Source organism: Hemitrygon akajei, chromosome 2, assembly GCF_048418815.1.
Source record: "Hemitrygon akajei chromosome 2, sHemAka1.3, whole genome shotgun sequence".
NCBI classification, from domain to species: Eukaryota; Metazoa; Chordata; class Chondrichthyes; order Myliobatiformes; family Dasyatidae; genus Hemitrygon; species Hemitrygon akajei.
This window is the reverse complement of record NC_133125.1, coordinates 168,653,673-168,797,851: the sequence shown is the minus strand read 5'-3', so window position 1 is coordinate 168,797,851 and position 144,179 is coordinate 168,653,673. Positions and strand designations below refer to the sequence as shown.

The 144,179-nt window shown below is 46.3% G+C and overlaps 3 protein-coding genes and 1 long non-coding RNA gene across 4 annotated transcripts in view; 1 reads left to right on the top strand and 3 right to left on the bottom strand.

The window, feature by feature from the left end:
* The window catches only part of LOC140738005 (uncharacterized), a 41,587-nt gene extending 26,169 nt beyond the window's left edge, over positions 1 to 15,418 (top strand). Inside the window, exon 2 of the long non-coding RNA XR_012101279.1 lies at positions 15,205 to 15,418. This is a non-coding gene — a long non-coding RNA (uncharacterized lncRNA). The remainder of the gene's footprint in view (positions 1 to 15,204) is intronic.
* Positions 15,419 to 30,409: 14,991 nt separating this feature from the next.
* Positions 30,410 to 96,812, bottom strand: LOC140718430 (flotillin-1-like). The gene is made up of 13 exons (XM_073032165.1): positions 96,683 to 96,812; positions 69,953 to 70,021; positions 58,820 to 58,895; positions 56,040 to 56,130; positions 53,787 to 53,930; positions 52,010 to 52,129; positions 50,827 to 50,922; positions 49,220 to 49,372; positions 46,550 to 46,731; positions 42,434 to 42,479; positions 41,010 to 41,147; positions 35,975 to 36,139; positions 30,410 to 32,723 (listed from the first exon to the last, which is right to left on the bottom strand). Exons 2-13 carry the CDS (start codon positions 69,996 to 69,998, stop codon positions 32,694 to 32,696), a joined length of 1,287 nt encoding a protein of 428 aa, XP_072888266.1. The 5' UTR covers positions 69,999 to 70,021; positions 96,683 to 96,812; the 3' UTR covers positions 30,410 to 32,693.
* Positions 96,813 to 119,365: 22,553 nt separating this feature from the next.
* Positions 119,366 to 121,314, bottom strand: LOC140738003 (uncharacterized). Its single transcript, XM_073064954.1, has 2 exons — positions 121,007 to 121,314; positions 119,366 to 120,227 (listed from the first exon to the last, which is right to left on the bottom strand). The coding sequence occupies exons 1-2, from the start codon at positions 121,214 to 121,216 to the stop codon at positions 119,835 to 119,837; spliced, it is 603 nt and encodes a 200-aa protein (XP_072921055.1). The 5' UTR covers positions 121,217 to 121,314; the 3' UTR covers positions 119,366 to 119,834.
* A 14,865-nt stretch (positions 121,315 to 136,179) lies between these two features.
* LOC140718422 (radiation-inducible immediate-early gene IEX-1-like) lies at positions 136,180 to 139,896 on the bottom strand. The gene is made up of 2 exons (XM_073032153.1): positions 139,568 to 139,896; positions 136,180 to 138,408 (listed from the first exon to the last, which is right to left on the bottom strand). The coding sequence occupies exons 1-2, from the start codon at positions 139,775 to 139,777 to the stop codon at positions 138,013 to 138,015; spliced, it is 606 nt and encodes a 201-aa protein (XP_072888254.1). The 5' UTR covers positions 139,778 to 139,896; the 3' UTR covers positions 136,180 to 138,012.
* Between the last annotated feature and the right edge of the window lie 4,283 nt (positions 139,897 to 144,179).

Below are 144,179 nucleotides of genomic sequence, written 5' to 3'. Positions count from 1 at the left end.
GATAAGTTTGGCGCCTTTTCTTTATTTTCTTTTCCTTCATGTATACTGTATCATTATTAGTCACTTAGTTATAGTAATCTTTATAAACTGTAATCATTTAATCGCATATGGTGTCCTGCGTTGTTCTTTGGCGAGGCGGGGACATCACACAGCATCCACACCAGCTGATTACCCAGTTTGTCGGGGCCGAAGGCTGCTCCCCCTAGACGAGAATGAGCTGAGCGAGCCTGAGGTGACCCAGGGGGGTACAGCAGCACAACCGAGCTAGCTGCCATGAGATTCTCCAAAATGCTGAAAAGTTTAGAATGGCTCCTCAGCAGGGGCTAGGGGTGTGTGTGATGGGGTTGGGGTGACAGGCTGATTTTTTTCCCACCTGGGATAACTCCGGCCAAGTCATAATGCTTTTACCAGATTTGATGTATCTGTTGGAACAAAGCACATTACAGATAAACTCAATAAATGATCAGCTAGGATGAAGATCACATTGCACAAAGAGATCAGGAGATAGGGTGACAGTGAACGCTGCACAAAACAACTGAAATTTCCTGAACAAAAGACGTAGTAAAGTTTCTCTTTCCACAGTTGCTGCCTGACCGGTTTTCTGCATTCTCTGTTGCTAGTACCAGTACTGGAGACGTTTCAGTTTCAAAATAATTTTCAACACTTCAATTCAAAGTACATTTGTTATCAAAATATGCATACGGTACACAACCCTGAGATTCACCTTCTTTTTTGTTTGGATATTGTCGCGTTGCAGTGGATAATACAGGTTTGATATGAATTCGGAATGCATTAGCACAGATGCCAGTAAAGTGGGAGTGGACGTGCGAATGCGAGAAAACCAGTATTGCCACAAGTGAAAACATCTTTGCAGAATTTCTGAATAAAATCTGCAGCCACAGAAATGAATTCAGAGCGGCGTGCACGAAGGGTGAAAGTTAGCTCTATTTCTCTTCCACAGTTGCGGTCTGAAAGCTTCAGTGTTTCCAACACTCTTGTTTATATTTTTGAATAATTCTTGCATCTGTAGTTTTAAAAATTACTTTTAATTAAGCACGCCAGCTGGTGGTCAGCTCAGGGGAAACTTGGAGCAGCAAAACTTGCTTTCCAGACTTTGTCTCTCAAGGGCACCTTACAGCTCCTTATTGATCACTCCGCTGTCCTTGTCAGAGCATATGTGCCCCTTAAGGGAACTGCAATGAGATTTCTGGTGGATCGGGTGATTAAATATTCAGACTGTGCCATCCACACTGTGCTATCGGAGTCATATGATAAGCGGCTGGAGTCATTGTGGTCAACACTCTTGCGGTCAACATAGGAAACACATCACCGGAGACCAACAGACGTTGCAGACAAGAGGATGCAGGTATCGGTGAAACCTTTTACATGAAAATCTAACTAAGGAGCATATGTATACAAGACCTTACCATACACAATCACAGACATCACACAGCTCCATTTGGACCCGTTAAATTTTATTTTCTGCTCGGGTGAAGTGTTAGCACAGTGGCCTGAGAACCGGGCGTACGCTGGTGATAATTCAGATGTATAGGAGGATTTAAGTTGGAGTCTTGCATTTTACTGGTGGGTTCAGCCCCACCATTAAAGTCAATTGACCATGTTATTGTGACCACAGCCTATCAGGCAGTGGTCAGCACAGAGATCCCTGCAGATACTGCAGGAGAAAAACACACGGGATCCTGTACCGAGGTTCTTCGAGCGGGCTGTCATAACCCTGTGGCAGAATGTCTCTTCACCAAAACTCATCAATAAGCATGAAGACGTCACCCGCTGGCAGTGAGAGTACTCCTCTCCCTCCGATTCTTCCTGCATGGTCGGAGTCTCACTGCAAGCACACACTGCCCTTGGACCGGCTGTGATGAAGATGAGACGCCTATCCCATCTCTTTTTGGACTGTCATCATCATTATTTCGTGCTATGTTGTACGACGTCGGCGATCACATTCTCATGACCATGATGTTCTTGGCAACGTTTTCTACAGAACTGGTTCCCCATTGCCTTCTCCTGGGCAATGGCTTTACCAGATGGGAGACCCCATCCATTATCAATACTCTCCAGAGATTGTCTTCCTGGTATCAGTGGTTGCATAACCAGGTACACCAGCTGCTCATGCTACCAATCTGCCCCCATGGCTTCATGTCACCCTGATTGGGGGGGAGGGCAGGACTAAGCGGGTGCTACACCTTGCCCAAAGGTGATCCGCAGGTTAGCGGAGGGAAGGAGCAGCTTTCATCTCCTTTGGTGGAGACATATCTCCACCCCGCCACCCCTTTGGAGTTTACATTTACCAATTACCGAGAAAACGATTCACGAGTCCTCGTCGAGCTTCATTTTGAGGAGCTATGCAGCTGAATTAACGTGCTGGCTGTTTCCAGGGACGCACACCGAGGCGAACATCACAATCTGCTAGAAGATCTTTAACTTGGTGAAAGAAATAACTTAGTCTATCTGGAAATTTTTCAACTTATGGTACAACGAGGTGTATACTTCCAACTGGAATATTTATTGAGGGACGCATTGAAGCCCGGTGGTCTTTTGGGGGAAGGGCTACTGGAAATCGCCTGAACACGTGATGGTCTGCTGTTCAAAGAGACTACATACATACCTTGGCTGCTTTATTAGGTAACACAGTGACCATTGAGTATATGTTGGTGTTCGTTTGCCGCTGTAGCCCATCCACGTCATGGTTCAACGTATTGTGCATTCAGAGATGCCCTTCCACACAGCTCTGTTGTAACAGGTGGTTTTTTAAATTACTGACACCTTCCTGTCAGCTTGAACCAGTTAGGCCATTCTCCTCTGACTTCTCCATAACAAGGCACCCAGAAACACAGTTTACTCGATGTTTTAATTGTTTTGTTTTGTTTTGGTTTTTGTACCTTTCTCTGTAAACTGTAGAGATCGCTGTGCGTGAAAATCCCGGAAGATCAACAGTTTCTGAGATACTCAAACCACCCCGATTGGATTCAACAACCCTTCCAGTGTCAAAGTCACATTTATTCCCGATTGTGTTGATCGGTCTGGGGAACAAGAGAATCTCTTGACCATATATGGATGTTTTCTGTATTGAGCTGCTCCCATATGATTGTCTGATTAGAGAGCTGCATTAATGAGCGAGTGCACAGGTGTACCTAATAAAGTGGCCACTGAGTGTGAGGTGCATCAGATCCTTGTGCACAGAATGCCTGAGTTTGATGACTGTACTGTTGTGTAGTCTTGACAACATTATGAACGTATAGGCTGGGCAAAACTATGAACATAGTGGAGCCAATGCACAGTTTATATTTCTGCTATAAATATAATTATATAGAAAAAGCATAGAAAAACATACAGCACAATACAGGCCCTTTGGCCCACAAAACTGTGCCGAACATGTCCGTACCTTAGAACTACCTCGGCTTTACCCAAAGCCCTCCATTTTCCTAAGCTCCATGTAGCCATCCAGGAGTCTCTTAAAAGAGACTATGTTTCCGCCTCCACCACCACCACTGGCAGCCCATTTCATGCACTCACCACTCTGAGAAAAAAACTTACCCCTGACCCCTCCTCTGTACCTACTTCCAAGCACCTTAAAACTCTGCCCTCTCGAGCTAGCCATTTCAGCCCTGGGGGAAAGCCTCTGACTATCCACAAGATCAATGCCTCTCATTACCTTGTATATCTCTATCAAGTCACCTCTCAGCCTCCGTCGCTCCAAGGAGAAAAGTCCGAGTTCACTCAACCTATTCTCATAAGACATGCTCCCCAATCCAGCCAACATCCCTGTAAATCTCCTCAGCACCCTTTCTATGGTTTCCACATCCTTCCTGTAGTGAGGTGACCAGAGCTGAGCACAGTACATGTTATGAATGTATAGGCTCGGCGCAACTATGAACATACTGGAGCCCACGCATTTTTGTATTTCTGCTGTAAACATAATTATGTAAATTAAACCTATTTTTGAAAGCGGCCTTTTGGATCTGGTGCTACTTTAATTTAGTTTTTAAATTTAATTTAATTTTAAGGCACAATTAGGGTTTAGGGCAATGGATAACAGATCTACCATCGCCAGTTACTGCTACAATACAGAGATCGCCCAAAAATGAACCTTCATGAAAGTCTGCTGGTTGGATTGCGCGACCTCGGTTTGCTGAGGGAATCAGGCCTGCAGTCCTCGTAGTCGCCTGATACCCGTGGCCGGATTGGGGTATGGCGTAAACGGTGTGCGAGAAATGGAAGCGAGGCGAGCGGGCAGGAGTCCGTGTCAGGAAAAAAGCAATGCCTAGCCGGCCGGCTCTCCCATCCATTCTGCTCTCCAATGGACATTAAATTGGACAACATCTGTGGCAATGAAATACTCGGCGGGAGTACAGAAACGGATGGAATCCCGGACACTGCCATTCAGCTGTTTATTTATGTAACAGATTTTCCCCCAAGCCATCAGTCTACCAACTTACTGCCCTCTGCTGTGCCTACTGTCTTGTTTAGTATTTATTGTAATGCCTGCACTGTTCTGTGTACTTTATGCAGTCCTGGGTAGGTCTGTAGTCTAATGTAGTTTTTGTGTTGGTTTACGTAGTTCAGTGTAGTTTTTGTATTGTTCACATAGCACCATGGTCCTGAAAAACATTGTCTCATTTTTACTGTGTACGGAACCAGCAGTTATGGTCAAAATGACAATTAAAGCAACTTGACTTGATGTGACTTGACGTAATGTGGTTCGCGGGTGGATTTTCCGACGTTGGCAACCAAAATGGGAAACCCTATTGATGATCAGTGAACGTGATGAAGAAAGGGTGGAAGAACATCCCTTAACTGCAGAGAACTGACGAGAAACAGACTCGATGGGGCAAATGGCCTAATACTGCTCCTATGTCTTTTGGTCTTATATGTATATGCATACAGACACAATCTTTCAGGATGGTGCTTGTGATATGTGGCAATCTTCTGCAGACAGCTTAGAGAAGGGAGGCTTTGAACAAATGTGAGAGGAGGTTTATGGGGCTTGTGTCTGCTCTTTGTAAAAGCATTCTCATTATCCCTGCTCTTTTCCCATCCACAGGGAGCCATGAAACCTGTCCAGATGTCGTATCCACAAGATGAGCCAAGGAGGATGTTGTGAACGAATAGGTGTTGGAGCCTCCTCTCCACGTCTATTAACCCCCGTGCCATTGTCTAGACTGCATGTCCTCTTCATGTCGCCTTGTACCACTGGTTGCAGTTGTTATGATAGTGAACAGTCAAAGAGTAGAGACACACCTGTATCATATAACCATATAACCATTGTTATGATACCAGCCCCCTCCTTTGTGAGAATTGCAAGAGACCTAGTGAAAGGGGGGTCAATGACCCGAGAGAGAGAGAGCAAGAGAGAGAGAGAGACAGGCTGAATGGACACAGGAAATGGAAAGACAGCAACGTGCTGGATACCGCATTCCACTGGGACAAAAGCTGGCGACTGTGGCATTGTTCTCAGGAGACACCTGGGAACTGCAGACGTGCCAACTCGCAGGGACATTGTAAAGCCCTCGGGCAAAGTGGGCTGGTTGAGAGAGAGATTGCATCACCTGCAACCTGATTGACACCTGAGATCCCGTGAGGCAGTATAAAGAAGGGTCTGAAAGAGGACGACCCTCAGACGCACCAAGGAGACACCAAGAAGCACGGTACCGCTTCCCGTGGGAACGGGAAGCCATTTTGAAATAAGCCACGTGCGTTAAATTCCGAATGCGGGGTTTGTGGCTGGAACCAACGGAAGATCGCTTTTATTTAACACCAGGGAAGCCAAATCCTCTGAGGCTGAGGATTTGATTCATAAAGACAACGGCAAGTGTTCTCTTTTCCTAACAATCTCTCTTCTCTCTCTCCAACACGTGAAACCAAAAAGGGAAAAGCCTGCAGACTTCAGAGTGACTCTTTATATTTCCAATTGGACTCAGTATTATACCCTAGACAACGAAAGAGCTTATTTCTGAGTGATTATTAATGTACCTGCGTTTTAGATTGAGTATTGACGCATGTTATCTGAATGTTTGTATTAACCTTAATTTTTGTGCCCCTTTATTAATAAAACGTTTGAAAATAGTAGCATCCGACTCAGCTGATCCATCTATCTTTGCTGGTAAGTTACCTGGTTACGGGGTTTTCATAACAAGTGGGGTTCTCGTCTCGGGATTTGACACCAAAAAGGGGGAGGTCAGTCAATCGGGATTGTAAGTCAAAAAAAAATAATTTGGATCTGGTACGCAGGTAGCCAGACAGAAAAACCAGCAAAGATGGACGTGTGTGAATTTATGAAAAACGCGACTGTGGCGGCGCTAGAGGTGAGCACCAAAGCAGACTTGTTAAATTTGGCGAAGGGGTTAGAGATGGAAAACGAGCAGGATCAAGCTGAGAGGCAAAGACAGCATGAAATTCGGATCAGAGAGTTAGCAGCAGCCGAGAGAGCGGCAGCGGGGAGAGAAAGAGAGAGGGAGGAGCTAAGGAGAGAGCGGTTTAATGTTAGTCGGGAGCTGAGATTAGTACCTCCGTTCGAGGAGACGGATGTTGATAGTTATTTCTTGCTTTTTGAAAAGGTGGCAGTGAACCAGAAGTGGCCACAAGAGCAGTGGGTCGCGTTGTTACAAAGTGTGTTAGCAGGAGGGAGGATTTGGGCAGCCATGATGCCGACCCGCCGACCGGCGAGTACGGTGGCCCCGCCCCTAGAGTCCCAAAGCTATCGCGCATGCGCGGTCACTCGCAGCCTGTCGGAAAAAGCGGCTGAGAAAGAGGACAGTTTAAATGAAGCCAGCGGTGATCTGGCCAAGATGTTTTTACCGACCCTGTACCATGAGGGTTCCGAGGGTGGAAAAACAGAAAGCAGTAAAGTAAAAGGGGGTAAGGGAGAGGAAATAGCCCTGCCCTTAGTGAAGAGAAAGGTCCTAGAGGTAGGAACTAAAGTTGAGAAACGGATAAAGTTGTTAAAGTGTCCAGAGTTGGACATGGTTAATCTGTCTGGTTTGGCAGAATTGTTTGAAGAAGTTCAGAGTTCTAAAGGTGTTCTCGATGGTCCCGAGAGTGAAATGAGGGCAGTCTTAGAGAGGAAGGGTGTCCTTGCTGTGGAGAAGTCAGCTGAAATGGCCGAGGAGGTTGTTTCAGCTCGCAGGGTTGCGCCTTCCCCAACGGGGGGCTGCCTAGAGAGTAACTGGAAGGATCGGGGGACGTTAGAGTTTGAAAAAGGTACGGGTATTGAAAGCCTGGAAGGGGCCAATGTCCCGTTTGAGTGTGTCCAAGATGGGGGCGCACGTGGTGCTGAACCTGGTAACAGAGCTCAGGGGAAGTCTGAGGTGTTTGATTCAGGGGAACGGGGCGGCCGTCTTTGTGGATCAGATAGGGTTGGTTCAGTAGGAAAAGGGTTAACCTTGGTAACCGTGGGAAGTGTGAGTTCCACGGTGTTTGTATTCGAGAGTGGGGCCAAGGTTAATGCCGAATTTAAGGGGGGAATGAGGATTGTTATTGAAGGAAACGGAAAGTCTGTAGTTCCCAAGTCGAAGGAAGAAATTTTAAACCTGGCAGATCGCTCACAGAGTGAGTCGGGAAATAGCGGGGCCCCCCACTCTATTGTTACGCCAGGGTGGGGTGTGAAGAGGTTGCATTCGAAATGCTACCTGAAAGAGGAGTTGGAATTAAAAACAAATAGCCTGAAGGGTCTTGACAGTTTGGGGCATGGTGTTGAAAAAAATAGCCCCGATGAACGAGGCTCAAATTACTCAAAGTCCCAACGGGGGGACTCGCCAGAAAAGAGGTGACGGTTAATGGGGATGCCATTTTTTTTAAACAGCAAAGCAGGTTTACGGGTTGCGCCAAAGCCTGTGAATAATAAAGACAGACCTTTGGAGACCTGCCGGCGAAGTAAACCGACCGAAACGATTAGTATTCGCATAAACTTTTGTAGATGCACCTAAGCTAAGATCACACCTCCGCAGTTTTGTTGCTGAAAACAATAAATAAATAGGTGGTTATTGAATTGAAGTCTGATGCTACAAGACTTTAAGATATTAAGATGTTAAGATATTAACTAAAGGGGCACTGTACTTGTTAACTGTTTAGATGCTGACTTGAATGTATAACTGTATTACTCTGTAGTGAAAAGAAAAGCTTCTGTATTGTATTAGATTCAAAATTTCTGTAAGACTGTACCACTCTGGGTTTTAACCGCTGGTAAAAACCTTTTTAAGAGGGGAGGTGTTATGATACCAGCCCCCTCCTTTGTGAGAATTGCAAGAGACCTAGTGAAAGGGGGGTCAATGACCCGAGAGAGAGAGCAAGAGAGAGAGAGAGACAGGCTGAATGGACACAGGAAATGGAAAGACAGCAACGTGCTGGATACCGCATTCCACTGGGACAAAAGCTGGCGACTGTGGCATTGTTCTCAGGAGACACCTGGGAACTGCAGACGTGCCAACTCGCAGGGACATTGTAAAGCCCTCGGGCAAAGTGGGCTGGTTGAGAGAGAGATTGCATCACCTGCAACCTGATTGACACCTGAGATCCCGTGAGGCAGTATAAAGAAGGGTCTGAAAGAGGACAACCCTCAGACGCACCAAGGAGACACCAAGAAGCACGGTACCGCTTCCCGTGGGAATGGGAAGCCATTTTGAAATAAGCCACGTGCGTTAAATTCCGAATGCGGGGTTTGTGGCTGGAACCAACGGAAGATCGCTTTTTAACTAACAACGGGGAAGATCGCTCCCCTGATTCCACGGATGTTTTGGGCAAGTTTTTCCGTTTTATCTCTCTCTCTCTCCAACACGTGAAACCAAAAGAGAAAAGCCTGCAGACTTCAGAGTGACTCTTTATATTTCCAATTGGACTCAGTATTATATACCCTAGACAACGAAAGAGCTTATTTCTGATTGATTATGGTTACACCGGTGTTTAGATTGAGTTTTGACGATTTGAATGTTTTGTATTAACCATACGTTTGTGCCCTTATTGAATAAAACGTTTGAAAATAGTAGCATCCGACTCAGCTGATCCATCTATCTTTGCTGGTAAGTTACCTGGTTACGGGGTTTTCGTAACACCATATAACAATCACAGCACGGAAACAGGCCATTCCGGCCCTCCTAGTCCGTGCCGAACTCTTAATCTCACCTAGTCCCACCTACCCGCACTCAGCCCATAACCCTCCACTCCTTTCCTATCCATATACCTATCCAATTTTACCTTAAATGACACAACTGAACTGGCCTCTACTACTTCTACAGGAAGCTCATTCCACACAGCTATCACTCTCTGAGTAAAGAAATACCCCCTCGTGTTTCCCTTAAACTTTTGCCCCCTAACTCTCAAATCATGTCCTCTCGTTTGAATCTCCCCTACTCTCAATGGAAACAGCCTATTCACGTCAACTCTATCTATCCCTCTCAACATTTTAAATACCTCGATCAAATCCCCCCTCAACCTTCTACGCTCCAATGAATAGAGACCTAACTTGTTCAACCTTTCTCTGTAACTTAAGTGCTGAAACCCAGGTAACATCCTAGTAAATCGTCTCTGCACTCTCTCTAATTTATTGATATCTTTCCTATAATTCAGTGACCAGAACTGTACACAATATTCCAAATTTGGCCTTACCAATGCCTTGTACAATTTTAACATTACATCCCAACTTCTGTACTCAATGCTCTGATTTATAAAGGCCAGCGTTCCAAAAGCCTTCTTCACCACCCTATCTACATGAGACTCCACCTTCAGGGAACTATGCACTGTTATTCCTAGATCTCTCTGTTCCACTGCATTCCTCAATGCCCTACCATTTACCCTGTATGTTCTATTTGGATTATTCCTGCCAAAATGTAGAACCTCACACTTCTCAGCATTAAACTCCATCTGCCAACGTTCAGCCCATTCTTCTAACCGGCATAAATCTCCCTGCAAGCTTTGAAAACCCACCTCATTATCCACAACACCTCCTACCTTAGTATCATCAGCATACTTACTAATCCAATTTACCACCCCATCATCCAGATCATTTATGTATATTACAAACAACATTGGGCCCAAAACAGATCCCTGAGGCACCCAGCTAGTCACCGGCCTCCATCCCGATAAACAATTATCCACCACTACTCTCTGGCATCTCCCATCTAGCCACTGTTGAATCCATTTTATTACTCCAGCATTAATACCTAACGACTGAACCTTCTTAACTAACCTTCCAGGTGGAACTTTGTCAAAGGCCTTGCTGAAGTCCATATAGACTACATCCACTGCCTTACCCTCGTCAACATTCCTCGTAACTACTTCAAAAAATTCAATAAGGTTTGTCAAACATGACCTTCCACGCACAAATCCATGCTGGCTACTCCTAATCAGATCCTGTCTATCCAGATAATTATAAATACTATCTCTAAGAATACTTTCCATTAATTTACCCACCACTGATGTCAAACTGACAGGTCTATAATTGCCAGGCTTACTTCTAGAACCCTTTTTAAACAATGGAACCACATGAGCAATACGCCAATCCTCCGGCACAATCCCTGTTTCTAATGACATCTGAAAGATCTCCGTCAGAGCTCCTGCTATCTCTACACAAACTTCCCTCAAGGTCCTGGGGAATATCCGGTCAGGACCCGGAGATTTATCCACTTTTAAATTTCTTAAAAGCGCCAGTACTTCCACCTCTTTAATTGTCATAGGTTCCATAATTTCCTTACTTGTTTCCCACACCTTACACCATTCAATATCCTTCTCCTTAGTGAATACCGAAGAGAAGAAATCGTTCAAAATCTCTCCCATCTCCCTCGGCTCCACACATAGCTGACCACCCTGATTCTCTAAGGGACCAATTTTATCCCTCACTATCCTCTTGCTTTTAATATAACTGTAGAAGCCTTTCGGATTTACTTCCACCTTATTTGCCAAACCAAACTCGTAACTTCTTTTAGCTTTTCTAATCTCTTTCTTAAGTTTCCTTTTACATTCTTTATATTCCTCGAGCAATTCCTTTACTCCATGCTGCCTATATCTATTGTAGACATCCCTCTTTTTTCGAACCAAGTTTCTAATATCCCTTGAAAACCATGGCGCTTTCAAACCTTTAACCTTTCCTTTCAACCGAACAGGAACATAAAGATTCTGTACCCTCATAATTTCACCCTTAAATGACCTCCATTTCTCTATTACATCCTTCCCATAAAACAACTTGACCCATTCCACTCTCTCTAAATCCCTGCGCATCTCCTCAAAGTTAGCCTTTCTCCAATCAAAAATCTCAACTCTAGGTCCAGTCCTGTCCTTCTCCATAATTATATTGAAGCTAATGCTATTGTGATCACTGGACCCGAAGTGCTCCCCAACACATACATCTGTCAGCTGACCTATCGCATTCCCTAACAGGAGATCCAACACTGCCCCATCTCTAGTCGGTACTTCTATGTATTGTTGCAAAAAGCTATCCTGCACACATTTCACAAACTCTAAACCATCCAGCCCTTTTACAGAATGAGCTTCCCAATCTATGTGTGGAAAATTAAAATCTCCCACAATCACCACCTTGTGTTTACTACAAATATCTGCTATCTCCTTACACATTTGCTCTTCCAACTCACGCTCCCCATTAGGTGGCCTATAATACACTCCTATCAGTGTTACTACACCTTTCCCATTCCTCAATTCCACCCAAATAGCCTCCCTAGAGGAGCTCTGTAATCTATCCTTCCAAAGCACCGCCATAAGATTTTCTCGGACAAGCAATGCAACACCTCCTCCTCTGGCCCCTCCTACTCTATCACACCTGAAGCAACTAAATCCAGGAATATTTAGTTGCCAATCACACCCTTCCTGCAACCATGTTTCACTAATAGCTACAACATCATAATTCCAGGTATCAATCCACACTTTAAGCTCATCCACCTTTCTTACAATGCTCCTAGCATTAAAATAGATACATTTAAGATACTCTCCACCTCCTCCTCTCTTTTCATCCCTAGCAATGCATTCAAATTTATTATCCTTTTCTTTCTTCTCCCCTACAACTTCGGGCTGATCGCATCCCTTCTCCATCACCTGCCTTTCCTCCCTCACACACTGTCTACTTACTTGCTCTACTGGTGAACTAACCTCCTCTCCCATAGTTTCCTCAAATTGATTTCCGCCCCCCCATCTTACTAGTTTAAAGTCTGCCCCGTAGCCCTAGCAAACCTCCCGGCTAGGATATTGGTCCCCCCAGGATTCAAGTGTAACCCGTCCTTCTTGAACAGGTCACGCCTGCCCCAGAAGAGGTCCCAATGATCCAGAAACTTGAATCCCTGCCCCCTGCTCCAATCCCTCAACCACGCATTCATCCTCCACCTAATTCCATTCCTACTCTCACTGTCGCGTGGCACAGGCAGTAATCCCGAGATTACTACCTTGCGGTCCTTCTTCTTAACTGCCTTCCTAACTCCCTATACTCTCGTTTCAGGACCTCTTCCCCTTTCCTACCTATGTCATTGGTACCTACATGTACCACGACCTCTGGCTCCTCACCCTCCCACTTCAGGATATCTTGGACGCGATCAGAAACGTCCCAGACCCTGGCACCAGGGAGGCAAACTACCATCCGGGACTCCCGATCACCTCCACAGAACCGCCTGTCTGAACCCCTGACTATCGAGTCCCCTATTACTATGGTCCTCTTTCTTCTATCCCTACCCTTCTGAGCTACAGGGCCGTCCTCTGTGCCGGAGGCCCGGCCACTGTCACTTCCTCCAGGTAGGCTGTCCCCCCCAACAGTACTCAAACATGAGTACTTATTGTCAAGGGGTACAGCCACTGGGGTACTCTCTAGTACCTGCCCCTTCCCCTTCCTGACCGTGACCCACCTATCTGCCTCCCGTGGCCCCGGAGTGACCACCTGCCTGTAACTCCTCTCTATCACCTCCTCACTCTCCCTGACCAGGTGAAGGTCATCGAGCTGCAGCTCCAGTTCCCTAATTCGGTCCCTCAGGAGCTGGCGCAGATGTGGACGTCCGGGAGGCTCGGAGACTCCAGAATCTCCCACATCCGACACCGAGAACAACAAGCTGCCCTCACACTCATACTTCCCGAATAACTGAAAATAACAAGAACTAAAAGATAAGCCTACTGTGCCCTCTTCCGCCTAAGCCCTCTGAGCCCAAGCCCTACACTCTGCTCCCGGCTCACTCTGCTGCCCGCTGCTTAAGGCTGCGATCTTTTTATATCTTCCCTCCTTCCCAGGCCTCCTTCACGCGCCTGCGCAGTCCCGCCTCTCAGAACTCCGATCTGAGAAGCAATTTGAAAATGGCCGCCGCCGCACTTCTTCTCAAAGCCTCGCTGTCCTCTTCCAAAAGAGAATCATATTCCCACTGAAGAAGTAGGAGCACGAGTCTGCCATTCGGCCCCTCCATCCAGTTGGATCACAGCTGGTCTGAGCTCACCACAACTAAACTTTGAAATCCAGTCCCCAGTAGCCCTTCCCTCCAAGGAGTTATCTCAACTCTGGATATATTTTAATAATTCAGCCCAACATCTCACTGTGCAGAAAGTTGCAATGAAAAAGCTAAATAAACAACCTGCAGATGCAGCAAGTACGAAATAAATCAGAAAATGATGAAAACACTCAACAGGTCGTGCAGCAAATAGGGAGAAGCTGCACTAACGTTTCAGGTCGTGCAGACTTTGTCTGAACTTGGAAAGACAGGTTGCTATGGAAAGAGGTGTGTTTTGCCTCGCTATAATTGCAGGAATAGTGGGGGAGGAATGGATAGGACAAAAGAAATAACTCCAAAAGTGTGAGGCCAGAGTTGTCAGAAGGATAAGCAATGAATAAGGCCATCAGGTTAGTGGGTTGTTGGAGGACAGTTGGTGAGGGCAAATGTTATCCTTTATTCATCAGGATAACATTTGCCCTCACCGAGGGCAGTCGGTCAGGATGATCTCACTTACAACTTATCTCTGTGGTAAACCTGGCCTCTCTCAATCTCAATCCTCCCTTTGCCCCAGCCATTCCTCCCCCTCTCTCTCTATAGCTTGACGCTAACTTACTTTTATCACCTCTTTCCCATTTCCAACATGACCTGAAACATTAACTCAGTTTCTCTTTGAATAGCTGCTGCCTGACCCATCCTGTGTTTCTTGCATTTTCTGTTTTTTTAGGAAAATTCAAGATTCCTATCTCTGAGAGAAGAAATTCCTTCTTGCTTGTGCCTTAATTCATCTCTGTAAAATATTCCCCTGGTTCTAGATTCTCTCAATATCTTGCCCTTCTAAACCTCTGTTAGGACATAAATGATTCACTAAGATCACCTCATTATTTTCCTGGACTTCTGTGTGTTCAGGCCCTACCTGCTGACTGAAAACCACCTCTTCATCCCAGGAATCAGCCTGGGACAACCTCCTCCCGAGTGCCTCCAGTGTAGACTTCTCCACCCTAACTTACCGGATAAAAGTTGCACACGAGTGTAGCCTCTCCCATAGTTGCAACACAGCTTTTCCCTCCTTTTAAGCTCCATCCCCAGTCCAGTTCTGTAGGTCAATGTAATCCGGTTGGAGATCTTGAGCCTAATATGGATGTTCAGGTCTGTTCAAGCTGTTCCATTCTCCCCGGGAACGTAACTGGAATTCTCCCCGGGAATGTAACTGGAATCACAGCGTAGAAATCTGCACCAGGTCTGGAAAGACCCATGTCCCGGGCTTCTGTCACCACCACTTGCTAAGCACGTTTCAATTAAAGTTGGATGTAGGCAAAATACTGTTTTAGCTTGTTAGACCGGAGTGGTTTGAATCAAGTGCTGGTTTGGCTGTAAATTCTCTGTTTTGGAAAGAGTATGAGCACCATTCAATATCCCGTGGCCTGGCTCCTCTCTTAAAATTGTTGGTGGGAGAATGGCAGTGGGAGAGGTGAGACAGTTTCCTCCACCACCGTCAGCTTAGTTTTCCATCAACACTGCCCTCTATTGGCAAGTCAGTGTCACTACCTCCTTTCTGAAGGAGCAGCCTTTAAATCTGGGCCCAAGTTGTCATTCTCTTCTCCACATCATTCTTTTTCAAACCTGCAGCCCTGCGTGTGGAGAAATCCGGAACTTACTGAAGATATTCCTTCTAAGTGCCTCGTTTCTGACAGATTCTAGGTAGAACTGTTTAGCTCCCTGTCTAAGTTCTTCTGACTTGAACCGACATTGCTACTCCTCTCATCTTATTCCGTGTGGGCTTCAGGTTCCTTTGTTGCCTGATCCTTCCTCATGGAATGCCTGATGGAGTTTTATAATGAAATCTAACTTATCTAGATTCTCTCCCAAGTGCTCTCAGAGTTCAGTGATGTGATTACCCTGCACTCTTTTTTTTCCCAGAAGTAAACTTTATTCATTATATATGTATATATACAGTAAATATAATCAATCAGGGTGTCATTCTGTGTCATTCTGCTATACATCGAGCATATTGTACATTTTGTTTACAAATATACGTATTTTATCTATCATTATATACACTGGAAATGCAGTTGGTGCATGTCAGAAACGGGCCACGTTCCCGAATAATGGCTTCAAGACAAATTCAAGGAAACAAAGTTTATTAACAGTTCTGCAGAGCTGGGCTCCCTCAGAGGAGGGAACCCTGAACCTTACAGGGCAGCAGATTTTATCCTTCTTCCTTACCCCTCCCCTCCCTGACTCGGGAGGTACACAGTGTTTTCCCATTCCATATTTGGAGTTGTTTTTTTACACATTTCTGTAAAACAATAGTCCATATCTCAGGACTTCAATGATTCCACAAACAGTTAATCTTGTCAGGGCTTCTGCATTCATAATTAAATCACATTTGTTTACAGACTTTAACCCAGACATAATTAAATCACATTTGTTTACAGACTTTAACCCAGACATAATTAAATCACATTTGTCCCCGGACATAATTAAATCACATTTGTCCTCTGACTTTAACCCAGACCTCTTTCAGAAACGCACATCTTAATTTTGAATCTTACAATTCCACCCTTTTTCTTTTTAAGATGTGCGTTTCAGCTAGCATTTCTCTCACTCCCAGGGGGCCCACCACCCTTCCTCCACCCCCCCCCCCCCCCCCCCCCGTGGAGGGTCAACTTTCTTCTTTAATAGCATAAGTTTTAGCTTGTTTGTCCCATGTTGGGATATCGCTACTGCCTGGAGCTGGAATATACTTCGCCTGATCAGTGTTCGTATACAAGGAATCAAACACGGCAAAAGTAAGAGAATCATTAGACCCCCGCCTGCTACTAGGAGAGCGGTGCACCACCAACTACCTCCCAGTAGCCCGTCTAGCCAACTCATGTTCCCCAGGGATCTCCAGTTTTGTACTGGCACGTGGGTCAGTTTCCGAATTTTGTCGGATATTTTTAACACGGCCTTTCCACTGTCGTCTATCTTAAGGCAACAGTTTGTAAGATTGAACTTCCCACATACTCCGCCTTCAGAGGCCAATAGGTAATCCACAGCCAGCCTGTTCTGGTATATTGCTGTTCGCATCTGGCTCTGCTGTTTTGCCAACAGCTCCAATGCCAGTGCCATGCTGAGGTATTGCTATTGCCTGAAGTTGTGACACACTTCGTCTTATTAGTGCTTGTACACAGGGAATGAGGCAGGGTAAAAGCATCAAACTCATTAATCCACCTCCCACCATCCAGAGTACTGTTCGCCACCAACCGCCTTTATTATAGACCTGATAGTACGGCTTACCATTTTCCCAACACCCTTCTGCTTTTATCATAACAACAGTCATTTACATGCGAGTGGGACACAAATGATCCTGGGAACACCCTCTGCCCCACTCGTACCACGGTTCTGCACTTGTCACATTTCCCTTCAATTTCCCCGACATATAGAATCAAATATATTACAGTCAATAATGTTACAGTCCACATAGAGTTCATTTTTGCTGCCTTTTTAGCTTCACCACCAACGGTTCTTCACCGGGAACACAGGTCCACTCAGTGTGGCTTTCGGGCTTCACCGGTCCTTTTACCCTCGATGCGTGTGTCCACCCTTTTTCTTTTGTCCGTACAGCCGCCTCTGTTGTTAGCAGGACCTGGAAAGGGCCTTCCCACTGTGGCTGTAACTTCTCCGGCTTCCAGGTCCTTACCAGAACCCAATCTCCAGGCACGATCTGATGTAAAGCAAAGTCGAGCGGCGGAGTCTGGGCCAAGAGACCCTTTTTCCGCAGTTCTGCAAAGGAACGGGACAAGGCCAGTAAATTGTTCTTTACAAATAAATCACCCCCCTGTAGTGTGGGATACCCCTCTATTTTATTCCAATATGGCAGTCCAAAGAGCATCTCACAAGGAGATATTCCTATATCCTTGCGGGGCGCTGTACGTATTCTCAGGAGAGCGATCGGCAAACACTTGGTCCATGGTAGCTTGGTTTCCAACATCAACTTGGTTAGCTGTGCCTTCAGGGTGCTGTTCATTCGTTCTACTCTTCCCGAACTCTGGGGATGCCACGGGGTATGGTACTTCCATTCGAACGCAAACATGTCACGACTGCTCTCTTCTAGCGGGCAACTCCAGAAGGCATCTTTTAAATCTATTACACTGAACCATTCATGGTCAGGAGAGATCTTGCTCATCAGTGTGTAGGGATAGGGGACTACAGGGTACCGAGTCTGTACCACCGCGTTTAAGCCCCTCAAGTCTTGGACCATCCTGTAACTTCCGTCCGGCTTCCTCACCGGGAGGATCGGGGTGTTATATGGTGACATACACTCTTCCAAAAGTCCATCTGCGATCAGTCCTTCTATTACCGGTTGCAGGCCTTTCCTCCCTTCCATTGAAATAGGGTACTGTTTTCTCCGTACTGGCGAACTGTTAGGTAATAGTGAGATTTGCAAGGGGGGGGACGTTCAAACCCCCCCGGTTCCCTTCCTGGTACCATACCTCCAGGCTTATTTTCCTATCGTCTTCTTCCCTGAGGGCAAACAGCTGTACCATTATCTTCCCGTTCCTGGGCACAGTCCCGATGCCTAGCCTGACTTGCAGATCCCGCCCGAGCAGGTTGAATCTCGCAGAGGGTAACAAAAGTAGGTCCTGTCCCGTTACCCTATCCTCATGTTCAATTTTCACGTTGTCCACAATTGGCACTTGTATTGTCTTTCCTCTGATACTGGATACTCCCATCAATTTTGCTCCGGTCTGGGTCCCTGATGGTATCTCTATTATACTCGATCTTTCAGCTCCTGAGTCGACCATGAAGGTTGTGTCACACCCTTGGGGACCTACTTTTAAGTTTACCAGGGGTTCCTGCCGATGATCTTTTTCCCAAGGGTTAGAACCCCCGACCCCCCTAGTACTCTTCTTCCATCATGGCGTACGAGCGCACTTCCCGTCGGTATCTGGGGCACTCGCGCCTGACGTGTCCCTCTCCATTGCAATAAAAACATCTTAAAGCCTTCCTTAGCCCTCCTCCTTGCTCCTGGCTACTACCTCGATCCAACCATGGTCCCTGACTCTCGCTCTACTACCTGCGGTTACTTGTCGCACTGTCTGGACCATTATCCTTGCCGTCTTCTTTTGTTTCTCTTCGTCCCTTCTGACAAAGACCTTCTGAGCCTCACGGAGTAATTCACTCAAGGGCTTGCTGTTCCAATCTTCCATTTTCTCCAGCTTTTTCCTAATGTCCGGCCAGGCTTTGGACACAAGCTCTACTCGAATTAGTTGTTGTCCCACCTCTGTCTCTGGGTCTACCCCGGCATATTGTTGCATATTTTTCCGAATCCTATCCAGGAAATCGGTCGGGGTCTCATCGGGGTTCTGGTGGTTCCCGAAGGCTTTGGTGAAATTGTGTCCCTTGGGGACCGCCTGCCTTATCCCCTTTATTAGGAATTCTCGCATATCCCTCATATTTTTCCGGCCCCCTTCTGTTTGCTTATTCCATCCTGGGTCTACAAGGGGGAATTTCTGTTGTGGTTCTACTTGTCCTTGTCCTCCTTCTCTTTCTCACATCACCATGGCTGCCTGTCTTATCATTTGTCTCTCCTGGGTGGAAAACAAGGTTCCCATAATTGAGTGCATTTCATCCCAGGTATAGGTGTTAGGTCCTAAAAATTGGTCCAACTGTTCAGCCAGGCCCATGGGGTCTTCTAATAGGCCTTTCATTTCCTTTTTGAAGTTTCTTACCTCGGTACTCGTCAGGGGGACATTCACATATCCCATTCCCCCAACTCCCCCTGCCATAGGCACTTCTCTTAGAGGACATAGCTTGGTAGCCTGTTCGACTTCCTCTTTGTTAGTTTTAACTGTCTGTGACCTGGTTTACACCCTCCTAGCTTCTGCACCCCGCGGTTTTGCACGCTCCGTTTCCTCTTCACCCTGGACTGCATCTCCTCCAGCTGCAGCTGCCAACTCATTTTCACTTCCCCTTTCCTCAGGGTCTTCAATTTCTGGAGCGGTAGGGGGCACATATGGGGGTGGCAGATGGTCGAGCACCTCCCATGTATTCTCTTTCTGTTCCCTTTCCTTTATCGTTTTCAACTTATAACTATTTGTCGTTGGTAACTAGCATAGGGCATAATCACTTTCTTCGGGTTTAACGTTAGGTTTTGAATTCACGTACAGATTAAGGGCTTGTTGTACCCAATCCTCGCTAGACCCGAACTTAGGCCACCACACAGCCGACCCTTGGATCGGCTGGCGGGACCAGAATTCACAGTACTGTATCATTTTTCTCTTTGACTTCCCTTTTCGCCTCCCGTAATCCCAATTTTCTAGCATCCGTCCCAACGGACTATCAGGGGGTACCCCGGGGTATTTTTCATCATTGGCGCCTGGATTCCTTTACCCTTTTCTCTCTTAGACCCCTTATTCCCCATCTCGAGGACTTGCTCGGTTCCAATCCACCTGCAGGCACCCCGTAATTCCACAATTCTCGTGCACTACGTCTCTGCAGGAATTTAATTTGAATGTGACCCACCTAGCTCGGTCACTCCTGTCCAATTCCGGAACCTGTATTCCCGCGATCGCCCAGGAATTCACCTGCAGGCACCCCGCAGTTCCACAATTCTCGTGTACTACGTCTCTACAGGAGGAATCACCTGCAGGAACCCCGTAGTTCCACAATTCTCGTGCACTACGTCTCTACAGGAGGATCCACCTGCAGGAACCCCGCAGCTACACGATTCTTGTGTACTACGTCTCTACAGGAATTCTATTTCTTACCTGGGTCCTGTGCACAGAAATTACTCGATCACTCACTGTCTCAACTGCCTCGACAACCCCTCTTTGTTTCCTTGAGTCCGCCAGATATCACTCGCTCAAGCCGCGCGGGGTGATGAGCAAGGAATCAGGGACTGCCGAACTCGGCAGGGTGCACCTTCTCCGATGTCCTTCCTTGCCCCCCTCACGGCCGGAGTGTGGATCCCGGACAAGCCCCCAAGTTGTCAGAAATGGGCCACGTTCCCGAATAATGGCTTCAAGACAAATTCAAGGAAACAAAGTTTATTAACAGTTCTGCAGAGCTGGGCTCCCTCAGAGAAGGGAACCCTGAACCTTACAGGGCAGCAGATTTTATCCTTCTTCCTTACCCCTCCCCTCCCTGACTCGGGAGGTACACAGTGTTTTCCCATTCCATATTTGGAGTTGTTTTTTTACACATTTCTGTAAAACAATAGTCCATATCTCAGGACTTCAATGATTCCACAAACAGTTAATCTTGTCAGGGCTTCTGCATTCATAATTAAATCACATTTGTTTACAGACTTTAACCCAGACATAATTAAATCACATTTGTCCCCGGACATAATTAAATCACATTTGTCCTCTGACTTTAACCCAGACCTCTTTCAGAAACGCACATCTTAATTTTGAATCTTACAGTGCATCAAATCAATACAATCTCTTAGAACATTATAACACAGAACAGGCCCTTTGGCCCACGATGTTGTGCCGATCTTTTAATCAACTCCAAGTTCAATCGATCCCTTCCCACCCGTGTAGTCCTCCATTCTTCTGTCATCTATGTACCTATCTGAGTGATTCTTAAATGCATCTGGGTCTACCACCTGGCAGGGCAGGGCATTCTACCCACCCACCACTCTCATTGTAATGAACGTTTCCCCTATCAATGTTCCCTCTAATTTGTAATGAGCACTGTGCAAAAATCCCGTGCTGTGCAATTTTTTGCCCGATGACAACAGCACATGTGCACTTAATAATTTCTTCAATAAAAACAATATAAATAAGCCGGTTCTAAAATCTGGAAAAAAAATCGTCACAAATTTCTTTACTCAGAGAGTGATAGCTGTGTGGAATGAGCTTCCTGCAGAAGTAGTAGAGGCCAGTTCAGTTGTGTCATTTAAGGTAAAATTGGATAGGTATATGGACAGGAAAGGAGTGGAGGGTTATGGGCTGAGTGCGGGTAGGTGGGACTAGGTGAGATTAAGAGTTCGGCACGGACTAGGAGGGCCGAGATGGCCTGTTTCCGTGCTGTGATTGTTATATGGTTATATGGTTATAAATTCCACGTTGACAGAACCGCCCGCATCAGAAACCAGAAAAGGAAATGTGATTGTGTACGATTGTGAAAAATACTTAGCATGTCAACGAGGCCGAGAATGACAAAGTTTTGTGCGCGGTTTAAATTCCTTTGTGCGCTAATAGCAAAAGATGTGTACACGTGCACACCTTAGAGGGAACATTGCCCCTTATACTTTCCACTAATCACCTGAAAATTGTCCTCCCCCTCTCGTCTTTGCTAGTTCTGCCCTACGAACACTCCTGTTTCCTCCTCAACTCAGTACTAGAGTATTAGAGGGGCTGTTACACAGGACCCAGCCCAGTGGTACAGGACCTTAGACTCTGCTCTTCCCCACAGAACATTAGTGTGTTTTGTAACACATTCTTGCACCTCAGGATGTGCCAATGAGCTGCATTCCCCTACGGACATCTCCAGACACTGGAGGATGAGCATGATAAAGACTAAACAAAGTGTGTCTTCACCAAGTTGGATGACTTTCCAGTAGAAGCTGTCATTTATCACAATATGCATCTTGATTTTCACATTGTAGTGCTAAAATTAAACTTTATTTGTGAAAATGTGATCAGGAAATAAGGTACAGCCATTACACCACAAACAGAGGTTTTACAGATGTCAGAAATCCAGAATAACACTTATAAAATGCTTGAAGAAGTCAGCCTCAGGGGAGGGGAACAAATGATTGACACTTCATCAGGACTGTAAAGGGAGGGGGAAGAAGCTGGAATAAGAAGGTGGGGGAGGGGAAGGAGTACACGCTGGAAGGTGATAAGTGAAGCCGGGTGAGGGGGAATGAAGGTGAGCGGGGGGCAGGTGATGAATGAGAAGCTGGGTGCAAAGAGTACATAGCTGAAGAAGGAGGAAACTGGCAGGAGAGGAGAGAGGACCTTGGGAGCAAATGAAGGAGGAGGTGGTGCACCAGAGTGAGGCGATACACAGCTGAAGAGATAAGAGGGGAGTCATGATGAATGGAAGAAGAGAAAGGGGAGGTGGAAAATACCAGAAGTAAGTGAAGTTCATGTTCATCCTATCAGGTTGGAGGCCACCTAGATGGGATTTGAGGTGTTGCTCCTCCACCTGAGGGTTGCCTCATTGTGGTAGTAGAGGAGGCCATGGTCAAAATGAGGATTGGAAACAAAATGGTTGGCCACTGGGAAATCCTTCCCTGTTGTGGCGGATGGAGCACAAGTACCCAATGAAGCGATCCCCCAATGTACGTCAGGTGTCACCGATGTAGAGGAGGTTGCTCCGGATAGAGACGGTACACTCGTGTCATCAAATCAATACTTTTCTCTGCACGGCAGTACCAGTGCCACTCCTGCTGCCTCTTTAGACGGTACACAGGGTGAGTGTTTGAGAAGCATGGGACCCCACCCCGCAGTGTCCAACGGCAGCAGGACCAGGACTGTGCTCCCACCCCACAGGGACTTAAGTGTTGACTGCACCAATCCCCAGTGTGTCTCCAGGCAAGGATTCCTACAGCTAGGCATCCCGGACATCTCGTTGCAGTTTGAGGGCTGGTGTTTGTATCGGGGAAAGGTTAACTCCACCAATTAATACACCAATCCGTGTGGCTCCGGAAGGTGGGAGGAAACTGGAACACCAGGGGGAAAAGCCACACAGTTACAGGAACAACCTATAAACTCCAAACTCAGCGTCAGAGGTCGGGATTGAGCCCATGTCGCTGAAACTGTGAGGCAATGGCCGTGTCAATGTACTGCCCACATCCCCGGAATCCAAGGTGTGGAAAATTTCTTCTTCTCCAGCCCTTCACCCCTCCCACACACATGACTGCACCTATCATCTTCTACCTAATCCCCCTTTCTCTCTCAACCCACCTGCTTTCTATTCTGGTATCTTCCCCCTTCCTTTCCAGTCCTGAAGAAAGGTCTCGGCCCTAAACATCAACTGTTTATTCATTTCCATGTGAGTTGCACCTCTCCGTTTTCTGATCCCCTTACAGTAAAACTCTTTGACTAATTGGCATTTCTAATTGTTCGTGCTCCTCTGGCGTCTGGCTATGGGGAGGCATGTTTGGTGCAGGTATTAAACCTGTTTCCTCACAGGGATCAATCCTGACCCCTGCCTGTATGGAGTTGGAACGTGCACCATGTCACCACGTGATTCGGGCTCCCCTGGGTCCTCTGGTTTCCTGCCACATCCCAACAACGTGCGGGCTGGCAATTTAATCAGGCACTGTACGTTTGCTTCTCATGTGAGTAAGTGGAATCTCTAAGGAATTGATGGTAATGCAGGAAGATTTTTTTTTTTAATTAAATGGTTAAACAGGTTGAAGATGGGATATATTACTTGAACCAAAACATTTGTTTATTCAACAGACATCAGAGGTGTCTTCCTTCTTCAAAGAATAGAGTTTCTCTTCTTCCACTGTTGATGCTGCCCTTGTCCAGATCTCCTCCATTCCCCAGATAGCTGCACTTACCCCTTCTTCCTGCTGCATTAACGGTGACAGAGATCCTCTTGTTATTACCTACCCCATATGCCCCCACATCCAGCTCATAATTCACTGCAAATTCCACCATCTTCTAAGGGCTCCTTCCAGCAAACACAACCTTCCCTCCCCCTACCCAGCTCTCTGCTTTTCACAGGGCTCGCTGCCCTCCATGAATCCCTGGTCCGTTTGTCCTTCCCCACTAATCTCCCTCCTAGCATTTATTCCTGCAAGTGGCCAAAGTGATCCACCTGCCCCTTCACCTCCTTTCAGGGCCCCAAATAATCCTTCCAGGTGAGGCAACACTTCACCTGTGAATCTGCTGGGGTCGTCTGTTGTATCCGGTGCTGCTCTACACTGGTGAGATACGTTGCAAATTGGGGGCCCGCTTCATTGAGGACCTCTGCTCTATTCGCCAAAAGTGGAATTTCCCAGTCCCTAACCATTTTATCTCCAATTCTCGTTCCCATTCCAACATCTTCGTCCATGGCTCCTCTCGTTCCACAATGAGGCCACTGCCAAAGTGGAAGAGGAACATCTGATATTCCGTCTGGGTAGCTTCAAACTTGATGCACGAACATCGATTTCACCTTCCACATTTCCCTCCCCCTTCCCTCTTATTCTATGAGAGGTGACCTGATAAGATGATGACAGGCTTTTTTCCAGGGCTGATATGGCTAACATGAGAAGGCACAGTTTTAAGGTGCTTGGAATTAAGTACAGGAGGGATGTCAGGTGTATTATTTTATGCAGAGAGTGGTGAGTGCATGGTATAGGCTGCCAGCAACGGTGGCAGAGGAGGATACGATAGGGTCTTTTAAGAGACTTTTGGATAGGTGCATAGAAGTTAGAAAAATAGAGGGCTATGGGTAACCCTTGTAATTTCTAAGGTAGGGACATGTTCGGCACAACTTTGTGGGCCGATGGGCCTGTATTGTGCTGTAGGTTTTCTATGTCTCTAAAACTTTTCCCCTCTCTCCTTAAACCTGTGCCCTAGAAGTTGCAGACTCCCGAATCTTGGGGAGAAAGAATGCGACCATTGACTATAGCCAAGCCCTATCATGAAGTTACTATCAACCTCTGGATTGTGACCAGTAGCGTTCCGGGGAAGAAAGCTCCAGCTTATCCACTGGCGGCCGTGCCTCCAGCTGTCGTCTTTGAAATTCCTTCCAGAGTTCTCTCCCTCAGTCCTCCCTCTCTTTTCACTCTATCACCTACCCATCAGTCCCAGCTTTCTGTCAACTGACACTCGTGGCTTGGTGTCCCGATATGGACATTGTGCGGGTAGGAGGGATTACTTTAATTCGACGTTTAATTGCGTGTTTAATTAGTTCGGCACAACATGTTGGTCAAAGGGGCCTGGTCCATGGTCTGAACTTGCCATTGCTGTTTATTGCAGTGACGCTTTCAACCACACGATGGCGAGCGCTGCAAATGTTTGTACTGTTCCGTGGCTCGATACCCCCATCTGCTGGTGGACATCGGTACTACCCGTAGTAAGTGCGAAGGTGCAGCGGGGTACTGCTGAGTTTATACACAAAGTACCTGTACACTGCAGATACTGGGGTCAGAGCAACACGTACAACATGCTGGAGGAACTCGGCAGGTCCGTCAGCATCCGTGGAAACGAACAGTCAACGATTCAGGCCGAAGGGTCTTTAAATGTAAAGGATGTAAAGAAAGCTTTTGGCATATTGACATTCATAGATAAATATATTCAGTACAGGAAATGGGTTGTTATGTTAAAGTTGTATAAGACGTTGGTGAGGCCTAATTTGTGCACTGTATGCATTTTGGTCACCTACCTATATGGAAGATATAAACAAGGTTGAAAGAGTATAGAGAAAATTTACAATGCTGTTGCCGGGTCTGGAGAACCTGAATGGTAAGGTCAGATTGAATAGGTTAGGACGTGGTGATCAAAGTTGGTGCAGTTCCCATACCAGGCGGTGAATCAGCCAGTCAGGATACTTTCAATGGTGCCCATGTAGAGGGTCACGAGGATTTGGGGGCCTATGCCGAACTTCTTCAGTTGCCTGAGGTGACAGAGACATTGTTGTGCTTCTTTTTTGCCACACCGCCAGTGTGTACAGTCCAGGTGAGATCATCAGATATACTGAGGAACTCGAAACCACTCACCCTGTCAGCTGCAGTCCTATTGATGTTGATCGAACCAAACCTGTCTCCATTCCTCCTGTAATTCACAATCAGCTCTTTTGTTTTTTGGACATTCAGGGAGAGATTGTTATCCTGGCAGCACTGTATCAGGGTGTCAACATCTCCTCTATAAACTGTCTCATTGCCACTAGAAATAAGGTGAGTCAAATTCGTATCACCAGCTGTTTGCGGCAGTACAGTCGTGGGTGTAAAGGGAGCAGAGAAGGGGACTCAGAACACAACCCTGGGGGCACCTGTGTTCAGGATCAGAGATTTCCAGCATCTGAAGAATCTCCTGGGTTGTTGATACAACTCTTCCTTCCTCTACCCACGTTTCTCCCTGGAGGGAAACTCTCAATAGTGCAAACTTCCATCAGTTGTCAGCTTAACATCTACAATGTTAAAACAATCTAGCATCCACAAATACATTAAGATGCCAGACTGAAACACGTTTGTATAACAACTTCCACGCTCTCTGGACGTTCATTCATCCCCCTCTCCCATTGGACAGAAGATACAAACACCTGAAAGCACGTACTACCAGGCTGAAGGAGAGGTTCTATGCCACTGTTGATCAGTCCCCTAGTATGATCCTTTCGCATCCGGGTACGGAGCTGAAGCCAGCTTCTCACCGTACCCTCCTCTCTCTCTAACAGGCTGTTTTTCCAGCACCTTAGTGTCTTCCTCGTTTGTAATCAATATTCTACCTGTCCTCCTCAGCCTTTCTCCCTCCGTTCTGAAGAGTTTTAGCACTTCCATTTCTCAACCATATAACAATCACAGCCGGAAACAGGCCACTCTTTTTTGCCCTCTTTTCTTAGATTTATCTTTTGGTTTGTAATTTTTTAATTAGTCCCTCCATTTCTTCACACAAACTTACATCAAGGTCCTTCCTTAACCCTGGAGACCAAAACTGTACACAATTCTCCAGGTGTGGTCTCACCAGGGACCTGTACAAATGCAAAAGGATTTCCTTGCTCTTGTACTCAATTCCCTTTGTAATAAATGCCAACATTCCATTAGCCTTCTTCACTGCCTGCTACACTTGCTCATTCACCTTCAGTGACTGATGAACAAGGACTCCGAGATCTCTTTGTATTACTCCCTTACCCAACTCTACACCGTTCAGATAATAATCTGCCTTCCTGTTCTTACTCCCAAAGTGGATAACCTCACACTTATTCACATTAAACGCCATCTGCCAAGTATCTGCCCACTCACCCAGCCTATCCAAGTCACCCTGAATTCTCCTAACATCCTCATCACATGTCACACTGCCACCCAGCTTAGTATCATCAGCAAATTTGCTGATGTTGTTTTCTATGCCTTCATCCAAATCGTTAACGTAAATGGTAAACAGCTGTGGTCCCAATACCGAGCCCTGTGGCACCCCACTAGTCACCACCTGCCATTCCGAGAAACACCCATTCACCGCTACCCTTTGCTTTCTATCTGCCAACCAGTTTTCTATCCATGTCAATGCCTTCCCCCCGATGCCCTGAGCTTTGATTTTACCCACCAATCTTCTATGTGGGACCTTATCAAATGCCTTCTGAAAATCGAGGTACACTACATCCACTGGATCTCCCCCGTCTAACTTCCTGGTTACATCCTCGAAAAACTCCAACAGATTAGTCAAGCATGATTTACCCTTGGTAAATCCATGCTGGCTCGGCCCAATCCTATCACTGCTATCTAGATATGCCACTATTTCATCCTTAATAATGGACTCTAGCATCTTCCCCACCACCGATGTCAGGCTGACAGGACGATAGTTCTCTGTTTTCTCCCTCCCTCCTTTCTTAAAAAGTGGGATAACATTAGCCATTCTCCAATCCTCAGGAACTGTTCCTGAATCTAAGGAACATTGGAAAATGATTACCAATGCATCCGCAATTTCCAGGGCCACCTCCTTTAGTACCCTAGGGTGCAGACCATCTGGACCTGGGGATTTGTCAGCCTTCAGTCCCATCAGTCTTCTCATCACCGTTTCCTTCCGAATGCCAATCTGTTTCATTTCCTCTGTTACCCTATGTCCTTGGCCCATCCATACATCTGGGAGATTGCTTGTGTCTTCCTTAGTGAAAACAGATCTAAAGTACTCATTAAATTCTTCCGCCATTTCTGTTTCCCATAACAATTTCACCCAATTCATTCTTCAAGGGCCCAACGTTGTTCTTAACTATCTTCTTTCTCTTCACATACCTAAAAAAGCTTTTGCTATCTTCCTTTATATTCCTGGCCAGCTTGCGTTCGTACCTCATTTTTTCTCCCCGTATTGTCTTTTTAGTTAAGTTCTGTTGTTCCTTAAACACTTCCCAATCATCTGTCCTCCCACTCACCTTAGCTTTGTCATATTTCCTTTTTTTTTAATGCTATGCAATCTCTGACTTCCTTTGTCAACCACTGTTGCCCCTTTCCCCCCTTTGAATCCTTCCTTCTCTGGGGGATGAACTGATTTTGCACCTTGTGCATTATTCCCAAGAATACCTGCCATTGCTGTTCCACTGTCTTTTCTGCTAGGCTATCCATCCAGTCAACTTTGGCCAGCTCCTCCCTCATGGCTCCATAGTTTCCTGCTCATCTGCCACACTGACACCTCCGAGCTGCCCTTATCCTTCTCAAATTGCAGATAAAAGCTTATCATATTGTGATCACTACCTCCCAATGGCTCCTTTACTGCGAGATCACTTATCAAATCCTGTTCATTACATAACACTAAATCCAGAATAGTCTTGTCCCTGGTAGGCTCTCGTACAAGCTGTTCCAAGAACGCATCCCGTAGGCACTCTACAAACTCCCTATCCTGTGGTCCCGCACCAACCTGATTCTCCCAGTTCACCTGCATGTTGAAATCCCCCATAACTACTGCGACATTACCTTTGCCACATGCCAATGTTAACTCCCTATTCAACTTGCACCCAATATCCATGTTACTGTTTGGTGGCCTGTAGACAACACCCATTTGGGTCCTTTTGCCCTTACTGTTCCTCAGTTCTATCCTTCTTCCATTCATCATGACTCCCCACTTATCTCTTCATCTGTCTATCGCCTCACTCTATGTACTGTCTGCACCCAGCTTCTCAATCATCACCTGCCCCCTTCCCACCTTCCTACCCCCTCACCCAGCTTCACTTATCACCTTCCAGCATGTACTCCTTCCTCTCACCCACCTTCTTATTCTAGCTTCTTCCCCATCCCTTTACAGTCCTGATGAAGTGTCAATCATTTGCTCCCCTCCCCTGAGGCTGACTTCTTCAAGCATTTTATAAGTGTTACTCTGGATTTCTGACATCTGTAAAACCTCTGTGTTTGTGATGTAATGGCCATACCTTATTTCCTGATCACATTTTCACAAATAAAGTTTATTTTTTGCACTAAAATGAGAAAATCAAGATGCATATTGTGATAAATGTCAGCTTCTACTGGAAAGTCATCCAACTTGGTGAAGACATACTTTGTTTAGTCTGTATCATGCTCATCCTCCAGTGTCTGGAGGGGAATGCAGCTCATTGGCACATCCTGAGGTGCAAGAATGTGTTACAAAACACACTAATGTTCTGCAGGGAAGAGCAGAGTCTCTGGTCCTGTACCACTGGGCTGGGTCCTGTGTAACAGCCCCTCTAATGCTTCCTGGGCGCACTGAGTTGAGGAGGAAACAGGAGTGGCGGCATTCCTAGGGCAGAAATGGCGAAGATGAGAGGGGGAGGACAATTTTCAGGTGATTGGTGGAAAGTATAAGGGGCAATGTTCCCTCTAAGGTGTGCACGTGTACACATCTTTTGCTATTAGCGCACAAAGGAATTTACACCACACACAAAACTTTGTCACTCTCTGCCTCTTTGGCATGCTAAGTATTTTTCATGATCGTAAACAATCACATTTCCTTTTCCGGTTTCTGATGCGGGCGGTTCTGACAACACGGAATTTGTGATGATTTTTTTTTGCAGATTTTTGACAAATTACTCAGTGCGCACCTGCTGTTGTCATCGGGCAAAAAATTGCACAGCACGGGATTTTTGCACAGTGCTCATTACAAATTAGAGGGAACATTGATAGGGGGAACATTCATTACAATGAGAGTGGTGGGTGGGAGGAATGCCCTGCCCAGTCAGGTGGTAGACCCAGATGAATTTAAGAATCACTCAGATAGGTACACAGATGACAGAAAAATGGAGGACTACATGGGTGGGAAGGGATCGATTGATCTTGGAGTAGATTAAAAGATCAGCACAACATCGTGGGCCGAAGGGCCAGTACTGTAGATTGTATTGATTTGATGCACCAACTGCATTTCCAGTGTATATAATGATGGATAAAATACGTATATTTGTAAACAAAATGTACAATATGCTCGATGTATAGCAGAATGACACAGAATGACACCCTGATTGATTATATTTACTGTATATATACATATATAATGAATAAAGTTTACTTCTGGGAAAAAAAAGAGTGCAGGGTAATCACATCACTGAACTCTGAGAGCACTTGGGAGAGAATCTAGATAAGTTAGATTTCATTATAAAACTCCTTCAGGCATTCCATGAGGAAGGATCAGGCAACAAAGGAACCTGAAGCCCACACGGAATAAGATGAGAGGAGTAGCAATGTCGGTTCAAGTCAGAAGAACTTAGACAGGGAGCTAAACAGTTCTACCTAGAATCTGTCAGAAACGAGGCACTTAGAAGGAATATCTTCAGTAAGTTCCGGATTTCTCCACACGCAGGGCTGCAGGTTTGAAAAAGAATGATGTGGAGAAGAGGATGACAACTTGGGCCCAGATTTACCGGCTGCTCCTTCAGAAAGGAGGCGTGACACTGACTTGCCAATAGAGGGCAGTGTTGATGGAAAATTAAGCTGACAGTGGTGGAGGAAACTCTAACCTCCCACACGGTCATTCTCCCACCACCAACTTTAAGAGCCAGGCCACAAGATATCAAATGGTGCTCATACTCTTTCCAAAACAGAGAATTTACAGCTAAACCAGCACTTGATTCAAACCACTCTGGTCTAACAAGCTGAAACAGTATTTTGCCTGCATCCAACTTTCACTGAAACGTGCTTAGCAAGTGGTGGTGACAGAAGCCCGGGACACGGGTCTGTCCAGACCTGGTGCAGATTTCTACGCTGTTACGTTCCCGGGGAGAATTCCAGTTACGTTCCCGGGGAGAATGGAACAGCATGAACAGATCTGAACTTCCATATTAGGCTCGGGATCTACGACTGGATTACATTGACCTACAGAACTGGACCGGGGATGGAGCTTAAAAGGAGGGAAAAGCTGAGTTGCAACTATGGGAGAGGCTACACTCGTGTGCAACTTTCATCCGGTAAGTTAGGGTGAAAAAGTCTACACTGGAGGCACTTGGGAGAAGGTTGTCCCAGGCTGATTCCTGGGATGAAGAGGTGGTTTTCAGTTAGCAGGTAGGGCCTGAACTCATAGAAGTCCAGAAAAAAAATGAGGTTATCTTAGTGAATCATTTATGCCCTAACAGGTTTAGAAGGGCAAGATATCGAGAGAGTCTGGAAGTAGGGGAATATTTCACAGAGATGAATTAAGGCACAGGTAAGAAGGAATTTCTTCTCTCAGAGATAGGAATCTTGAATTTTCCTAATAAAACAGAAAATGTGAGAAACACAGGATGGGTCAGGCAGCAGCTATGCAAAGAGAAACTGAGTTAATGTTTCAGGTCGTGTTGGAAATGGAAAAGAGGAGATAAAACTAGGTTAGCGTCAAGCTATAGGGAGAGAGGGGGAGGAATAACAGGGACAATGGGAGGATTGAGATTGAGAGAGGCCGGCGTTGCCATGGAGATAAGTTGTAAATGAGATCATCCTGATTGACTGCCCTTGTTGAGGGCAAATGCTATCCTGATGAATAAAGGGTAACATTTGCCCTCATCAACTGTCCTCCAACAACCCACTAACCTGATGGCATTCATTGCTTATCCTTCTGACAACTCTGGCCTCACCCTTTTGGAGTTATTTCTTTTGTCCTATCCATTCCTCCCCCACTATCCCTACAATTATAGCGAGGCAAAACACACCTCTTTCCATAGCAACCTCTCTTTCCAAGTTCTGACAAAGTCTGCTCGACCTGAAACGTTAGTGCAGCTTCTCCCTATTTGCTGCACGACCTGTTGAGTGTTTCCATCATTTTCTGATTTATTCCGTACTTGCTGCATCTGCAGGTCTTTTATTTATATTTTTCATTGCAACTCTCTGCACAGTGAGACGTTGGGCTGAATTATTAAAATATATCCAGAGCTGAGATAACTCCTTGGAGGGAAGGGCTACTGGGGACTGGATTTCAAAGTTTAGTTGCGGCAAGCTCAGACCAGCTGTGATCCAACTGGATGGAGGAAAAGGATGGAGGGGCTGAATGGCAGACTCGTGCTCCTACTTCTTCAGTGGGAATATGATACAGGTGTGTCTCTACTCTTTGACTGTTCACTATCGTAACAACTGCAACCAGTGGTACAAGGCGACATGAAGAGGACATGCAGACTAGACAATGGCATGGGGGTTAATAGACGTGGAGAGGAGGTCCAACACCTATTCGTTCACAACATCCTCCTTGGCTCATCTTATGGTTATGACATCCGGACAGGTCTCATGGCTCCCTGTGCATGGGAAAAGAGCAGGGATAACGAGAATGGTTTTACAAAGAGCAGACACAAATTCCACAAATTCACCACCCTCTTGCTGAAGAAATTTCTCCACAGCTCTGTTTTAAATGAATACCCCTCCATCCCGAGACTGTGCCCTCTTGTCCTAGAGTCCCCCACCATAGGAAACATCTTTTCCACATCTACTCTGTCTAGGCCTTTCAACATTGAAAGATTTCAATGAGATCCTCCCTCATCCTTCTAAATTCCAGTGAATACAGACCAAGAGCTATCAAATATTCCTCGTATAATCCTTTCATTCCCAGAATCATCCTTGTGAACAGCCTCTGGACCCTCTCCAATGCCAACACAGCTTTTCTCAGATGAGGAGCCCAAAATTGTTCACGATACTCAAGATGAGGCCTCACTACTGCCTTATAAAGTCTCAGCATCACATCCCTGCTCTTGTATTCAAGTCCTTTTGAACTGAACGCTAACATTGTATTTGCCTTCCTCACCACCGACTCTACTTGCAAGTTAACCTTTAGGGTGTTCTGTACAAGGACTCCAAAGTCCCTTCGCATCTCAGATGTTTGGAATTTCTGCCGGTTTAGAAAATAGTCTGCACATTTATTTCTGCTATCAAAGTGCATGACCATGCATTTTCCAACATTATATTTCATTTGCCACTTTCTTGCCCATTCTCCTAAACTGTCTAAGTTCTTCTGCTATCCACCTGTTTCCTCAACACTACCTGCCCCTCCATCAATCTTTGTATCATCTGCAAACTTGGCAACAAATTCCATCCTCTACATCACTGACTTACAGTGTAAAGAGAAGCGGTCCCAACACCGACCCCTGCAGAACACCGCTAGTCATTGGTAGTCAACCAGACAACTATCTGTTTATTCCCACTCACTGCCTCCTACCAATCAGTCAATGGTCTAACTATGCTAGTAACTTTCCTGTAATATCATGGGCTTTTAACTTGGTACGCAGCCTCACGTGTGACACCTTGTCAAAGGCCTTCTGAAAGTCCAAATATACAACATCTACTACATCTCCTTTACCTATCCTACTTGTAATCTCTCAAAGAATTCCAACAGGTTTATCGGACAAAGTTTTCCCTTAAGGAAACCATGCTGACTTTGTACGATCTTGTCCTGTGTCACCAAGTACTCCATCACCTTATCCTTAACAAATGACTCCAACATCTTCCCAACCACTGAGGTCAGGCTAACTGGTCTACAATTTCCTTTCTGATGCCTTCTTCCTTTCTTAAAGAGTGGAGTGACATTTACAATGTTCCAGTCCTCTGGCACCATGCCAGAGTCCAATTATATTTGAAAGATCATTGCTCATGCCTCTACAATCTCTAACTCTACCTCTTTCAGAACACTAGGGTGCAGTTCATCTGGTCCGGGTGACTTGTGTACCTTTAGGACTTGCAGCTTTTTGAGCACCTTCTCTCTTGTAACAGTAACTGCACCCACTTCTCTTCCTTCACACACTACAACATCTAGCTCAGTGCAAGTGTCTTCCACAGTGAAGACTGATGCAGAATACTAATTTACTTCATCTGCCATCTCCTTTGTCCCCCGTTATTATTTCTTCAGCTTCATTTTCTTATTTCTTTTACATACTTGAAAATGCTTTTATTATCCACTTTGATATTGTTTGCTAGCTTGCTTTCATATTTCATCTTTTCCCTCTGAATGATTCTTTTAGTTGCTCTTTGTAGAGTTTTTAAAGCCTCCCAATACTCTGTCCTCCCACTAATTTTTGCTTTGTTGTATGCCCTCTCTTTTGCTTTTACAATAGCTTTGACTTCCCTTGTCAGCTATGGTTGCACTATTTTGCCAATTGAGTATCTCTTTGTTTTTGGAATACTTCTGTCCTGCACCTCCTCATTCGCCCAGAAATTCACACCATTGCTGCTCTGCTGTCACCCCTGCCAGCATCTCCTTCCAATTTACTTTGGCCAACTCCTCTCCCATACCACTGTAATTTCCTTTACTTTCTACCTATCAAATTTCAAGCCGAACTCAATCATATCGTGATCACTGTCTCCTAAGGGTTCTTTTACCTTAAACTCCCTAACCGCCTCCGGTTATTACATAACACCTAATCCAGTATAGCTGATGCCCTAGTAGGCTCAACGACAAACTGCTCTAAAAAGCCATCTTGCATTCATTCAACAAACTCACTCTCTTGAGATCCATTACCAACCTGATTTTCCCAATCGACCTGCATGTTAAAATCTGCCATAACTATCATAACATTGCTCTTTTGACACGCTTTTCTATTTCCTGTCGTAATCTGTGGTCCACATGCCAGCTACTGTTGAGACGCCTGAATCTAACTCCCATCAGGGTCCTTTTACCCTTGCAGTTTCTTAACTCAACCCACAAGTATTCAACATCTTCCAATCCTATGTCACATCTTTCTACTAATTTGATGCCATTCTTTACCAGCAGAGCATGCCACCCCCTCTGCTGACCTTCCTATCCCTCCGGTATAACGTGAAATCTTGGACATTCAGTTACTTAACAGTACTATATCTATTAATACTGGTTCATAAGAAACTATACAGTCTACAGACACTTTCAATTTCACAGTTTGTCTACTTTTGCACATTGGCCGTCTGCTAGGATTAATGTATAGTTCTTGTATTAATTCTATGGCATTACTTATTTCTCAGTAAATGCCTGCAAGAAAATGTCAGTGGTATATGATGACATATACATATATACATACTTCGATAAGAAACTGACTTTGACTTTCTCTCTCTTGCTTTCCTGCGCTAAATGAGTACCTTCAGCAATCGTTCCATTCACACCTTATGGTATCATGCTCCACGCTTCCACCACCCTGGGTCAAGAAACTTCTGCAAGGTCCCTAACTTCGCTGATAATCCGAAACACTCTTCTTCAGATCTGCTTAACCATTTTTAAAATACAAGTCGTTCAACTCTTATCTTTTATATGGGACTGTTACAGGTTACCTGGCTGTACTATCCCAAGAAATATTATCCTGGCATATCTTTCCTTTGCCCTGTTCAGAGCTTCAGTGGGAATTAGCACAGGAAAGGGTGAATGAAGTATTGAACTGGATAATAACAATGGCTTGTCTTTAAAATACATAATTTAAACTAGCTCCTCATACACATGCACAACAACTTCATTGAGGGGTGGGGGTGAGGGTGAAGGACAGTGTGTAAACCTCACCATCCCCTCTCATGCTCCTAGCCCTCCAAAACATCTTACCTGGGAGATGTTGACTCCAGTGAGTTTCTCGATGGTCTCGGGAAGCCTGGTCATGATATCAAGAACCTCTCCGCTCATCTTGGAGGCACCCACTTCTCCGCTGCCACTGCTCACCATGGTGATCTTCTTGACCTTTGAGAAGGGCTTGCTGATCTCTGCTGCCACCTGGAAAAACAACAGGGGGTAAAGTGAGCTGTTCATGTCTACCACCACCTGAGGCAATCAAGCTCACTGGGAAACGCTCTCACCTGAAGATGGTTTAACCCAGAACACTCATCCAGGTGGCACCTCCACAAGTGAGATTGTGTTCTTGGAAGGCAGCAATGACGATTGCAAATTGTGGGCTGAACCGCCATCTCTGTGGTTGGTGGGCTCAATGCCAGTAGTGCCCTGACCAACACTGACCTTTGACCATCAGTCGGAGGAGATCACCTCGTTAAGGTCACTTTACTCCATGTTGGATCTGTGCACAGATATGCTGCCACTTCAACTAGATTAAGGTGACGGGGGAAAGTTTAGAGTAACACAAACAAAATGCTGAAACAACTCAGCAGGGCACTCAGCATCTAAGAAGAGGTATAAACAGTTTCAGGCTGAGACTCTTCATCAGGAAAGGAAGGCGGAAGAAGCCAGAATAAGAAGATGTGGATGGAGAAGGAGTTTAAGCTGGCAGGTGACAGGTGAAGCCAGGTATGGAATGGGGGTAGGGAAATGAAGTAAGAACCTGATGAAAGGTCTCAGCCTGAAACATCGACTGTTTATTCCTTCACATAGATGCTGCCTGATCTCCTTGTCTGGATTTCTAGCATTCGCAGAATCTCATGTTTAAGTTTAAAGGACATGTGTGGGGCAAGTTTTCTTTACAACAGAGAGAATGGTGGGTGCCTGGAATGGGTAAATGAGTTTAATGGTGCAAGCAGACAACAGGAGTGGGGAACAGTGAAGGACAGGAGGGGGAGGGCAGTTACTGGAAGTTCAAGATATCAATGTTCATGCCATCAAGTTGGAGGCTACCCAGACGGAATATAAGATGTTGCTTTTTCCAACCCGGGTACGGCTTCATTGTTGAAGCGGAGGAGGCCATGGAGTGACATATCAGAAAGGAATGGGACGCAGAATTGAAATGAGTGGCCGCTGGGAAATCTCACTCTTCGTGGCGGATAGAGGGAAGGTGCTCAACAAAGCGGCTCCTACTCTACATTGGGTCTCAGTAATATACAGGAGGCCAGACTGGGAGCACCAGGTACAGTACTTGACTCGCAGGTGAAGTGTCGCCTTAGCGGAAGGACTGAATGGTAGTGAGGGAGGACGTATAGGGGCAGGTGTGGTACTTGTTCCCTCGTTCCGCTTGCAAGGATAAGTGCCAGGAGAGAGATCAGTGAGGGGAACGAGTGAACAAGGGAGCTGTGTAGGGAGTAATCCCTGCAAGAAACAGAAAGTGGGGGGGGGGGGGGGCGGGGGAGATGTGCTTCGTGGTGGGGTACCATTGGAATTGGCAGAAATTACAGAAAATTATGTGCTGAATGTGGAGGCTAGTAGGGTGGTTGGTGAGGACAAGTGGAACCCTATCCCTGCTGCAGTGGTGGGAGAATGGGGTGAGTGCAGATGTGCACAAAATGGAAGAGGGTGAGGGCACAGTTGATGGTGGAGGAAGGGAAGCCCCTTTCTTTGAAGAAGGACAACATCTCAGCTGTTCTGGAAAGAAAAGCCTCATCCTGAGAGCAGATGTGGCTGAGATGGAGGAAATGAGAAAAAGGGATGGCATTTTTACAAGTGACAGGGTGGGAACAGGTATAGTGCCGACAGCTGTGACAGCCAGTGGGTTAATAAAAAGATATTAGCAGATAGACTGTCTTCAGAGATGGAGACAAAGAGATCAAGGAAGTGGAGAGAGGAGCAGGAAATAGACCAAATAAATTTGAGGGCAGGGTGGATGCTGGAGGCAAAGTTGATGAAATTGACAAGCTCAGCATGGATGCAGGAAGCAGCGGTTAATGTAGCATAGGAGGAGTTGGAGATTTATGTCAGTGTTGGAACATAGGCTGTTCCACAGCTGATGAAACAGCAGGCACAGCTGGGACCCATGCGAATACCCATGGTTACACCTTTGGTTTGGAGGAAGTAAGAGCCGCAGAGGAAGAAATTGGTGAGGGTGAGGACCAGTTCTGCCAGATGGAGGAGAGTGGTGGCGAATGGGAACTGTCGGGTCTGTTGTCCAGAAAGAAGGGGAGAGCTTTAAGGCCCTCCTGATTGAGAATAGACATCTATTGTGAAAATGAGACATCCGGGGCCAGGGAGCCCAAAGATTGAGAGCATGTGATGTGTCATGCATGTAGGTAGGAAGGGACTGAGCCAGGGGGATAAAACAGACACAAGTTCAGTGGGGCAGGAACAATGCATGTCTTGGACAGTCAGGTTTGTGGACCTTGGGTAGGAGGTAGAAACGGGATATGCGGGGGAAGGGAACTATGAGGATGGTGGCAGTGGATGGGAGACCCCCAGAATTGGTAAGGTTGCTGATGGTGTGGGAGATAATGGTCTTGTGTTGTTCAAGGTTAATATAGCATCTTATTTAGCACAGACATTGTGGGCTGAAGGGCCTGTTTCAGTGCTGTTCTTTGTACAAGTGACTAGAGAACCTTTGCAGACTGGTTTTGGTGATCCAACCCACGAATGTACAGAACTGTGCAAAAGTCTTAAAGATGCAAAGGTTTATCTATTATCAAAGTACGCATGCAGTATACAACTCTGAGATCTGTCTTCTCCAGACAGCCATGAAACCAAGAAAAACCACGGGGAGCCAGTTTACAAAGAAACACAAAACCCACCCCTACCCCCGCACAAAAGAGAACGGCAACACTATTATCAACCCCCAAACAACCCTCCCCCCACACAAAATGCAGCAGGAACATCGGCCTCAAATACCACTCTCCCCGTGCAAGATACTAAAAAATATATGGCTAGGCACATATATATAACTAGAGAGTCTAAGGCTTTTGCACAGTACTGTGTATTATGTCTTTCCAGTTATGAAATAATACTTCACACTAGCTAATACAAAGTTAAATACTCTTATTTCTGTTTCATAAGAACACCCAACCTCCTTCCTATTTTAACCAATGTACAGAACTGTACAGAAGACTCAGACACTCTAGATAGATATATATATATATATATATATACATATACATACCGGATGTGTGTTTAAAACTTTTACATAGTACTGTATATTGGGAATGGAAGGGGTTCAACTTGATATGTTAGTAGCTGACCTCACTTTGGAGAGATGGTGCTTTCTCCATGGGCAGCACTGGCACCTCTGTTGAATATTGGGACTGGAATCCACCACTCTCAGTGGAGGCAAGAGACTCGGACAGCCACAGACTTCAAAGTCAGATGGGCAAAAGAGCAGAGGCCAGCAATAGGAACATTTGAAAAGAATGGTTGAGGGTTGGGGGAGTGGGGTGTTGCAATTTACTGGAATTTGAGAGGGAGGGAAGGGGCAGGCCAATCCAGGTGTTGCCAGCTGAGTTAATAACACTGGCGCCTCCTGCTATAAATCATTAGACAAGAAATTTTGCAGATGCTGTAACACACACAAAAAAAATGTTGGAGTAAGTCAGCAAGTCAGGCAGTATCTACGGAGGGGGATAAACAGTTGACATTTTGGGCTGAGACATTTCATCAGGACATTTTAGGACATTTAGGGGGCAGAAGGTAGTAAAATGGTAGGGGAGGGGGAGGATTACAAGCTGAGAGGTGATAGGTGAGGCCAGCTGAGGGGGAAGGTGGCTTTTTCTTCCTTTCTCTTTTCCTCCCCCACCATCGTGATCTGCCCATCACCTTCCCCTGGTTCTGCATCTCCTGCCCAGAACAAACCATCATACTCTCCTTCACCAACCCCACCCTCATGCTTCTCCCTCTCCCCCACCCTGTGATTTTGGCTCAATGGCCAGAGCAAAGTCCTGTGAATCTCTGAGTCTCCGGGGAGGTCAAAGCCCGGTGTCTGTAGGCCTGGACTTGTGTTTACTGGAGGCTGGTCCTGGGCTTAAAGGACAGTGTATGTGTGTAGGTGAGAGGGCTTTATTTTGTTGTTTGTTGCTTGTATGGGGTGTCCAGGCAGGGTTTGAACCTCTGGTGAAGGGGCTTGTCATGTCCAATCTGGGGCAGCTCACTCAGCTTTGGTTCACCTGCAGCTTCAAGTAGCTGTTGGCATGTGACAACGGCCACATCGCGGTACACTACTTCGACAGGTGAGCTAAACCAGGTGAGGGTAGCCGGTGGCCTCATACCCCAATGAGTTAGGGACCTGCCTGTCCCAGCATGCGGAATGAGCTCCAGTGGACAGGGTGGATATGATCTACGGTGAGATCCAACAGCCAGAAATGCTGCTCTGGACTGCTCCATGGAGAGCAGAGGGCATGACAAGACACAGAAGACGTCATGTTCATCCACTGCAACCAAGTAAGACCCCAATTTGTGACACTTGCCTGTACCACTGGACTCGGACCTCTGAGGACAAGAGTGTGGAACTGCACAAGTGCAATGCTTTTTCACTTTAAAAACTCTCCTGCACAGGTTTCTGTCATCGTTGGACCTAATGGACAACCACCAGTCACCATTTGTTGCTTGTTGTGCTCTGTGCCATTCTGCTGAGCACTGTGGGCATGCTACATTGGCACCAGAATGTGTGGCGACAGTTGTGGGCTGCCCCCAGCACACACTCAGGAGTGTAGGTCATTAACAAAAACGTCAGATTTTACTGTATATTTCGATGTACACATGACAAACATGAATCTTTAACCTTAGCTTCTGTCCCCCTTTCTTTCCAGTCCTGATGAAGGGTTTCAGCACAGAAGGTGAACTTTGCATTCCCCCTCTGTAGATGCTGCTTGACCTGCTGAGTACCTCCAGCACTTTTGCTCCTATTACAAATGAGTCGCCAGGGCACAGGTGTCAATGGACGGACTCCCTGGTTGTGGCTTTACACCTGCCCAGCACACAGATCGAGACCGGGTTTAGAGTCGGCTCTTACCTGGGGCAGCTTTTCCAGCATCATGTCAACCATGGCAGCATCCTTGTACTCGTTGAAAGCCTCTGCTTTCTTGATCATCTGCTCGGCCTCAGCTTTGGCCTTGGCATGAATCGCAAAGGCTTCTGCCTCTCCCTTCACCTGGGAGGGAGATGGAAGAGGTGGGTCACAGAGTCAGTGACAAGTCTGACAGAAGTTCCCACTGCAGTCGTACCTCCTGCAACCCTTCTGTCGACCACCCGAACTCTCTATCACACTTTGCCAACCACCTACCACCCAGACTCCCACACTTATGCCAACCACCTACCACCCAGACTCTCTGACTTCAGACCCAAAGCTCCTACTATGTGGGCCGAGTCTCTCCCCAAGTACATGAAAGTGCAGTGTACAAAGTTCCCTGCTATGCAGGAAAGGCATCAGTTTAAGGTGAAAGGAAGGAGATTTAAGGGGGGGGAGGGCTAAGTTATCATTTACAGAGGGCAGTAATGCACCCAGAGGAGGTTGTGAAGTCTTCGATAGGCATAAATAGGAAAGGCATGCAAGAATGTGGTCCTAATGTGAACAAAAATTCAGACAGGTAAAAAGGGTCACCATGGACACGATAGGCAAAGGGCCCATTTCAATTACCCACTCCACCTCCTCCAACCCTACAATCCTCTATCACCTCCGATTCCTGCCTCCTGCTGCCTCGTTATTAACCACTCCAGGTTGGAATTGTTCTCCAAGTTTCCCCCGGTTCTCTTCCAAGTTACCAGTGGTTGACAGTGTTGTTAAGAAGGCATACGGTGTGTTGGCATTCATCAATCGTGGGAGTGAATTTAAGAGCTGTGAGGTAATGTTACAGCTATATAGGACCCTGGTCAGACCCCACTTGGAGTACTGTGTTCAGTTCTGGTCACCTCACTATAGGAAGGATGTGGACACTAGAGACAGAGTGCAGAGGAGATTTACAAGAATGTTGCCTGGTTTGGAGAGCATACCTTATGAGAATAGATTGAGTGTACTTGGCCTTTTCTCTTTGAATCGATGCTGATAGCGATGTATGATGAGAGGCATTGATTGTGTGGATAGCCAGAGGCTTTTCCCCAGAGCTGAAATGACTAACACGGGGGGGGGGGGGGAGGGGGCATAGTTTTAAGGTGCTTGGAAATAGATATCGAGAGGAAGTCAGGGGCAAGTTTTTTTTTATACACAGAGAGTGGCGTGGAATACATCGCCAGCAGCGGTGGTGGAAGTGGATACAATTGGGTCTTTTAAGCTTAGAAAAATAGATGGTTATGCAGTAGGGAAATTCTAGGCAGTTCTAGAGTAGGTTACATGGTCAGCACAATGTTGTGGGTCGAAGTGCCTGTAATGTGGTGTTCTATTTACCAGAATCTGCCGGGGCGGGGTGGGGAGGTGTGTGCCATTTCCAACACGTGGCTTACCCGTATGGACTCTGCCTCCGCCTCTGCCTCCATGATGAGTTTCATCCTGGGAAAGGAGAGAAAACAGTAGGAAGGGGTCAGGGTCCATCACCACACACCCCAAACACACAGTGTCACCCAAGCTGATTCTGCTCGACTGCGGGGCAGCAAAGTGGCACAGCGGGTACAGCTGCTGCCCTACAGCGCCGTTGATCTGCGTTTGATCCTGATCCCTGTAATTAGAACAAATGTGGGCAGTTCCCCAACTGCTCCCTCCCCTGAACCTGGCAACCACTGGAAGGTGACTCTTCCCCACTTCCATCAGCTGCTGGAGTTTGTTGCTTCCCCTCTCCCCTTCTTCCAAACAAGTTTAGGTCAAACACTTTGCCACACTCATTTCTGCTTTAACTAAAATGTCTTCATGTTCTGCCTGTGACTCAACATCCCCTTGAACCAAAATGCCCTCACATTTTCCCTGTGACTCAACATCCCAAAAACACAGGGATCAGGGGAGCTGTTGACTGGCCCCAGTAATTTATTACATTTGGCGTGTGGGTGAGTGGTAGAATTGTGGCTGGGGGAAGTGGGGAAGTTGATGAGAAGATGCAGGGATTAAGTGTAGGATCGGGATTGTGATCGTCAGCATGGTGGGCCGAAGGGCCTTTTTTCATACTGTATGACTCCGTGACTTAACCCAACTCGGGACCCTTGCTGTTAGCAAGTTGCATGTTGTCTGCCTCATGACTACAGTGAATGTGTTGCAATAGTTCCAGATATCTGTAACAGCTGTCAGTGAATGCACAGACGAGGAGAGTGAGAGGGGCCTTTCAAACCCGAGCCTCTTCCCTCCCCAAGAGCTGGGCTTCAATGTCTGACCTCATTGCGTTTTGTAGAGATCGGGGAGGAGAGGCAGGGAAGGGCAAGCTCCATTTTAACTCAGAATCATAGGATCCTCGGCCCAACTCATCCACATTGACGACGTCTGTTTCAGCTCGTCCCATTTTCCTCCATTTGGCCGATACAACTCTAAGCCTTTCCTAATTGTCTAGCCCATCACCAATAGCAGCCTAAGCACCATCAAGGACATATATACAGAAAGGAACCAGAATAAGGCCAGCAACATCATGGAGAATCCCACCCATCCTGCTTACTGACTGTCTGTTCCACTCCTATCAGGGAGGAGGCTATGCAATATCCACACCAGAAACACAGACTCTAAAATAGTTACTTCCCCCAAGCCATCAGGCTGATCAACAGCTCCACCATTTACCCACCTCGCCACCACTACACATGCATTATCCCAGGGGTGTCAAACTCATTTTAGGTCACGGGCCGGATTGAGCAAAATGCAGCTTCATGCGGGCCGGATCAGTCGGACGCGTGCGAACGCAGCTTTCGTTGCCTCTGTTTTTTCAGCCTGCTCTCATGTGTCTCAGTCTCTGCTATAACTACAAAGTGTTTCACTTTACAAATTCCGTTTCTTATGAAGAAGACTGCCGAATAAACACTAAAAATCCTGAAAACCTGGTACCTGAATAAACTCAGCATTAGCCATATCATACGCTATAGGCGCTTCGATTACTGGGGCCAGCTTTAATAGTAATTAGATATTATCTCGCGGGCCAAAGATAGTTCCACCTTGAGTTTGACATATATGCATTAGCCACTCCGTTCCACAGCCCCTCAGCACCCTTCATACCCCATGCACCTACTCTCTACTCCTCATAACTACACTGACAGTCACTCTTCCTGTGTTTACATAACAGTGCTTACATGCTGCTAGCTAGAACAGTTCCTCTTGATAGGAGTCACTTTGTCATTTTCTGTCACCTTATGCACAGATACTCCCGCACCCAGCGTCATTTTATGTACATACAGTCAATAAGGTCGCAGGGTGGAGATACATCTCTAAGGGAGGTGTAATGTGCTCCTTCCCTCAGCTGGACTGCAGGTCACCCTTGGGGGAAGGATTGGACCCTGCTTAGACCCCGAATCATGGTCACGGAAAGCCATGGGAACATATGGCAGATGGTCAGTTATGTGACCACTGATGCCAGGCAGACAATTTCCCAACCACTGACTTGACAGCGCAGCAGATTCAGCAATTGTGTTTGTGAATGTGCATGTGTTAGTTAATTATTATTTCATTATGGCGGTATTTAACTCCCTTCTTTTCGTTGTAGCACTTGTCGAGACGAGCAAAGCAAAGCCACGATATGATGCCAGCTTGTTTACGGCCTTGCCTGAGAAAGTCAACTGACGCTGAAGACTAGCAGTATTTATTTAACATTCAGTTATTCCTTTCAGCTGTGGTGTTGGCATCTAGTTTTTCATTTGAGAGTTTTAGTTAATGGCACTGTTTGGCCTAGTTTTTATTGTGTTCTGTTTCCTTAAAACCTTGTTCACATTAAATTCTATGAACTATCAACACACTTCAGTGTCTCTCTCTCGGCCCTTGGGCCACATCTGTACGGACTGATAATCTCTGAAGTGTATTGATAATGGCTGGGTTCACAAGTCTTGTAAAGACACTGCGCAGAAGGCACTGGAGAAATCACCTCTGTAGAAAAATTTGCCAAGAACAATCATGGTTACAGAAAGACCATGATCACCCACATCATTCGACATGACACATAATGAATGTACAATCAATCTATGTACATAGCTAATCTAATGTATATGTGGCCACACTCATTTGCTTGTATGTTATGTATTACAAGATTGCTTTTATATTTATTGTGTTTTTCTTTTTGCTACTATGAAGTGGTTCATTTTGGTAGGTCAAATATGATGGCAGAATATAGTATTAATGGCAAGACTCTTGGCAGTGTGTAGGATCAGAGGGATCTTGGGGTCCAAGTCTATAGGACACTTAAGGCTACTGCGCAGGTTGACTGGCCTTCAACTGTGGGTTGAGCTTAAGAGCCAAGAGGTAATGTTGCAGCTATACAGGACCATGCTCAGGGCCCACTTGGTGTACTGTGCTCAGTTCTGGTCACCTCAATCCAGGAAGAATGTGGAAACTATAGAAAGGGTGCAGAGGAGATTTACAAGGATGTTGCCTGGATTGGAGAGCATGCCTTATGAGGATAGGTTGAGTGAAGTCGGCCTTTTCTCCTTGGAGCGATGGAGGATGAGAGGTGACTTGATAGAGGTGTATAAGATGATGAGGAGCATTGATCGTGTGGATAGTCAGAAAGGGCACGAGAGGGTACAGTTTTAAAGTGCCTGGGATTAGGTACAGAGGAGATGTCAGGGGTGTGGAATGGGCTGCCGGCGACAGTGGTGGAGGTGGATATAATAGGGTCTTTTAAGGTACGTGGAGCTTAGAAAAATAGCCTGGCCTGCTGAGTTACTCCAGCAATTTTGTGTGCTGCCTCTGGTCTCTTTCACACCTTTCCTGTATCAATTTCAATCAAACCCTCTAGTTTTAGGCTCCCACACCCTTGGGAAAAAGACTGACCTTTCACCTTATCTATGCCCCCTTCAGTCTCCTACACCTAAGGGAGAAAAATCTCAACCTTACTTCTAACACAAGACACTCCAGTCCCAGTAACTTCCTCGCAAATCTTTCCTGCATGCTCTCCGGAGTAATGACATCCTTCCTATAGCTGGATGACCAGAATTGTGCAAGCGTGGCCTGAACAATATTTAGTATAATTGCAACATGAAGTCCCAAGCCCTGTACACAGAGACCTGATCCATGAAAGCAACAACCGACTGTCATTTTCACCATCTATTGTCTACCCATGTCACTTTCAGTGTAGAACTAACCACGGGTCTCTCCGTTCCACCACACTTTCCAGAGCCCTACTGTTTACTGTGCCAGTCCTGTCATTACCAAGATAAATGGCTTTCTAAAGGTAGGTGCCTCCTCTACAGGCAAAGGGTCTTGGGGGTTGGGACAGTTGAGTGAAAGATCTTACTTGCTCCTTGAATATTAAGTGGCAATTCCTTCCCTCCCATTTACCAACAGATCTGGACCCCCAGCCTCTCTGTGTCACCATGCACACCCCAACTTTCTTGGTGGGGATGATCTGCCATGTCCATATGCCATTAGGATCTCAGTGGCCCAGACCCGTACACCAACCTTGGGGATCTAGACCAGGCTCTCTGACCCCAGCACGGGGAGGTTACCTCTCAGCCTCAGCCAGCTTCTCCAGTTTGTAGCGCTCGGCCTCTGCGGGCTTCTTCACCTTGGCCTCGAGCTCCTTCTCGCGTCGAAGGATCTCCTGCTCCTGCAGCTGGATCTGCTGGGCACGCTCCACCACCTGCACCTGCATCTTCTCCTCCTCAATCTGCTGCTTGGTCTTGGCCACCTGATGAACGGCGGGGCGGGGTGTTCAGTGTGAGTAGTGGGAAAGACAAAATTAGTGGGCACCACCTTCTACCAGCTTCGCCCACCCCTACAGACTTACCTGCTGCTCCTGCTGTGGAAGTTGCAGCAAGTAAGGGTTAAGATAATGTCCAGGCAAGGATAGTTTATAGATCAACACGTCCAAATAAGCTGGATGAACTCAGCATCCGTTGAAATGAGCAGTCAACGCTTCGGGCTGAGACCCTTCGTCAGGACTGAAGAAGGAGGGGGCAGGGGCCCCATAAAGAAGGTGGGGGGAGGGAGGAAAACCAATCAGAGGAAAGATCAACGGGTGGGGGAGGGGAAGCAGAGAGGGGATATGCAGGAGAGGTGAAGAAGGAATGTAAGGGGAAAGCACTATGGGTAGTAGAAGGCAGAATCATGAGAGAGGTGATAGGCAGCTAGAAGAGGAGACAGAGTGAAAGTGGGATGGGGGAAGGGAGAGGGAGGGAATTACTGGAAGTTGGAGAATTCAATGTTCATACCAAGGGGCTGGAGACTACCCAGACGGTATATGAGGTGTTGCTCCTCCAACTTGAGTTTGGCAAATCGCATCTCCTCCATTTCCCGCACTTCGGCCCTCACCCCATCCTCCCGTCACCACAACAGGGACCGTGTTCCCCTTGTCCTCACCTACCACCCCACCAGCCTCCGGATCCGGCATATTATCCTCCACAACTTCTGCCACCTTCAACAGAACCCCACCACTAAGGACATCTTTCTCTCTCTACCCCTCTCTGCTTTTCACAGGAATTGTTCCTTCCGTGACTGCCTGGTCCACATGTCCCTCCCCACAGATCTTCCACCTGGTACTTATCCCTGCAAGCGCAAGTGCTACACCTGTCTCTACTCCTCCTCTCTTACCACCATTCAGGGCCCCAAACAGTCCTTCCAGGTGAGGGAACACTTCACTTGTGAGTCTGTTGGTAATCTGTTGCATCCGGTGCTCCCGGTGCAGCCTCCCCTACATCGGCGAGACCCGACGCAGAATGGGGGACCACTTCGTTGAGCACCTACGCTCCATCCGCCACAACAGACAGGATCTCCTGGTTGCCACCCACTTCAACTCTGCTTCACATTCCCATTCGGATATGTCCATAAATGGCCTCCTCTACTGCCATGATGAGGCCAAACCAAGTTGGAGGAGCAACACCTCTGGGTATACCATCTGGGTAGTCTCCAGCCCCTTGGTATGAACATTGAATTCTCCAACTTCCAGTAATTCCCTCCCTCTCCCTTCCCCCATCCCACCTTCACTCTGTCTCCTCTTCTAGCTGCCTATCACCTCTCTCATGACTCTGCCTTCTTCTACTACCCATAGTGCTTTCCCCATACATGCCTTCTTCACCTCCCCTGCCTATCCCCTCCCTGCTTCCCGTCCCCTACCCCTTGATCTTTCCTCAGATTGGTTTTCCACCCTCCCTCCACCTTCTTTATGGGGCGCCTGCCCCCTCCTTCTTCAGTCCTGACAAAGGGTCTCCGCCCGAAGCGTTGACTGCTCATTTCAACTTATGCTGTCCGACGTGCTGAGTTCATTCAGCTTGTTTGTACGTGTTGACTTGACCACAGCATCTGCAGTGTACTTTTAGTTTACTGATAGTTTCTAGATAGTGTGCAGTCAAGCCCTGGCAAGGAAGTATAGTTTTTCTTTGCACAGTAAAGACTGGAGCTATTTGGCACACCCAAGACAAGGATGTAATCAAAGAATGTAAGGCACACACCATCTAGGAGACAATTACTTTACAAACTTCAAAGTGTCAACATGTAGCTTCCATTGACTTTGAACACCTGTACTGTGATTATATTAAGGAATTTGAACATACACAATATTTCCAGTTGGTGAATATCTCTATCCAGTTTGTTAATTTCTGCAGAAAAACGTAGACCAAAATAGTGTGGTAACTGGGGTCATGCTGTTCCCCTTATACACAAGTAAATAAAGTGCTACTGAGCAACCAGTGTGAGTTTTCAGAATCCAGTTAATCAGCAATGACACTGGTACCAGTCCAACACTTTCCCTACCAGAGCCCCACCTTTTTCCCAGCACCTTTCCATTCACCCACCACCTCACTGTTTCTTGGCTCACTGGTTAAACAGAGGACATGCACTGACTTCTGTATCAGTCCGCTTCACCCAACCACTCCATACCTATCATTGTGCTCCAGTTCCATATTGCCACTGCTCTTGGGATAAAGGAAGTTCTTCTGAATTTCCCACTGGAAATTGCTGACTGCATTGCCTCTTGTCTGTAACCTGATAATCAAGGACCAATTATAACAACCAAACCCCCTCCAAACACTTAATCTTCACAGACAGAACTGGATGATGAGAGCTTTCCTTTGTCCACACTGACCTACGGATGGGAGGTCCAGTTCACCTGGGCCTGGACTCTCAACCTCTGACCTTTACTGGCTAGGTCCGAGCTGAATGCAGAGGCCACCCTCGCATACCTGCAGCTGATAGGCCAAGTCTGACTGCGCCTTCCTTGTGTTCACCTCCGTGTCATAGGAGGCTTTCTTCAGCTCAAAGTCACGCTGGGCTTTGGCCACCTCAATCTCGTTCACGTACTGCGCCGAGACCTTCTGCTGCTGGGCTCTGGCTTCCTGTTGGAGGGTAGAGGGGGAGGTCAGTCTGAGATCAGTAAGCACCATGAGTACGCAGTACTGTAGTTCACCTATTCCCAGCAACAGTTTGATGGGGCAATGCAGAAGGACTTCAGCTCCTTATCACTCCAACTGCAGGAGTACCTTCTGCCTCAAGGTACCAAGGGTGCAAGTTGATGTTCAAGGGGGCGATAAAAACATACTATGTGTAAATCTATGAATGTATAGAACTGATAACACTCAAAATGATACTATGTATATAAAGAACATTACAGACTTTTTAATGTAGTCTTGTGTACAGTTAATTTTGGAGATAAATAAAAAGCTTTACTCTATCTAACTCATGCTGTTCCTGCTCTGGGAGTGTTAGATGGGACAATATAGAGTGAGCTTTACTCCATATCTAACTTGCGCAGACCCTGCTGTGGGGACATGGGATAGTACAGATGGAGTTCACTTTGCATGTGTCCTGGGAGTATTATCATTCATTATCCCGTATTCTTTCCTGTCTGGGTAAAGTTTGGTGCAGACCTGCACTGCAAGGCAGCATTTTATGACCAGGGACACGTGAGACTGTAAATGCCGGAATCTGGATCAATAGGACAAGATGCTCTGGCAACTTAGCTGATCAGGCAGTATCTGTGAAGGGAAATGTACGGCGAACACTTTGGGTCAAAATCCGGAGTGATATTCTATATTTCTCTGACCTTAGGTGGTGTGACTCCGTGCAAATATGCAGCAAATTATATTCCTAAACACTTTATCCTCTGAAGCCCCTCCAGATCCCATACTCTACCCCTCCTTACAATCCTTCCACATTTCCTTTTCCAGCTCCCAACTTCCCCTTCATCTCCTACTTCTTTAATACCCCTGCCCCTTATCTCTTTCACAAGCCTATCCTCTTCTCTTTCCTCTCACAGTCCCTTCAGGACTACTGCCAAGCCATTACAGCATCACGCCCTCAACTCTTCTTCCTGCCACACCTCAGCCCTCACCACAGTTCTCCTCATCTTCCTCTTCGCCTGGCCCCCATGCCTTTCCTTTCCTCTCAGCCCCTATTCTAACCTCTCTCCTCAGCCCTCATTCTAACCTCTCTTCTCAGCCCTCATTCTAACCTCTCTTCTCAGCCCCCATTCTAACCTCTCTCCTCAGCCCTCATTCTAACCTCTCCTCCTTCCCAGTGCCTCCAAACCACCACCTCCCCCCTCTGCTGGCCCCAACCCTCCAACACTATCTAACTACTGCCTTTTCCCTCCTGATCCCCAGCCCTACCTCAGCCCTGTTCCAGGCCCATCCAACTCTTGCAGTGCCTCTCCCCCAAACCCCCCCCTCTCATTTCTCTCCTCCCTGTCCCAGTGCCCCTACCCTCCTCCTCCGCACCCCTCCAATATTTCACTGCCACCTCAGTGGTCAGCAAGACTCACCTCAGCCCTAAAAATTGTAAGACCCATTACCTTGATACCCGAGTCCCGTTTGGCCTCAGCTTCTCCGATCCGGGCATCTCGCTGCACCTGGGCTGTGCGAGACTTCCCCAGTGAGTGTAGATAACCCTGTGGAAACACGGAACATCAGTACACTGTGGTTGTATCACTGTGGGAGCAAGGGTGTTATATCCAACAACAGGTCATTGCAAGAGGGCAACTTTCAAAGTAAATTTAGAAGCAAAGTGTGAATATGTCACCATATACTACCTTAAGATTTATTTTTTTGCAGGTATTATAGGAAAACTGAAACATGAGTTGTAACGAATCCTTGATAGAGAGTCTGTAGATCATAGAATACATTCAGAGTGGTAGTGATTGAAGTTATCCACACCAGTTCAGGAGTCTGATGGTTGTAGGGTAATAATTGCTCCTGAACTTGGTTGTGTGGGTCTAAGGCTTCTATACCTCCTGCCTGATGGTAGTAGTGATAAGAGGGCATGGCCAAGGTGGCAGTGGTGTCATAATATGATCTCAGAGTTATACACAGGTGACTGAGCCCTTCAGATCATGCTGACCATCACCACAGTCGTTTACACTGATCCCAAATGGAGACTCTTAGACAGGCACATAGGTGGCCATGTAAGAGGGAAGGGTTGGGTTGATCTTGGAGTGTAGGGTAAAATGTCGGTACAACATCTTAGGCTGTACTGTGTGGTCCTGTTCTATGTTCTAAACTGGGGCACTGGGTGGAAACCCATGCACTCATAGGGAGGGCTTACAGCAGCACAGCCAGCACTAGAGGTCAGAACCGAATCTGGATTGTTGGCGATGTGAGGCAGCGGGTCGACCATCTGCACCACTGTGCTGTCCCATTTTCCTCAAACTGGTCATTGGAGTAAGGTTAGCTGGGTTAACAGCCCTGGTGTGGCTTGGCATCCCATTAGATTCAATACTTCCCCAAGGTACCCCTCGAAGCAATCCTCCAATATGTTGCCTTAAACCATCTTCAACTACCCCTTCTGCCCAGGCACCATGACCTCTGCCAACTTTTGCCTGGAAATATTCCTGAAAATGATGCCATGGAATTATTTGCCACCAATTTTCTAACTGGTATCATACAACTTTCTGCCCTTGGAGAGAATGTAAGGTCGAAGGGGCCGTGTGCGTTAATGGTGGACGAGTCCCTCGGCAGGACCCTCTTGCTCCAGCCTACCTGGTCATCATGAATGTCCTTCAGGGTGTAGCTGACCACCCCAATGCCCATGTTGACTAGGTCAGAGGAAGCCACTTTGAAGACCTGTTCTGAGAACTTCTTCCGGTCTTTGTAGATCTCCTGACAAGGTGGGGAGGAGAAAGAAGACCAGTAATGAGAACAAACATAAGCAGCTACCCAACTGAACATCCTCCCTTCTCAACACGTCAATTATTGGAATGCACTCCTTTTCCAAGTGATGGTGCATTAGTGAGTAAAACTGTTGCTTTTCTCATAGCTTAATCTTTCCTATGGTGAGTGGCTAGGGGTGTTCCTCAAAGGGTCAGTATTGGGACTGCTGATTTTCACATTGTTAGTCAATGATTTAGATAATGGAATTGATAGCTTTGTGACAAAATTTGCAGATAATATGAAGATGGGAGAGGTAGTCCTAAGAAAGCAATGCAATTGCAGCAGGACTTAGACAAATTGGAAGAATGGGCAAAAAATTGGCAGATGGAATATAGTGTTGGGAAATGTATGATGTATTATGGTAAAAGGAAGAAGTATCTGGACTACTATCTAAATGGGGAGAATGTCCAAATATCAGAGGTGCAGAGGGACTTAGGTTAATTTACAGGTTGAGTCTGTGGTAAAGAAAACAAATGCAATGTTGGCATTTATTTCAAAGGGAATAGAATATAAAAGCAAGCAGAGAATGCTGAGCCTTTATAAGACACTAGTCAGGCTGCACTAAAGAGTATTACTAACGGTTTAGGCCCCAAATCTCAGAAAGGATGTATTGTCATTGGAGAGAGTCCAGAGGAGGTTGACAAGGATGATTCTGGGAATGAAGAGATTAACATATGAGAAGCATTTGGATGCTTTGGGCCTGTATTCACTAGAATTTAGAAGATGTGGGGGGAATCTCATTGAAACCTACTGAATGTTGAAAGGACTAGATAAGGTGGATGTGGAGAGGATATTTCCTGTGGTGGGGCTATCCAGAACTAGAGGGCACAACCTCAAAATTGAATGGTGACCCTTTAGAACAGAGGTAAGGAGGAATAATTTTAGCAAGAGTGTAGTAAATTTGTGGAATGCTCTGCCACAGACTGCAGTGGAGGCTAAATCCATGAGCATATTTAAGGTGGCAGTTGATCACTTCCTGATCAGTCAGGGCATCAAAGGATATGGCGAGAAGGCAGGTGTATGGGGTTGAGTGGGATCCAGGATCAGCCATGATGGAATGGCAGAGCAGACTCGATGGGCTGAATGGCCTAATTCTGCTTACTTGTATTCTCACATGAACTACATATACATAAGTGTACAGTTAATTTTCTGGGAATTGTAGTATTAATGTTCCTGCGTTTTTCTAGAAGTGTCTTAGTTTTTCTGTAACCGGGCCAAACATCTTGAATCAGGCAACTTTACAGGTTTTTTGTTATCATGAAACATCTTGATATCTTCTTAGTCTGAACTAGCTTTGTATAAGATGACTACTTCTTTGTTTTTACTTCTATAACGCCCAATGAACAGCCATACACAACAAGTTTTATGCCTCATTCATAACATCCGAAGAGCCTCTGGACCACTGTCAGCAGATCCTGCTGACTCCCACTAATTCTTCCAAGCAAGTTTAGGTTATCCACTTTGCCACATTTATCTTTGCTCTAACCAACAAAAATAATTAGCTTGAGTGCCAGTTGAAAGACTGAACACTTGGTACTGGATAGAGTGAGGTGATGTCGGGGGCTGGGGAGGCGGGGGTGAGGATGTGTGTGGGAGATGAACCTACCTCCACAGTCATGTGAGCCATGATGGCCCTCTGGTGACCCTCCAGTGTTTCCAAAGCAATCTGCCCGATCTCAGTCTCCGACTTTCCCAGGAACATCTGGCAGGCAGCGGCAAGCATCTCCTTATTTTGCCCCTGAATCTTCACCTACAGACAAGTGGTCCAGCAGGGGTACATTCCACCAGGAAAGAAAAACACAAGAAATATTGCACCACACAGATTCCAAGCATAAAGGAAAATCAATGGAAGTGGGGGAGGCAGGAAAGGGAACAACATTTATCTACAAATCCCAGGGCATTAAACCTCCTCACTTTCACTCCCATTATTCTGGGTGCTTCTCCTGATCAAAAAATTCACTGAACACAACTCTTCCCCATTCAATACAGAGGACAGAACGCAGTGAAACAAATTCCTGCCTTTCCAAACCCAGTGCAGAAAGTAACAGACTGTAGCAACTCCCAATTACTCTCACTGCACCAAAACCCAATGATCAAACCTCTTCTGCAAATGCTTGCCCTGAAAGATGAACAATATATTAAGTTAACTGTTTAAACGGAGCAGTCTTGTACCATAATTTAGCAACATATTAAAGTGCATGGGCTTGCTTGCGTGATTGTCTACTGATGCAAGTGCTTACATTAAAATTCTATTCTGACCAGACTTGTAATGTTAACTCTGTTTTTTCTCTCTCTCGCTCCTTAAATTCTGCACGACCTGCTGAGTGTTTCCAGCAGAACCAGAATCAGGTTTAATATTATTGGCGTATATCGTGAAATTTGTTGTTTTGCGGCAGCAGTACATTGCAATATATTTTAATAAAAATCGTAAGTTACAATAAGGAGTATATATTAAAAAAATCAAATAAGTAGTGCAAAAAAATGAGAGAAAAATACTGAGCAAGTGTTTATGGGTTCATTGTCCATTCAGAAACCTGATGACAGAGGGGAAAAAAAGTACTCCTAAAACATTTGAGTGCGTATCTTCAAGCTCCTGCACCTCCTCCTTGAAGGTAGTAATGACAAGAAGGCATGACCTGGGTGATGGACTTCCTGCAGTTTGTACAGTGGCCCCTCCATACCAGATGGTGGTGCAACCAGTTAGAATGCTCTCCACAGTACATCTGTACAAATTTGCAAGTGTCTTTGGTGACATACCAAATCTCCACAAACTCCTAATGAAATATAGCCACTGATGTATCCTCTTTGTAATTGTATCAAATTGTTGGTCCCAGTACAGACCCTCAGAGCTGTTGACATGTTGACTTGAAACTGCTCACCCTTTCTTCTGATACCTCAGTGAGGTCTTGTGTGTGTTCTCTCATCTTACCCTTCCTGAAGTCCACATCATTTCTTTGGCCTTCCTGTTTTAGTCAAAGTTAGGTTGCTCTCACCAGAATGTTGCCTGGATTGGAGGACCTTAGTTTGGGCAGAAGTTGGTTAGGCTGGGCTTGTTTTTGCGGGGCAGACTTAACTAATAATAATATACCCAATAACAATGTACCAATGCGTGGTGATGTCTGACCGGCTGAGTATTCCCACTCCACTCCTGTTTTAATCCCAATATGGAGCTGGATGTGCTAATTGATCCAATGCTGACTCACGCAGGCACAATTAGAACAGGAAATGTTTAATGGGCATATAGTAACGAGAGAGGGCTGATCTCTCTCTTAACTGGAGCCGGACTGATGGATGCACTGGCAACGCTCCCTGTAAGAGCCTTAATTCAATTGCTGATGTTGCCAGAAGCAGCCATTAAAGCAAAGAAATACTCAAGAGGCAACGACATCTACCAGTGAGGAACCAACATCAAAAGTGGTTAAAAAGGATGTACTCATGTGCATAAATAAACGAGCTTAGTTTTGAGGGGTTGAGATTGGGGTCAGACTGGAGAAGGAACAACACAAGGACACAATTTCTGTCGATCCCGGCTTGAAAGGAGGGTTGGAGAGACTGCAGATACTGAAAATCTGCAGCAACGCACCAAATGCAGGAGGAGTTCAACGGGTCAGACGGCATTTATGAAGGGAAGTGGACAGCTGATGTTTCATGTTGAGACCCTTCAACTGGACTGGAAAGACAGAGGGACAATGGCCAATATAAAAGCTGATGGTGGTGGAGGGCATGGCATGGAGCCAGGTGAGAAGGGGATGGTAGGTAGGTGTAGAAGGGGGACTGTGAGAGTGGAAATGGGGCAGAGAAGCTGGGATGTGATAGGTGGAAGATGCTGACTTGAAAGGAGGGTTGCCCGTAAATGTACCTGTGCGATTCCTGTGACGGAAATTGGGACGCCATGACGGGTGTACACCTTCTCGCTTTTCACGTTCAGTGTCAGAGTGCTCAGCGAAATCCTACAGATAGAGGAATATTCGTCAGAATCCCCAGCTTGCTCCTGAGTTCATACTGATATCACTGATAATTACTGTGCTACCCAGACCCTGCCACCTTAAATAAACTGTGCCAAATTTTTTGCTTGCTGTGTTGGGGGGGATTCTGTTAGCAGATGGGACTCTTTCAAGTACAGGTTCACCTGAAGTTTAAAATCCCATACACTTCACTGTGGCATGCCTCTATCCCACCAAACATGAGGTACTTTTGAGTGGAGAATGCCAGTCCTTCATCAACTCCATCTACACTTCCCACTGTCAATGGGAATGCAGCCAACAGACTAGTGGACCCTTCCCACCCAATCCTTCCCTCTTCTCCCCTCTCCTTCAGGGCAAAAAATACAAAGACCTGACAGCAAGAAACACCAGGCTCAAGGACAACTTCTATCCTGCTGTTACCATGGAACAAAAACAGTACAGCACAGTATTGGCCCTTAAAAAGTGTCAACTTTTTAACATACTGGAAAATTAATTTAAAGTTTCCCACCTGCATTGCCCTGCATTTTTCTTTCATTGCTTGCCTATCTAAGTGTCCTTAGATGTCTCTAATGTATCTACCTCTACCACTGCTCCAAGCACCCATCACTCCCCGTGTAAAAATAGAGCTCTGGCATCCTCCCACTATATTTTCCACCAATCACCTTAAATTCTGCCCTCTCACATCAGCTATTTCAGCCCTGGGAAAAAGTCTCTGGCTATCCACTCTATCAATGTCTCATCATCTTATACAGTTCTATCAAGTCACCCTATCAACTTGTGCAGCAGCTTTGAGCGACCAATATATGTGGATTTCACAATCCATATTATTAGACCTCTCATACACTAAGAGATGAACTAAGAGATGAACAATATAGCAATATAAAACCATAAATAATTAAATAATAATAAGTTAATCATGCCAAGTGGAAATAAGTCCTATTGGCTCAGAGTGTCTGACACTCCGAGGGGGGAGTTGTAAAGTTTGATGGCCACAGGTAGGAATGACTTCCTATGATGCTCAGTGTTACATCTCGGTGGAATGAGTCTCTGGCTGAATGTACTCCTGTGCCTAACCAGTACATTATGGAGTGGATGGGAGTCATTGTCCAAGATGGCATGCAACTTGGACAGCATCCTCTTTTCAGACACCACCGTCAGAGAGTCCAGTTCCACCCCCACAACATCAGTAGCCTTACGAATGAGTTTGTTGATTCTGTTGGTGTCTGCTACCCTCAGCCTTTTGCCCCAACACACAACAGCAAACATGATAGCACTGGCCACCACAGCCTCGTAGAACATCTTCAGCATCGTCCGGCAGATGTTAAAGGACCTCAGTCTCCTCAGGAAATAGAGACAGCTCCGACCCTCCTTGTGGACAGCCTCAGTGTTCTTTGACAAATCCAGTTTATTGTCCATTTTTATCCCCAGGTATTTGTAATCCTCCACCATTTCCACACTGACCCCTTGGATAGAAACAGGGGTCACCGGTGCCCTAGCCCTCCTCAGGTTCACCACCAGCTCCTTAGTCTTTTTCACATTAAGTTGCAGATGATTCTGCTCGCACCATGTGACAAAGTTTCCCACCGTTGCTCTGTACTCAGCCTCATCTCCCTTGCTGATGCATCCAACTATGGCAGATTCATCGGAAAACTTCTGAAGATGGCAAGACTCTGTGTTGTAGTTGAAGTCCGAGGTGTAGATGGTGAAGAGAAAGGGAGACAGGACAGTCCCCTGTGGAGCCCCAGTACTGCTGACCACTCTGTCTGACACACAGTGTTGCAAGCGCACCTACTGTGGTCTGCCAGTCAGGTAATCAATAATCCATCACACCAGGGAAGCATCCACCTGCATCACTGTCAGCTTCTCACCCAGCAGAGCAGGGCAGATGCTGTTGAACGCACTGGAGAAGTCAAAAACCATGACCCTCACAGTGCTTGCGGGCTTGTCCAGGTGGGTGTAGACATGGTTCAGCAGGTAGACGATGGCATCCTCAACTCCTAGTCGGGGCTGATAGGCGAACTGAAGGGGGTCTAAGTGTGGCCTAACCATAGGCCGGAGCTGCTCTAGGACAAGTCTCTCCAGGGTCTTCATGATGTGGGAGGTCAATGCCACCAGTCTGTAGTTATTGGAGCCACTGGGGCGCGGCGTCTTCGGTACAGGAACGAGGCAGGGTGTCTTCCACAGCACAGGAACCCTCTGGAGACTCAGGCTCAGGTTGAAGACATGGTGACGTACTCCACATAGCTGGGGGGCACAAGCTTTGAGCACCCTGGGGCTGACACCATCCAGGCCTGCAGCCTTGCTTGGGTGGAGACGTTCCAGCTGTCTTCTCACCTTATTCCCAACGGAACAGTACCTCGCGTTGGTAGTGACAAAGACATCGCCAATGTGGGATTATTTTGATGGTGTGCAGCAAATCTAGTCAACCCCTTCCCAATTCTGCTAAACATACATTGAATCTCCTCCACCATCTCCCCAATGTGGTCCAGAGCCCAGAACTGCTCTGACTGTTTAGGGCTTTGTATGGCTGTAATAATGCTTTTACCCCTGAATTTGCAGTACTACAACATATAAATAATCCTTTCATGTGCTTACATATCACAAGAGATACCAATTCCCTGTTCCTCTTCCCCTCTCCCTCTCAGACATCCATACCCCAGCTGTGCACACTTACCTCTCAATCTGTTGGATGCATGGCAGAACGAATACACGCCCTCCCGCGATCATCACTGGCGGCGACCGGCAGAAGCCTGAAATAGATATCAAATGGTGTGTGTTCATGTCATGTGGGCATCACTGAGTCACGGCTGAAAGAAGGCCATAATTGGGAGCTTAACAGACAAGGATATACTTTGTATCGAATGGACAGGCAGTAAGACATAGGCGGTGGTGTGGCTCTGTTGGTAAGAGATGGAATTACATCTTTAGAAAGAGGTGACACAGTCAGAGAATGTTGAATCTTTGTGGGTGGAGTTAAGAAACTGCAAGTGTAAAGATAACTTTATGGGAATCATATGTGGCCTCCAAATAATAGTTAAGATGTGGGGTTAAGATTGTAAAGGGAGCTGAAAGCAGATGTAAAAAGGGTAATATCACAATTGTAATGGGTGACTTCAATATGCAAAGGGATTGGGAAAATGAGGATTGGTGTCGGATCACAAGAGAGGGAATTTGTTGAACGCCTTCAAGATGGCTTTTTAGAGCAGCTTGTGCTTGACCCTACTCGGGGAAAGGCCATCTAAGATTCAATGTTGTGTATTAACCCAGATCTTATTAAGGAGCTTAATATAAAGGAAACCTTAGGAGACTGTGGTCATAATATGACTGAATTAATTCTGCAACTTGAGAGGGAGAAGCAAAACTCACATGTATCAGTATCACAATGGAATAAAGGGAATTACAAAGGTATGAGAGAGGAACTTGCCCAAGTGGATTGGAGAAGGATACTGGCGGGGCAGAGCAGAGATGGCTAAAGTTTCAGGTAATAGTTCACAAGGCTCAGGATAGGTGTGTCCCATAGAGGAAGAAGCTCTCAGATGGAAGGGGTAGGCAACCATAGATGACAAGGGAAGTTAAGGACTGCATAAAAGCCAAGGGAAGGGCATATAAGGAAGCAAAAGTGAGTGGGAAGCTTTTTTAAAATTTAGCAAAAGACAACTTAAAAAAAGATGGAATACGAGGGCAGACTAGCCAATAATATAAAAGTGGGATACCAAAAGTATTTTTTTCAGTTATATAAAGAGTAAAAGGGAGGTGAGGGTTGACATGGAATGCTGGTGAGGTAGTAATGGGAGGGACAAAGAAATGGCAGATGGACTTTATGACTACTTTGCAACTGTCTTCACTGTGGAAGACACTAGCAGTGTGCCAGAGGTCCATGAGTGTCAGGGAGCAGGAGTGAGTGCCATTGCTATTACAAAGGAAAACGTCCCAGGGAAACTCAAAGGTCTTAAGATGGATAAGTCATCTGTATCAGATGGACTACATCCCAGAGTCCTGAGAGTAGTTGCCAAAGAGATAATGAATTCATTGGTCATGATCTTTCAAGAATCACTTGATTCTGGCATTGTCCCAGAGGACTGGAAGACTGCAAATGTTACCCCACACTTTAAAAAGGGCAGAAGGCAAAAGAAAGGAAATAATAGGTAGTTAGCCTAACCTCAGTGGTTGGGAAAGTGTTGGAGTCTATTATTAAGGATGTGGTTTTGGGGTACTTGGAGACTAACGATAATCTCCACTATCATTACAAGTTAATGATAAATCTGTTACGAGTTCTTCGAGGAAGTAATAAGCAGAATGGACAAAGGAGAGGCAGTGGATGACATTTACTTTGATTTTCAGAAGGTGCCACACGTGAGGCTGCTTAACAAAATAAAATCCTATGGTGTTACAGGAAAGATACTGGCATAGATAGCAGAATGACTGACAGGCAAAAAGCAGCGAGTAGAAATAAAAGCGGCCATTTCTGATTGGCTGCCAGTGACTGGTGGTGTTCCTCAGAGGTCAGTATTGGGACTACTAATTGTCACATTGCTTGTCAATGATTTAGATAATGGAATTGATGGCTTTGTGACAAGGTTTGTGGATGATATGAAAATAGTTGGAGGGATGGGTAGTGCAGAGGAAGCAACACAATTGCAGCAGGACTTAGAGACAAATTGGACGAATGGGCAAAAAGTGGCAGATGGAATATAGTGTTGGGAAATGTACAATAATGCATTTTGGTAAAAGGAACAATAGTGCAGTCTATTATGTAAATAGGGAGAAGGTTCAAACATCTGAGGTGCAGAGGGATTTAGGAGCCATCGTGCAAGACTCCCAGAAGGTTAATTTACAAGTTGAGTTGTGGTAAAGAAGGCAAATGCAATGTTCCCATTTATTTCAAGAGGAATAAAACATAAAAACAAGGAAATAATACTGAGACTTTATAAGAAGCTAGTCAGGCTGAACTTGGAATATTGTCAAATTTTGGACGCCATATCTCAGAAAGGATGTATTGAGTCCAGAGGAGGTTCATGAAGATGGTTCATAACTGACAGAGTTAACATATGACGAGCGTTTGGTAGCTTTGGGCCTGCACTCACTGGAATTTAGAAGAATACAGGGGGGAATCTCATTGAAACCTACCGAATATTGAAAGGACTAGATAGGGTGGATGTGGAGAGGATGTCTCCTATGTTTGGACTATCCAGAATTGAGGGACGACCTTTTAGAACAGAGTAAAGAAGAATTTTTTTTTAAGCCAGAGAGCAGTGAATCGGTGGAATGCTCTGCCACAAACTGTGGTGGAGTTAAGTCCCTGGGTATACTGAAGGCAGAAATTGATCATTTCCTGAACGGTCAGGGCATCAAAAGATATGGCGAGAAGACAGGTGTATGGGGTTGAGTGGGATCCGGGATCAGCCATGATGGAATGGTGGAGCGGGCTCAATTGGCTGAATGGCCTAACTCTGCTCCTATGTCTTATGGTTTGTCTCCAACCTGCAGTTTCTACCCAAATGGGACTAACACAGTATAAGTGGGTATTAACGTACTGCTGCATGACCTGCCCTGGATCCACAACAGAGACTCAATGATAAGGATTAATCATGATCCCAGTAAGGTAAGGAAGTTCACCTTTTCACTGAACACTACTAATGTACTGCTGAATGTATCCTGACCAGTTGCATCACAATTCAATTGCGGAGGGTCAAAGAGCAGTAGAGTCTGCTTAATATATCATGGGCTCTTTGCCCAAACCCCTTCCATCAGTGACAGTATCTACAGAAAGAGATGCCTCAAGATGGCAGCATCTAGCATCAAAGGTCCCACCATCTGAGCCAAGCCATCATCTGACAGATACCACACCACCAGGTTCTGGAGTAGCTACTTCTCTTTAACTGGTTCTTTATCTAATCGGCACAACCCTAATCACTACCTCAGTATAGCAGCACTATGACCACTTTGCACTGAAACTGACTTTTCTTGTTTGAATTGTTTTCTTGTAAAAAAAAAACTGCATACAATTCATGCTTAAATTTTTCCTGAGAATGATGCTTATTTAATCAAAGTTCAAAGTTATTATCAAAGTCACCATATACAGCCCTGAGATCATTTTCTTGTGGGCATACACAATAAACCTAAAATAGAATAAACTTCCTTAGAAGGTTGGCGTCATTCAATGTCTGCAGTGAGATGCTGATGATGTTCTATAGGTCAGTTGTTGAGAGCGCCCTCTTCTTTGTGGTGGCGTGTTGGGGAGGAAGCATTAAGAAGAAGGACGCCTCACGTCTTAATAAGCTGATAAGGAAGGCGGGCTCTGTAGTGGGCAAAGTACTGGAGAGTTTAACATCGGTAGCTGAGCGAAGGGCGCTGAGTAGGCTACGGTCAATTATGGAAAACCCTGAACATCCTCTACATAGCACCATCCAGAGACAGAGAAGCAGTTTCAGCGACAGGTTACTGTCGATGCAATGCTCCTCAGACAGGATGAAGAGGTCAATACTCCCCAATGCCATTAGGCTTTACAATTCAACTGCCAGGACTTAAGAACTTTTTTTTCTTTTTAAAGCTATTATTAATGCTTTTGAATTAGTGATTTAGATGCATATCATATTATTACTGAGTTAAGTATTGTATGTAATGAGTTTTTGCTACAACAAGTGTATGGGACATTGGAAAAAATGTTGAATTTCCCCATGGGGATGAATAAAGTATCTATCTATCTATCTATCTATCTATCTATCTATCTAACCATAATAGAACCAATGAAAGACTGCACTAATCTAGGTGTTCAAACAGCGTGCAAAAGACACAAACAGTGCAAATACAAAAAGGAGGAAATAATAACATGAGAACATGAGATGAAGAGCTCTTGAAAGTGAATTCATAGGTTGTGGGAACATTTCAATGATGCTGCTGTAAGTTTTTCAATGCACCTGTTCATACATATATATGTATATATGATGATAAACTTGACTTTAACTCTACACAAGGATTGCTGGATTGCTTATCCTGCCAGGGAACATGGGGAATTTTGCAAATATAGTGCATTAACAAGCAGGTGTACAGGTATACCTACTAAAGTGGCCACTGGGTGTAATGCCGTGCTTGCCAACCACGCAAGCATCCCACGGAAGTTTAAAACAAATGGATGACTCTGGTCAAGATGGCACCAAACTGCAATGCCCATTAATGTCATGGCTCAGACATAGTTTTATTTTAAGACACGCAGGGATCATTTGGGAACAGAGCATGGGGTTACAAGTCAGACAAATACTTAGGGACAGGGATGAGGGGGAGTTAGGTGCCAGAGGCAGACAATGAAGTGTTGGGGCAGGAGCCATTGGTTGGAGTCCAGATCGGAGTGCTCTGCATTTGAAGGCCAGGGATCCCTATGGATGGAAGTTGGTCAGCAAGTGTTGAGAATGAATACCAGCAATGCCTGTGATCAATGACTGATGTCTTCCGGGCCCTGAGGACGAGGGCAGGTGACCCATCAGGTCAGCAAGCCCTGCGGATGGAAAACTACATGAGTAGGGAGGTCAAAGCCCAGAAATCAAAATTCTGAGATAGGCGAGTCCTGGGTTGACACTTAAGGTCAGTGAAATCAGAAGGTTGAAGCTGGAGGTTGAAGACTAGGGTTTGGGAAGTCCAGAGGTCGAGGCCTGAAGGTCAAAGCCCCTCGGTTGGTGTGTCTGGAGGTCAGAGGTCTATAAGGCTGGGCCTGGAACTGGAGGTTGAGGGCCATTGTCTATGAGTCTGAGAGTCTCAGACCACGGACTGGACATCAGAGCCAAGAGGTGGCTTGTCCTGGGGATGGAAGTCTGTCTGTGAGAGTGAGTGGAAAGAGGTTTGCTTTGCTGTTGTTGTATTGTTTTTCTTTTGTGTTGTGGGCATATTGTGTTAGTGCCAGAATGCACTGCAACACTTGTGGCCTGCCACCAGCACATCCTCAGACTGCGCTGGCCGATAATGCAAATGACACATTTCCCTGTATGTTTTGATGTATATGTGATAAATAAATCTGAATCTGAGTACTTTACAGAGACAGGGCACCCATGGGAACCAGAACGAGAATTAAGAAATCATTTCACTATCTGCACTAAGAGCGAAGGAGATTCAGCAGGCATGGAAGTAATGGGTAATGCTTGATGAGAATTAGAGCACGGAGAGGAGGGGAGAGTGGGCAGGAAACTTGGGTGCACAGAAGAACAATGCCACCACAATTCTGGTAGAAGAAAAGCAGGGCAGTTGCTCATGCAGTAATCTCTTCCCTTTCAATGACGTGCAGTGACTGCAGATCTGGAGCAACAAACAATCCACTGGAGGAATTCGAGCAGCATCTAGAAGAGTTCCCACGAGTCACTTAATCAATCATCATTTCTTGTCAGCGTCACCTAATATACAGATACTCCTACACCTAGTGTCACTTTATGGACATAGTCTTTGTAATTAAGTTGATCATATGTATAAATGGTCACATTCTAACAGTTACTTGTTATGTTATGTTTTATAGGATTGCTTTTAACTTTATATTTATTGTGCTTTATGCTTACTGTATTTTATTTTATGCTGTATCGGATGTGAGGTAACAATCATTTTGTTCTCCTTGACACTTGTACTGAAGAATGAGAATAAATATCTTGAACCTTGAACCTGTGTGGGGTGGGAATGGAATTGGTGGTGTATCAGGACGCAGCTTGTTTGTTGGTTGAAATGCAGGAGAGTCATAACACAACCGAGTCTGCTATTTGAAGTGATTGGAGGAAATTATGGGGGGGATGTCAAAGGTAAGCTTTCACACAGAGAGTGGCGGGTGCGTGGAAAGCTCTGCCAGGAGTGGATGCATGGAGAACGTTAAGAGATTCTTAAGTAGGCACATAGATGAAATAGAAATGGAGGGCTGTATAGGAGGGAAGGGCTAGACTGATCTTGGAGTAGGTAAAAGGTCAGCTCAACATTGTATGCCGAAAAGCTTGTACTATGTTGTATGTTCTGTGTAAGATATACATGAAATGCTGAAGGAACTCAACAGGTCAGGCAGCATCTTTGGAGAGGAATAAACAGTCAATGTTTCAGGCTGACACCCTTCATCAGACCCAGTTCAGCTTGAAACATTGACTGGTCATTCCTTTCCATGGATGCTACCTGACTTGCTGAGTTCCTCCACCATTTTGCATGTTATTCCAGATTTCCAGCATCTGCAAAATCGCCTGTGTATACGTCTGTGTGCCACGTTCCATTGTTTCTCAAACCTGCGATAATTTAAGGCACTTTCCTTTCATAAATCAATCAGAATGCCTGTTCCCTCAATCTGTCTGGTCTGCCTCTGCACCAGCTCCCTTAAAAGGAAGCCTGAAGGGTTCCAGTCCCACACCACAGCCTTCAGCATAAACTCCACACAGAGCTCTGAGGAAGAGCTGCACCATTGCAGGCACTGCCCGGCTGTTCCCTCAAGGGGACGTAAACAATTTCATGGCACTATTTTTGCAGAAGAGCAGGTGGTCAAGTGGTGCCTTGGTCAATATTGATCCATCATCAAATTCACTACAAGGTTCTCCTGCTCACGTCTGATGCTTCCTGTGGGACTTTACAATGACTACGTTTTAAAGATTTCTTCACCAGCTGGAAGGTGCTTCAGACTCTAAAATCCAACGTTCACATTCCCCAGCTCTATCGCTAGACATTCCAAATTCTAATAAATTTCTACAAATGTACCGTGGAGAGCATGCTGATTGGTTGTAGCTCCGCCAGGTATGGCGGCTCCAATGCATGGGATTAGAAAAAGCTGCAGAGGGTTGTAACCTCAGCTAGCCCCATCTTATGTACTAGCCTCCCACCACTGAGGATACCCTCAATATGTAATGCCTCAAGAAGGTAGCATTCATCACCATCTAGGGCATACACACTTTTCATTGCTACCATCTGGGAGGAGGTACAGGAGCCTGAAGGCACATATTTAATGTTTTAGGAACAGCTTTTACCCCTCCACCATCAGATTTCTGAATGATCCATGGAAACATCACTATTCTGCACTACTTAATCATATTTCTTATATTTATTATTGTAATGTAGCAGTGTGCTACACTCAGCGCTAAAATAACAACACGGAGTCGGTAAACTGCAATTAAAGATGATTTTATTCGAACTTCAGTCTTGCTTTAAAGCCTCCCTCATCCCGCCCTCCCCGGGTGCGGATGCTGTAAAGGACACGTACTCACAAACCCCCGCAGGCTTTTTCCCTTTGTTGCAGACCTGGCCTTTGTGCCTGCGCGCTGGCTATTTGTGAGCCGGTTCGAGTGCGCTAGGAAGTGGGTCGCCACATAACCCCCACCCCCCCCCACCCCCCAGAACCGGCGATACACCCCCCAATGTCCACTGTGAGGGCGGTAGGGACGTCCATTCTGGGGTGCACTAGCATCGCGGCGTTCGCCAAGGCTTCCTTCATTTGAATGAAAGCGGCGGCGGACTCCTCGTCCCAGGCAATGTCCTTGCCCGGACCTGACAGCAGGGCGAACAGGGGGCGCATGATCCGGGCAGCTGAAGGGAGGAAGCAGTGGTAGAAATTGACCATACCTACGAATTCCTGAAGGCCTTTGACTGTGGTGGGTCGGGGGAAATGGCGGACCGCATCTACCTTAGCGGGCAGAGGGGTTGCCCCATCTTTAGTAATCCTGTGGCCCAGGAAGTCAATGGTGTCGAGCCCGAACTGGCATTTGGCCGGGTTGATTGTTAGACCGTATTCACTCAGTCGGGCGTAGAGTTGACGGAGGTGGGACAGATGCTCCTGACAACTGCTGCTGGCTATGAGGATGTCGTCCAAATAGATGAATGCGAAGTCCAGGTCGCGTCCCACCGCGTCCATTAACCGCTGGAACGTCTGTGCAGCATTCTTCAGGCCGAACGGCATGCGGAGGAACTCGAAAAGGCCGAACTGGATGATGAGAGCCGTTTTGGGGACGTCGTCCGGATGCATCGGGATTTGATGGTATCCTCGGACGAGGTCAACCTTCGAGAAGATCCGTGCGCCGTGCAGGTTTGCTGCAAAGTCGTGAATGTGTGGCACAGGATAGCGGTCCAGTGTGGTAGCCTCGTTCAGCCTGCAGTAGTCGCCGCACGGTCTCCAGCCCCCTGTCGCTTTGGGCACCATGTGCAGGGGGGAGGCTCCCTGGATGATCCCCAATTCCTCCATCCTCTTGAACTCCTCCTTCGCCAATCGGAGCTTGTCCGGAGGAAGCCGCCGAGCACGGGCGTGGAGGAGTGGTCCCTGGGCCGGGATGTGGTGCTGTACGCCATGTTGGGGCATGGCTGCCGTGAACTGCGGTGCCAGAACCGATGGGAAATCCGCCAGGATTCTGGTGAAGTCGTTGTCGGACAGCGTGATGGAGCCGAGGTGTGGGGCTGACAACTGGGCTTCTCCCAGGGAGAACGACTGAAAGGTCTCGGCGTGAACCAGTCTCTTCCTGGGCAGGTCGACCAGTAGGCTGTGAGCCCGCAAAAAATCCGCGCCCAGAAGCGGTTGGACTACGGTTGCCAGTGTGAAGTCCCACGTGAACCGGCTGGAGCTGAACTATAGCTGCACCGTACGGGTGCCGTAGGTCCTTACCGAGCTGCCGTTCACGGCCCTCAGGGGGGGACCCGGTGCCCTGTTGCGGGTGTCGTAACTTGTTGGAGGTAAGACGCTGATCTCGGCACCGGTGTCGACCAAAAACGGCGTCCCGACCTCTTGTCCCACACATACAGGAGGCTATCCCGACGGCCAGCCGCCGTAGCCATCAGCGGCGGCTGGCCCTGGCATTTCCCGGGAACTGGCAGGGCGGGCGACAACGGCGGGCTTCTGTGCCCCACCACTGGTGGTAGAAACACCAGTGTTCGTTGGGCTCCCCACCCCTGCCTCTGGGGCTAGTGGGCTCTGCAGCTGGGCCTGGACTGGTTCGCTGCTGGGAGCGTGGCCTGGTGATCTGTGCGATGGACGCCCCACTCACCTTCTTGGCGTTCCACAGCAAGTCCACCCGGGTTGCCACCTTCCGGGGGTCGCTGAAATCCGCGTCGGACAGCAGCAGGCGTATGTCCTCGGGCAGCTGCTCCAGGAATGCCTGCTCAAACATGAGGCAGGGTGTGTGTCCGCTGGCCAAAGACAACATCTCATTCATTAAAGCCGATGGAGGTCTGTCTCCCAAGTCATCCAGGTGCAGTAAGCGGGCAGCCCGCTCGCGCCGTGAGAGTCCGAAAGTCCTTAGGAGCAGGGCTTTGAATTCCGTGTACTTGCCATCCGCCGGGGGAGACTGTACGAACACCGCAACCTGGGCCACTGTGTCCTGGTCGAGGGAACTCACCATGTAGTAGTAACTTGTGTCCTCTGAGGTTATCTGCCGAACATGGAATTGGGCTTCTGCTTGCTGGAACCATAGGTGAGGTCGCAGCGTCCAGAAGCTTGGCAGTTTCAACGAAACCGCATGAACAGATGCGGCGTCGGTCATCTCCGGTCCAAAAATCGTTTGGACCGTCGGGGTCACCAATTGTAGCGGTGTGCTACACGCAGCGCTAAAATAATGACATGGAGTCGGTAAATTGCAATTAAAGATGATTTTATTCGAACTTCACAGTCTTGCTTTAAAGCCTCCCTCATCCCGCCCTCCCCGGGCGCGGATGCTGTAAGGGACACGAACTCACAAACCCCCGCAGGCTTTTTCCCTTTGTTGCAGACCTGGCCTTTGTGCCTGCGCGCTGGCTATTTGTGAGCCGGTTCGAGTGCACTAGGAAGTGGGTCGCCACAGTAACTTAGTTTTTGTATGTGTTGCTGCTGTGAAACAATAAATTCCAAGACACATATCAGTGATGAAAGACTTGATTCTGAACCAGGATAAGAGGCAGGGAGCAGACAGGGGATAAATAAAGAGAGCAAGTGTTTGTGAACACTGACTAGTGAGAGCTGTACTTGTCATAGAGTCATTCAGCATCGGAACAGCCTGCCTGATCCATCTAAGCCCTATTTGTCCTCATTTGGTCCATATCCCTCTAAACCTTTCCTATCCATGCACCTGTCCAAGTGCCTTTAAAATACGGTTATTGTACCTGTCTCAACCACCTCCTCTGACATCTCATTCTACATAGTGGCTATTCTCTGGGTAAAAGAGTTGCCCTAGAGGCTCTTATTACATCTTCCCACTCTCACCTTAAGCCTATGCCCTCTAGTTCTTGAGTCCCCAACCCTGAGACATTGCACTCATTCACCATAACTATGCCCATTATGATTTTATATGCTTCTGTAAGATCAACCCTCATTATTCATTTATACGATCAACCGCTCTGATCTGGTTGGCCTCAAGGCCCTCATTGAGAAAAAAAGGCATTGCAGTTAGTGACTCTAGCCAGACTGACTGTTCCAAATGTCCCTATCCTCACCAACACCCATTTTCCCTTCTCCTGCCTCTGATGCAAGGACTTAAACAAAACTTTTCTATTGTTTCAGCCGATGAAGAAAATCCCAGGCTGCTCAAACTTGCTTCATTACATTAATGAGTCCAAGCAACATCTTTTCTGCATTTTCTCCAGTGTAATGGCACCTTTCTTGGGTAAGCTGGGCACTAATAGACTGGCAACACACACAAAATGCTGGAGGAACTCAGCAGGCCAGGCGGCATCTATGGAAAAAAGTAGAGCTGATGTTTCAGGCCGAGCCCTTTCCGGTCCTGTTGCTTGGATTTCCAGCACCTGCAGATTTTCTGTTGTTTGTGATTTGACAAATAGACTGTGCTCATTTGTGATGCCCTTTATGTTCAAACAGTTCAAGCAAATACAGGGAAAAGAAGCAAAAATACCGTACCTGAGACCACCATGGCCTCGTTGGGACCACATGTATGGAACGACATGGCAAACTGTCAGGGAAGAAATCCTGAAGAAAAAGAGGAAACACACAAGTTAGAGCTACAGTTGAATAACAACAACCTACATTTATATAGCACCACCTGTGCTGCAAAATGTCCCATGGCACTTTAACAGGAACATCTTAAAATTACAGCATAGTCACAGCAAGACAGGAAAAAAACAGCACTGCAGAGGAAGTTTATCAGAAGCGTCTGAGAGAGCTATTGGTGGCAGGGGAATGCAAATGCAAACTGTTAAACTCTCTGCAGCTGAGGGCACAGCTTGGAATATGGGAATGTGCTAGAGGCCACAATGAGAGAAGCACAGCTGATGAAAAGCAGTAAACAGAGACAAGAAGAGAGAAATATCATGAAAGAATCTGAAAACAAGAATAATTTCATATTAGTAATAAGAGAGATTTTGCAGATGCTTGCTGGAAATCCAGAGTAACACACACAGATTGCTCAAATTGCTAGAATTCAGGAGCAATTCAGCAAGTCAGGCAGCTTCTAAGCAGAGTTGACATTTCAGGTGGAGACCCTTCACCAGGGCTGGAAAGTAAGGGGTTGTTGTGGGGGTGGGGGGTGAGGGAAGGGAAGCTAGCAGGTAACAGATGAGACCAGCTAAGGAGAAAGATGGGTGGGTGGAAGAAGAGGGTTGAAGTAAGAAGCTGGGAGGTGACAGGCGGGAAAGGCAATGAGCTGAAGAAGAAGGAATCTGATAGGACAGGGCAGTGGACCATTAAAGAAAGGGAAGGAAAAGAAGCATCAGGGGAGGTAAGGAGAAGATAAGGGGTAAGAGAGAAGGCAGAATGGGGAATGGAGAAAGATGTATTCAATTATTTAGAGAAACTACACGGCAACAAGCCCTTTAGTCCCAACGAGCACATGCCGCCCTATATACCCACAGAACCAAATAACTTGCTAACCTATATGCCTTTGGAATGTAGGAGAAAATTACAGCAGCCGGAGAAAATCCCTGGTGTCACAGGGAGAAAGTACAATCTCCTTACAGTCAAAGGTGGGAATTGAACCTGGATAGCTCGAGCTGTACAGTGTTAGATGTTCCACTTCTGATGAAACAGAACCTCAGAAGTTCTACTTTTGCAAAGGAGGGCATGTTGAGTGGAATACTGAGTAGGTTTCACGGCACAAGTAAGCTCAGAGGGAACAGACAGAAACTGAAGGGTAACTTCACTCACCCCAACACTGAACTGATTCCACAACCTATAAATTTGCTTTCAACGACTCTACAACTCACATTATTTATTACTTATTTATCTATTATCATTTTGTGTTTCATTTGTACAACTTGTTGCCTTTTGCATATTAGTTGTTTGTCCATCGTTGTTTGTGTGTAGTTCCTCATTGATTCGATTCTGTTTCTTTGTATTTACTGTGAATGCCCACAAGAAAATGTATCTCAGAGTAGTATTCTGTGACTTTCAGAAATTCTCTTTGGACTATGGGCTGAAGGGTAGGAGGGGATTAGCCTAATGTGACGTTGAGGAAAGCCCACTCTCTTCCTGAGGAACAGGCACCATCTCTGGCCACAGCCAAGGTGAGGAGGACCCCAGCCAGGGTAAACCCATGCAAAGCTGGAGGACCGGACCACATACCTGAGCAGGTGCTGAGGGACAGTGTGGCCCAGCTAACAGGTTGTAATGGACATCTTTAATATCTCTCTGAAACAGTCCACTGTCCCTGCAGGCACCATTATTCAGTGCCAAAGAGAGAAATGATAACTGGCCCAAAATGATTACCGGCCCAGTGACACTGACTTCAACAATCATGAAATCCTTTGAGTGGCTGGTAACAGATCACATAAAACAATGAGGTGGCACATAGAGAGGAGGTAGAGAGGTTTGTCAAATGGTGCAAGAATAACAACCTGAGTCTCAACGTGGACAAGACAAAAGAGATGACTGCGGACTTCAGGAAGACACAGGTAGACCCCTCTCTATTGTTCATCAATGACTGCCGAGGAGAGAGTGAGGAGCATAAAGCTCTGTGGTGTACACATACGGATGATCTAACCTGGACCAACACCTCCTCACTAATCAAGAAGGCCCAGGAGCATCTACATTTTCTGAGGAGACTGAGGCATGCAAGGCTTCCTGCCCCCATTCTAAGAACTTCCTGCAGGAGAACCATTGAGTGTCAAGTCTGGCTGCATCATTGTGTGGTATGGAAGCAACAAGCGATCAGACTGCAAAACCCTACAAAGGACAGTAAAAACTGCCAAGAGGATCACTGGTGTTTCCCTCCCCTCTATGTATAACATATACCAGCAGTGTTGCAGATGAAGGGCCCAAAGCATTGCTGAGGATCCCCACCACCCACCCTACAATCTCTGGCCCATGACCATCAGTAAGGAAGTACAGAAGCATCAGGACTAGGGCTGCCAGACTGGGTAACAGCTTCTTTCCTCAGGCTACAAGACTAATGAATACCCTGCCACCACTGAGATCTCATCCCAAGGACAGCGAGCTGTTTACTGTGCTGTTTACCAGTGCTGTGCTTTACTGCATGCATTTGAAATATATTTTATCAACTTATTTATAGTATATTTTGTTTTATGCTGTGCGTGACATATGTTGTGTGGATGGATCGTGGTCCAGAGGACAGTTTCATTTGTTTGAAAATACGTACAGTCAGATGACATTAAACTTGAGGTGGTAGCCTACAATGGGCAAGAAGGGAGACAGGAAAGGATGGAGGGTCTCACCCAAATGGTATTAGAATCAGAGAAGGAGAAATCATTGAACTCTTAGAGTCAGAGAGAGACATACTGGGAAAGAGGCCCTTCAGCCCACCAAGTCTGTGCCAAACACTAGCTACCCAGTTCAAACTGATTCCTACTCTACCCAATTTGATTTTCCCTAAATTCCCATCAATTCCACCACCCCCATCCCATTTTCTACCACTCGCCACCATGCTGGGGGCTACTGACAGAAGCCCATTAACCTGCCAACCTACACTTCTTTGGAAGGTGGGTGGAAAATCCAAATGTTCACAGGGAAAGCATGCAGAATCCTCTCCTCTGGTGTGGGCAGTAGAGGTCAGGATTGGACCTGGATCGCTGGAGCTATGAGGGGGCGGCTCTACTAGACACAGCTAATGGCAGAAACCAGGGAGATGATACAGTCTATGTCACCATTCGATAAGAACAGATTGGATTTCTGACTTGCCTCTGCTATATGCCATTTAGAAACCCTTACTTCACAAAAATCCAATTTAAAAATTGACCACTTTAATCACATCACAATACAACTCAATTAGAGAAACAAGGAACTGAATCTGGGACTGGCACCAGTTCTGCTTCACAGCAGCACTTAATTCCTGCAGCACTGTATGCCTGCTAGTCAGTACTGTAGGTCCTAATTAAAGGTAACTGGGCTTTCAGGGGTGGGGCAAAAGTTGCTCCATAAGCCTGCATGGGCTTGAAAGGCCAATTGGCCTCAAGCTGTGATTCTACCCACCCAGTGTTGCCTCCACCAGCCAGCGAAAGCTGTTTGACAGCAATCTTAAATTGCCCTTTCCCTTTCCCTAGTTCCTTTGAGAAATAAGAGTGGTGTTTAACACTGTTCCCGTGGAGCTGTTGGTCTGTGGCCGTCCATCCTGGCTCTCTGTTTACTTGTCTTTCCATCAAATCCACCCCCTGCAGCCCGAGTGCAATTTTCCCACACTATATACCGTTAACTAGAAAAACTCACCACCCTCAGTAAGAAACTGTCTTCTCATCTTAGTCCTCAACAGACTTATTCCAAGACTGTGATTCCTACCTCTGGATTTCTTCAACAGTGAAACATCCTCCCTCCATCTATGTTTCAATAAGATCTTCTCTTATTCCACTAAACAGAGAGTACAAACCTAGTCCATTCAACTTCCCCTAACGTAGCACACCCGCCACATAGGAGTCAGACTGGAGAGTTTGGACTGCACTCTCTGTTGACAAGTGCAAGGAGACTAAAACTGTACCAGACACACCAGGTATTGTCCCCATATAATTGCAGTAAGATTTTTTTGTTATAAACCAAATCATTACGTATCTCTTACTATCCTAGATGCTTGCTGCACATTTCTGCACGGTAACGCAGTGGTTAGCACACTATACAGCGTACCAGCTGTAAGGCTGGGGTTCAATTCCCACTGCTGTCTGTCCATGACTACATGGTTTCCTCTGAGTCTAGTGCTTTCCTACCACATTCCAAAGACACACGGTTAGGGTTAGTAACTTGTGGTGCCGGAAGCACTGCGACACCTGGGGCTGCCCCCAGCGCAAGTCCGATGCCAGCAATGCCTTTCACAGTACATTCCTATGTACATGTGACAAATAAAATTAATTTTAATCTTTCTTGTTAGTATTCAGTGACCGTGTCCAAAGTTACTAAGGAGCTGTGTGGTGCCCACTGAGAGAGAACAGTGGAAATGCTCCAGGTTCTATAAATGGGTCTTTAAACTGGCCTATTGTTTGTGCATTCACCTTAAACTCCATTGAGGCACCTCTCTCTCAGTGTTGCAAGATCCACACACAGCCCCTGGTCCCCAAGGGAGGGACAGTGGAGCCTGTATAGTATTCGATGTTTCTGGGAAAGGGGAAGAAAGCACTGAATCTCTGAAGTGTCAACATCACAGTCACCTTTGAAAAGCAAATTTTAAAGGGAAGAACGGGAGGAATACAGAATTGAGACTTTAGCTATCAGTTATATCCCTGAAGTCCACACCAATGACTTGCTGATAATTTTACATGTCTATGCCCTGGGGTAAGATTTTAATTACAACATAAATCCAACCTTCACTTCCCACCAGCCCCTCTCCACACACACTCCCCAAAGCACTCCTATCTGCATCCTCCCTCCCCGCCCCCTTGCACCCTCTCTTCCTGAATACTTTTTTATACATCCTAGCAATCCCCTTCCTCTCTACACTCTCCCTCCCTGTCCCCCTTCTCTCTATCCCCTTCCCTGCACCCTCCCTCCCCTTCCCCCTCCTCTTCCACTCTGCCTCACCGTCCCTCACCTCTTACACCCCATTTCCCTGTCCCCCTCCTTCCTCCAACCTCCCGCCATATTTCACTCATCCTACATCCTCCCGCCCCGACCAGCTCCTCCTTACACCTTCTGCCCTACTGCCCTCCTCCCTGCAACCTCTCTCCCTGTCCCCTTCCTCCCTGCACCCTTCCTCCCCATCCCCCTCATCCCACATCCTCCGTCCTGGTCCCCCTCCTCCCCCGCCTTCCTTCCCTGTCCCACTCCTCACTGCACCCTCACACGTTCCATTCCTGCCTGCACCCTCATCTATCCCCTCCTCTCTGCACCCTCCCTCCTCGCTCCACTCATCCCTCCCTGTCCCTCTCCTCTGTGCCCTTCCTCCCTGCACCCTATTCCCCCTCTCTGCACCCTCCCTCGCCGTTGTGCACCTCCAATCTGTGCCCTCTCTCCCGATGCCCCACTTGCCTACGTCCTACCTCTTGTCGTGTCCTATTTGCACTCTCCCCTCTCTCCATCGTGCTCCTCTTCCCTCCACCCTCTCTTCCCTTGCCCATCCTATCTATGCCCTCTCTCCTCCTGCTGCTCCTGTTTGGGGATGCACCCTGACCCTGTATACCTTCTTTGTACCTTTTATCCCCACTCCCCTCCTCTTTGTGCCCATATCCGCATAATCGGCAAGTTTTTAAATGCAGCTTTTAATTATCCAATCATCATAACCTTGGCTTTGCTCCCCTTTCCCATCAGCATACCTTTGCCGCACCACTTAGCTCGAGTTCCCCTTGGTGTCTTGGTTTTTAAGGGGTTCCCAGAAATTGAATAACAAAATTACAACGTTTATCAAGCAATAAAAACAGGTAATACCCATTTTAAAACTGCTCATGTGAAGCTCCTGATTAAATAGATTGTTGCTTAAAATTGTGTCCTTTATGAACCCCATACCCAAAGCTGCCCGCCTAGGGTAGGACTCTGAAGGAACATCCTGCAAATGGGACAACAAAGCCAATCACAGACACACTTTGGTCAGATCAAACCATGCTAGCTCTTTAATCTAATGAGATATGTCCATAAGGCAATGCTGCTGACTGGCAACTTCCAGAGCACCACACACAAAATGCTGGAGGAACTCAGCAGGTCAGGCAGCATCTTTGCAGATGAATAAACAAATGACATTTCAGCCCAAGACCCTTCATCAGGACCGGAAAGTAAGGCAAAAGAAGCCGGAGTAAGAAGATGGGGAGAGGGGAAGGAGTACAAGCTGGCAAGTGATAGGTGAGAACAGGTGAGGAGGAAGGTAGCTGTGTGGGGGAGTGGAGGGGGAGATGAAGTGCAAAGCTGTGAAGTGATATCTGGAAAAGAGGCAACAGGCTGCAGAAGGAATGTGATCAGAGAGAGAAGGGACCTTGGGAGAACAGGAAGAAGGATGGGCCATTCAGAAGGGACAACAGGAGAACCAGGATGAGAAATGGGAAGACAGCGAAGAGACAGTGACAATGGGGAGAAATTACCAAAAATTAGAGAAATCAGGACAGAGGCTAACCTAGATGGAACATGAGGTGTAGCTATACTGAGGGATGCACTAACGCTCAGCACAGCTGAGGCTTTGTGGGGTAGAACCACAGATGAGGGTCCTGCTGCTGCTGGACAGTGAGAGGTTGGGTCCTGTGGCATTGATGCATTGTTTGGGTATGAAACAGGAGTGGCTCAGATGTATTGTAAGAGAATGCATTGAATTGAATGGCAAGGAAAACATGGACAAATTATATTTCTTGTACACGTTTTTATGAGTAATGTATATGCTTGAAAAAGAAAATGTGACTTCATCCACTTAAGTGCTTTCTGAAGTACAGTCACTAATTTAATTCAATGTTGGCACCACACCACTGAACTTGAGGCATACTAGAATGGCACATGCAGTTAGGCATTGCTTTGTCTCCTCTGTTTTTAGCAGCTTGGGGTGGGGGGGGTTAGTGATAAGCTGGCTATGGATCACTGGAATAACTCCATGTCCTGTACTGGAATCGAGGTCCTGTGCTTCCTCTGCATTGTACTGGCCAGTCAGCCTAGAGCTGTACCCGATTGGAATCACAGGCAGACTGAAGTGGTCAGGCTCCGTAGATCTACCACAACCTGGTCCCACCAGCCAAAGCCGAAAGCCATGCTGTTCCAGCTCAGGGCATTGAAGTTCCTAGTATCCTCCGTAAGGAGTTTGTAGATTCTCCCCGTGATCACATGGGTTTCTTTGGGAGCTCCGGTTCCTTCACACAGTCTAAAGATGTACTGGGTAGGCTACCGTAATTGTCTCATGATTGGGTTTGGGTTAACCTGGGTTGTCGGGGTTTGCTGGGCATCATGGTTCAAAGAGCCTATTCTGTACTGTATCTCTAAATAAATAAATAATACTGCACTGCTTTCCTGCCTATAATGTTGTGGAAAACAAATTAAATTAGTAATTAAACACCTAACTAAACCTTCTGCCTACACAACGTCCATATGCCTCCATTCTTTGTATATCCATGTTCCCATCTAAAAGTCCCTTAAATGCCTCTATCGTACTTGCCTTCACTACCACTCCTGGCAGCACACTGCAGGCATCCACTCTGTGTGTTAAAAGCTTGCCTACACATCTCCATGTACTTATCCCCCTCTTACTTTAAATGAATGCCCTCCAGTATTAGACATTTCAACCCCAGGAAAAGAAACTGGCTGTCTACTGTGTCCCTCAGTCTTATAAAACTGTTCTTGAATCTGGTGGTGTGGGACTTCAGGTTTTTGTATCTCCCATCTGTGAGAAGATGGCATGGCACGATGGTGGACTTCTTTGATGATAGACATTGATTTCAGAAGGCAGTGCCTCGTGTAGCTAATTCTAATGCTGGCTAGGGATGTCCCCTGATGTATTGAGCTGAGCCAGTACTGTGCCAGGTGTTGTCAGTGCCCTCACAACACAGTCAAAGTCTCAAAGTCAAACTAAATTTATTGTCAAAGTATGTATATGTCACCATATACTACCTCGGGATTCACTTTCTTGCAGACATTTACATGAAAATAAAGAAGTGTGATCTGCCGGCTGGTGGTGTAGTGGCACCCACACCAGACTTCAAGGCGAGTGGTCGCAGGTTCGAATTTGGCCGGCTCCTTGCACAATCTCCAACCGTGCTGGGTTGAGCATCAAGCTAATGTTACGAATGTACCACAGCTCTGAGGGGCCAAAGGATGCGGGGTAGCCCCCTCCTTTGTGAGAATCGCAAGATCACTATTAAGTCAGTTCAGGGGACACAGGAAATGAGAGAAAGACATGCAGAATCCACAAAAGGGTTGGAATGTGTCCTGGCCTCCGAAAGGCGGACCCATTGATACCGGCTATTGTCTCTTGGAGACGGACTTGTGTATTGCATCTGGCACGATGCATCGAAGCCCCCCCCCAGGCAATGAACCGAGGGGGAGGTTGGTGGAGGGATTGCATCATCCCAACCTGATTGACATCTGCGACCCTGAGAGTCAGGATAAAAAGAGGGTCTGTGGGAACAGCCCCTCAGACGCACCAGAAGAAACGCTAGCGATCCCGTAATAGCGAAAGCCGGTGGAAGGCCACGTGCGTCCGTTTCCATTTGCCCGGAATCGGTGACCTTTGCCAAGGAAAAACGGTTTTTAGCTAACAACGGGGAACTCAACTCCCAAAGACTCCCGAAGGATTGACATCATAAAAGGAATGGGCAAGTTTTAAACCCGTCTTTCTCTCCAACCCAAAAGCTGCAGCTTGAATGAACTGAGTGACTTTTATATTTCCATCGGACAATACATTATCCCCTAGACAACGATAGAGCTATTTCTTATTGATTATTATTATACCCATGCTTTTAGATTTAGTATTGGCGACGTATATTATCTGTATGTTTGCATTGATATTATTTTGTGTATTTTTATCAATAAATACTGTTAAAAATAGTACCATCAGACTTCAATGGACCTCTCTATCTTTGCTGGTAAGTGACCCAGTTACGGGGTACGTAACACTAGCAACTTAGCCTCATTAAAAAACAAACGAAAAAGAAATGGCAAGGGTGCCACCCACTGCACCAAAAGGCAGTTAGAGGAACAATAAAGAACTGCAATGGAACTTATGAAAAACTATGGATAACCTAAAACTGGCAAATCATGCAAATAATAGAAAAGTAAACATAAGAACATAAGAAATAGGAGCAGATGTAGGCCATCCGGCCCAACCAGCCTGCCCCGCCATTCAATAAGATCACACCTGATCTGTCTGTAAACTCAGTTCCATCTACCTGCCTTTTCCCCATATCCCTTAATCCCCCTACTAAATCTATCTAACTGTATCTTAAGCATATTTAGTGAAGAAGCCTGAACTGCTTCCCTAGGCCGAAAATTCCACAGATTCACCACTCTCTGGAAAAAAGTTTCTCCTCATCTCCACCCTAAATCTTCTCCCCTGAATCTTGAGGCAATGTCCCCTAGTTCAAGTCTTACCTACCAATGGAAACAACTTTTCTACTTCTATCTTATCTACCCTTTTCAAAATTTTGTATGTTTCTATAAGATTCCCTCTCATTCTTCTGAATTCCAGAGATTAAGTCCCAGGTAACTCAATCCTCATAGGTTAACCCCCTTCATCCCTGGAATCAACCTGGTGAACCTCCTCTGCACTGCCTCCAAAGCCAGTATATTCTTCCTCCAGTATGGAGACCAGAACTGCACACAGTACTCCAGGTGCAGCTTCACCAGTACCCTGTATAGTTGCAGCATGACCTCCCTGCTCTTGAATTCAATCCCTCTAGCCTTCTTAATAACCTGTTGTACCTACAAGCCAATTTATTGTGATTCATGAACAAGTACTCCCAAGTCCCTCTGCACAACAGCATGCTCCCATCTTTCACCATTTAAATAATAATCTGCTCTTCTATTATTCCTTCCAAAGTGGATGATCTCGCATTTACCAATGTTGTATTCCATCTGCCAAACCTTGGCCCACTCACTTAACTTATCTATATCCCTATGCAGACTCTCCACATCCTCTGTACAATTTGCTTTTCCACTCAGTTTAGTGTCATCAGCAAATTTTGCTACACTACACTCAGTCCCCTCTTCCAACTCATCGATATAAATGGTAAACAGCTGCAGGCCCAGCACCGACCCCTGCGGCACCCCACTCCCCACTCCTCGCAAACCAGAGAAATACCCATTTATACCAACTCTTTGCCTTCTATCGGTTAACCAATCCACTATCCATGCCAATACACTTCCTCCGACTCCATGCATCCATATCTTATTTATTAGTCTCTTGTGCAGCACCTTATCGAAAGCCTTCCGGAAATCCAAGTATACAACATCCACCTGTTCCCCTCTATCCACTGCACTCATTATGTCCTCAAAGAACTCCAATAAGTTTGTCGAACAGGACCTGCCCTTTCTGAAGCAATGCTGTGCCTGTCTAATGCAACCACTCCTTTCTAAATGTTTCACTATTTTCCTTAATGACAGCTTCAAGCATTTTCCCGACTACAGATGTTAAGCTAACTGGCCTATAGTTGCCCATCGTTTGCCTACGTCCTTCTTTAAACACATAATAACAAGAACATAAGCAGTACCATCCCTGAAAGTGAGGCTATAGGTTGTGGAATCAGTTTAGAATGGTGGTGAGTGAAGTTATCCAAGCCAGTTCACGAGCCTGATCGTTGTAGGGCAAATGCCAGTGATAATAAACCTGATTCTGATTACTGCTCCTGAACATTATGGTGTGGCACCTAAGAGCATTAGGGTGAGACTCTGGGCCAATTCCCATGCTGGGCAATGAATCAGGTCATTAAAATATAAACATCAAACTCAGATGTTCATCATTAAACTGGTAACCCGGGCAGGACAATGGTGCAGCTAGCAATGCTGCTGTCTCGCAGTGTCACAGACCCAGGTTAAATCCTAACCTCTGTCTGTGTTGAGTTAGTACAGACTCAAAGACCCTGTGATTGCATGGGTTTCCTCCCACACCCCCTCAAAGATGTGCAAGTTGGTAGGTTAACTGGACCTTATGAAATGCTCCTTATGAGGCAATATTAAAGTACTTTTTGGGGTTAGCACATACATAAAAACAACTCCAGCAATTGACTTCAGCTACAGATCTTCAGGACGGATCATTACATGTGGGTTGAATCTAAAATGCAGCTCTGAACAATGGATTAAATTGGATTAAATGATTTTAATACTGATTTAAATTAACTATTTGTGTGTCATTTGAGTGCGAAGAGGGAGGTGTGAATGTTCTGTGTATTTGGGTGTTGGTAGTGTGGGGGCGAAGAGGGAGGTGTGAAGATTGCGTATAGTTCAAAGGAAGCATTGTTTCAGCTTGTTCACAAACCTGCTTGTCCAGGTAGACGCATTGTTTCAGCTTGTTCCTGCCCCACTGAACTCATATCAGCATACCTCGGCTGTTTTATCTCCCCAATTCAGTCCCTTCCTACCTACATCGTGACACTTCACACGTTCTGGATCTTTTCAATGATTTTGTTCTCTGGTCCCCATAATTGTATTTTTACTATGGATGTCCAGTCCCTATACACCTCCATTCCCTACCAGGAAGACCTCAAAGCTCTCCATTTTTTTTCTGGGCACCAAACCCAACCAGTTCCCCTCCACCACCACTCTCCTCCATCTACTGGAACTTGTCCTCTCTCTTAATAATTTGTCCTTTGTCTGCTCCCACTTCCTTCAAGCAAAAGGTGTAGCCATGAGCACTTGCATTGGTCCCAGCTATGCCTGCCTTTTTGTCATCTACGTGGAACAGTCTACGTTCCAAGACTACTCTGGTGACTGCCCCGCACTTTTTGATAACTACATTGGTGCTGCTTCCTGAACTCACTGGCTTCATCCACTTTGCCTCCAACTTTCACCCTGCCCTCAAATTTACCTGGTCCATTTCCGACACCTCCCTCCCCTTTCTTGATCTTACTGTCTCTATCTCCAGAGACAGTTTATCCACCAATGTCTATTATAAATTCATGGACTCTCACAGATACCTGGACTATACCTAGTCCCACTCTGTTACTTGTTAAAATGCCACTTCCTTCTCTTAATTCCTCCATCTCTGTTGCATCTGCTCTTAGGATGAGGCTTTTCATTCTAGAACAAAGGAGATGTCTTCCTTTTTCAAAGAAAGAGGCTTCCTTCTTCCACTATCAATGCTGCCGTCAGCTGCATTTCTTCCATTTCACGCATGTCTGCTCTTATCCCATCCTCCCACCACTCTACCAGGGATAGGGTTCCTCTTGTCCTCACCTACCACTCCACCAGCCTCCACATCCGGCACATAATTCTCCAAAACTTCCGCCCACTCCAACAGGATCCTACCACTAAGCACATCTTTCCCTCTTCCCTCCCCACTTTCTGCTTTCAGCAGGGATCACTCCCTATGTGACTCCCTTGTCCATTCACCTCTTCCCTCTGATCTCCCTCATGGCGCTTACCCTTGCAACTGGAATTAATGCTACACCTGCCCCTACACCTCCTCCCTCACTACCATTCAGGGCCCTGAACAGTCCTTCCAGGTGAGGCAACACTTCACCTGTGAGTCTGCTGGGGTCATTTACTGTGTTTGGTGCTCCCAGTGTGGCCTCCTGTATATCAGTGAGACCCGACGTAGATTGGGAGACCGCTTCATCAAGCGCCTATGTTCCGTCCGCCAGAAAAAGCAGGATCTCCCAGTGGCCACCCATTTTAATTCCACTTCCCATTCCCATATGTCCATCCATGGCCTCCTCCTCTGTTGTGATGAGGCCACACTTAGGTTGGAGGAACACTTCAGCACGTTATATTCCATTTGGTAAGCCTCCAACCTGATGGCATGAACATTGATTCTCAGACTTCCAGTAATGCCCCCCCCCCCCTTCAATATTTCCCATCCCTTTTCCCTCTCTCACCTTATCTCCTCGCCCGGCCATTGCCTCCGTCTGGTGCTCCTTCCCCCTTTTCTTTCTTCCATGGCCTTCTGTCTCTTTCACCAATGAACTTCACAGCTCATTATTTCATCCCTTCCCATCCATGTTTCACCCATCACCTTGTTTCTCTGCCCTTTCACCTTTTAAATCTACTCTTCAACTTTATTCTCCAGTCCTGCTGAAGGGTTTCAGCCCAAAATGTCAACTGTACTGTTTTCCTAGATTCTGTCTGGCCTGCAGAGTTCCTCCAGCATTTTGTATGTGTTGCTCAGATTTTCAGTATCTGCAGATTTTCTTGTTTGTGATTTTAAATATGGAATTGTCCTGAATTGTCTTTTGATTTTTAGCGTATGAAATGGTGTGCAGCTTTGGGTCAAGCAGGCTTTTTCCCTCCTAAAGGGGTCTCAATACAATGCCTACCATGGTCTCATTTTGTCAAATAGAGGGACTGCTTCATATCTACTCATACTTCTCTCTAGCGACTTTGTTCATGTGACAACAGGCAACATGGCAGCATCGCGGCTACATAATGCTTTACATCGCCAGTGATCAGGGTTCAATTCCTACTGCCATGTGTAAGTAGTTTGTATCTTCTCCCTGTGATCACACAGGTTTCCTCCAGGTGTTCTTGCTTCACATTCCAAAGATGCATGATTAGGAAGGGTTAATAAGTTGTGGCCCTGCTATGCTGCCGCCAGAAACCTGGTGACATTTGCGGACTGTGCTGGGCGTTGATGCAAACAACACATTTCACTGTATGTTTCGATGTACATGTGACCAAATAACCACAATCTCTATCAGATGCAGAGGTGAATGGTAAATTCTGGAGGGGAAGGTAGGTGTTAATGAGAAAGTGCGGAAAATAAAATGGGATTAATGTAGAATTAGTGTCAATGGGCGTTTGAGGTGGGCATGGGTTTGGTGGGCTGAAGGGCCTGTTCTAGTGTTGTGATTTCATGAGTCTATTGCTCTCAGTTAATCAGAGCAGGCCACAGGTGTACCAGGTTGTGACAGTATACCGGTGCAGCTTTTGTCTCATCCCTGATGAAGGTAATCTTTACCTCAGAGACGATGCTAGGACAAGATTCAGAGAGAGAGATCAGAAGGGAATTTGCTAAGGGACGGATGGATCCCTTGTGACACAAAGTCAAGAACCAGGGTGCGATATCATACAATAAACAGTGAGCTGTTTGGAGATAAATTTCTTATTCTGAGGACTGTGAACATTTGGAATTCTGACCCACAAAGAGCTGAGAATATTCAGTTCTGAGAAACTGAATCGCAGAACCGAAAGGCACAGGTAGGAAAAGAATGGCAGGCTTGAGGGGAAAGCCGGTCAAAGTCCAGGAAGCTGAAAAATTTCTTCAGAGCCAGAAAATTCTGCTCCATCGAAGCAGAAGGTAAGGGAGATGAACTGAGGTGTCAGCTGTCTGCATTTCAAATGCCATGGGACTTGATTAAGTTCAGACACCAACCCAGGGGAAACCATTGTAAAGATTCAAATTAGCAGAATTCGTGATACTGGAGGATGCTATGTAAGTCAGAATCAGAACACTAGAACAACAAGAGTCCTCATCATCATTGTGTGCCATGTTATAAGACTGTTATATCACAGTCTTTCCATAACCATGACTGTTCTTGGCAAAGTTTTATACAGGAGTGGTTTGCTGTTGCCTTCTTCTGGGCAGTGTCTTTACAGGATGCGTGACCACAGCCATTATCAATACTCTTCAGAAGTTGCCTTGCAGAAGTGGTCACATAATTAGGACTTGGGATATGCACCAAATGTTCTTATAACCATCTGCTCCCATGGCTTCACATGACCGGTGGGGAGGTGGGGGGTTGCTAAGCAGGTACTACATCTTGCCCAAGGGTGACCTGGAGGCTAATGGAGGGAAGGGAAGCAGCACCTTTCACCTCCTTTGGTAGAGATGTATCTCCACTCCACCACGCACAAGAGTGATACACCGCGGACACAGACCCTTCAGCCCAACTTGTCCATACCGACCAAGGTGCCCTAAACTAATCCTATCTGCCTGTGCCTGGCCTATATCCCTCTAAATATTTCCTATTCACGTACCTGTTCACGTGTCTTAAATATTGTTATTACACCTGCCTCAACTACTTCCTCTGACACCATCCTTTGTGTGAGGAAGTTGCCCCTCAAGTCCTTTTGAACCCTTTCCCCTCTCACCTTAAACCTACACCCTCTATTTGTGATTTCCTTTCCCTGGGCTGAAGGGGCTGTACTATGCTGTGGTGTTCTATTGTATAACCTCAACACTCTGTTGTAATTCACTGATCTTTATAGACAGTGTATTCATCCTATCTATGCCCTTATACACCTCTATAACTTCACCCCTCAGTCTCCTATGCTCTAATATCTATGACCCAGCCTGCACAGGCTGGAGAACGACCACTTCAATGATAGGCATCGGCATATTTGCTCTCTCTGGAGAACAGACTGGATCCACTCTAAACTGCTGCAGGAAATGCATGTCCACATTTAAGTGGAGCAGTACTCAGGCCCTTGAGTCTTGGAAACATTCTCATAGATCTTCTTAGCACTCTTTCCAGCTTAGTGACATTTTTCCAACAACAAGGTAAACAAAAGTGCACACAATACCCCAGGTGTGACCCCATCAACATCTTGCACAATTGAAATATAGCATCCCAACTTGTATACCCAGTGCCCTGACTGACAAATAGGGGATGGGGTGCAAGAGTGCAGAGACATAGAGGGCAAAATTGGTAAATTATTTTATTATCGTCATGTGTATTGAGGTGTCATTAAAAAAAATTGTTATGCATACTGCTAATACATTGAATTACACTGAGGTAATACAAGGCAAAACAGTAACAGGATGCAGTATAGAAGATTGTATCACAGAACTGGCCATTCAGCCCATGATCTTGTGCCAACCTTTTAACCTACTCTAAAATCAATCCAATCCTTTTCTCCTACATGGTCCTCCATCTTTCCATCATCCACGCACCTATCGAAAAGCTTCTTAAATGCTCCTAATCTACCTGCCTCTACCACCACTCCTGGCAGGGTGATTGCACACACCCACCTCTGTGTGTGTAAAAAACTTACCACAGATATCCTGCCTGAACTTCCCTCCAAACACCTTAAGTTATGTCTCTTTGAATTAGTCATTTTCACCCTAGGAATAAAGTTTCTGACCGTCCACTCGATCTAAGCCTCTTAAAGTGTTAGTTACAGAGGAAGCACCATGCAGGTAGGCAATAACGTACACGGTGTTAATGGGGTAGATTGAGAGGTAGATCCATCTCACCATCCAACAGGAGTCAATTACTTCTGAAAAGGGCAATTTACACTTCTTTCACAATCCTTTCTCACAATGACTCCACTTGAGTCATTGTCACACTGGAGAGTTTGGAGATTCCGATGATGCGGTGATCATACCATGCGACATGGTATGAACAGCCCAGATGCCTGAATCAAATGACATGTGGTATTTTCTGGATCAGTGCAACACTGAGCTGAATCAGGGGACCTCTGCCACAGCATCAGCCAAGTCAGCAGCTTGATCACGTAACAGATGGGCTTTAACGTTGGGGATATTAAACAGTTGGATTTTCCAAATCAGTCAGGCGTTGCTTTCACAACCCTTTTCCGCTTCCTTGATGAACTGACCACACAAAGCCATGCATTGTTGCCTGCATTCCTAACGGAAAGTTGCTCAACAGCCACACAACATTTCAATACAGTAACGACTCAGAGAAACAGAATGCTGTTTCAACAGAGTCACAGCTTGGCATTTGTCCAGGCTCCACAACACTCCCCAATAGGCACTTTGCATCAACTATTTCCCATTATTAACTGGTGCACAGAATGCAAGACTAGGGAAGTTACGGTGCAACTCTATAAAATATCGGTTAGACCGCAATGAAAGCACACAGTTCCGTTACTCCACGACAGGAAGTACGTGATTACACTCTAGAAGATGCAGAGGAGAGTCATCAGGAGAGGACTGAGACCTGATCAAGGTATACATGAGGGGCAGAGATGGTAAGAGGTTTAACAAGACTGTCTAAAGCCAGAGGACAAAGGCTAAAGGTAAGGAGTAGGAGATTTAAGATCAGGATCAGGATTACAAGTGCATTTAAGGAAACGGGGTTTTAAACTCCCAATACTGAAGATCTTACTGGCAAACATACAGTCTCTGGTGAATAAAATTAACAATGTCAGAGCCAAGGTGCAAAATCAGAGGAACACTGGACCATGTGTCTCCTTTGTTGTACACAATCCTGGTTAACCCCTTCCACACCGGATGCAGCGATTCAGATTGATGGGTTTACTATACACCATCAGGATAGATCTATAGAGTCTATAGAGCGCACCCTAACACCTTCACTATCATTTTGGGGGATTTTAACAAGGCCAGTCTGAAAAAGGTCACTAAGCAATTACCATTAACAGATCACTTGCAATATCAAAGGAAACTACACTGGACCATTGCTACACCACCATCAAGAATGCCTACCGTGCTATTCCACGCCCTCACTTCGGGAAGTCTGATCACTGGCTGTACTTCTACTCCCTGAGTATAGGCAGAGACTGAAGACTACAGCACCAATAGTGAGGACCAAGAAGGTATGGACAAGGGAAGCCTACAGGACTGCTTTGAATCGGTAGACCAGAATGTATTCAGGAATTCATTAAAATCTGTGTGGATGAATGTGTGCCTACAAAGACTTACTGTACATTTACAAATCAAAAATCGTGAATGACCCAGGAGGTATATCGTCTGCTGAAGGCTAGATCTGTGGCATTTGAGTCTGGCAACTCAGGTCAGTACCAGAAAACCAGGTATGATTTGCGGAGGACTATTTCAAGGGCGAAGAGACAATTTCAAATGAGGTTGGAGGCGATATCAGATGCACGGCACCTCTAGCAGTGACTGCAAGGCATTACTTCCTACAAAGTGAAACCCAATAGCGTGAATGGCAGCAATGCTTCACTACCAGATGAACTCAACACCTTCTATGCGCACTTTGAAAGGGAGAACACAACTACGGCTGTGAAGATCCCTGCTGCACCTGATGACCCTGTGATCTCTGTCTCAGAGGCCGATGTTGGACTGTCTTTAAAGAGAGTGAATCCTCGTAAAGCAGAAGGTCCCGATGTAAGTACCTGGTAAGGATCTGAAAACCTATGTCAACCAAGTAGCGGGAGTATTCAAGGACATTTTCAAACTCTCACTGCTACGGACAGAAGCTCCCACTTGCTTCAAAAAGGCAACAATTATACCAGTGCCAAAGAAGAACAATGTGGGCTGCCTTAATGACTATCGCCCGGTAGCATTCACATCGACAGTGATGAAATGCTTTGAGAGGTTCGTTATGACTGGACTGAACTCCTGCCTCAGCAATGGCAGACACAATCTCAATGGCTCTCCACGTGGCTTTAGACCACCTGGACAACATACACACCTACGTCAGGATGTTTTTCATCGACTATAGTTCAGCATTTAATACCATCATTCCCACAATCCTGATTGAGAAGTTGCAGAACCTGGGCCTCTGTCCCTCCCTCTGCCACTGGATCCTCGACTTCCTAACCAGAAGACCACAGTCTGTCTGGATTGGTGATAACATATCCTCCTCACTGACGATCAACACTGGCGCACCCTGGGGGTGTGTGCTTAGCCCACTGCTCTCCTCTCTGTATACACATCACTGTGTGGAGAGGCATAGCTTAAATACCATCTATAAATTTGCTGATGTTACACCATTATTTGAAAAGAGGATGCTGTCCAAGTTGCATGCCATCTTGGACAATGTGTCCCATCCACTCCATAATGTACTGGTTAGGCACAGGAGTACATTCAGCCAGAGACTCATTCCACTGAGATGCAACACTGAGCATCATAGGAAGACATTCCTGCCTGTGGCCATCAAACTTTACAACTCCTCCCTCGGAGTGTCAGACACCCTGAGCCAATAGGCTGATCCTGGACTAATTTCCACTTGGCTTTATTTACTTATTATTATTTAATTATTTGTGGTTTTATATTGCTATATTTCTACACTATTCTTGGTTGGTACAGCTGTAACGAAACCCATTTTCCCTCGGGATCAACAAAGTATGTCTGTCTGTCATTGTTGGCAGAATCTCAGATGGAGATGGGAGGGTGTACAGGAGTGAGATATGCCAACTAGTGGAATGGTGTCGCAGCAACAACCTGGCACTCAACATCAGTAAGACAAAAGAGCTGTTTGTGGACTACAGGGAGGATAAGATGAAGGAACACATACCAATCCTCAGAGGGATCAGAAGTGGAGAGAGTGAGCAGCTTCAAGTTCCTGGGTGTCAAGATCTCTGAGGATCTAACCTGGTCCCAACATATCGATGTAGTCATAAAGAAGGCAAGACAGTGGCTATACTTTATTAGAAGTTTGAAGAGATTTGGCATGTCAACAAATACACTCAAAAATTTCTCTAGTTGTACCGTGGAGAGCATTCTGACAGGCTGTATCACTGTCTGGTACAGAGATACCAAAAGAAGCTGCAGAAGGTTGTAAATCTAGTCAGCTCCATCTTGGGTACTAGCCTACAAAGTACCCAAGCAGTGTCTCAGAAAGGCAGCGCCCATTATTAAGGACCTCCAGCACCCAGGGCATGCCCTTTTCTCAGTGTTACCATCAGGTAGGAGATACAGAAGCCTGAAGGCACACACTCAGCGATTCAGGAACAGTTTCCTCCCCCGCCATCCTATTCCTAAATGGACATTGAAGCTTTAGACACTAACTCACTTTTTTAAATATACAGTAGTTTTTCTGCTTTTGCACATTTTTTAAAAATCTATTCAATATGCCCAGGTGATTTACTTGTTTATTTATTATTGTTTTATTTTATTCATTATTATTTTTCTCTCTCTGCTAGATTATGTACTGCATTGAACTGCTGCTGCTAAATTAATAAGTTTCACGTCACATGCCAGTGATAATAAACTTCATTCTGATTCTGAAAACAAAAACAAGGGAGACAAAAACGACTCCTAGAATATTGGGAAACTAAAGGTGCAGGGCAAGTAAGGCAGTAAAAAAATATTATCAGAGAATTACCACTAGAGAAGTTAATGAGCTGGAAATCAGGTAACTCCCAATGATCCATGTCCCAAACTTTTCAGGAGCTGGCTGTGGATTTAGTGGGTGCTCTGCTTATCACCTCCCCAACCTTTGTGGATCCTGGAACAATTCCTGCACATTGGAGAGCGGCAGATGCAGCCCCAGTGGGTAAGAAAGGATGGAGATACAGAGAGAAAACAGCCGGCGTCAGAAAAAGATGGATTCACCTATTAAGGAATTATCTAGACACTTGGAAAGGAATATGATTCAGCAGTCAACCTCAATTTGTGAAAAGGAATCATGTTTGTTTGTTGGCGTTCTTTGATGATGCATCTAGTAGAGAAAAGGAGGAAACCAACGGATGTGGCAGTAAAACAACACACACAAAATACTGGTGGAACACAGCAGGCCAGGCAGCATCTATAGGGAGAAGCACTGTCGACGTTTCGGGCCGAGACCCTTCGTCAGGACGTGGTGTACATAGCTTATTAAAAGGCTTTTGAAATTGTCCCTGACAAGTTGATGAACGAAGTTAGAGTATGTGAAATTCTATTCTTTGTTGTAAAACTATGTTTAATTTATGTCTGTGTTTTGCTTACGAATGCTGCTTATCTGACGCTGTGTGCTCGGGATGCTGCTGCAAGTAAGATTTTCATTGCACCTGGGCACACACGGACATATGCAGTAAACTCCAATTTGACTGATCCTTTTTTCCCCTCCTCAGCCCCATCCCCCGTAAACTTCGATGCTGTCTGTGTCCAATGAAAAACATATCAAGCTCTACCTTAAATTCACCCAACGACCTGGCCTCCACAGCTGCTGGTGGTAATAAATTCCACAGATTTACCACCCTTTGGCTGAAGAAATTTCTCACCAACTCAATTTTAAATGGATGCCCCTCTATCCTGAGGTAGTGCCCCCTTGTCCCAGACTCCCCCACCATGGGAAACATCCTTTCCACATCTATTCTATCTAGGTCTTTCAACATTCGAAAGGTTACAATGAAATCCCCCTCATCTTTCTAAATTCCATTGAGTAAACCCAGAGTCCTCTAACTTTCCTTGTTCCTGGAACCCTTTGCTTCCTGGAATCTCCTCTGAACCCTCTCCAATGCCAGCACACCTTTTCTCAGATGAGCCCAAAACTGTTGACAATACTCACAGTGAGGCCTTATAAAGCCTCAGTGTCACATCCCTGTTCTTGTATTCTAGACCTCTTAAAATGAATGCTAACATGCATATGCCTTCTTCACCACCGACTCTACTTGCAAGTTAACCTTCAGGATGTTCTGCACAATGACTCCCAAGTCCCTTTGAATCTCAGATTTTTGGAATTCCTCCCCGTTTAGAAAATAGTCCGCACATTTATTTCTACCATGCATTTTCCAACACTGTATTTCATTTGCCACTCTCTTGCCCATTCTCCTAATCTAAGTACTTCTGCACCCTACCCATTTCCTCAACATTACTTGCTCCTCCACCAATCTTCATATCGTCTGCCAACTTGGCAAACAAAGCAATCTATTCCATCATCTAATTCAACACATGCTTATGTGAGAATGCTGTTCTTGGACTACAGTTCAGCATTCAAAACCATCATTCTCTCCAGGCTCGACAATCAGCTTAGGGATCTTGGCCTTCACCCTGCCTTGAGTAGCTGGATCCTGGACTTCCTGTCAGATGGCCGGCAGGTGGTAAGAGTGGGCTCCCTCATCTCTGCCCCTCTGACCCTTAACACAGGTGCCCCTCAGCGCTGTATACTAAGCCACCTCTTCTACTCTCCTTATATGCATGACACTGTCTCCACCCACAGCTCCAATCTGCTAATTGAACTTTCTGATGACACTATACGGATTGGCCTGATCTCAAATAATAATGAGGCAGTCTACAGAGAAGAATTCATCACACTGACACAGTGGTGTCAAGAAAATAACCTCTCCCTGAACGTCACAAAAACAAAGGAGCTCATTGTGGGTTACAGGAATGGAGACAGGCAAAGCCCTATTAACATCAATAGATCTGGGGTTAAGCAGGTGAACAGTTTTGAGTTCCTCGGCATAAACATCACTGAGAATCTCACATGGTCTGTACATACCAACTGTATGGTGAAAAAGGCACAACAGCGCCTTTTTCACCTCAGATGGCTGAAGAAGTTTGGTATGGGCCCCAAAATCCTAAGAACTTTCTATAGGGGCACAACTGAGAGCCTCCTGACTGGCTGTATCACTGCCTGGTATGGGAACCGTACTTCTGTCAATCGCAGGACTCTGCAGAGAGTGGTGCGGACAGCCCAGCGCATCAGTAGATGTGAACACCCACTACTTGGGACATTTACCAAGACAGGTATGTAAAAAAGGCCTGAAGGATCATTGGGGATCTGAGTCACCCTAACCACAAATTGTTCCAGCAGCTACCATCTGGGAAATGGTACCGCAGCATAAAAATCAGGACCAATAGGCTCCAGAACAGCTTCTTCCAACAGGCCATCAGACTGCTTAATTCATGCTGACAAAACTGTATTTCTATGTTAAACTCACTGTAAATTACTGTAAATTGCACATTGCACATTTAGATGGAGACATAACGATTTAGATGGAGACATAAAGATTTTTACTCCTCATGTATATGAAGGATGTAAGTAATAAAGTCAGTTCAATTCAATCTGGCACACTGCTAGTGTCTTCCACATCGAAGCTTTTAAAACCCTACAGAGAGCAACTAAAAGAATCATTCGGAGGGAAAAATTGAAATATGAAAGCAAGTTAGCAAACAATATCAAAGTGGACAGTAAAAGCTTTTTCTAGTATGTAAAAAGAAAAGAGAGAGATGAGAGTGGATATACGACCGCTAGAAAATGAAGCTGGAGAAATAATAATAATAATGGGAGTCGAGGAGATGGCAGATGAACTAAATGAGTATTTTGCCATTTGAGTATTTCTTTGATTTTGGAATACATCTATCCTGCACCTTCCTCATTTCTCCTAGAAAGTCACTCCACTTCTGCTCTGCTGACATCCCTGCTACCACCTCCATTCAATTTACTGTGACCAACTCCCCTCTCATACCACTGTAATTTCCTTTACTCCACTGAAATACTGCTATGTCTCTGTTCACAAGAGTTCCCACTGTGGACAGTTTGGTCCTCCTGCAGTTAAGATTTGATAAGGGTAGCACTGACCTTTTTAAACACACCCTTACATCAGCGTACTTCCTCTACAAGGGAAACTACGATGAACAAACAGACGTAGAGGCCATAGGATCACCCTCATCGTCAGCTATTGCTAGTTTCAACATGGAGGGCTTTGAGTTCATCACCCTTATGCCTCAAATGCTTCTTCAGATACATCGATGACACCTTCGTAGTGTGGCCTCATGGACTCCAAGCACTGCAATTGCTCCACAACCATCTGAGTAGCATATGGTTACTCTGTCTGTGTCTGGTGTATCTGTCTGGGTTAACCGGAGAAATCGGGAGTAGCAGAACATTGCATTCTGAAGGAAGCCATTGAAATAAAGCTAGAGGAAAAGAAATTTAACAAAGACAAAGGTCTGGCTCTAAGTAAGAACTGGAATTTGATTGGAAACAAGGTGGGACAGTGGATACCTGATTGGATGAGGTCGAACCAATCAGGAGGGACAGATGGCAGGGGTTTAAATACCACCAGACTAGACATGCCCAGGCATCATCCCTGATGAAGATGGCAGAGTTTGTCATTAAAATCTCAGTTAAAATCAATATCTTTACCAGGCTGGAGGCCCAAGAAGAGTTTACAAGTTATGGGTTTAAGATGAAAAGTGAAATGTTTAGGGGATCATGAATAGGTACTTCTTCATTCAAGAGGGTGGTCAGAGTGTGGAACGAGCTGCCAGCAAAAGTGGTGAATGCAGGTTCAATTTCAACATTTAAGATGAATGGGAGGTGTACAGAGGGCTATGGTCCGGGTGCATGGCAATGGAACTAGGCAGATGAATAGAGTGGCACAGACTAGATAGGCCAAAGGACCTGTTTCTATCTGTAGTGTTCTATGACTATGGCTTTCTAAGATGTCCCTGAAATTGTAGTATGCAGGTGATATAGAAACACAACAGACTGCTGATTCTGAAATCTAAAGTAAAATGAGTGACTGGGCAAATGATATTTTGGCCTTTATTGCATGAGAATTTGAATGTAAGAGTAAAGATGCTTTCATGCAATTTGAGGGCTTTAGTAAAGCCACAACCTAGCGTACTGGGTACATTTTGGTCTCCTTACCTGAACGAGATATGCTCATTGCAGAAAGAGAGTCCTTCTTGTTCACCGCATGTGGGAAACTGAGTGGGCTAGGCTTGCATTCGCTAGAGTTTACAAGAATAGAGGTGACCTCAATGAGGTTTTGCAGGGAGGATGTTACTCCTGGCTGTGGAGTCATGGTCTCAGAAAAACGGGCTGGCCACTTAGGGCCGAAATGAGGAAATGTGTCCTTCATGCAAAGGGCAAAGAAATTGTTATCTTGGAGGATTGTGGAGACTGAGTTAGTCAGAAAGAGATGTTGATAGATTGCTGCATTTTAAAAGGATCCAGAGAAAGGGCAGGCAAATAATATTTGGTACGTAGCTGAACCATGACTTTGATAAATGGTGCAGCAGGCTGAAGGAGCTGGACGTTCTGCTCTTTCTTATGTTTGTAAAAGCAGGATGAACTCCACAGCCATGAACCACAGGTAGGGAGGTCAGGACTGGAGAAGGGGGTTCATAGAGTAATATAGCGAAACAGGCCCTTCAGCCCAACTCGTCCATGCCAACTATGGTGTCCATCATATGCTTCCCATTTCCCAATGTTTGACATACCCCTCTTCCCTGTGTAGTTATCTAAATGTCTTTTAAATGTTGCTACTACACTTGCCTCGATCCCTTTCTCTGGCACATCGTTCAATACACTCTGCATGAGGAAGTTTTCCCTGCAACTCCCTTTGCCCTCTCACTTCAAACCTATGCCCACTAGCTTTTTGTTCCCCCCTCCTTGGGAATAAGATGATATGTGTTCACCCTGTCTATTCCCCCTCATGATGTTATAGTTGTATGGCCAAAAGACGTTACAGAGTTGAGGGGGTGGTGAAAGCTCAGGAAGTGGTGGTGAAATCAGTGAACTCAAAAACTTCTACAAATGTACTGTGGAGAGCATTCTGCATCACCATCTGGTTTGGGGGTGGGGGCAACTGCACAAGATCAAAGTAGGTTGCAGAAAGTTGTAAAATTAGTCAGTTCCATCATGGGTACTAGCTTCCGTAGTATCCAAGATGCCTCAGGAAGGCAGCGTCTATCATTAAGGGCCCCTATCACACAGGATATGGTCTCTTCTCATTGTTACTGTCAGGAAGGAGGTGCAGAAGCCTGAATGCAGACACTCAGCGATTCAGCAACAGCTTCTTCCCCTCTGCCATCCGATTTTTAAATGGACATTGAATCCACAACACTACCTTACTACTTTTTATTTCTGTTTTTGCACTATTTATTTTACTTAATAGAAATCCTTACAGTAATTCAGCTTTTCTCTTTATATTTATCAGATATTGCTTTGTAAAGTTAACAAATTTCACAACAGAAACTGGTGATATTAAACCTGATTCTCTGATTCTAATTCTAAAAGCAAGTTGAAAGTTTTAAAACTGACAGCCTGTCAATGCAGCCTCGGGAGCAGGTAGGAGGCAGATTAATGGGATTGCAGAAGTTAGTATTTTAAAAAGTGTCATGCAACTGGATGAGGTTACACGTTGTGCAAAGTGAATTTCTGCTGGAAGAGAACCAGAAAGGTGGATAGGGGCTGCAGGATCTGAGAGCTTGGCAATAGGGGAAGAGCGTTGGGAACTAAAACTAGATTACAAAAGCAGAAGATGACAGTCTGGGCAATGAGGAAATTAGAGATCCTAAACCATCCTGGATCATCAAGCTGTATCCTTTGGCCGTCTGGACTTTCTCATCAACAATAACCACTACACGAACTCTCCCTCAACTCTTAATGTAACTTCTTCTCCCAAGAACCTGCATTGTGGAGGCTGCAAGAGGTGGAAATCACAGCACAGTACTCCCTTCCAGAGCCATTCGTGACAAACGGTGAACACAAGTGTTTTAAATTCTGAACCCAACCTTCCCAAAGGCACTTAACAGTGATCCCACTCTCCTTGAGGATTTAGAATGCTGATCCCACCGTAACAAGGAGTTTAAATAATGATCCTAATCCCTCCTCAAGAAATTTAAATATTGATCCCACCCCCTTTAGAAATTTAAACACTGACCCACCCCTCAGGCTGCTTCCACCCTCCTGAAGGATTAAATGCTGATCACGCCCTCTCAAAACGATAAAACACTGCTAACCCCTCCCCAAAGGGCATTGAACATGGGCCCCACTCTCTCCAAGAAGTTTAAATGCGGATCTCAACCCCGTCAGGCAGTTTAAACACTGATTCTACACATTGATCACTCCTCCCCACAACGGGATTGAACATTGATCCCATCTCAATCGAGCAACTGCCCTCGGGGCCCTGAGTCTCCCTCTCTGGCAGACCCTGACGTTCCCCCTGCAACTGCCGGCTCTGCCCGCGGTATAAACTGCCGACACCGATCAGATGTCTCCGGTTGTCTGGAGGGGAAGCCAGACCTGGCTCTCCCGCACTCACCTCGTCCCCGCCGTTGCTCCCTGCGACCGTCAGAGAGCTTATTTACCTTCGGCCCAAGGCTGACACACCCGCACCCAGATACAAACAGCTCCGCCCCGGCTAGGAAGACTAGCATACACCAAGGCCTAGGCACAAATCAGTAACAGCGCCGCCCCCGGCTGGGAGGGCTAACACAACCCAGGATTGGGCACAGCGACACCCCGGCTGGGAGGGCTGATATACAGTACACAGGAGCCTGGGCTCCCTACAGCGCTGCTTCTGGACTGGAGGACTGACACACAACCGAGATCCCAGGCGCCATCCCAGCCGGGAGAACGGAAAACTCCCGGACTTTGTACCGACCGTGCACAGCGCTACCCCTGGCTGGGAAGACTGACATACACCCGGGCCTTATGTCAATCAGGCGCAGGTTAGACATCGCCCGCTGTCCGGGTAGGGTATCATAACAGAAAATAAAGTAGTCAAAAGAGACTTCAAATGCTGGAAATCGTCCATTTTTCGATCCACAGATGTTGTCTGACCCGCTATTCCTCCGTCTTTCTGTGTGTTGATTAAAATCAAACTTTCCCACTGTTCTACTCTCCTGCTCCTGAATAGCTGAAAAAATTAAACCAAAATAAATTTTATTCAAAATTATATAGTTATAACATCAAACCGTACAATGCCTTTTCATTCTTTATTTTCATACTGTTCAACTACAGATTTCACTGCTTCTCTAACAGGGAGACCTGGTTCCCTCACACTTTTTTAGACTCTCTCATTCAGTTTACTGGAATGTTTATTACACTACTGCACAGTGCAACATCTGACAAATAGAATTAAAAACGTGTTGGAGTTTCACGTCCAATAGTCTGCACGTGAAATGTGCAGTGTTGGTGGAGTTTGCAAAGGGACTTATCACCGTTCATTCTAGGTAGCCCTAACTGATGGGCTTCATCAGGAATCTCGGCCCGAAACGTTGGCGACACTTTTCTCAGGTTTGATCCACAGCATCTGCAGTTGTATTTTTTCACATCAGCGTGCCTGATCTCTGGGACAGAAAGGCTGGAGTTTATGCTCCACAGCGCCATGCGCAGGAGACGTGGTGTACGTGCATCGGGACATGTTCTGTTCTTAGCGCGAAACACCGAGCTTCATTTGCTTTCCACAGACGCTGCTTGACCTGCGGAGTTCCTCCAGCAGGTCAAGCTGGTCTCTCTGGGTCTCCGGCATCTGTAGACTCTCTTGTGTTTATGATTTGCTCCCCCAGAATTTTTTTTTACTCTGTTGAGTTAGTTTGATTCAGTTTTCCTTCAACAAACGTACAAGTACAACAAATGTACCAATTCAAAGTGGAGTTTATCGTCATACGTACAAGTACACGTGCGCACGGGTGCAATGAAAAACTGACTGTGGCAGCAGCACGACCATATAGTCTCAGATAGGTGGTGTTCACAACAAAAAAACTATGTCCTAAAGCATGAATTAACCATAAATTACACACACCTTTTACATGAATGAACTCAATTGAGGCCCTCCATTGGCCAGGGATGACCATGGATATCGCGTCCTAGTTGTCTACATGACATGCAAGCCATGAGGCAAATCAAGAAAGCACGATTTAGAGAGCAAGCTGTTCCCCATGCCAGCAGGCTCCCCTTTCCACGCAGATGACGAATTCAAAGAAACAGCAGAGGCCGATACAAGTGGGCACCAGCAACATCGCAGCAGTTGTCAGTCAGCGTTGAACTCAATGTAAGAGTCTCCAGCTCCGGATCCTTCCTCGGGGTTTACTCCCGAAGCCTTCCCCATGAGCGTTTAGAGCTGCACGGAAGCACAGGTTTGAGACCAGAGTTTTCCTTCTCCCAGACAGGCTGTCGAGCCCCATCTGGCCGAAGCGACTGCTTTTAAGGCACCAGTAACCCGCATTTGCCCATCCTCCAGTCAGTAGAAACGGCTCCGCCGGGCTCAGTAGCTAAACCACATGTGAAGGGCAGGAGCTGGACTTGGTTGTCAGAGGCTACTTGAGACATGCACCGTTGGGGGCATTTAATAGGTAGTGGGAGCTTCACCCCACTTACCTCCCCCGGCTATGACAACCTGACGGAAGCGAACACAACTCGAAGAATTCAAAAGATAAAGTGTAAGTGATCAAAGTGGCCACCACGTTTCTATACAGAGGTAGTGAGGTAGTTCAAAGTTTGATTTACTTTGAACTTTGAATTGGGATTAGGGTTGTCCAGGTTGGTTGAGGAACCATATGGTTGACGGGAAGTAGTTGTTCCTGAACCTGGTAGTGGGGGAGTTCAGGCTTCTGTATCTCCTTCCTAATGGTAGCTGTGAGAAGATGGAAAAGCTCTGAATGGTGGGGATCCTTGATGATGAATATTACCTTCTTGAGGCAGTGGATTCTATCTCTGATGATGATTTCAGGAACATTCCTCACCATCAAGATTAAACAGACTGGCCTATAGTTACTGATTTCATCCCAATGTCTTTTTTAAATGAAAAGCACAGCATTTGGTCCTCAGCAACCACCCAACTCCTCCCCCCCCCCCCCCAATTTTAATGTCTGAGTCATAGACTCGTTGAGTATTACAGAACAGAAGCAGATTGTTCAGCTCAAGCTCCACACACAAAATGCTGGAGGAACTCAGCAGGCCAGGCAGCATCTATGGAAAAGAGTACAGTCAATGTTTCGGACTGTACTCTCGTTCCAGTCTCACATGACCTCTGAGGAAAAAAGCCTGCTTGCATTTACCCTATCTATGCCCCTCAGAATTTTGTATACCTCTATCAAGTCTTCACTCATTCCCCTATGCCCCAGGGAGTAAATTCCTCACCTATTCAGCCTTTCGTTATAACTCAGGGTCTCAAATCCTGGCAACATCCTTGTAAATTTTCCCCATTTGCTTTCAACCTTAATGATATCCTTCCTGTAGGTAGGTGAACAGAACTGCACATAATGTTCCAAATTATAATTAACCAAGGTCTTATACAATGTCAGCATAACATCCCAACTCCTGTACTCAATAATCTGATTTATAATGGCAAAGTGCCAAGAGCTCACTTTATGATCTTATCTACTGCACCAGTGGCACCACTTTGAAGGAATTATGGCCCTGTATTCTCAGATCCCTTTGTTCTACCGCACTCCTATCCTCAGTACCCTATCATTCACCATATATCTGGAAGGCTATGAAGAGATTGGCCGCAGCTCCATTCCTACAGCCCACCTGGATCAGGTGACAGGCATCCCACCCCCCGTTCTACTGGAGCACCATGGAGAGTGTCCTGACCAGCTGTATCACCTGTGGGAATTGTGAGGCATCTGACAGCAAGACCTTGCAACAGATTGTGAGGACTGTTGAGAGAATCACCAGGGTCTTTCTTCACTCCACTGCATTCACACGGCCCTCAGCATGGTTGAGGCCCTCTCCCATCTGTTCCACAATCTCTTTAACCCCCAACCATCAGGCAGAAGGTACAGCACTGTAAAAACAAGGCTAGGTAACAGTGCCTTCCCCCAGACAGTGAGGCTTTCTGTCAGTAGCAATGATACTATGGTATGTTTAATTGTATGTCAACTTGTACATCTAGAGAATATTTTTATTATCTGTTAATACTGTTGTGTTAACATTATTGGATGTGCTGTATGTGATATATGCACCCTGGTCCCAGAGGAGCGGGACACTGTTCTGCTTAGCTGTATACATGTATACAGTTGAATGACAATAAACTTGAATTTGAACCTGAACTTTAACTGCGGTGGGTCTTTCTAGTTATGAGCTATCATCTTGCATACTGAAAAGTTTGTCTTGCATGCTGTACATACAGATCAAATCGTGACACGATACATTGGGGTAGTGCAATAAAAATGCAGAATAAAGTGTAAAAGCTACAGAGCAAATGCAGTGCAGGCAAATAACAAAGTGCAAGATCATAATGAGGAAGATTGTGAGGTCAAGAGTCTACTTTATCATACAAGAGGTCTGTTCAGGAGTCCGATAACAGTCTGATAGAAGCTGACCTTGAGCTTGGTGGTACATGCTTTCTGCCTGATGGGAGGCTGGTTTCCATGATGATCTGAGCTGTGTCCACAGCTCTCTGCAGGTTCTCGTGGTCATGTGCAAAGCAGTTGCTATACAAAGCTGTTATGTAGCCAGACTGAATGCTATCTATGGTGCATTAATTAAAATTCATAAGGGTTGACAGAAACATGCCAAATTTCTTTAGCTTTCTGAGGAACTAGCGGTATTAGTTTGCTTTCTTGCCTGTGACATCAAGATCATTGGGAAAATCATTGCATTGGTTGCACCAAGGTTGAATGCAACCCTCAGCAGGCACTCCTGCATCCCAGAATGCATCAGTTGGCAGCCTTCCCTTCCAGATCTCTCATTACAATGACAGGCCAATATGCTACGCTTTCCCCACCCACCACAAGTTCACAGATTTTCCACCGGACCTCAGCCCTCAGGTACTGGCATGGGAATTTAATCTCCCTTGAGGTGTGGTGGCACTTCCAATCTGGGTACGCCTTAGGTTCCTGAAATGCCTGGTTATTCTCGTCAAACCAGTCCTGGAGAAGCCAAGAGTCTCTTCACAGCTGCTTATATGGTGGGAGGTCAGGACTCTGTGGGTTCTGTTGGTTGGGGGCTTGCAGGCTGTCTGTGGGAAGGCAGCCGAGAGAGGCTTTCTTTGTGAAATCCTCGGGAGAGTTTACACTGAGTTTTACATTAAAGTGTAAGGCTTTATAAAACATTCATCAGACCATATTTGTAACATGGTGAGCAGTTTTGGACTCCTTATCAAAGAAAAGACGTGCTAGCATTGGAGAAGATCCAGAGGAGGTTAGCTAGAATGATCCCTGGAGTAAAAGGGTTAACATATGAGGAGTGTTTGCTGGCACTGGGCCTGCTCTCTCTGGAGGGTAGAAGAGTGAACGGGGTGGGGGAGAAACCTCATTGAAACCTATCGAATATTGAATGTTGTAGATATGGTGGAGTTGGAGAAGATGGTCCCTGTAGTGAGGGAGTCTTGGACCAGAGGGTGTAGCCTCAGAATACAAGGATATCTCTTTAGAACAGAGACAAGGAGGAATTTATTTACCCAGAGGATGGTGAATCTGTGGAATCTATTGCTACAGATGGCTGTGAAATCCAAGTCATTGTGTATACTTAAAACTGAGGTTGATAGGTCCTTGATTAGGAAAGGTGTCAAACATTACAGGGGGAAAGCTGCAGAATGGGATTGAGGGGGATAATAAATCAGCCATGATAGAATGGAAGAGCAGATTCAATGGGCCAAATGACCTGTATCTTATGGTCTTATGGAATTTCTTTGGGCTAGACTTCTATTATCACAGTTGAATTGGAGCCTACTTAGATCGTGGAACAGTACGGTGTAAGAACAAAGTCCACTGCCGTGCACAGTGGTCATGGTCTTGCTATACTGAGGGTTGTACAGGTTTGTTCAGAACTGAATTGTTGAAGGAAACTCGCTGTCAACATAGAATGTAAAACAGTACAGCATGGAGACAGGGCTTTGATCTTGTGCCAAAAAAAATTAAACTAGTAATTTTAGTAAACTAAAATTAAACTTAAATTAAGCTTACTAAACTAATTCCTGCTGCCCTTCATTTCCTGGACATTCACATTCCTGCCTAAAAGCCTCTCAAATGCCTCTAAATACATGCTTGCAGCAGCATCACAGACATATGCAACATTCACAAGATGAATATGACTAATGCAAAATTAAACAAGAAAGGACACAATTAGAATCAATAAAAAACAGTTCCTTGTAGTGCAGAATGGTCATAGTGTTGCTGTATAGATGCAGTGATTAGAGGTGTTCAGGTTGGTTCAAGAACCGAATGGTTGAAGCTGTTAACATAAAACACAGAACAGGGCAGTATGGGAACAAGCTGTTCAGCCTGTAATGTTGTACTGAACTAATTAAATTAGTAATCAAGCACTTAATAAAACTTTCAGTCTACAGTACGTCCAAATCCCTCCACTCTCTGCACATTCTTGTGACGTATCTTAAATGCCTTTGTCATATTTGCCTTGTGACGGGGTCCTGAATTACCCCTATGAACTGTGCTTTCGAAAAGAGAGAGGGAGTTGTTGTTCAACACCAGACACCTTGTTATTAAGAGAGAGAGAGGCGAAGACTGCTCGGAGATGGTGTTGTGGTTTCTCTGCAAGCACTTCTTGCAAGGCCACTGTCAGCTTCTGTATTCTTACAGAGAGAGAGGGAGGAGCTGCTTGATGGACGGCTGGTGTTCAGCACGGTGAGATAAATAGAAGGTCAGTTGATGGACCTACAGACACGTGGTTTTGGACACTGAATGAGCTTTGTTGTGCCCACAGAAAAGGTGGGTTTTGGAGGATCGATCAGGCGGATTGATCAGTGGCTCTCGCAGTGTGAAAGGGTGTGACTGGTGGGGAGTTATTCGTGTGTCCAACCCTCGCCTGGGTTGATAATTCCACCACGGAAGAACCTTTGTTCTGGTCACAAGTGAGCGACTGTAAGTTTTGGGAACAGGACGACGACGTGGAGGATCGGCATCGACATTGGCACTGGAAGATAAACCAACATTCATTCTCATTCTCTCTCTCTCTCTCTCTCTCTCTCTCTCTCTCTCTCTCTCTCTCTCTCTCTCTCTCTCTCTCTCTCTCTCTCTCTCTCTCTCTCTCTCTCTCTCTCTCTCTCTCTCTCTCTCTCTCTCTCTCTCTCCTCTCTCTCTCTCTCTCTCTCTCTCTCTCTCTCTCTCTCTCTCCCCCCCCCCCCCCCCCCCCCCACCACCTCAAACCACATTCCAGAACTGAACTGATTACTTACCATACCACCATAAGACTGTATCACCTGAGCAGAGGAAGCTTGGGAACCTTATTCACTCACCTATATATATATATATATATATATATATATATATATATATATGTATATGTATCCGCTAACCTGTTTACCTTATCTTGTTTTATATTACTTTATTCACGTAGTTACTAATAAAATAGAGTTTATAATGGAAGACTCAGGCTCCAGGTGTGTCCATTTCTGCTGGTTCTTTTTAACCCGTTACGGTGTACATAACAGTCTCCTTCACCAGCCAGGCAGGGCATTCCAGGCGCCAACCATCACTTTGTAAAAACATTTGCCCTTTGAACTCCGATCCTCTCCGAACTTACCCACAGTGGCACACTTGGTAAAGCCACTACCCCTCCTCTCCAGCGACTGGGCTTGATCCCATCCCAACCTCCAGCAGTGCTCGCATGTCCTCCCGAGGTAGGTAGCTAGAGGGTGCACAAGGAGCAGACCGCAGTAGTCCCTTGATTTAAGGAAGTGTGGAATTCCTGCAAAGTGTTTAGTGAGCAAACGCTAGCGCATCGAAAAGGCTGAGCAGAATGGATTGCAGGTAGTTCGGCGTACTGTGTTCCTGCATTCTTTGTGATAGCAGAAAGCAGTAAATCAAAGGTCCGCAAGAGTCATCTGTGCTTTCAGTAAAACCCTGTAAACCGACTGTTTGTATGTCACTAAATTTCATGTGGCTTCTTTTGAATAGAGAACAGAATGTGAATCAGATTTATTAGCTGTGATATGTTGTATGTTGTGTAATTGGTTGTTTCGTAAAACATGAGAATTTCTCTAAATTTCAATTATTGGAATGGTTTAGGAATGGTTACTTTGTGTGTCAGGCTTTAGATGTTTCAGAAAGGACAGGGAGGGAGACAAAAGAGTTGGGAGTATGGCACTGTTGATCAGAGATAGTATCACAGCTGCAGAAAAGGGAGGAAGTCGTGGAGGGATTGTCTACGGAGTCTCTGTGGGTGGAAGTTAGAAACAGGAAGGGGTCAATAACTCTACTGGGTTTTTTTTGACAGACCACCCAATAGTAACAGGGACATCAAGGAGCAGATAGGCAGGCAGATTCTGGAAAGCTGTAATAATAAAATGGTTGTTGTGGTGGGAGATTTTAATTTCCCAAATATCGATTGGCATCTCCCTAGAGCGAGGGGTTTAGATGGGGTGGAGTTTGTTAGGTGTGTTCAGCCAGGTCTCTTGACTCAGTTTTTAGATAAGCCTACAAGAGGAGAGGCTGTACTTCATCTGGTATTGGGAAATGAACCTGGTCAGGTGTCAGATCTGTCAGTGGGAGAGCATTTTGGAGATAATGATCAGGATTCTATCTCTTTTAACATAGCATTGGAGAGGGATAGGAACAGACAAGTTAGGAAAGTGTTTAACTGGAATAAGGGAAGATATGAAACTGCCAGGTAGGAACTTGGAAGCATAAATTGGAAACAGATGTTCTCAGGGAAATGTACGGAAAAAATGTGGCAAATGTACAAGGGATATTTGCGTGGAGTTCTGCATAGGTACGTTCCAATGAGACAGAAAAAAGATGGTAAGGTACAAGAATCGTAGTTTACTAAGACTGTTGTAAATCTAGTCAAGAAGAAAAAAAGAGCTTACGAAAGTTTCAAAAAAAACTAGGTAATGGTAGATATCTAGAAGATTATCAAGCTCGCAGGAAGAAGCTTAAGAATAAAATTAGGAAAGCCAGAAGGAGCCATGAAAAGGTCTTGGCAGACAGGATTAAGAAAATCCCAAGGTATCCTACAAGTATGTGAAGAACATGAGGATAAGCCGTGAGAGAATAGGACCAATCAAGTGTGACAGTGGAAAAGTGTGAATGGAACTGGAGGAGATAGCAGGGGTACTTAATAAATACTTTGCTTCAGTATTCACTACAGAAAAGGATCTTGGCGATTGTAGGGATGACTTACATTGGACTGAAAAGTTTGAGCATATAGATATTAAGGAAGAGGATGTGCTAGAGCTTTTGGAAATCATTAAGTTGGACAAATCATCAGGACTGGATGAGATGTATCCCAGGCTACTGTGGGAGGCTATGGAGGAGATTGCTGGGCCTATTGCAATGATCTTTGAATCACCAATGGAGATAGGAGAAGTTCTAGAGGGTTGGAGGGTTGCGGATGATGCTCCTTCATTCAAGAAAGGGAGTAGAGATAGCCCTTTGAATTATAGGCCATTGAGTCTTAAAAAGTTGATGGAGAAGATCCTGAGAGGCAGAACTTATGAACATTTAGAGAGGTATAATATGATTAGGAATAGTCAGTATGGCTTTGTCAAAGGCAGGTCATGCCTTACAAGCCTGATTGAATTTTTTGAGGATGTGACTAAGCACATTGATGAAGGTTGAACAATAGATGTAGTTTTTTTGGATTTCAGCAAAGCATTTGACAAGGTACCCCATGAGAAAATAAGGAGGCATGGGATCCAAGGGGACATTGCTTTGTGGATCCAGAACTAGCTTGCCACAGAAGGCAAAGATTGGTTGTAGATGGGTCATATTCTGCATGGAGGTCGGTGACCAGTGGTGCGCCTCAGGGATCTGTTCTGGGACCCCTACTCTTCGTGATTTTTATAAATGATCTGGATGAGGAAGTAGAGGGATGGGTTAGTAAATCTGCTGATGACACAAAGGTTGGGGGTGTTGTGGAGAGTGTGGAGGGCTGTCAGAGGTTACAGCAGGACATTGATAGGATGCAAAACTGGGCTGAGAAGTGGCAGATGGAGTTCAACCCAGATGAGTGTGAGGTGGTTCATTTTAGTAGGTCAAATGTGATGGCAGAGTATAGTATTAATGGTAAGACTCTTGGCAGTGTGGAGGATCAGAGGAAAATCTTGGGATCAGAGGCCATAGGACACTCATAGCTGCTGCACAGGTTGTCTCTGCGGTTAAGAAGGCATACAGTGTATTGACCTTCATCAATCGTGTGATTGAGTTTAAGAGATGACAGGTAATGTCGCAGCTATATAGGACCCCACTTAGAATACTGTGCTCAATTCTGGTCATCTCACTACAGGAAGGATGTGGAAACTATAGAAAGGGTGCGGGGTGCAGGATGTTGCCTGGATTCGGGAGCATGACTTATGAGAACAGGTTGAGTGACCTCGGCCTTTTCTCCTTGGTGTGACCGAGGATGAGGATGACCTGATAGAGGTGTACAAGACAATGAGAGGCATTGATCGTGTGGATAGTCAGAAGCTTCTTCCCAGGGCTGAGATGGCTAGCACAAGAGGGCACAGATTTGAGGTGCTTGGAAGTATGTACAGAGGAGATGTCAGGGGAAAGTTGTTTTACGCAGAGAGTGGTAACTGCATGGAATGGACTGCTGGCGATGGTGGTGTAGGTGGATACGGTAGGGTCTTTAAAGAGACTCCTGGATAGATACGTGGAGCTTAGAAAAATAGAGGGCTACGGGTAACCCTAGGTAATTTCTATAGTAAGGACATGTTCAGTATAGCTTTGGGGCCTGAAGGGCCTGTATTGTGCCGTAGGTTTTCTATGTTTCTATGTTTCAAATAAATAAGTAAATAATGCAAAATGAGGTTTTGTTAGTGGGTTCAGAAATCTGTTGATAAAGGCAAATAATTGTTCCTAAAGCACTAAGTGTGCGTCTTCAGGCTCCTGTACCTTCTCCCAAATGGCAGATGCACATCTTACTTCTCATTCCTTCCTCTAGGCAAAATGGATCACACACTTCCCGCAAAAACAGTAAACCCAGTGCAAGACACGGTTGAGCCAGAGAAAGCACAAAGGAAGGATGCTGTTAAGGCTCAAGATCCTGAGTTACAACAACGGGTGGCACATGATGGAAGTTTGAGCGTAGACTCTGAGGAGCGACTGTACAGAGGTATGTAATAGCATGGGGTGGCGGGGTCTGAGGTGGAACGATGCACACAATCTTTTTCTCAGGGAGGGAAAATAAAACCAGAGGGCATAGATTTATGGCAGGGGGGGATAAGATTTAAAAGGGACCTATGGGGCAACTTTTGACAGACGGTGGTGAGGTGCGGAATGGGTGCCAGAGAAAGTAGTTAAAATAGGTAGAATAACAGCATTTAAAAGACATTTTCACAGGTACCTGCACAGGGAAGGTTTACCACAAAGGAGCCCTACGCACTCCTGTCTACATCAATGAAGTTGAGGTTGAGAGCTTCAAGTTCCAAGGATCGGATATCTCCAATAGCTTGCCCTGGTCCCAATCGCTTGGTCAAGGAAAGCCCATCAATGCCTCTGCTTCCTCAGGAGGTAGAAATTTGGCATGTCCCCATCAATCCTTACAAATTATTGTTGATGCACCATAGATGCATCATTCTAGTTATCTGCCCTCCCCACCCTCACCCTCCTCCAACTATTACCTCAGTCACTGCACTGTACTCTAGGCACTACACAGGCAGAAACTTTTCAGAGACCTTCAGAAAGGCACATAAATGTGAGGAAAAGGAAAGGATGTAGACATTGTGTAGGCAGAGGGGATTAGTTTAGTTGGCCATATGATTGCTAATTTATTTTTTCTAGCACATCATTTTGGGCTGAAGGGCCTGTTCCTGTGCTGTACTCTTCTGTGTTCTATGTTCTAAACTACTTTTGATAATGCTGTTTACATTGCAAAGACTCTACAGGAAGTTATTTATGTATTTATCCAGATTTCATTCCATATCATTACATCAACATCTAACTTATTATTATATCATAGTTTATACTTCAGAGATTTTGAACGCTGTTGTTCTTCCCTGTTGCATTTCATGCCGACAAATTCCTAATACATATGTGGTTGATCCAATCAGGAAGCATCCTGTCTGGGTGTATAACAGCTTGATATGGTAAATGCACTGCACATGACCACAAGAAACTGCGGACAGTTGGGGACACAGCTTGAAGCATCCCTGGAAGCCAGCCTCCCTCCATGGACTCCTCATTGCCCCAGTAAAGCAGCCAGCATAATAAGAAAGCCTACCCAGGCTGGAAACTCTGCCTTCTCTCCTCTTGCATTGGGCAGAATTTACAAAAGCCTCAGTATACATTCCAGTAGGCTCCAAGACAGTCTGTTGCTGCGGGTCTATTAAAGGGCCCCTCAGTAAGAGGAGATGGACTCTTGGCATCACAATTGACCTCATTATGACTTTGCACCTTATTGTCTACCTGCACTGCACTTTCTCTGTAGCTGTCACACTCTCAGTTATTGTTTTTCCTTGTTCTACCTCAAAGTTCAAAAAAAAAATATATATATGTTCAAAGAATGTATTCTTTATTCAACCTTGAGATTTGTGTCCTTAATGGCAGCCACAAAACAAGGAAACCCAGTAGAAAGCATTCAAAGACCTTCGAAAGTCCATTGTGCAGAGATTTAAAAAAAAACAAATCTTGCAAACAATGGAAGTAAGCAAATAACATTCAGAAGTGTTCATGAAAGTGAGTCCTGCCTGTTGGTTGCAGGTCACAGCCTCAGTTCAATACAGAGATGAGTGAACCTCTCAGAGCTGTGAGCTGAACCAGCCCATCCCTCCCCTCTAGCTCTGACACATTGACCTTTCAATCTAGCCAGGGGCTTAATCATAATCCATGTGATCTGTATCAACAGGAAACAAAGCACGCTTTTTCTGATCCCAGTACATGTGACAATAATAAATGTGACAATTCCAATATCAAACACAAGCAAATCAAACACGAGGAAACCTGCGGACACTGGAAATTCAAGCAACACTCACAAAATGCTGGTGGAAGGCAACAGGCCAGGCAGCATCTATAGGGAGAAGTACTGAGACGTCGACTGTACTTCTCCCTATAGGTGTTGCCTGCCCTGCTGAATTCCACCAGCATTTTGTGTGTGTTGTAAGCAAATCAACCTAGTTTAGACAGAAAGCATGGTGCATGGGTGAGATGGATGGAAGGAACTATTTCTGTGCAGTTTTGCTCTTCGACTCCTTGACTGAAAGAGTTAACGCAATAAAATGTGTTTTTGAAATGTTTGTGATTCTCGGTAAATAGCTCACAGCCAATTGAGCAACTACGTTCCTCTTTATGCTTGGAAAAATCACCAAACATCTTGAAATCTGCACCTGCACTGATTTCCTGACATACCACATTCTTCTGTTCTATTTCAGTTCTTGTTTATCTTTCAGTAACAATCCACTGCCTTCTCTTAAAGGGATCAAGTCTGATGGTATTAGAGATTATTTTATGTATCTTGATGCTGGAGTGTTGCCCGAATAGCATAATTGATGCAAGATACCTGCGATCAGTGAGATATTTACTCTGAACTGTTGTTTTGAGATCCACTATCTTTCTCCTTCCAGTCCGCATCCTAAACATAAAAAGAGCAAGTTGTCCTGATGATTACAGCTAGTTTTGGAAATCCTGCATTTTCCCATGCCCCCCCACCCCAATCATTCCCATCACCCGCCCAGTCCTATCATCCCAGTGACAGGACCTCACCACAATATCATCAATGACCCCACCCCCTTCCAGCTCACAGAGGTTGCAAAATTCTTGATTTATATGTGCAACAAAGGTTGCAGGGAGAAGGCAGGAGAATGGAAACAGTTGATCACAATCCACGGCGGGTAGAGAAACTGAGCCAATATTCCCCACCTGAGATCCACTGTCAGAGCTGCAACGCTAACCCCAGCTTCTCCCTCTGCAGATGCTGTCTTACTTGCTGAATGTTTCCAGCCATTCTCTTTCAGAATTCCAGCATCTGTTGTTGTGTTCTACATGCTCTGCTTCTCTTTTTTTCCTCATGCAAGGATGTAGATCATTTATCTCATGTACCTCCAAACATCGAAATACCCAGTGAATCACATCATTCGCCCCAATGACCAGCACAGTCCAAGGATGTGCTGGGGGCAGCCCGTAAGTGTCACTGCGATGCCGACACCATCAATGCATCCACACAACTTACAAACCCTGACTGTACTGTTGCAAGCCAAAGGAAGTTAGTTCATCATTTTTGCAACCGGAATTCATTGTCATCTGATCTTCTGTCCCTGGTCAAGGTCAAAGTTCTGTTCATTGCCCTCTGCACAAGTACATACATATAAATGCAATGGAAAGCTTATCTGTGGCAGCACCACAGGCACATAGTATCGGAGACAAAACAACCACGATAAAAACCTAAGCAAAACTGATTTATGCAAGAAAGGACTCAATTTAAACAATATATAGGTCCACTGTAGTGTAGAATGGTTATAGAGAGTATTGTTATGCTGAGATAGCGATTAGTTCAAGAATCAGAATTAGAATGAGATTTATTTCAACTGATATATGTCATGAAATCTGTTGCGTTACAGCAGCAGTATAAGGCAATACCTTAAAAATCACTATAAGTTACAATAAGAAATATGAAAAATATAAATAAGTCATGCAAAAATAGAGAGCAAAACATGAGGTACTGATTACAGGTCCATTCAGAAATCTGATGATGGAGAGGTAGAACGTGGTCCTTCAACCTGCAAGAACTGAATGGTTGAAGTGAGGCTGAGGTTCTTGAACCTGGTGGTGTGCGACTACAGGCTTCTGTACCCCCTGCCTGACAGCAGGTACGAGCAGATATTATGGCCTGGATGGTGGGGATCTTTGATGATGGATGTTGCCTTCTCTTGAGTGAGCAGCTCATGCAGACGCCACTGATGGTGGGGAGGAGTAGGATATACTGGGCGAAATGCACTACTCTCGGCAGCTTCTTAAATTCCTGCACATTCGAGTTGCCATACCAGACGGTGATGCAACAAGTCAGGATGTTTTCAACAGTAATCAGACGTCTATTTCTGCCATATTCTCCATCCCATGGTGCTTTTCTAACTAGTCATAAGCCTCACTCTTTTGGTTGGTGTGCTGGAAAGCCTGCTTCTGTACGCCTTCCAGGTTTTCTGAAACATGACCATTGGTCCCCATCTGTCTGAAGGATGCAGTGGTTGGCCATTGGAACATACAGTACTGGGGCTCATGGAGTACTGGGTAAGTGTCCTCTGTAAGGTCAACATGAATGCCCGAGGAACATAGTTTAGGTAAAAATTGCAAGAAAGTCAACCTCACTGGAGGAGTTTCCTGTGTCATCCACTGGGCTGAGAATCAAGTGTACCTAATTGTAATTTTTAAAAAGTTATGTTAGTTGTTTCCATGGAACCATCATGGTTTAGGAAGGCTGAACAGATTACATGTTCTGTAGCTTTAGAGGACACTACCCAAGTACACATCCCAGCATTCTTTAGGTTCAGGGCCCTAAGCAGTCCCTCCAGGTGGGGGAGTCCTTCACATGTGAACACTTTGTTTGTAGTTATTGCTGATGGTGCTCCTGGCATGTTCTTTCTACATCAGAATAATCAAATGCAGGGTGGACGGCCACCTTGTTGGGCACCTTTGGTCCATCCGCCCTATCACCCAGGATCTCCCAGTGGCTAGCCATTTCAATTCCACTTCCCATTCACACACCGACATGTTTGCCCGCATCCCCCTCCACTCCCAGGTTGAGCGATTAGAGGAACAGAAGGTCATTCTGCCTTGGCCTTCTCCAGCCTGACAGCATCAACATGGATTTCTCTAACTTATATTAACCTCCTGTTGACCAGAAGAAACTGCAGTCTGATCAAAAACAGGGGAAGCAGACGAGCCAGTTGTCGTTGTTTCCCCCATTTTGCAGACTCTGAACAGTTTCTTGCTCTTGGATCATCTAATCAGAGCAACTGAATGTGGACACGGGAAGCTTCAGGTAGTGATCTGCTAAACCTGAGACCATTCTCAGACAAATAGCCGTTAGTTATGTAAAGGGAATGGACTCTGAACTGTTCCTAGCTCTGGGACAATCTAATCAGAGCAATAAACCTGAGATCTCAGACAAATAGCCGTTAGTTATGTAAAGGGCACGGACTCTGAACTGATCCTTGCTCTGGGACAATCTCAACAAAGCAATAAACCTGAGACCATTCTCAAACAAATAGCAACTTGTAATGTAAAGGGCATGGACTCTGAACTGTTCCTTGCTCTGGGACAATCTCAACAAAGCAATAAACCTGAGACCATTCTCAAACAAATAGCAACTTGTAATGTAAAGGGCATGGACTCTGAACTGATCCTTGCTCTGGGACAATCTCAACAAAGCAATAAACCTGAGACCATTCTCAAACAAATAGCAACTTGTAATGTAAAGGGCATGGACTCTGAACTGTTCCTTGCTCTGGGACAATCCAATCAGAGCAATAAACCTGAGACCATTCACAGAGGAGTAGCTACTTGCAATCTTGCTAATTACGTCAGACCTGCAATCGGTAATCTCCTTGGACTCTGTCTGGGTTGCCTCATTTAACGGTTTGCACCAGTCAGAGTGTACAGACACAAATACACAAGGCTAGGGTGGGCAGAGCCATGAAGCAATGTTGGCTGTAGCCCTGTACGATGACCAGTATGAAGGTGACCCATGAAGGCCAGGTGACCTTGAGCCAATGGGATGGAGATCCAATGGTTCAATTGATGAGGAACAGTACGAGACTCAGGAGCTCAAACACACAGGGGCGATAACTCTCTCGCAGCCAGAGATCAACCATCATGGATAAGGAGGACCCCAGGGACACATGGAGATCTGGGACTGGGTAGTTAGTGGTTACTAACCCAGGATGAAGAATTCAGGAAATTCTGCAAATCCACAGGGCATGGATTGTTTTGACTGGAGGGGATACCTCCAGAAATACGTGCTGGGGAAGTGGCCACAATATGAGGAGTTTGTCGGTCACTCTGGCTGTGAAGGGGAAACTGCTGGTGATGATCTTTGGAAAATAGCCCAAGGGGAAGCTGTTGAGCTGGAAGTTTAAACAATTACAAAAACCAATCTCACGTTGACTGCTCCTTTCAACGGATGCTGCCCGACCTGCTGAGTTCATCCAGCCTTTTTGTACATCTTGATTTGACCACAGCATCTGCAGTGTACTTTGTGTTCACAAAAACCAGTCACAGTTGGTTGCTTAATTGAGGATTTGGTAGAATTACGACAAAATGCTCGAGCAGAACGGCACAGATTAGAATCGGAAAATGAAGGTCGGCATAAAGCTGAAGCCGAGTGAGATAGTTTGAAGGAGAACACAAAAGGCTCCAAAAGGAGGTAGAAACCTTTAGAGAAAGGGTTACTGATTTACAGGGTCGAGGGGTACGGACTTGATACATATGAACCAGTTTCAGTTGAAGTGTGAGAAATTACTTAAAGAGAAAAGTAAACTGGAGGAAGCAGCCACACTAGCAAAGGATGAAGTGGAAGGGTTAAGGAAACAGTGCAGTGATTTAAAGACAGCTATGAATGTGATTCAGAAATCAGCACAGGAAAGAATGAGTAACGTTGGAGATCATGCAACGTGTTTAAAGCATATTCAAAAGCTGCAGGACCAAACTTGCAGCAGAGCTAGGAATGATATGTGCTTTTGGATCGGAAAAAGGGGAGGAAAGTAAATATGGAGATATTGTTTGGCATGATTTAGCAGATAGATAGATAGATAGATAGATAGATAGATAGATAGATAGATAGATACTTTATTCATCCCCATGGGGAAATTCAACTTTTTTCCAATGTCCCATACACTTGTTGTAGCAAAACTAATAACATACAATACTTAACTCAGTAAAAAAATATGATATGCATCTAAATCACTATCTCAAAAAGCATTAATAATAGTTTTTAAAAAGTTCTTAAGTCCTGGCGGTTGAATTGTAAAGCCTAATGGCATTGGGGAGTATTGACCTCTTCATCCTGTCTGAGGAGCATTGCATCGATAGTAAGCTAATAGATAATAGATAGTAAGCATAGATGAAGCTAATAGATGCAGTTACGATAATTATGAAGCACCAATTCCCGAGGAACTCCCACTGACACCCTACCAACGACATCCGGTGCTACCATCTGCACGATTGGCACCCTTAGTTACTATCAGAGAGGGGGGAACAAATCAAAATCAGAATATAACATACACTGCATTGTTCGGGGTACAGCAGCTTAGAGATATTGCTAAAGATATCGGGACATGTGTGCTCGGAGACCATCCTCGAGGGCTTTTCCAAGCAACTAGTCATCAGAGAGTAAGACATGGCCTAGGCGACTCTGAGGAAAGGAAACTGATTATAATGTGTTTGCACCGAACTATACACTAAGCTTTGCCTGATATACAACGACACAGTGGGGGAACAAGTGAGGAAATGAAAAACGCAATAATGACTGTTGTGGGAGTTAACGGAGGGGAGCCGGTAGACACGCTAGCCAAATGTTACCAGAGGAGAGGAGAACATCCCACTGCATTTGCATCTCGTTTATGGACTATGTTCCAAGGGGTTCACGGGACAGCATTAGAGTGGACCATTTAGGACCAGAGGCATCAAATAGATAGTCGAGGACACTGGTGTCTCACTGTACCGATGAATCTAAAAAGGCACTGGAAATCTTTGATTGTTCTGAACCCACACATACTGAGGCATGGGTGCTGAGGAAAATGAGTTGAGTGCGGAAAAAGGAGATACAAAGACCGTCTAAACTGTCTAATGGGAAAGTGATTCCTGTTAAAAGTCAGGCACCTGCCCGGAGAAATGAGGATAGGAGACGCACCCTGAGGACCTCCCTGCCACACCACCAAGGGGCAAGGAAGGGCAGAGGAAATGGACCTGGGCCAGGAACAGGGAGGACTGAAGGTGCAGTAATCAAATGCTGTAACTGTGGTCAAGAGAGGCACATTAAGAGAGAATGTCCAAACCTGAGACGAGAAAGAGCAGAGCAATGCGGTTTGCCCTCAGAGGGGCCAGAAAGATGGAGCCCACAAAATAACATGGTGGAGATGCCACCATCCAGGGAATTGTACCCTGAGCTTCAATGAGAGTGTCAGGCCTCACCAACATGGGTGTGTGACACACGGTGGGATGAAACCGGAAGACCTCGAGTGAGTGGGAGGGTCGGAGGCCGCCCTGTTACCTTTTTATGGGACACTGGAGGATCCTGAACCACCGTCAACACCATTAATGTAAATAACGTAAATTGGAGGCACAAGGTAAAATTAAATGGATTCACAGGACATTCACAAGTGAGTGTACCATTGGAAGTTAGAATAGGAAACATAGCATTACTGTTGGTGGAATTACCCAGGGAGCAGGAACATATACTGGGGAGTGATTACATGGCCAAAGTGGGGCTTTGTTTTGACCCAGTTAATTGTATGATCTGGCAGATGCCAACTGGCATGAATAACATATACTACATGTAGATCCCAGCTGGAGAACATCAGAATAGAATATGCACAATGGGTGAAATGTGGTTAAAACAGGAAGAGATGAGCAATGATCAGAAGGTGCAGCAAATTATTGCACAGAACTCATGGGCATTTACAAGGCATAAGTATGATTGCGGAAAGATAGCGGGCAGAGAATGCATTCAAGGTCCAGACCCCAAACCACAGAAGCAATATGGGTTTCCCAAAAAAGCAGAGGAAGATGTCGGTAAGGTAATACAGAGTTTGTTACAACAAGGGGTACTGAGGCCATTGGCCTCCACCATGCACATAGCAGGTAGGACTGCTGCTTCTTGGCTCCCAGGACCAGATTCTATCCTAACATCCAGTGCTGCCCGTGTGGAGTTTGCATGCTCTCCCTGTGACCGAGTAGGTTTATGTCCATGCCGCTGTCTTGCAGTGGGCATCCTAGTGATGACGAGCTCCCTCCATTGACATCAGTGCTGTAACTATGTGACAGTATGGGACTCTCTCTCATGTTATCCCATCTGTTCATGTTGATGGTGGCTGAATTTCACTCGCTACTCACAGCAAATTATGTCGGTGTTGTCTTTATATCCTGGCACTCACTTCTCCGCTGCAGGTTGGCCGCTGATAGTCATGCCCTTCTCAATGCCCTCTGACATTAATACATCTATAAAACATCCCAACCTTTCAATAAGGTTTCAGCCTGTTACTCACTCCAAGCTACTCATTAATCTTCACAAAACCTTAAATTAGATTCAAGCCTGTATCTCACCTTGAGGGATCCAAAATCTTTATATAAAAGATCCAAACCCCTGGATTACATTCCAGCCTGCAATTCACTCCTGGGGATCCATGATTCTGTACATATAGTACTAATGTGATTACTTGAGTTGAGTATGGTGGTCTCCTAAGGGGTTCCAGCAGTTAGGACGGATTCCATTAAAGAAGAAAACCCGTGCATGACTTTGCTTAACATGGAGAGGATGAGCACGGCCAGCCACCTTATGGTCTTTGACAGATTGGAGTCAGGACCTGTGACATGGAATGCAAGCTGGCTGTGAATCCTTCACTGCTGCTATGATGTGTCATCATCTTCTGGCAGCTCCATCAGTGACGCTGATGGATTGCTCCCTGTCTGAACCTCCCCTTTGACCTTACTGCCACGGGTGATCCTACCAGGAGCTAAGCACCAGATGGCTAATCTCCAGACGGCATCGCTTTCTCTGAACCCCTGGATTAGATTCCAGCCTGTAATTCTTATTCTAGTGTTGGTACGTGGCCTAGTGAATAAGGCGGTGGTCTAGTGATCTGAAGGTCGCTGGTTCGAGCCTCAGCTGAGGCAGCTTGTTGTGTCCTTGAGCAAGACACTTAACAATACATTACTCTGTGACGACACCGGTGCCAAGCTGCTTGGGTCCTAGTGCCCTTCCCTTGGACAACATCGGTGGCATGGAGAGGGGAAGGCCTGCAACCTGGGCAACTGCCGGTCTCCCATACAACCCTGCCCAGTCCTGTGCCCTGGAAACCTTCCAAGGTGCAAATCCATGGTCTCACGAGACTAACAGATGCCTATAAATTCTTATTCTATTTATGAGAAAAACACCAGATGCATTATACTATATATAAAATATACTCATTGATTTATATATCAAAGCCATAAATCCTTGGATTGTATTCCAGCCTGTACTCATTCCCAGGGATTAATTAGTTCATATATAAACCCCCGAACCCCTGTATTATATACCGGCCTGTAGCTCACTCCATGTATCTGTTATTCCACCAGACACCAACCTGCAGTTCTTAAACTGAGGACCTTCATCAGATGAAGCATTGCTTATAATAGTTGTACAAAGCAGCACTTGGAGCCTTGTGTGCAGTTCTGTCACTGCACAGCAGGAAGAGGTGGAATTACAATGGAGAGAGTGTAGAACAGAGTCACATGTATGTTAGTTTGGAGGGCTTGAGTTATGAGGAGATTGGATGGGATGGGGGTCTGTTTAGCCTGGGCTGTAGGAGACTGAAAGATGACAGGATAGACTTATATACATTTTAGGGTAGACAGCCGATGTCTATTTTCCATGATAATGGGAATGCCTACAACTGGATGATGGGGATGACTAAAACTAGATGGTATATGTTTAAGAGAGAGAGTGCAGGGTTAAAGAGAGTCTAATTCTTTCACACAAAGAGCAGTGGTTTCCTGGAATGATCTGGACCTGATGGTGACAAGATCAGTAACAACATTTAACAAGTCCCTTGATGGTATTTGATGCCTGCAGTAGTTTTTCACTTTGTGGGTGGTCGGTGCCTGGAAGGCACTGCTGAAGATAATGGTTGAGGTTGGTACAATAGGGACATTTAGGAGACTCTTAAATAGGCACAGGGATGGAAGAAAAACACATAGAGAGTTGTGGGCTGTGTAAGAGGGAAGGGTTAAATTGAATGTCAAGTTGTTTATATTGGACAGCCCAAAAATGTGGTTAAATTCTTCATATTCTAATGTCACTATTTTTCTTTCTCTTGGTGTCTGGCATTCTGTTGGGATCTTTGCTCTACAGCGTACTTAAACAGCTGTTCTGCATGGCCACTCTTAGTACTCACAGATTGGCCACGTTTTGATATGTCCAGGTTTGGCCTGAAGTCTGGCACATTCACGGCCTTGCGCAGCCCTGTGGATGCAAATTCTTGCCAGTGTCGTGAACTGAAGTGTGGTGGGAGCTAGAACATCAAAGACGGCGTGAGTGTCTGTTGGAGAACTCTGCACTCGGTGATCACTCTCTCTCAGCGGTGATGGAGAGTTTGCTGCTGATTCTCAAGTCAGGGAACTCAAAATAAAAAAGCAATGCTTTAAACTGTGACTGTAACATCGAAACCATGCCTGTACGTCTCCCCTCTCACTGTGGAAGAGGTGACATCTGTCGGTCCCTTGTTTAGTGAGGGAGAGTGCTGTGGGATGTTGAACACATTGGGGTGAACAGTTAGTTTTTGTTGCACTGTAGACCTTTGCTGTTGCTTGCATGGTGATTGGTGGGAATGCTGATGCTTTATTTTGGAATAAGGGTGGAAAGGGGTATGGCTGATGCTGCTTGTGGATGGGAGGCTGGCAGGGGGCTGTGGGGCTCTTACGTTTTCTCTGTCATTCACTCTTTGTGAGTTTTATTCTGTTCTGAGGATGTCTGTGGAGTGTAAGAAGTTCAGGTTGTCTATTGTATACATTCTCTGATATTAAATGGAATCTTTGACCATTGAATTGAAGGGCCTGTTCTGTACTCTTCTACAACTCAAGAAATCTAACCCATTCTTCTATATAAAACTATTCAAATTCCTCGAATGGATTCCAGCTTGTAACTCGCAAATGGGTACCTTTTAGATCACAACTAAAGCATAGCAGAGACACGGGCAGTTTCCAGTGATTATAGGTCATCTACAGGAGAATTAAGGTGAGAAATAATGAACTTACTCCTGCTTTTGTACAGTATTGGAACGCAAAGACAGAATATTAAAATGTTGCAGTTCTGTCCAACGTTACATTTCAAACATTGTAATTATTATTGAACTTACTTAAAAAGTTGCTCATTGCCTATTAGTAAAACCACAAGACAAGATATTCCCCAATAATAGTTTATTGCCATTTGTTCATAGAACATACAGTTAATATCGTTTCAACATTTGTGAATGAAGTTACAAACAGGTTCTCAAAGCGAGACCTGAACAGTTTGTGTTCCAAGATACATTATATTTCCATCAATCAAAGTCGCTCGCACAGCAAGCACACAAATAAAATATTAGATAAATAGATAATGTTTAATATACAGTTAGGTGGCATTTACTGCCCCAGGTTTGCTACGGGGTAGCCTAATAAATGACGAATAATTAAACGTGGTCGACGTTTAACAGTTACCTCCTCCGTCTGCAAAGTCCTACAGGGAGGGACCACGACATTCAAGCCCCGAGTCCTGACAAGACCTCCACCACCCCTCTAAGTTGCAAGCGGTGCATCCTGGCGATCGAGCTGACACTCATCTTATTAGCCGAGGAAAGCCCGAGTCAAATTTCCCAAGCGACTGAGGCCGGCGGCATCTCTTCACCGGGCAAGGGAACCGGATTTCAGGCCGTCCCCGCTCTTGACCTCACGGAGGCCCAAGACGACGCACCGCCGATCGGGAAGATCTCTGGCAATTCCCTGGTGGAGCGACGACCCGTTCCGTCTGCACACATGGACGATGGATCCAGCGATTCTGACCCGTGGGATCCCCACGGCTGAGCTGGCTCCAGCCCCCGATATGGGCAGGTTTGGCAGTAGCAGGGCGGATCTGTTAGTGGGCAACAACGGAGTCACGTCGCCTGGTGCCGCCGGAGCAGCGATCTCCTCGTTGTCCTCTGTGGCTTCGTACACCTGGAGCAGGACAATGGCCAGGAACAGGAAGAACATCCTCTTTACCCAGTCCTTCTTTTCCGGCGGGAGATACATTCTGACCTGCAGATGAACAAGAGAAACGATCAACATTGCTATTGCATTTATCATGGCTTAACAACTCAAAGCTCTTTACAGTCAACCGCGGATGTTCCGTCTTCTGTTTATAATCGCGATCGCTCCAGGCAAAATTTGCGCGCAGAAAGATTTACACGATCAGCAACCGTCAGATCTCTCGTTTCCGTTCCCACAAACAACTCCTGCATGGCGCATTGTTTCAGGGATAAATAACCTGAGCCGATGTGGAAGGGGGTGGAACGCCAGGGAGAACTGACCCAAGCTCCAAGTTGCAAACTGCTATTCCCCTGCACCCCTATCGCCTGAGTAAAGTGACTGAGAAAGTCTGCAACAAAGTCTGTCCCCCTCAGCGCCAGATGTGGACACTTGGGAGAACATTTACCGTTTATTTTGCTCTACACCCCGCCCCCTCCCACTTCGGTATTTTCTGAGAGTATTGAAGCAGGGAATCCAAACAGAAACAGGGGGTGCTGAAATTCCCCTTCTCTACACTCTCCCTCACGCCCAGCCGATACAAACAGCCCAAATCTATCCATAACAAAATCAACCTCACTTTACAAGTGAGTCCTCTTTTAGTTTTAATCCTGACCTGCAGATGCGCGCCAGCTTAACACCCGCAATCGGTTTGGGAGCTCTCCAGATTAGATGGCCGGTTGCTTGAAGTACTAAGAGATTGGCGCAGTTTTAAAGGACAGTGCACATTGAACATTGATTGAGATGGGGTTAAGATCAATTTAATATATTCTGGGGAATTGGACACTTACCTGCGCTGGATAGAGGACTTTAACAGCTCGGCGCCTTCCCGGGCACCGGCCACCGATCGACACACGGCGCTTGACCACTGCGACTGGCTGGAAGGAGAAGATCTCCGGCTCGATGCCCCTCTGCTTTTTCAGGAATGGGTCGTCCCTGTACTCCAGCGAGAGCCCGGGGACCATGGAGGCTCGCTGGGGGTGGTGGCAGCCCCTACACATGGCTTTTTGGATCTGAGGAGGGTGTAACTAGACAACAAGGGGAGAAGGAGAAAAATCATCTGTGCTCTGAGGTTTCCAGTGGACGCGGGGCAATTTAACGCCCAGCCGCTTCCGCCTTCCTCAGCTCTCGCTGTCCGATTGGGTGCCTTTGATGGAGCCATCGCTGCCCCGCCTCCTGTCACACCAGCTTTGAGACAGCATATTATTTTCCTTATTTCATTTCGGGGAATAAGCTCTGGAAATAAGCCTAGAAAATGTCAGAGCAAGTTACAGCCTGACAGTTTAAGCAATAAGCAGCTTACTTAGGTTGTCGTTGTAGATAGCACTCAAGCCGTGACCAGATTATAACACAAGCCTCAACGCAAAGTCTGCAGCTGCATTTCTCAAGTATTTCTCCTGAGGAAGCTCATTGCTTAAAAAGGCCATAAACCATTTTTTGGGGATAGCAGTAACAGGACACTCGGCCTCAGCTCCATCTGCCCTCTCATTACAGCAATCATAAACAATAGATTCTGAAGATGCTGAAAATCCTGAGCAACACACACAAAATGCCCGAGAAAACGCCTGATCTAACTTCCACCCCCTGTTTATCAAAGCTTTAGCTAATCGCCTTAAGATATGCATTAACCCTTTGACAAATAGTATTGTACAAACGCAACATCCTCCCAATGAAAAGTGCCTCAGTTTCATCAACTTTGCCTCTAATTTCCACCCTACCCTTAAATTCACTTGGTCCATCTCTGGCATCTCCCTCCCCTTTCTCAATCTCTCTGTTTCGAGCTCTGGAGAGGAACTGTCAACAGGCATCTTCTATAAGCCTACTGATTTGGTTATCTTGACTATATCTCTTCCCATCCTATCTCCTGTAAAAATACTATTCCCTTTTCTCAGTTCCTTCACCTCTGCTGTTTATGTTCCCAGGATATGGCTTTCCATTCCAGGACCTCCCTCTTCACAGAACCCTAATGCATTTCCCTCCCTCCATTACTGATGCTGCTCTCACCTGCATCTCCTGTATTTCCCGAACATCCACGTTCACCTCCATCTTCTCATCACCTTAACAATGAGTTCCTTTTGTCCTTACCTACCACCCCATCAGCATTCACATCCAACACATCATCCTGTGCAACTTCTGCCATCTCCAAAGGGATTCTGCCACTAAGCACATCGTAACCTCCCCCCAACTCCGCTTTCTGTAGAGATTGCTCCCTCTGCAATTCCCTTGTCCATTTGTCCCTCCCAACTAATTGCCTTCCTGGCACCTATCCCTGCAAGTGGACTAAGTTCTACACCTGCCCATTCACCTCCCCCCGCACCTCCATTCAGGGTTCCAAGCAGTCTCTCCAGGTGAGGCAATGCTTCACCTGCAAATCTTCTGGGGTCAGCTATTGTATCTGTTGCTCACAAAGTGGCCTTCTCTATATTAGTGAGGGCAGTCGTAAATTGGAGAACCAGTTTATCAAGCACATCTGCCCTGTCTGCCACAAGTGGAATTTCTCAGTGGCCAGACATTTTAAATCACATTCACATTCCCATTCCAACATGTCAGTCCATGGCTTCCTCTTCCGCTGGATGAAGCCACCCTCGGGGTGGAGAGCAACACCTTATACTCTGTCTGGGTAGCCTCCAACCTGATGGCAGAAATATTGATTTCTCTTTCCAGTAAAAAAAAATCCCCCCCCCCTTGTCTATTCAGCACTCTGACTCACTACCTCTTCTCATCTGTCTATCACTTCCCTTTGGGTCCTCTCCTCCTTCCCTTTCTTCTGTAGTCCAATCTCCTCTCATATCAGATTCTTCCTTCTCCAGTCCTTGATCTTTCCCACCCACCTGGCTACACCTATCACCTTTCAGCTAACCTCCTTTCCCTCCACCCGCCTTTCTATTTTGGTAGCTTCCCTGTTCCTTCTCAATCCTGACGAATAGTCTCAACCCGAAATGTCGACTACTTATCTATTTTCATAGATACTGCCTGACCTGCTGTGTTCCTCCAGCATTTTAGACCATAGGACATTGGAGCAGAATTAGGCCATTTGGCTCATTGAGTCTGGTCTGTCATTTCATCATAGCTGATCCGTTTCCCCCTCTCAGCTCCACTCGCCTGCCTACTCCCAGTATTACTTCACATCCTGACTAATCAAGAATCTAGCAACCTCTGCTTTAAATATTTCCAATGAATTAGCCTCCACAGCCGCCTGTGGCAATTAATTCCACAGATTCCTCTGTGTGTGTGTGTGTGTGTGTGTGTGTGCGCATTTCCAGCATCTGCAGCCTTTCTCACATTTATGAATTTCCCTTCACATCTGAACAGAATGGGTGACTCTTTCCCTAGTTGCAAACACGGCACATCTGGATTCTTCCATAGGAATCAGAATCAGTTTATTATACTGAGAAAAAGTCATAACTTTTGTTGTTGTGCAGCAGAAGTGCTGAGCAAAGCACAAAAATGAGTAAGTTACAATAAATGGTACATGCAGCTTAGAATATTAGAGGGCTATGGGTAACCCTTGGTAATTTCTAAAGTAAGTACATGTTCGGCACAGCATTGTGGGCCAAAGGGCCTGTATTGTGCTGTAGGTTTTCTATGTTTCTAAATACAATAGTACAAAATGGGAATAGTGAATTAGTGTTTCTATGAAAAAGTTTCTACATCCACCTCAAAGTTGTCAGAGTGGTTAAAAAGAGATATGGTAATTGGCCTTCGATAGTCAAGGGTTTGATTTCAAGAGGTGAAGGTAATGTTGCAGCTCTAAAAAAAATCTAGTTAGACCACTGTTGTGATGGAAAATAACTGGTTCTTTGAGTCTCAACAGTAGAGGCCTGGACACACACAGTATTAATAATAAGGAATTTATTTACAAGGGGAAGTTGGGTCAACACAAGCAACTACAATACACAGGAAGCGGTGTGGGGACAGGGTACAGTTACACAAACAAAGAACAAGGGAAAAGCACTACAACAGCAATCCCCCTTGACCTTGGATAGCTGCGGCTCCCTTACCAGGACAAACGATAGACCTTCCCAAGCATAAATCAATGCACTTACCTCCAATGTGGTGGTCTGTAAGAGAGGTCGATTCAGGGACAAGTCTCACCTTTTATAGCATGGGTCTGGGCGAGATAATCCAATTAAGGTGACCAATAATTTAGGTGTGCATTGATTAGTTGGGAGGGACCAAATGTTGATTGGCATGTGGTGTGTCCTCCGATCAGCCAGGTGGCAGTGCATCTGTCACGTGGCCGGTATCTCTGGATACACTCCACCCCTCGGAAGACGCACCACATAGCCAACACACATAGAGGGTGAAACAAAATCGCATATAACAGAAATAACCAATTTTGAGCAGTTAAGTAAATGCAGAGACACTCTTAATCAGCTGGCATGCGCAACATAGTATAGAAATGGCTACGATTACAAGAATGAGTGCGATGGACCAGTGAATGACAATTGCCCACCCCCCCCCCCCCCGGGACCCAAACGGCCACCAATTGCCCCATGAGGTGTTGTGCTGGAGGAGCTGGTCCCTTGATTTTTGAGTTTTAGCCACCGAGTCCCGAATGTGAGTGATGTTGCTGGACTCATCAGGGATAAAGGTACAGCATTCCTTACCAACCACTGCACACGTTCCACCATCAGCAGCGAGTAGGTAGTCCAGTGCCATTCGGTTCTGCAGGGCGACCATCCTGACAGGGGTCAGTTCTGCTGCCGTTCGGGTGAGGGCATCCTCCGTGTGCTGCAGTGCCACTGCTGTCTCGTTGGCCAGAGTCTCGAGCACACTGGTCATCTGGATCACCTCCCGGGACAGCCGGGCCGTACCATAACTGGGAAAGGCTATCATCCAGAACCTCTCTGCCTCTGTAATGGCCCTCTTGTCCTGGTGGCCGCTGTACGCCGGATGCTCCCCAAGGTCATTCAGGGGTGGATGAAGGGCACCACATATGCTGGAAAGCAGCAGCCGTACCAGCTCGTGGGGAGCCATGGGTAGGCGCGGTGGCCGCAGATCCAGTGGGTCCCGTTTAGAGTCCAGGGAGCTCCCAGCTTAGCGGCATCGTCGGCAGTGGTCACTGGGGCACCCGGGTACCAGTTTCGCTGACAGTTGCTGTGACCAACGGGAAAGTTAGAAGTGTGCGCATTGCGGAGTCTGCACCAGCATTCGTTACGTCTACTCAGCGGCTGTGGAATAACTCTGAGGGTGGGGACTCGGGTGGAGGTCAAATTGTAGGGAGGGAAATACCAGTTCCTGAAGCACCCACCCCATCGGGGGTCAAGGGAAGAGATGTTGTGGAGTGGGTAGGAGAGTGGTGGGGGACTGCCAGCAGGCCCACCCCCCCCCCCCCCAAACAGATATACCAAAACCAGCAGGAGCAAACAGTCTGTGTAAACAGTTCATCTCGATGTCATCCAGCGGGATCGGCGTGAGTGGCAGCGCATCATCAGCGTGTGCTGGGGCCCGCAAGCAGATCCAGCAGTCCGATCTGTTGGTGTTGCTGGCAAACTCGTAAGCGACCCTGAGGAAGGTGTTGGCAGCTGTCACGGAGCCGAGCATCGCAGAGACCAGGAGGGATGACTGGAGTCGCACCATTGTCCTGTAGAGGGGTGGGGGTAGGTGTAGGAGGAAACTCATTCCCGTCTGGTTAAATGCCGGGTATGTATACAGGACAAATCAGATTTACCCGGAATGGCAACCCAGCGTGTGTCCCCTGGACCGCGCGCGACAATTTCTCCCTTTCTGGGGAGGCTCTGCGGCTGTCGGATCCATACTCTGCCCGAGTCCTCGGTCTCGGGGGGTTCGCTGGTTTCCCAGTCGGGAGATGGGGACTGTGCCAGGTGGTGGGCCAGTGGGGATCCCCCTTGGCTAGTGGGCCGTGTGTTTAACTGGTCGACGGCCTGCTGAAGGACACTTAGCCACCCCTGCAGCGTGCGAGAGGGTGTCAGAGTGCGGATTTTTTCCTCAAGCAGGCCGTTCATTCTTTCAATTAAGCCCGATGCCTGGGGGTGGTGGGGTATATGGAACAGCCACGAGATCCCCGCCTCAGCCGCTCAGGTCTGGGCTTTGGTCCCAGCAAAGTGTGAGCCCTGATCGGATTGTACCTCCCATGGGACCCCATAGATAGAGGAGAGGTGCTGTAATCCTCTGATGGTGCCGTTCTGGTCAGCCCTCTCACAGGGCACCGCCACCAGGACACCCGAGTATGTGTCCACCGTCGTGAGGACATACTGCTTCTTATTCTGTCGCGGGAGCGGTCCGATATAGTCGATTTGCCATACCTGACCCGCCCCCGTGCCGCGACGAATGTGGCCCGGTGGCCCTATCGGCCAGTCCCGTGGCTTGACTTGCTGGCAGATGGGGCAGTTATCTACAGAGGTTTTACACTGATCGAGTGTCAAGGCGACACCGAATTGTTCAGCCCAGCGCCGCGTGCCATCGGCCCCTAAGTGGCCACCTTTGCGGTGTGCCCACGCAGCTCGTGCACTGGGGTCGGTGTGCCCACGCAGCTCGTGCACTGGGGTCGGTGTGCCCACGCAGCTAGTGCACTGGGGTCGGTGTGCCCACGCAGCTAGTGCACTGGGGTCTGTGTGCCCACGCAGCTAGTGCACTGAGGTCTGTGTGCCCACGCAGCTAGTGCACTGGGGTCTGTGTCAGGGGTGGAAGTGGTGGCAGACGATATTTGGGTAGCCTGGTCCACAGCAGGGTTAAATGTTGCCTCTTCATTATCTTTCCGGGTATGGGCATCGACATGGTGGACATAAATTTTCCTGTGGGTAGCCTGGTCCCAAATGAAACGCCAGTGATGCTGTCCCCAGAGGGGACGTCCGTGTATTTCCCACCCTATGTCTTGCCACCGGGCCATCCACACTGCAATGCCGTTAGCTACTACCCAGGAGTCAGTGTAGATGTGGACTGGTCCGGTAGTGTTTTGGAGGGTGAGGGCTACTGCCGCCAGCTCGGCAAGTTGACTGGAACCCCCCTCCCCCTCGGTGGTTAAAATTCTACCCGTGGCGGAATGAAGTGCTACCGCTTTCCAAAATTGTTTAGCCCCTTTCCAGCGGCTGGAGCCGTCTGTGAAGCAGGCGCGCAGTTTGCTGTCGGGGTCGAGGGAATCGAAGGGTTGACCCCAACATGCTGGGGAGGGTTGTACCTCGGGGATGTCCGGGGCAGGGTCCTGGGACTGGGGGAGAGCCATGACTTGTTCATGGAGGCGGCTGACCCCTTCAGGACCGGCCGGTCCGCAATGCACCACTTCCACTTGACAATGGAGGACCTCTGAGCATGGCCCTCCTTGTGGGTAGAATCGGGGGACTTGACCCATCGCATTATGGGGAGATGGGGGCGAAGGACGACAGGGTCGGTGCCTGTTTGGTGTTCTGTGGTGAGGAGCGCCAGGTAGCAGGCTAGTACCTGGAGCTCGAAGGGGCTGTAGCGCACTGCCGCTTCAGGTAGGGACTTAGTCCAGAAGCTGAGGGGGACTCTACGCCCTGGGGTCTTCTGCCAGAGGCTCCACTCGGCGACCGTCTCGCTCGCTGAGACCTGTAACTCAAAAGGCAGACCCACCTGGTGGGAAGAAAGTGGCATGGCTTGTTCCACCGCTAGTTTCGCCGTATCAAAGGCAGCCTGTTCCGCTGGCCCCCAGAGAAATGTGGATTTTTTCCTGGAGATCCTATAGAGTGGCCGGAGAAGCATGGTCAAGTGGGGAATCTGCTGCAGCCAATAGCCCAGGAGCCCCACGAATCTCTGTGTGTCAGTTTTATTCGAGGGGACGGCAACGGGTATGCTTCTGTGCCCGGAGTTCCATTGTACTCCAAGGAAAATGACACCCTGGCTGGGGCCCTGTATTTTTCCATATTAATGGCCCAGCCCCGTCCCCTGAGGGATTCGATTAGCATGTGAAGGGCCTTTGACACAATGGTCTCAGAAGGACCTTGGAGAAGGATATCGTCTATATAATGGCAATCGAAATCTCCGGTGGGAATTGGATGTTGTGTAAGTCGCGGGAGACAAGGCCATGGCAGATTGTGGGGCTATGAATGTAGCCTTGGGGCAGGCGATTAAATGTGTATTGTCTGCTATCCCAAGTAAAGGCAAACTGGTCTTGGCTATCTGAGTGCAGGAGAATCGAGAAAAATGCATTCGCTAAATCGACAACAGCGTACCAGGGTTTATGGGGACTGTAAGATTCAAAATTAAGATGTGCGTTTCTGAAAGAGGTCTGGGTTAGGGTCAAAGGACAAAGGTGATTTAATTATGTCTGGGGACAAATGTGATTTAATTATGTCTGGGTTAAAGTCTGTAAACAAATGTGATTTAATTATGAATGCAGAAGCCCTGACAAGATTAACTGTTTGTGGAATCATTGAAGTCCTGAGATATGGACTATTGTTTTATAGAAACGTGTAAAAAACAACTCCAAATATGGAATGGGAAAACACTATGTACCTCCCGAGTCAGGGAGGGGGGGTGGTAAGGAAGAAGGATAAAACCTGCTGCCCTGTAAGGTTCAGGGTTCCCTTCTCTGAGGGGGCCCAGCTCTGCAGAACTGTTAATAAACTTTGTTTCCTTGAATTTGTCTTAAAGCCATTATTTGGGAGCGTGGCTCGTTTCTGACAACTTGGGGTGCTCGTCTGGGATCCACACTCCGGCCGTGAGGGGGGCAAGGAAGGACATCAGAGAAGGTGCACCCTGCCGAGTTCGGCAGTCCCTGATTCCTTGCTCGTCGCCCCGCGCGGCTTGAGCGAGTGATATCCGGCGGACTCAAGGAAACAAAGAGGGGTTGTCGAGGCAGTTGAGACAGTGAGCGATCGAGTAATTTCTGTGCACAGGACCCAGGTAAGAAATAGAATTCCTGTAGAGACGTAGTACACGAGAATCATGGAGCTGCGGGGTTCCTGCAGGTGGATCCTCCTGTAGAGACGTAGTACACGAGAATTGTGGAACTGCGGGGTTCCTGCAGGTGATTCCTCCTGTAGAGACGTAGTACACAAGAATTGTGGAACTGCGGGGTTCCTGCAGGTGATTCCTCCTGTAGAGACGTAGTACACGAGAATTGTGGAACTGCGGGGTTCCTGCAGGTGGATCCTCCTGTAGAGACGTAGTACACGAGAATTGTGGAACTGCGGGGTTCCTGCAGGTGATTCCTCCTGTAGAGACGTAGTACACGAGAATTGTGGAACTGCTGGGTTCCTGCAGGTGAATCCTCCTGTAGAGACGTAGTACACGAGAATTGTGGAACTGCGGGGTTCCTGCAGGTGATTCCTCCTGTAGAGACGTAGTACACGAGAATTGTGGAACTGCGGGGTTCCTGCAGGTGATTCCTCCTGTAAAGACGTAGTACACGAGAATTGTGGAACTGCGGGGTGCCTGCAGGTGAATTCCTGGGCGATCGCGGGAATACAGGTTCCGGAATTGGACAGGAGTGACCGAGCTAGGTGGGTCACATTCAAATTAAATTCCTGCAGAGACGTAGTGCACGAGAATTGTGGAATTACGGGGTGCCTGCAGGTGGATTGGAACCGAGCAAGTCCTCAAGATGGGGAATAAGGGGTCTAAGAGAGAAAAGGGTAAAGGAAATCCAGGCGCCAATGATGAAAAATACCCCGGAGTACCCCCTGATAGTCCGTTGGGACGGATGTTAGAAAATTGGGATTACGGGAGGCGAAAAGGGAAGTCAAAAAGAAAAATGATACAGTACTGTGAATTCTGGTCCCGCCAGCCGATCCAAGGGTCGGCTGTGTGATGGCCTAAGTTCGGGTCTAGCGAGGATTGGGTACAACAAGCCCTTAATCTGTACGTGAATTCAAAACCTAACGTTAAACCCGAAGAAAGTGATTATGCCCTATGCTGGTTACCAACGACAAATAGTTATAAATTGAAAATGATAAATGAAGGGGGACAGAAAAAGAATACATGGGAGGTGCTCGACCACCTGCTGCCCCATATGTGCCCCCTACCGCTCCGCAAATCGAAGACCCTGAGACGGTGGTTGGCCAACAGCTGATTCGTGTTGAATTTGTATCGAAGGCATGGCCAGATATAAAAAAAACTGGAAAAACTAGAAGATTGGAATACTAACCCTTAAGTGAACTACTTAGGGAGGCACAGAAAGCGTTTGTAAGAAGGGATGAAGAGAAGCAGAAGACGGCAAGGATAATGGTCCAGACAGTGCGACAAGTAACCGCAGATAGTAGAGAGAGAGACGGGGACCATGGTTGGATCGAGGTAGTAGCCAGGAGCAAGGAGGAGGGCTAAGGAAGGCTTTAAGATGTTTTCACTGCAACGAGGAGGGACACTTCAGGCGCGAGTGCCCCAGATACCGACGGGAAGTGCACTCGTACGCTATGATGGAAGATGAAGACTAGGGAGGTCGGGGGTTCCACCCCTTGGGGATGAATTATCGGCAGGAAACCCTGGTAAATTTAAAAGTAGGTCCCCAAGGGTCAGATACAACCTTTATGGTAGATTTGGGTGCCGAAAGATCTAGCGTAATCCAGATACCTCCCGGCGCCCGAACTGGAACAAAGGTAATGGGGGTATCTGGTATCGGAGGAAAGACAATACAAGTGCCAATTGTGGACAACGTGGAAGTCGGATATGAAGATAGAGCAACTAGATGAGACCTCCTCCTGCTGCCCTCGGCAGGATTTAATCTATTAGGAAGAGATCTGCAAGTTCAATTGGGTATTGGAACAGTGCCAAGCAATGGAGAGATAATAGTAAAACTATTCGCATTAAAAGAGGAAGACGATCGGAAAATAGAGCCTGAGGTATGGTATAGAGAGGGAAACAGGGGAGGATTGAACATCAGCCCTTTACAGATTACCTTGTTACCGGACAGTCGCCCAGTGAGAAGGAAACAGTAGCCCATTGCGATGGAAGGAAGAAAAGGGCTGCAGCCGGTGATTGAGGGATTGATCGCTGACGGACTACTGGAGGAATGTATGTCACCATATAATACCCCAATACTCCCGGTGCGAAAGCCAGATGGGACTTATCGGATGGTACAAGACCTGCGGGGCCTAAATGCAGTAGTCCAAACCCGATACCCGGTAGTACCCAACCCTTACACACTGATGAGTAAGATCTCCCCTGACCATGAATGGTTCAGTGTAATAGATCTAAAAGATGCCTTCTGGAGTTGCCCGCTAGAAGAGAGCAGTCGTGACATGTTTGCGTTCGAATGGGAAAATCCTACGACGGGGCGGAAAAGACAACTCCGGTGGACGGTCCTGCCACAGGGGTTCACCGAATCACCTAACCTATTTGGGCAGGTCTTGGAGCAAGTACTAGCGGAATTCCAATGTGCTCCAGAGAGCCAACTGCTACAGTATGTGGACGATCTATTACTATCCGGGCCAACACAGGAAGGGGTGCAGGAAGACACCATCAGACTACTGAACTTCCTGGGGAAGCAGGGGCTATGGCTCTCAAAGAAAAAGTTACAATTTGTAGAAAAGGAAGTAAGGTATCTGGGACACCGGGTCAGTAAAGGACAGCAATGCATTACCCCAGAAAGGATAGCTGGAATAACGGGAATGTCACTACCACGTACCAAGAAGGAGATACGCACCAGTTAATTTGCGATGCACTTGATATCGAATGGAAGTACCATACCCCGTGGCATCCCCAGAGTTCGGGAAGAGTAGAACGAATGAACAGCACCCTGAAGGCACAGCTAACCAAGTTGATGTTGGAAACCAAACTACCATGGACTAAGTGTCTCCCTATTGCCCTTTTAAGAATACGAACAGCGCCCTGCAAGGACATAGGAATATCCCCATATGAGATGTTGTTCGGACTCCCGTATTGGAATAAGGTGGAGGGGTATCCCACACTACAGGGGGGTGATTTATTTGTAAAGAACAATTTACTGGCCTTGTCCCGTTCCTTTGCAGAACTGCGGAAAAAGGGTCTCTTGGCCCAGACTCCGCCGCTCAACTTTGCTTTACATCAGATCATGCCTGGAGATTGGGTTCTGGTAAGGACCTGGAAGCCGGAGAAGTTACAGCCACAGTGGGAAGGCCCTTTCCAGGTCCTGCTAACAACAGAGGCGGCTGTACGGACAAAAGAAAAAGGGTGGACACAGGCATCCAGGGTAAAAGGACCGGTGAAGCCCGAAAGCCGCACTGAGTGGACCTGTGTTCCCGGTGAAGAACCGTTGGTGGTGAAGCTAAAAAGGCAGCAAAAATGAACTCTATGTGGACTGTAACATTATTGACTGTAATATATTTGATTCTATATGTCAGGGAAATTGAAGGGAAATGTGACAAGTGCAGAACCGTGGTACGAGTGGGGCAGAGGGTGTTCCCTGGATCCTTCATATCCCACTCGCATGTAAATGACTGTTGTTATGATAAAAGCAGAAGAGTGTTGGGAAAATGGTAAGCCGTACTATCAGGTCTATAATAAAGGCGGTTGGTGGCGAACAGTACTCTGGATGGTGGGAGGTGGATTAATGAGTCTGATGCTTTTACCCTGCCTCATTCCCTGTGTACAAGCACTAATAAGACGAAGTGTGTCACAACTTCAGGCAATAGCAATACCTCAGCACGGCACTGGCATTGGAGCTGTTGGCAAAACAGCAGAGCCAGATGCGAACAGCAATATACCAGAACAGGCTGGCTGTGGATTACCTATTGGTCTCTGAAGGCGGAGTATGTGGGAAGTTCAATCTTACAAACTGTTGCCTTAAGATAGACGACAGTGGAAAGGCCGTGTTAAAAATATCCGACAAAATTCGGAAACTGGCCCACGTGCCAGTACAAAACTGGAGATCCCTGGGGAACATGAGTTGGCTAGACAGGCTACAGGGAAGTAGTTGGTGGCGCACCGCTCTCCTAGTAGCAGGCAGGGGTTTAATGATTCTCTTACTTTTGCCGTGTTTGATTCCTTGTATACGAACACTGATCAGGCGCAGTATATTCCAGCTCCAGGCAGTAGCGATATCCCAACATGGGACAAATGAGCTAAAACTTATGCTATTAAAGAAGAAAGTTGACCCTCCATGGGGGGCGGAGGAAGGGTGGTGGGCCCCCTGGGAGTGAGAGAAATGCTAGCTGAAACGCACATCTTAAAAAGAAAAAGGGTGGTATTGTAAGATTCAAAATTAAGATGTGCGTTTCTGAAAGAGGTCTGGGTTAAGGTCAAAGGACAAAGGTGATTTAATTATGTCTGGGGACAAATGTGATTTAATTATGTCTGGGTTAAAGTCTGTAAACAAGTGTGATTTAATTATGAATGCAGAAGCCCTGACAAGATTAACTGTTTGTGGAATCATTGAAGTCCTGAGATATGGACTATTGTTTTATAGAAACGTGTAAAAAACAACTCCAAATATGGAATGGGAAAACACTATTTACCTCCCGAGTCAGGGAGGGGGGTGGTAAGGAAGAAGGATAAAACCTGCTGCCCTGTAAGGTTCAGGGTTCCCTTCTCTGAGGGGGCCCAGCTCTGCAGAACTGTTAATAAACTTTGTTTCCTTGAATTTGTCTTAAAGCCATTATTCGGGAACGTGGCTCGTTTCTGACAGGGACGGCCTGAGATGTCTTCAATAAGGGTGACAATGTCAGGTACAGCGGCGGCGAGGGGGGGTCCAGCCTTGTTCAATTGCCTATAATCAACGGTCATCCGCCAGGAGCCGTTCCTCTTACAGACGGGCAAAATGAGGCTATTGAAAGGCGAGGCAGCGGATCTAATAATTCCCTCCCGTAACAGGGCTTGAATGGAGTCTGCGATTTCTTGGCGCCCCGCGGCACTCTGTACTGACTGTTACAGATGATCTTGGAGGGAGGGGGAATGACAATTGGCTCCCACTTAGCCGCCCCAACGACAATAGTGGCTCGCGCGATGCCGAAGGTGAACTTGCCCCTGTTTGTTTCAAGTGATTGTCCCTTTAAAACATTGATCCCGAGGATACATTCCGGGGAGGAGGCAATAAGGACTTGTACACGTCTGGGGGAATGGTTGCCTATGGCTAGGCGAAGTGTGACCTCCCTAGCTGGTAACAGGGAGCCCCCCAGTCCCTCTATCTGCATGTCCGTACCCCTCCATAAGGCAGGATTGCCTGGGATAATCGTGTGCTGGGCGCCTGTGTCGACAAGCGCCATCCACCTCTGTGTGTTTCCCTTTCCCCAGTGTACTGTGACGGGTATATGTGGCCTCAGGTCCCCCGGGCGGGAAAGGGCGAGAGAGCAAATGTGCCGGGGGCCCTGGCCTTCATCCTATGGGAGGGGGGAAGAGGGCTGCCACGCCGGGGGTGAGGCACTTTGCTGGTGGAGGTGGGACATTTCCTGCCTGACGAGCTGTCTGAGTTCTGCTTCGAGGGCCTTCGAGACAGTTTCAGGCAGGGGAGGCATGGAGGGTGACTCGGTGTGGGTGGTCTTTTTGTAAGTAGTCTTCCCCCTGCAACGCTCCTTCCACAGGGCATATAGGTTGGGGGTGGGGATGCCATCTATCTGGTTACGATCCACCCCTGCACGCAGCAGGTCCGTGTACAGCTGCCTGCGTGCATATCTGAGAGGGATACTGTCTAGGGCTCTTGTCTCGGTCTTGCGGACCTGCGCAGGTGCCCCCCTCTGCATATATTCTAATCCCTCCAGGAGGGTGATGGCATTCCGTACGGTCCTACCGTTAGCTGGTGCAATGAGGGGCAGGATTACCGACTTCAGATCGGGGCGTGCGGTAGTGACCAAGTATCCCGATAGGGCACCAGTCACTCGTGTGTTTTCAAGGAAGTTACGGTCGCAGGCACCTTGATAGATGCCGTTGACCAGTGCCCATTCCCTGATAACCCGGGTGCCCTCACTGACCGTACCCCATTGCGGGCGCCCGTGTAGATCCCACTCCAGAAGTGTGGGATAGCGAGCTCGTACCGCGGTCACTACCCGATCCCACAGGGTTGTGCCGTCGCGGATTTCTGCTTGTGGTGCCCGCAGCGCATTGTTTATGCTCTGCTGGTCAGAGAGGCTTCCCAGGGTACTTGCCTCCTGATGGGAGAGGCTGAGGTTGCCCCCCCCCCCCACCCCCACCCCCGTCGCACAGCCGGAGCAGCCAGGCGGCCAAGTGCTCCCCCGGTCGTTGGCGGTAGCGATCCGCCAACTGGGTCAGCTCCTTGGGGGAGAAGTCCCGGGTCTCCGTGGTCTTGGAGTGACTGGGGAAGGTCCGGCCGTCTCCCCCTCGTTCCCTTCCTCCCTGCGGTGAACCTGGGACCGCGTGGTGATGGGTCGGGCATGTTGGAGCCCGGGTGAGCAGGGGGAAGGGTGGTTGTGGGACCTTGGTACCTCGGGCACCCCCTCGTCGTCACTATCAGCCAGATGTCCCCATCCCCCAGCCATGCGTCCAGCTTGTCGCCGCACTGGAGTAAGGCTGGAATCTTTAATGAGTCCGGCTGCCAGCCAGACCGACGGGCTGCCCTGGCCTGCTGAAGTTTTATGAGGCGACAGGCAAGTTCAGTTCCCCTAACTTCAAGGTCATTGGCTCGGGCCTGGGCAGCCTGTGCTGCTTCCTTCAGCGTGCAGCAACGCTGACTGAGGTCTTCAATTTCCCTGTCCTTCTGACCACACAAGTGCTGCAGGTGATCAGTAATTCTAACCTGGCGTCTCAGCAGGGACGCAAACAACCAGAAGGCACCCCTTGGACTCCCCTTGGCTTTGGGGAACCCTGATTCCTTCAGGAGGGAGACCACATGATGGTCCAGCTTCTCTCCACGGGGCTCTAACTGCTTAGACCAGTCCACTGGTTTTCCGTGGTCTGCCAGCATGCTGGCCAGACTCTCAAGTCCCTCCCTTTCATCAGCCCACCCCGGGATCTTATCCTGGGTGCCTGCACTGGCTTTCTTCCCCTTATTCCAGAACATTATCCCCTGTGCTTGTGTCCAGCCAAAACTTATGAGACCCTGCTCGCAGCGCCAAATGTTGTGATGGAAAATAACTGGTTCTTTGAGTCTCAACAGTAGAGGCCTGGACACACACAGTTTTAATAATAAGGAATTTATTTACAAGGGGAAGTTGGGTCAACACAAGCAACTACAATACACAGGAAGCGGTGTGGGGACAGGGTACGGTTACACAAACAAAGAACAAGGGAAAAGCACGACAACAGCAATCCCCCTTGACCTTGGATAGCTGCGGCTCCCTTACCAGGACAAACGATAGACCTTCCCAAGCATAAATCAATGCACTTACCTCCAATGTGGTGGTCTGTAAGAGAGGTCGATTCAGGGACAAGTCTCACCTTTTATAGCATGGGGCTGGGTGAGATAATCCAATTAAGGTGACCAGTAATTTAGGTGTGCATTGATTAGTTGGGAGGGACCAAATGTTGATTGGCATGTGGTGTGTCTCCCGACCAGCCAGGTGGCAGTGCATCTGTCACATGGCCGGTATCTCTGGATACAACCACACAGGGAGTATTGTATTCGTTTTTGGTTGCCTCATTTACAGGAATGACATGGAAGCTTTAGAAAGGCTGTCAGTGTGTCTCTCTGACACATTTAGTCGATACAACAGAGAACAGGCCTTTCTAGCCTGCTGAGCCGCGCTGCCCAGCAACCCACCAATTTAACCTTGGTCTATTTACAGGACAATTTACAACGATGTAACCTACTAACCGGTAGGTCTTTGTACTGTGGGAAGAAACTGGAGCACCCAGAGGAAATACACTCACAGGAAGAATGCACTCTGACCACAAGACTTGCTTATCTAATTGTAACTCACTAAAGTTTATTCATTAACTCACAGCTAAACCACAGCAGTGACATGGGCAGTTTTCAGTGCTTATAGGTCATTTACAGGAGAATTAAGGTGGGAAATGATGAACTTGCTCTTGCTTGATTTAGTACTGGAACACAAAGTTAGAATATTAAAATGCCGCTGGTCTGTCCAGAATTAGGCTTCAAAACATTGCAATTACCATTGAACGCAAATATGAGGAAATCTGCAGATACTGGAAATCCAAGCAACACATGCAAAATGCTGGGGGAAACGCAGCATCTATAGGAAGAATTACAGTCGACGTTTCGATCCAAGACCCTCCGTCAGGACTGTACTTCTTCCTATAGATGCTACCTGACCTACTGCATTCCCCCAGCATTTTGTGTGTGTTGCAATTACCATTGCGCTTATGTAAAAAAGTTCCTCATTGCCTATTAGTAAAACCATAAGGTAAGATATTCCCCAAAAATAGTTTATTGCCATGTGTTCACAGAACATACAGTTCATATGGTTTAAACTTTTGTGAATGAAGTTACAAACAGGTTCTCAGAGTGAGACCTGAACAGTTTGTGTTCCAAGATACATTATATTTCCATCAATCAAACAAAAGTCGCTCGCACAGCAAGCACACAAATAAAATATTAGATAAATAGATAATGTTTAATATACAGTTAGGTGGCATTTACTGCCCCAGCTTTGCTATGGGGTAGCCTAATAAATGACGAATAATTAAACGTGGTCGACGTTTAACAGTTACCTCCTCCGTCTGCAAAGTCCTACAGGGAGGATTATTAGATAAATAGATAATATTTAATGTACTGGTTAGGAGGGATTCACTGTCCGAGGATTGTTGGCATATGCTGTGGGGGTAGCCTAATAGCTGACGAAGCCAACGTGGCGAAGTTTAACAGTTACTCTCTCTGTCTGCAAATTCCTGCAGTGTCCGCCACATTCAAGCCCCGAGTCCTGACAAGACCTGGAAAGATCCCCTCCACATCCCCTCTAAGTTGCAAGCGATCGAGCTGACACCGTGCATCATCTTATTAGCCGAGGAAAGCCCGAGTCAAACTTCCCAGCGCCAGAGTCCGGCGGCATCACTTCACCGGGCAAGGGAACCGGATTTCAGGCCGTCCCCGCTCTTGACCTGAAATCAAGACGACGACGCACCGCCGATCGGGAAGATCTCTGGCAATTCCCTGGTGGAGCGACGACCCGTTCCGTCTGCACACATGGACGATGGATCCAGCGATTCTGACCCGTGGGATCCCAAGGGCTGGGCTGGCTCCAGCCCCCGATATGGGCAGGTTTGGCAGTACCAGGGCGGATCTGTTAGTGGGCAACAACGGAGTCACGTCGCCTGGTGCCGCCGGAGCAGCGATCTCCTCGTTGTCCTCTGTGGCTTCGTACACCTGGAGCAGGACAATGGCCAGGAACAGGAAGAACATCCTCTTTACCCAGTCCTTCTTTTCCGGCGGGAGATACTTTCTGACCTGCAGATGAACAAGAGAAACGATCAACATTGAGCCATGATAAATGCAATAGCAATCATTCAAAACTCTTTACAGTCAACGGGGGATGTTCTGACTTCTGCTCATAATCGCGTTTGCACCTGGCAAAGTTTGCGCACAGAAAATTTCCACAAACAGCAATCATCAGATCCCCACGCCCCAATGGGACATTGGTTCAGGGATAAGTAACCAGATTCAGTGTGGCCCAAACATCTGTGGGGAGGTGGGGGGGAGGGGGTGGGGCGGTAGCATGGAGAATTGGCCTAAGCTGCAAACTGCCACGCTCTCCCCATTCGCTCGAACAACGTGTTTGAGGAAAGTCTGCAAAATTAGGCTACTCTGCCCCGTCCAATACCAGAGACTGACACTCGGAAGAACCTTTCCCGTTCACATATGCTCGAGTCTTGGAGCGAAGTGACCAAACAGAAACAAGAGGCGCTGACAGTCCCCTCCTGCAGACTCCCCCTTACTCCCAGCCAACACAAATGGCCCAAATCAATCTAGGTTGACTTGCAAGTGGCTCCTCTTTAGTTTTGATCCTGGCATGCAGATGCGCGCCTGTGTAGCTCTTACAATCTGCTGGGGAGCTCGCCAAGTAAGATCGGGCCGGGTGCTTGAAGTACTTAGCGGCCTGCTCCGATTTAAAAGGGCAGCGCACATTGGTCATCGACGGAGATGAGTTTAAGATTATTTAATGTCTTCCACACTCCGCTTTTCTTCTTTTGCATACCATCCAGACAGATTGTGCCATTCCCAAGTGCATGGATGCTTTTAGGTATGACCTGCTTGGATGGCGAGCAGACAAAAAGCTTTTCACTGCATCCCGTACGTGGCTATAATAAACCAATCTGCCTTCATTGGGTCCATAAGACATAGGTGCATAATTAGGCCATTCTTCCCAGGTCTGCTTCGCCACTTTATCATGGCTGATTTTTAAAACCGGTGCCCTTACTAATCAAGAGCCTATTAATCCACGCTTTAAGTATACTCAAAGACTTGTCTGTGGCAGTGAACTCTACAGCTGTACCACCCTCCGGCTGCAGAAATTGCCCATTCACTTTCATTATCTGCAACGTGGAATTAACAGCTCATACGATGAGGCTGAATGGCCTCTTGCGTAAGGGGAGATGGGGGTACTTACCTGGGCTGGATAGAGGACTTTAACAGCTCGGCGCCTTCCCGGGCTCCGGCCACTGACCGACGCACAGCTCTTGACCGGTGTGAATGGCTCGAAGGTGAAGATCTCCGGCTCGACGCTCCTCTGCTTCTTCAGGAATGGGTCGCCCCTGTTCTTCAGCGTGAGCCCGGGGACCATGGAGGCTCGCTGGGGGTGGTGGCAGCCCCTACACATGGCTTCTTGGATCTGAGGAGGGCGTAACTAGGTATCAATATGAAAAGGTTTAAAACCATCTATGTTCTGAGGTTTTCCAGCGACGCGGGAGCAATTTAATGCGCGGCCAGTCCCCGCCTTTCTCAGCTCCTACTGACCGATTGGATGCTCTTGCTCCCGCCTCCTGTCACACCAGCTTTGACACACCACGTTATTTCCTCTTCTTATTTCGTAAAATAAGCCCTGGAGAGCCTAGAGCAAACCAGTGCAAGTTACAGCCTGACTGTTTCAACAATAAGCAGCTTACTTTTGATGTGGTTGTAGATACAATCTTACCGAAAAAAAACGAGCCGTGAATCGCTTCCAGCTCGCACTCATCAGTCCCGAAACTTCGCCCCAACACGAAGTCCGCAGCTGCGTTCTTCAATTTTTAAAGATATGTCCCATTGCTCAGAAAGAACATGAACCGACGTAGGTACGGGGGGGGGGGGGGGGGGGAGTAAGAGGACCCTCGGCCTCCGTCCCATCTGCCTTCTCATTACAGCAGTCATAAACACAATAGATTCTGCAGATGCTGAAAATCCAGAGCAACACACACACAATGCTGGAGAAAACGCCTTCTCTCTTTTTCCATTACCCATTCCAGCTCCCCTCTTAACCCTTCTGTTCTCCTCACTTGCCCTTCACCTCACCCTGGTGCCCCTCCTCCATTCCTTTCTCCAATTGTCCACTCTCCTATCAGATTCTTCCTTCTCCCTCCCAGCTTCTCATTTCATCCCCCTCCATCCAACTACTGTACTTACCCGGCACCCGGCTTCACCCATCACCTCCCCCTCCCCCCAATATTCTTATCCAGCCCGATGCTGAGTTTCTCTAGTATTACTCTGGAGGAACTGAGCATGCCGGACAGCATCTGTGGAGGGGAATAAACAGATGATGTTCCCATTTGAGACCCTCAGGATAACAGCAGTCATCCTGCTTCCCCCCACTTATCAAGGTTTTATCTATCCTTGTTTTAAGATATGCAATGGCCCTTTGAGAAAGAGGGTACAAACCCAACACCCTCCCAATGAAAGGTGAGCTCATCAGTTTCATCAACTTTGCCTCTAACTTCCACCCTGCCCTTAAATTTACTTGGTGCATCTCACATGGATCAAGTGAGAAGTTTCTCCTCATTGGAAACAACAATCCCCTTATCGAGTGCACAGTTGGGGCATTGACTACCCAGCTCACTTATTCAAACATACAGTATAGGCAAGCATACGGAAAGTTCAATCAATAACAATTTAAATAGCAATTTAGACCCTAATCTAACAGCATGTGGGGCTCTTTATTATATGTGGAGGCAACTGAGAGAAGGTTTATTTGGACTGGTACCTGGAATGGATGTGCTGGTTATCTTGTGAAGAAAAGTTGACAGGGTAGTCTTGTATTCACTTGAACAGCAATGTTATTCTTAACCTGTGCTGCCTGGTCTGGGAGTACATGACAGGACAGTGTGAGGTGTGTTTTTGTCTATCTTGAAGCTGTCCAATACTGTCTTCTTGACATTCAGACCCAGTAATCAGACTGATTACAATTGAATCCAGACCTGTATCACTGAAACTAATTGCCTTGCTTGAGTTTCTTTCTGACCGTGGCTGTTCAAAACCAGCGTCAATTAAGCAGCAACAAACACAAAATGCTGAAGGAACTCAGCAGGTCAGGCAGCATTTATGGAGGGAAATGAGCAGTCAACATTTCAAGCTGACACCTTTCATCAGTTTGGCTACATCTGGATTATTGCATTCATTTCCGGTTGAAGGATGTGAGGCGTTTGGAGAGGGTGCAGAAAACTTAATACCAGAATGCCTGCTATAAAGGGAAGGTGACAACTGGGTCATTTTCTCTGAAGTGGCGAAGGCTGAGGGGAGATTTGAAAGAGTTTCATAAAATTATGAGAGGCATAGATAGAGTAGACAGACATTATCTTTTTTTCCCAGGGCTGAAATGAGGGCATGCACTTAAGGTGAGAGGGGGTAAGTTCAAAGGAGATGTGGGGACAAGTGTTTTCCATGCCGAGCGATGCGTACCAGGAATCCACTGACAGGGATGGTGCTGGAGGCAAATACAATAGTGCGGTACGAGAGACTCTTAGTTCGGCACACAGATGTGCTGGAAATGGAATGATGGGGACATCTAGTTGTCAGAAGGGATTAGTTTAGTTGGGCAATCCATTGCAAAGTTAGTTCAGCACAACATTGTGATCCTGTGCTCTACTGCTCTTGGTTTGTATATTCATGCACCTCACTGAGTATCGTCGGGATTCAGTTAGTCATCCAATAAACACGTCAGGACTTTGTGAGAAGATCATAAATACAGGAGATTCTGGAAATGCTGGAAACCCAGAGCAACACCCAAGACGCTGGAGGAAATCAGAAGGTCAGGCAGCCATGGAGGGGAATAAACAGTCAAAGTTTTGAGCCAAGACCCTCCCTCTGAGGGAACTCTGCTGTGTGATTTATTCTGTGTGACTTCTGTCCTCCTTAACCCTCTAATAACAAAAGTATGGACTTACCCCTCATGGGCAAGGATTTGATCTTGTTTGCAGGACCTCTGGACAGGGGAGCTCAGTGGAACCCAGGTTTTTGAAGTCTCCATTCAGACCCTGATACGTAGTGCTGAACTTCCGATCCTTCACTGAGATCATCTTCCCTGGTCTGCTATATCAGGAGCACTGCATACACGGTGCCTTTAGCATTGTTAAGGACCCCTGTTATCCATCCAACAATCTCTTTGACCCCCTAGCATCAGGCCATACCATTAGGACAAGAACTTTTCTGATAGAAAACAGTTTCTTTCCCTAGGCCATGGAACTAATGCACTCCTTACCACCAGCCAGGTCTCAGCACACAGGAATCACCAGTAGCATTATGCTATTCACATTTTAACATGTCATAAATACTCCTTATGATAAAGCTCAATCTTCGGGAATATATTTCATTATTTGTTAATTTATTTGCAGTGATATTACTTTATGCATTGTGTATGTATGTGTACTGTGTTGTACACCTTTGGTCTGGAGGAATGTTGTTTCGTTGGCAGTAGATGTATACATGGTTGAATGACCTCTACCTACTAACCCACCCTACTATTACTCTATCATTTCCTGTCAGAGTCTCCTTTTGTATAGACACTCCTGTGCCTAGTGTCACTTTATGGACAAATAGTCAATCGATGTTTATAAGCTATCTTATATATTTATGTTTATTTTTTATTAGTTTCTTTATACATTTTCTACAATGCTACAGATAAAAAAAAACCAGATCAAAATGAAGAACATTGATACAGTGCAAAAATAAACATACAATAATAATATGATACAAAGAAAGATAATTGAGAAAGCACCCAAATTGAAGACATGTAATATTAGTATCCTCCCCAAGCCCCGCAACAAAAAAAAACTCCAGACCAACCACAACACAATATAGAGAATATAAATCAGGACAATCAAACTCCCAGACTGCGAATACACTTAGCAACAGAAGATATTAATGCCTACTACAAAAAAAAAGGAGCTAAAAGAAAGAGACCGAAAAAAAACCCTAGTTAAGAGGAAGGTTATGAAAGTACTCAATAAAAGGTCCCCAGACCTTATGGAACTTTAAATCCGAATTAAGGACTGAATAGTGAATTTTTTCAAGGTCTAAGCAGGCCATAATATCGTTAAGCCATTGAACATGTGTGGGCGGGGCAACATCTCTCCATCTAAGGAGGATTAAACGTCTAGCCAGGAGAGAGGCAAAAGATAATATTCGACACTTAGTCGAACTCAGACGTAAATCTGTCTCACCCCAGAAACCGAACAAAGCAATTAAAGGGTTAGGTTCTAGATGGTGATTCAGAATATATGATAACGTTATGAAGACATCTTTCCAAAATTTCTCCAAGCTAGGACAAAACCAGTACATATGAATGAGAGAGGCCTCGCCCCTTTTGCATTTATCACAAAGCGGACTGATGTTAGGGTAAAATCGAGATAATTTAGATTTAGACATATGGGCTCTATGAACAATCTTAAACTGTAAAAGGCAATGGCGAGCACAAAGAGAAGTTGAATTAACCGATTTGAGAATCGAGTCCCAAGTCTCATCGGATAAAGAGGTATTTAAATCATGCTCCCATGCCATTTTAATTTTATCCACAGGGGCACCTCGTAGGGCTGCCAATTTATCATGAATAAATGATATTAAACCTTTACCTAGTGGATTGATAGAAAGAAATAAGTCCATAACATTTTTCTCAGGCATTTCAGGGAAGTTAGGGATTAAAGGAGTAATAAAGTGTCTAATTTGGAGATATCTAAAAAAATGAGCATTAGGCAGATTGAATTTAGCAGAGAGCTGTTGAAAAGAGGCGAAGCGATTATCAATAAAAAGATCTT

Excerpts from the sequence above, each read along its gene's own strand:
- LOC140718430 (XM_073032165.1), bottom strand. The coding sequence starts at position 69,998 with ATGTCGTTCCATACATGTGGTCCCAACGAGGCCATGGTGGTCTCAG. Across the intron at positions 56,131-58,819 it reads TGCATCCAACAGATTGAGAG|GATTTCGCTGAGCACTCTGA; the intron begins GTAAGTGTGCAC and ends CTCTATCTGTAG. Across the intron at positions 36,140-41,009 it reads TGCTGGAAAAGCTGCCCCAG|GTGGCAGCAGAGATCAGCAA; the intron begins GTAAGAGCCGAC and ends TTGTTTTTCCAG.
- LOC140738003 (XM_073064954.1), bottom strand. The coding sequence starts at position 121,216 with ATGTGTAGGGGCTGCCACCACCCCCAGCGAGCCTCCATGGTCCCCGGG. Across the intron at positions 120,228-121,006 it reads AAGTCCTCTATCCAGCGCAG|GTCAGAATGTATCTCCCGCC; the intron begins GTAAGTGTCCAA and ends GTTCATCTGCAG.
- LOC140718422 (XM_073032153.1), bottom strand. The coding sequence starts at position 139,777 with ATGTGTAGGGGCTGCCACCACCCCCAGCGAGCCTCCATGGTCCCCGGG. Across the intron at positions 138,409-139,567 it reads AAGTCCTCTATCCAGCCCAG|GTCAGAAAGTATCTCCCGCC; the intron begins GTAAGTACCCCC and ends GTTCATCTGCAG.